This window comes from Xyrauchen texanus, chromosome 15 (genome assembly GCF_025860055.1).
Source record: "Xyrauchen texanus isolate HMW12.3.18 chromosome 15, RBS_HiC_50CHRs, whole genome shotgun sequence".
NCBI lineage: Eukaryota > Metazoa > Chordata > Actinopteri > Cypriniformes > Catostomidae > Xyrauchen > Xyrauchen texanus.
In genome coordinates, this window is record NC_068290.1 from 39,765,385 (window position 1) to 39,909,563 (window position 144,179).

The following is a 144,179-nucleotide window of genomic DNA, read 5'->3' on the forward strand; positions in this document are numbered from 1 at the left end:
AGAGTACAATATTTTTACTGTTATCACGTCATATATTCAGGTAGGGCTGGGCGATAATTGTTATCACGATAATCTTTTTCATATTGTTCGATATCGATATTTATCACGATATACATTTACACATTGCACTTTCTTTTTTTTATTTCAAAGTTGATGGAAGAAAAGGCTAAAGACGGCTAAAGCAGTGGGGTCTGCTGGATCTTTTACCAATTTTACCGTTTATCAATTGAAAATGAATGTTAAAAGATCATCTGTTTGTTCTGAAGCATAGTGACATCAGTCCAGTATTTGTTGGAATATTTTTACATTCAAATGAAATATTTTTTATATTTCTTTAGATTCAGATTCCCAAGTATGGGGCATAGAAGCCCTTGTGACTGTGGAATGATGCTGAATGTGGGTTCAGGGGTGTCCCGAGAAGAAAATTTAGAAAACGTTTTTTAAAAAATGTAAAAAGCATTTGTACATTTATGGTCTAAAAGGTGCTTTGAAACCACGTTAACTCACATGCAGGGAAAAGAGGTGACGCGTTCAGAGCGGGACGGGGCAGAAATGATGCATGTTTGTTGCTAGAGAACAATATTCAAGATTACAGTGCAGAAAGATCAGAGCTGTTGTCCACATCACTGTTGTTCTGTCGCGCTCTTCACTAGAGACGATGAGAGGGCGTAACCGCTGTCATGAAGTCTTGCGGTGCGGATGGAATCAATCCAGTGTCCGACGTAACCTAATCATTAGCAAGTTCATCTAGTCTGACCCTACATTACCACTAGCGTGTTGTGAGCGAAGCTGAGAGCGGTTTCAGGTTTGGCAGCGGTGCGGAGCAAGCTCTCTCCTAGCGCTGTGAGGGCCTTTGAGTGGATTTCGTCCACCCCAGTAGAAACGCAGCCTGAGAAAGCCAAACTGCTTGTGTTTTAGCGACACGCAGTAAATATCAAAAATTCCTCAAAAGCTTATCGTGGATTTTCTTTATCGTGAGATATATCGATATCATTTTATCGCCCAGCCCTATATTCAAGTCACAGGACAATGCCCACATTCCCATATAAAGTATATCTGGGAATGTATTCTTACTAATTACCTGCATACACATACTTTTTTTTACCAACCAAAAAGAACATTCTTCATCAAATACAGTCAGTGGTGGAAATGGCCATGATTCACTGGGGGGATGGGTATGACCTTAGTCTATTCACATATAAATACCTCTATAAACTATAACAACATTACACTTATTTACATTTCATGTCTTCTCTCAATAATATGCTTTTTTGAATGTCAAGATGGGCACAAGAAAGGTCTATGAACAACATTCATGAATATATGTGACACAAAACAATCACCTTTGAAACAAAATCTCTGCTTGGAGATCTTCCTTGGTAATTCTGCCCAAATTAAAGATACGTGTGGGAATCTACATATGGGGTGCAGAGTTCAGCAGGTCACACAAATCTTTTAAATACATTTGTCCTCAGGTTAGAGAAATCTGCAGGAGGTTTTCGATGGCTAACTCTCAGATATATCGGTGAAAGGCTAATATCGACCGATAATATCCTTGCTCTGGGGCCAGTAACACTACTGTGTATGCTATTTTTGGGAATAAATGAAGCAACAGGTACTATGAGAGGTGATTACTGCTTTTGGAAAAGGTCATGAGGCATCAGTATTTTACGCCTTGTTAATTCAGAGTCTGGGGGACAGAGCCTCAACCACTCTCAAGAGATTATGGGACATAGATTTAAACTTAGAGATAGTTGGAGGGAGTGTGAGCTAGGATTCTAAAAAATGTCAAAACTGCCTCTTATTGCATAGGCTTGGTCTTAAAGACAAACCCACCTGCTGGCGATGCCAATCAGAGGACAGAGACTTAACCCATGTCTTTTGGGGGTGTGTTGAGATACAGAAGTTTTGGTTAAAGGTTCACAGCCTAGTGTACGATGTATTAGGCACTCGGGTATAATTTTGCCCCAGACTCTGTATCTTGGGTGATGGGGCGGTCATCAACATTGAAAGTAGACACATAAAGAGTTGGGTCTTAACCAGTGTCATGATCGCCAGGCAGATCATTTTAAGGGACTGGAGGTTGGCTGGAGCATCCTCTTTTAGGAGTGGTGCTCGGAGATGGGAAGGGTGGCGGCCTTTGAGGAAGGAGCATTTAGAAAAATGGGGAGGTACAACATGTTCGTGCCAAAATGGGGGAAGTATATGTCATTTATGAATATGTGATTATTATATTTTCTATTTCATTTATATTTATTTAAATTTTATTGCATGTGTGTGTGTGTGTCTGTATCATTTGAGACCACTATGATGTGGCTGGGGTCAGGGTGAGATGTGGGATTGGGGAGGGTAATAGTGGGGGTTAAGATTGATTCTGTGTATATATGTGAATCAATAAAAAAATGTTAATCTGGAAAAACTCCACCCATTACAGTGACTGCCAACTTGCATTATGACATTTACAGTTTAAACTTTTCACGTCTTTGAAACTTTGTCCTATTTGTCCAAATGATGGTTGAAAAAAGAAATCTCTCGACTGAGCAGCACAGAACTGACAAGAAATCTTTTTAATTTGTGCTACCATTCAGAAATTATGCTAAAGCTATATTAACAGTATCGACATGAAAAGGGATTTAAGGCTGTATCTCGGCAATGCTTTGTGCTATTGAAACTAAACTTGGTCTGCTTCATCAGGACCATGATCTTAGGTAACATGCAACGTTTGGTAACAGCGCCACCTATGGGTCAAGAAATGTAAAAATTGGCTATTTTGCTTGTATCTTTTGAACCCTTTGTCCTAAAATTATGAGTTTGGTGGTTTTTGATTCCCTGGGTCACGAGGATTAAAATTTTTCCAACATCAGCCGTATAACCTCTCCACCATTTTGAATTTTATGAAAAATGTACGTTTATTTTAAAGGCTTTATCCGATTTGAATGAAAATTGGAAGGGGTCTTCAACATTATATCCCGAGGGTACCTAAACAGTTTGGAGACAGTGCCACATAGTGGTCAACATTCTTAGTCAATTTAAACAAAACGTTTAATGTATTATTGCTTCCTTATTCTAAGTCTTCTGAAATTTGCAGATACACATTTCTAAATGTATTTATTATATATTTGTTATTATTTAAAACCTGCTGCTCTCAGCTTGGACTGTATCTTTTGCATTTTTGAGATCTGTCAACTGGTTAATGCATTAGAATACAGGTCAAAAGGTTGAGTTTCAGTACAAGAGCAGTTTTAAAATGTGTACTTCTGTTGATCTCTGAGTCTTCATACTGCACTTACTACAATGCATACTGAGATCAAACCAGCAAACGCTGCAACAATTGAATCTGTCTTACTGTCACACAGTCTTAGATGTACAGCCACGACAAATAAAATATGCTCCTGAACAGAAAATGAAATGTCTCAAGAATGATTCAAAATACAACATTGCCATGTTCTATTATTCTAACTTACTTTTTTATATATATATATATATATGTCTGCAGAAGATTGGAAGTTAATAGAGATTTAGCTGTTTTAATGAGATTTAAATGTTGTTGATTTTGTATTATTTAAAAAAAAAATTTATATGGCTGTCTTCAAGTTCTCTAGGGGGAGGATTACTTTCACCCAATTTGAAAACCTCTGTCTTACAAGAAAATACTTTCATAGTTATTCACACAGTCTCACCCTTATGATGGGGGACCCATGGAACGCAAAGGAAAATATTATACCTCTGTGATCCAGCATTGCGTGGACTACTTTCACTATTTGACACTGTCCTCATATTTACATATATGTTTATTTACAGTGATTATAGTGTGAGAGATATTAACATTCCTTAAATTAAAATGTCAAAGGTATAAATACAGATAGGTTTATGTATTCATTCAGTATACTTGAAATATTCCCAACTGATGGAATAATTTTTGTTTCAACCAAAATTATAACTAGTGTATGGGAACACCAATCTTACCCATGGTTACTAAAAGAAACCAGTGTCATAACATGACATTATTAAGATTAAATGGAACTTGAAACATAACTATAACCCGCAAATACTTTTAAATGTTAATTACAAACACCCCCAAACAGTTCCCAAAACCTCTGTAGACCTACCTAATTAATTATGCAAACATTGTGTCCAATAGCAAGACCCCAAGCAAAAACCACAACAGAAGTTATTAACAGTAGAATATTTTTTCTATGAGGTTGTTTCAGTTTCCTGACAGAACACATAACCTGTGTTTGTCACTGATTTGCAAGGAAACTATGAGCTAAATAATTCCACTGCCACAGTGACAAAAACACCCACAAACATTTCAATACAAATAATAAAAAATTCAGTTGCATGGCTTGTAAAAATGTGTTTTTTATAAATAATTTGATAAATTATAAATATTATAATTAGTTTAATCATATTATCAATTTATTGTGGACCATGTGTTATTTTAAGTTAGCAAGTTATGATTTGCTAAAACTACCAGACAGCAGAAACGCCTCAGGATAGACTGAACAATCTGGCACCTTCTCATTACAGAGATCTCATGGTGACTTTACTAACGTGATTTATTGATTGTATTTGACACTGAAAAAAATTTATGGAAAATATATATATATATATTTTTTTTCATTTGTGATATCTTTGGGTTGTGCAGTGGTTGCCATGCTGGTGCTTGACCCCCTAATTGCTGTTTGTAGCTATATTTCTATCATGTTTTTGTGAACTAGTTTGGTGCAGGACAGTCCTCTGAAGTCCCATTGTCAATGTTTATCAAAAACAGGTTGAATTTTGAATTCAACATAGCCCACTTACACCACTAAGGCCCTGTTAACACCTGGTTTTAGATGTGTTTTTGGGCGATTCATTTGAAACAGGACAACGCTAAAGACAAGTGTTAACGAATGTGGTCCAAAACATTTGAGATTCGTCAACTTTAACCACATATGTACATCATTACATGACGAATTTCAAAGAACTTTCGTGTGTATGATCTCAACATGCAGTAAAACAGATGAGAAGCTCACACATCAAAAGCTCAGTTAATACAGCCACTTCACCAAAATAACTGAGAATTCTGCTCAAAAGTCACATTTGTGCTTGGAGTAAAATTCAAGTGTATTTTGGAGAAGCAGTGCGCCATTTCTTTAAACACTTTTGTTTTGTGCTTTGTCTCCCAGTAATGCACTGATGTTGTGATTTATGCATCTCGTCATGACATGATTGTTCAAGAGTTTCATATTGTAGGAATGACCCATGTACAGTGCAGACACAGAAAAGCAATTGCTGGGGCTTTGAGCATTCCAAACAGTTCAAAATACAGTGGCAAGAAATATATGTGAACCCTTTGGAATTACCTGCATTTATGTATACATGATTAAAGTTACAATAATGAACAAACTAAATATGTTTAACTTATAACACAAATGTTATTGTTCTTGTACATATCGAATACATAATTCAAACAAAAGCTTTGGTGAGATTGACCAATCAAAATATTATATTCCAGAGAGCCATGTTATAAGAAATATTGAATTTCTCTTCCCTGAGAAATGCAATCAGAGAGATTAACACAGTGTATCTAATAATAATAATTTAAAAATTCAAATTTTTCCAATAATATTTTTCCATAATCCATGTTGTCACTATTGCTGTGAGTGGAGAAAATGAACTGGGCTGCCTATGAAAGTGTCATTCACAAATAAGTGGGTAAATAACTTTCTTAATAACACATTATTTTTGTGAACCTGGACTCCAAAGTTATACATGCACACAGACACACTTGGCAATCCAATATGAAGCAGAAGAGCATCTCAATATCACACGCTTAGAAAGTGAATCCGCATAATTATGAAACTCTTTTTTTTGATTGGCTAAACAAAGATTTTGAAGGCAGCAAATATTCCACAGGCGCATGAAAAGAAAACGAGTGATGTATCACTATTTTTGACTGGCTCAAGCACTGTTTATATAAGTGCCGTGCTTGTTGAAACGGATTGCGTTCACTGTGAATGTGTGAAACTCAAGGTGCTTTGCTCTCGGCTTGCCTTCCTTCTAAACACTGATGTCGCTCCCCTCCACATGAGTTCAGGTGGTCAGACGCAAAGTTGTCACGACAGACACATCAAACACAGGCTGGTTAGCCCTGTGCGACCACCTTGAGTGGCGTAGCACAAAATCACCCGGAGCTGCTTGCGGTCTTCCTAGCTCTCAGAGCTTTTTGGTCAGTCATGCAGCGCTTTCACATACTGAACCAGACAGACAACACTGCAGTTATGAAGTACATAAAACACCAGATGATCATGCCAAATGTTGAACCTGGCATCCCAGTTTCCTTTGCCACCGTAGTACTGGGTTCTTGCTAACAAGTCACTATCCGATGCATCCTCGATATTCGGCCTGATCAAGAACACATCCAGATAATTTTATGCATTCTCGATACTCGAGTATTGGAATTGAACTTTGGCAGTGGATGATGACGTCAACCAAGGGACTAAGAATGCACACTGAGAAAAACCCATGGATTTAACCACTGGAGTAATATTGCATACTTTTATGCAGCTGTTACAGTATATGCTTTAGACCTTCAAAGTTCTGGCCACCATTAACTTGCATTGTACGGACCTACAGAGCTAAGATATCCTTCTAAAAATCTTTGTGTTCTTCAGAAGTAAGTAAGTCACATCTGGGATGGCATGAGTGTGAGTAAATGAGAATTTAAATTTTTGGTTGAACTAACCCTTTAAAGAATGTTTTATTTAAACAAGACAAATACTAAGAAATCGTTTTTACCAGTAGTGTATATTCACATGAATCATATAGGCTTCAGTTTGTTTAATCCATTTTCCTAGTCTCACACGCAACAGTATCACAGCACTATTTGGCCATCTCCAAGCAAAGACTTGATTCGCAAGGCACGCAAAGTCCCATAGGTTTTTAGGCTTACTCTACAAGGAGCATGTCCTCCTCCTGGGTTTGAGCTAAGGGTGTATTCTTGGAGGCCCTGGCTGCAGACTTGGCTTTCCCTAGTACCTTTGCCAGGTTCACAACTTGTATGTCTCTTACCTATCATCCCAGGTTCTTACTGCAAAGGAGGGTGGATTTTCAATGTTTACTACCTTGCTAGTTAGTGCATTGTATTTTGATTCGGTCTCATGACTGTGTCACGCTTGGCCTTTTCCAGCGTGAAGTGTAATGTTTAATGTCCTACTACCCTGTTGGCAGAGCGCTCTCAATTTGTCGGTTGTGGACCACTGACCTTTTCCCCCACTGGATGGCTAAAGTTGCAGTGCTTCACTACTTTGTTTGGCTAGTATCTCTGTTGTATTATCTGCCTTCTATGGCTGAATTCTATCCCTTTTCCTTCCTACACTGCCTGGCCAAAAAAAATACAAATGGCAAACTATAATATTTAGTTGGACCGCCTTTTGCTTTGATTACGGTGCACATTTGTCATTGTTTCAACAACCTTCTGCAACATTTGTGGCAGAGATCTTGTTTTGATGACAGGAGAAATTAACCACTCCTTAAAGTCTTCTCCTTCTTGACTTCGCCAAGCGTTTTAGTGATCTCTGATCATTCAAGATTTTTTCCCCGCCCACATTTCTTAAGCAAAGCTGATGGTTCACCATTATCCTTGCAGGTTTGAACAATGTGTTGGACAGTTCTTACCCAATTCCAGTGATTTCAGCAATCTTCCGACATGTTTAAGAAATGAGAAGCTACACACTGCATCAGTTTGGGTTAGAATAATTGTTACCAGTTGAAACATACTAATCACTGCAATAATGAACCAATCATCGGCTCTAAAGTATCCGCTTATTTAATCCAAACGGCAACTTTTTTTTTGTGCCTGGCAGTGTGTCAATATGAAGGAAATACTCGGTCAATGACTTAACTACCCTACTGGCTAGTAGGCATTGCTGGTGCGTGCAGATCAGCAGCACAACGTGACATTTTACGATTCCCATAGCGTCAGCAACTGATGCAGTTTCGAAGTGACCGTCTTGAAAGGAACTGTGTGATTACGACAGTAACCCTGGTTCCCCGAAAGGAGGTAACGAAACACTCCGTACACTGGCCACACAACCGATTTCTTGCGGTTAAGGGTTTAATAAATGCGCACTCTTTCCTTCAGTCAAAAATCCTGATGAAACGGTGCTGTGCTCCGGTTTATAAGCTCGAGGTGACGCGCATCAGGGCAGAGCTCCATGCGCCATTTGCTAATAAATTGGTGTGATTTTATAGGGCGAGATATTGTTTCGAATCACTAACATACACATATTTAACTAACAAATATGGGGGGTGCCAAGCCTTCATGAATCTGGAGGAAAGTTTTCTTTTACATGCAAATTATTTCAAATGTACTCCTACTTTTACAAGTTTCATGAGGCACACAGAGTTTCCTGTAATGCAGTTTCTCTCACAATGTTTCAGAGGAATAGTGAAAGACTTACAATGTAACAACTGCATGGCAAGATATGAAGAAAGGAAATAAAGTCATTGGGTGCTTTAATTAGCAGTTACAAAAATCTAATTTGATTACAAAATGGTAAAATTCAATTGTTAAATCAAAACAATCACTTAAAGGAATAGTTCATTCAGAAATTATAATTCTCATCATTTACCCTGATGCCATCCCAGATGTGTATGACTCTCTTTCTTCAGCAGAACACAAAGATTTTTAGAAGATAGATCTCTGTCAGGTTCTTATAAATGGAAAAACCCGGGTGTCAGCATTTTGACGGTCCAAAAGTCACATTTAGGCAGCATAAAAGTAATCCATACCTCTCCAGTCAATCAATGAAGGTCTTCTGAAGCGAATCAATTGGTTTATGTAAGAAACAAGTGGATAATTAAAACATTAAATCTGCAATTCCATCAGGGCTTCAATGTGGTTTGAAATAATCAAACCCTGCATGACATTCTTTTGTAAATAAGCAGCACTTCCGAATTATTGCGTGATCTCACAGACACTCTTACGGCACGCTTTGCATCAGCTGCTGATAGGAAGCACTTTTTAAAAGTTAAAATCATTTTGATAAGTAAAAAAAAAATTACACAAACTTATTGATTTACATCAGAAGACATTCATTGATCAACTGGATCCATGTGGACTACTTTTATGCTGCCTAGCTATGACTTTTGGGTGGTCAAAGTGCTGGCACCAATGTAATTCCATTACAAGGACCTGACAGAGCTCCATCTTCTTTTAAAAATCTTCATTTATTTTCAGCTGAAGAAAGACAGTCATACACATCTGGGATGGTATCAGGGTAAATGTTTGGGAGAACTATTCCTTTGAGACATGGAAACAAACATTCAGACTACTTAAAAAAAATAAAAAAAAAACACATTGGTGGGGATATTACTGGTGATTATTTAAAGATCACAATTTACTCGGTCCATAATTGAATTCAGTACAGTAATAAATAAGTTCCTCTTCACATCAGTTTTAAGGTTGCATTCATTTTTATAAAACTATAAGTGCAGCTCTGCAAACAATCATTAGAAATTTGCACAATATATTGAATTTAAACTGGCAATAAATATGAATAAAATGTCTTTGAAACTGTACTGTAACAAAGCCATCAAAACATCAAGCTTCCAAGTGTCCAGTATCTTGAAAAATTTATAATTCTCACCATACCACTGTCCCTTCAACGCAATATACATCGAAGGATTACTCAACAGAAGAGCACTAAACCAACACCCATGAAGTAACGCAAGACTGGAAGTTACCTTAAGAGCTGAAAGTTTGATAGAGGAATATTTTTTTTCTCCAACATGCTTGAGAAATTGCATCTGAAGATTTAAAAGTCTTGAAATCATCGTTTTAAATAACAAAACACATTCAGCTCATAATCACCAAACCCCAAACTATCTGAAAAACAGCATAAAGACTCAAAGTCCCAATAGTGAGAATGACATTTACAGACACATTTGATGACACCTTCCTTTTGGTCATCCAAACCATCCACTGGTCAGTGTGCATGCTGACTGTGACCTACAGCAGGTTTAGTGTGCTTGAACTCATTGATTGACAATTCTCCAGCAGTCCATACTTGCCCTCCAGTACCTGAACCGTTGCAGAGAGGGCACTGTGAACAAAAGTGTAGAAACACAGGTACATACAATATTATTTGTAATGTTATTACCCTAATAACTTATGGGTGAAGATGGCTTTGAATTAGCAGTAGATTTCCTTCATTACAAAGTGACTTCAAGATTGTGCAATGTGTATTTGTAATTCCTGTGGCACTGGGGCCACCAAACAGAATTGCAAAATACCTCAATGTCTGCCATTGGTTGGAAAAAACAAATAGCCCTGCCTCAGACTCATGATGGAGTCCAACCCCATTACTATTGTAGATTAAAAATGAAGTATGTCACTTTTTCTGTTAGAATACTTCTATTCCATCTTAATATGCAGACAAAACTATTAGTAAACCAGCCACAGGTTAATTGTATTAAACTGTATACACTGTGTCTGTGATGCAAGTTTGTTTTGAGTGACTAGAATCAGAAGACACAACATTGACTCGACCAATGGTGTGAGGTAATCTCTTTGATCAGCGGCAGATGTGCATTTAGAAAGCTTTATTGAAAACTTTGCCCCCCCCATTCCGTTTGGAGGTGCAGAAATTACACACTTCAGCTTTAAGATGAGGCTTTTGCTGTTTAATAATCACATACAAACATTTCATGGTTTTTATTAAATGTATTATTTGTGCAGTCCTGAAGAATTGTGAAACCAGTCGAATGACACCACTGTTAGGAAATATAATGGCTAAATAAAAAGTGCATTAAAATAATTAATATATTCAGATTTTCTATTGCCAGAAAAAACATTTATACCATTACCATTTAATTGTATCGTGAATATTCAATACATCATCCAGCCCTAGTGTTAATATGGTTCTCAGAGAGGTTACTCACCATCCAGGTCTGATTATACGGTATCTCCCACACACAGAAAGATCTACTACTGTTGAACCCAAACGACTTTTGGCTCCAATTGGGCCACCATCCACTACAACAGACAGACTGGGCCACAAATCCTCAAACTCCTTCAGAAATAAAACCGTCAGAATCAATAAAAGCCTGTTTGAAACGATTCATGCAGCAGAAACTGCAGTAATGTGTTGTGCACTTACATGAACAGCAAGTGTACTGTTGTGTGTGCTGACATTAGCACTGGTGAGAGCGAGCGGCTCACTGCACATCTGACAGAGGCGCCTCATGAACAGGTGGTCTGGAATACGGACCCCTATGAGCTACAAGACACACAATTAAATGAACAATGACATCTCCGAAAACACACTAACAGATGAACAAATGTAGATGTGCACTTAAACAATACAATATATAGTGGAGACTGGGGCTAGTTGTCACAGGGGCTAGGCCTACATCTAGTTCAAAACCCTCTTAAATTAGAAAAATCTTCTATTCTGTCTTGCAAATTCTGTCTAGCAATTTAAAATGTCAGTATTTTTTGTAACCGGGTTCTTCAACTTGAGGCATTTTTAGAACAAAATTGAGTAAAATAACAGATTGAACTGATAATGGCAGCCAAATACACTGCCTGGCCAAAAAAAAAAAAAACTGCATGCACTAATATTTTGTTGGAACGCCTTTAGCTTTGATAACTGCGCGCAATCGCAGGGGCATCGTTTCACATTTACAGGTGAAACTCGAAAAATTTGAATATCGTGCAAAAGTTCATTAATTTCAGTAATTCAACTTAAAAGGTGAAACTAATATATTATATAGACTCATTACAAGCAAAGTAAGATATTTCAAGCCTTTATTTGATATAATTTTGATGATTATGGTTTACAGCTTAACAACAAATTCAGAATCTCAGAAAATTAGAATATTGTGAAAAGGTTCAGTATTGTAGGCTCAAAGTGTCACACTCTAATCAGCTAAACACCTGCAAAGGGTTCCTGAGCCTTTAAATGGTCTCTCAGTCTGGTTCAGTTGAATTCACAATCATGGGGAAGACTGCTGACCTGACAGTTGTGCAGAAAACCATCATTGACACCCTCCACAAGGAGGGAAAGCCTCAAAAGGTAATTGCAAAAGAAGTTGGATGTTCTCAAAGTGCTGTATCAAAGCACATTAATAGAAAGTGTAGCGAATCAGCTCTATGAAATATTAATAATCAATCATAACTTGTTATAATCGATCATGAATATTTGGATCAGTTAATCGGGTTAACTTGATGTAGCTACATTAACATTACAACCAAATGCTCGGTTCATCCCGTGAACACTCAATATTGGTTATTAATTAATAGAAAGGTACATTTCCGGGGCATGGGAAATGTCTCTTACTACGTATTAAGAGCAAGTAGTCAAAATCTATGATTAGTGACATTAGATATGAGCTTGAGACACAGACAACTTTACATGTGACATGAACAAGACTATTAACTAGACTAAACATTTAAACTACTCTAACATACATATACATACATGCATACAGTTTACCAAGGGAAAGAGGGCTGAAGCAGAATACAGGAAGGCAAGAAGTTATAGCATTGTTTGAAGTTCAGCAGATCAACAGCCTGAGCAAACCATCATATTAGTTCTGACACGCCCTTTTTAGAAAGGGGTTAAGGATACTTAATGTATCAAATAATGAGACTAAGTTTGATACTTGCATGTCCCATTTGAATTAAACTGTCCTGATGCAATTTGTTGATGGCTTGAGTTGATCTTTGATGATGTTGTCTTGATGAGAGAGAGAACCAGTGGGAGTCAGAGACAAGGCCGTAGCCTGGCGCACGCTTGGGAGTCCTTGGGGGCCTTCTAGTTTGGCATCATTCAGCAAGAGAGTGAGAGAGCACAAGGCTCAGAGGACCAGAAAACAAGAGAGGCAGGAAGCAAGAGAGGCTAAGAGAGCGAAGAGATAAGAGAGGGCTAAGAGAGAAGAGCTAAGATCATTTATAACCTTAGAAAACATGTCCCACCTCTCATTGGCTCGACCAATGAGAAGGGTTTGGGTTCCAGGCGGGAATTTGGTTTATTGCTATTTGTTCTCACATTTCTCATTGCATGAGCAAGAAAGAAACTAGGAAATATACTTGTAATACTAATATGTTGTTGTTATCGACATATCATGTACACAGTCATTTCGATCTTCAAAATACCAAGTTATAGAGACCAAATATGCCACACATATGATTTCGGTTAACCATAGTATGCAAAGTCTGAAACATTAACCCATTAGAGTTTGAAAGAAAACACAGATCAAACAACATTTAGGAAAATTATGAGATGGAACATTAGATACATGTCAATGAATTTATCACATGGATATATAGAATATATATATATATATAGGATTAACAGGGTTCATTTCTCTTTCTCAGTAAGAGAATGAAGTGAGGGTCAGCACTTCTCTGAACATTCCTTTGGAGGTCGTAAAAGTCTCCCTTACTCTGGGCATGAGAGTTCCTTTGTCAAGGCTCATTTGCATGTTTATAACAGTAAGAGATTTTGGGCCGAATGACTCAAAAGATAGTAAAACATCGCGTAATATCATTCTACAGAGATCTTATATTCGAATTCAGCTCGGACAAATCGTAAGGTTTAATTTGATACCAAGAAACGTGTGTTTAGTACACTTAAAAGGGAATATACACTCTGAGGCTATTAAATATGAGGCCTCAGAGTTTAAAACACACTAACGAAACAGTTCTAACGAGTTTGATATACCTCAGAAATACACAACATACAGGGGTTACACGTATTTCATTAGCAATATGCAGTTCTGTGTTTAACTGAAAAACACACACACACATTTTTACGTTCAAAGTTTCCCCTTCCTGTCCACCACGATAAGCATGTGGTGAGCATCGCGGATGTCACATGCGGTTCTCTGTCAATAGTTCATTGTCTCTTTGTCAATACATTTATTGTGCTTGTGGAGACTGGTTGGCGCTATTTCAGTAATTAGGGGAGTTTTTAACAGTAAGTTCTTGTTTGTTCGTGAATCTGTTAAGGCCACTGATCCTCCGCCATACCTTACAAAAGTTAAGTGGAAGGGAAAAGTGTGGAAGAAAAAGGTGCACAAGCAGCAGGGATGACCGTAGCCTGGAGAGGATTGTCAGGAAAAGGCCATTCAAATGTGTGGGGGAGCTTCACAAGGAGTGGACTGAGGCTGGAGTTACTGCATCAAGAGCCACCACACACAGACGGGTCCTGAACATGGGCTTCAAATGTCAAACGTCTTACCTGGGCTAAAGAAAAAAAGAACTGGTCTGTTGCTCAGTGGTCCAAAGTCCTCTTTTCTGATGAGAGCAAATTTTGCATCTCATTTGGAAACCAAGGTCCCAGAGTCTGGAGGAAGAATGGAGAGGCACACAATCCAAGATGCTTGAAGTCCAGTGTGAAGTTTCCACAGTCTGTGTTGGTTTGGGGAGCCATGTCATCGGCTGGTGTTGGTCCACTGTGCTTTATTAAGTCCAGAGTCAACGCAGCCGTCTACCGGGACATTTTAGAGCACTTCATGCTTCCATCAGCAGACAAGCTTTATGGAGATGCTGACTTCATTTTCCAGCAGGACTTGGCACCTGCCCACACTGCCAAAAGTACCAAAACCTGGTTCAATGACCATGGAATTACTGTGCTTGATTGGCCAGCAAACTCGCCTGACCTGAACCATCAGAGAATCTATGGGGCATTGCCAAGAGAAAGATGAGAGACATGAGATCAAACAATGCAGAAGAGCTGAAGGCCGCTATTGAAGCATCTTGGTCTTCCATAACACCTCAGCAGTGCCACAGGCTGATAGCATCCATGCCACGCCGCATTGAGGCAGTAATTAATGCAAAAGGGCCCAAACCAAGTACTGAGTACATATGCATGATTATACTTTTCAGAGGGCTGACATTTCTGTATTTAAAATCCTTTTTTTTTATTGATTTCATGTAATATTCTAATTTTCTGAGATTCTGAATTTGGGGTTTTCATAAGCTGTAAGCCATAATCATCAAAATTATATCAAATAAAGGCTTGAAATATCTTACTTTGCTTGTAATGAGTCTATATAATATATTAGTTTCACCTTTTAAGTTGAATTACTGAAATTAATGAACTTTTGCACGATATTCTAATTTTTCGAGTTTCACCTGTATTTCCATCCAGAAAAAAGAAGTTGTTTTTCTGATTAGCCTCACTAATAAGTGGCTTTCTTGTGGTCACACAGCTGTTTAGTCCCAATCCTGTAAGTTCTCATCGCATTGTGTGTGTGGAAATGCTCTTACTTTCATTATTAAACATAACCTCAACAGTTAAACTCACGGCTTTTACGATGTGACTCATGTCTGTTAAGCTGACGGTTCACCACTATGCTTGCAGGTTTTAATAATGCATTGGACAGTTCTAAATGTAAATGATTTCCATTGAACATATATTGGATCTGACAGACCAACGCTTTAAAGAGAGCCAAAATGACAGATAAATAGATTAAAATATATAATGAAAAATAAATATCAAGCATAATGTGAAAAGATTATTTTGTACTTTGCCATTAAAAAACAACAACAACTCACATTTAACATGTTTGTAGTGTATATAATAGAATATCACAAATTCATATTATGCATATGATGGGCAGAAATGTCAATGACCTCATGGAAAAATAAAGTCACCAAAAGGAACAAAACACCCATTTAAGTTCTATTGTGGTATAATGGATAATGCCATAGACACCACTAGAGGACTCCACTTGCTTACACAATGCTGACAGAAGCACTGATTGCAGTCCATTTTTAGCCTTCCAGGTTTAGTAATTGCACAAGTCCAATTTGCGATTTCAATCTTAATCGGTTTTGCAACCTTAAATGGAAACCATATCAATGTCAAAGTTTGCTGGTTTCAAAGCATTGTGGATGGTTTTACATCATCATGTTTACATCAATGGTCACATCTGTAACAAAATTCTAAATATTACATGTTCTTAGCAGTGCCAACCCTTCAACATATTTTGGCTATTATTATTTCTGGATTGCGCATTTAATTCACAGTGTTTTTACAAAGCGTGAAAATTACTTTGAAATAACAATAAAATTTAAAAAAAAAAAAAATCAAATTTCAATTTAGTCAATAATTGGCCGATAAATATTGCCATTCCTACTTTATAAGGGGCAAAATTATTTGGTGGATATGATGCCACAACTGCCAAAATTGCACAGCAGCCTCTGTCCATCTATCATTTCGATTTGAAAAGCCTACAACAACAACAACAACTCAAAAGTTAAAAGGTTACCAACCAGACTTTTAAAAATGGCTGGTATTGGCTGTCTGATGGCATACTTTTCTTGAAAAACTAGAAGAATTTTGACTCTACTCAAATAGTTCCACTTTGCAAATAAAATACCACCTCAGGAGCAGGTACTAAAAAGGTTCCTGGTTTGGTTCAGTTTTAGTTCCTGGGAAAATGGGAAACTAAAATAGTTCCTGAAACTGGAGTGAAAAAAATGACAACTAGCTCCAGTCTCACCTGCAAGTAAAAGTGAAACACCAACCTTAGTAAAAGGATTTAGATCATCGTTCAGTGTGGCGGATCTCTCCAGAACTAGCGTTACGGGTCCAGGCAGCAAATCACTGAGCAGTTCCTCCTTCACAGACACCTTACAGAACCTGAAACAATGCCAAACACATGGTCCAGTGATGGTATCGAATGATACTGTGACAGAATGTAAATTTTTGGGTAAGGCCAGCATACACTGTGGGAGTTCTGAGACTTGGTAGGTTGTGAACCCCTGCAAACGTTACAGGTTTACCTTCCTTTGCAAAATAGTTGCTCCAATCAAATTTTGTTGTTCTGTGGTTTTTGTTGTGTCCTGATTGGTCAACTCCAGGTAGATTTTCAAATCAGCTCATTCAACCACACACACACACACCTCACAAATTCAAACCAATAACGCCCAAATTTTCTAATTTTTTAAAAATGTTGCAAGCTGCTCATAGGCACCTTGGCTCCGCTTGCAATAACTCTCACATGAGCACCAACAATTTCCATGCAATTTCTTAGGACAAGAAAAAAAAACAAACACAATTGGGAGCTTGCACAACAGTCACAAGTCGCAGCGTGTACGTCCGGCCTAAAAGGTTAAGATTTAACTGATGTCAGAAGAACTGCATGTGTAGAATCTTTGAACAAACCTGTATATGTCCTGTATTTCTCCAACACAGATGGCTAAAGGTTTGTCTTCACTCCTGCCTTTGATATCATAAACTCTCCTGATGGCATCAGAGTTTTGAGCCACACAGGCGAGACCGTAGATGGTGTCAGTGGGAACAGCCACAACCTGACCAGCCTTCAAAGCCTGTACAGTAGAGTTCAGGATATCTGCCCATTCTGTTCACATGAAACAAAAATACATCAGCAAATCTCACAGTTGGACATAAGAGAGGTTTCTTTAACTGCAACAACTTTTATGTAAATGGGGTTGATTTTCATAACTTGAGGACATATCAAAATAGTCTCGAACCTTCAATTAGTGTATTTTTGCTACTTTTTAAACACAATGATTCATTTAACATTATCCCAGGGCCAAACCAATCAATCTTAAAATATGAAGTCGTCATGTTTGGATTAAATAAGCAGATACTTTAGAGCCGATAATTGGATCATTATTGCAGTGATAAACATATTTCAGCTGGCAACAATTATTCCAACCCAAACTGATGCAGTGTGCAGCTTCTCATTTCTTAAACAACCAAGTCGGAAGCCATATCCTGTGGTCATGGAAAAGATGTTACTTTGTTTCAGAAGGGGCAAATTATTGGCCTGCATCAAGCAAAGAAAACAACTAGGATTGCTGAAATCACTGGAATTGGGTTAAAATCTGTCCAACGCATTATTAAAACCTGAAGGATAATGGTGAACCGTCAGCTTCCTGAAAGAAATGTAATCGAACATTCTTGAATGATCGTGATCAGAGGTCACCAAAACGTTTTGCGATGTAACATCGTAAAATCTACAGTTAAACTCACGGCTATGTTTAATAGTAAATGTAAGATAATTTCCACACACACAATGCGATAAGAACTTACAGGATTGGGACTAAACAGCTGTGTGACCACAAGAAAGCCACTTATTAGTGAGGCTAATCAGAAAAAAACAACTTAATTTTGCTAGGATTAGACTGGAGTAATGAAATATGGTCATGTGGTCTGAGTAGTCCAGATTTACACTATTCCAAAGCGATGGGCACATCAGGGTAAGAAGGGAAGCGCATGAAACGATGCACCCATCATGCATAGTGCCCACTGTACAAGTCTGGGGTTACTTCAGTTGGTCAGGTCTAGACTCAGCAATGTTATGTGGCAATAAAATGAAGTCAGCTGACAACCTGAATGTACTGAATGACCAGGTTATCCCATCAATTGATTTTTGTCTTCCCTGATGGCACAGGAATATTCCAGGATGACAATGCCAATATTAAATAGTGAAAGAGTGGTTCAGGGAGCATGAGGAATCATTTTCACACATGAATTGGCCACAACACAGTCCTGAACTTAACCCCATTGAAAGTCTCTGGGATGTGCTGGAGAAGACTTTACAGGGTGGTTCGATTCTCCCGTCATCAATACAAGATCTCAGCAAAAAAATAAAGCAAATCTGGATGGAAATAAATGTGATGTTGCACAAGTTTGTCGAAACAAAGCCACAGTAATCAAAGCCAAAGGCGGTCCAACAGAAAAATTTGAGTACTCAACTTTTTTTTGTCCAGGCAGTGTACATTAAAAACACAATTTACAAAAAATAATTACTTGAACACACCACTTCTATGATGAACAGGAGTTCATAATCATCTTGATATTTAATTGTTTTTGGCAAAACAAAAAGTCAAAACAAAATGTCAAATGTTGATTTAAAATTGGACTAATATTTGAAACAATACATGATTGTTGTCATGTGTAATACATTAATTATAATACCAATTTTATTTTTATTTAAATGAATGTCATATCAATAAATAGCAATATTTTGACATTTTAATGAAAAGGCACATTTTGCGGAGGTCATATGGAATGACCGTATAGGAAAACTTATTTCACGACTCAATTAATTTACTTTGGTAAAAAATATAATTTACTCTGAAAAATATTTTGGAAACTTTTTTAAATTAAAGATGCGTACGAACACACTTATGTATTTAAGGTGCAAGGAAAGCAATTCAATATCTTTCACTTGATGGTTACACCACTAGACATTTTAAAGTCATTAAATCATTTTTATTTGTAGAAAAAGCTATAAATGTTTTTGAAAAATGTGGAAAACGCTGAACATTACAGGTGTGATTAAACTACTTCACATTTTTATCAGCTTGACAAATATAATTTTTTTTTTTAAATAAATACCCCGTATTGTGATATTTTGTTAAAGCGACAAAAAAAACAACACAAACATTTGTGCTCATCACACCTACCCCATGGTTTTACTCTTATCCCAGATTTTCAATCCTTCAATATGAAAATCCATGATATGCACATTCAGGTTGCATTTTAAACTGTTAAACACAGGACACTATTTTTCTGAAATAGTTTTGCAATCCATTGCAACACATTTACCATAGTTTTACTACAGTAACCATATTATTCATAGTGAAATCATAGTGATACAGGAAAACAAAAACTATGGTAATAAAAATCATGATTTTGTGGTTTTACTATAGTAATATTGTAGAATGTACTTCTTGGCAGAAATATTTTTTTCTTAATACCATGGCATTAGTAGTAAAACCACAACATTATGATTTTTATTACCATATAGTTTACAACTTCTAGTATTATTACTATGGTTTTAGTAAGAATATCAAGGTTAAAATATGTTTACTATAGCAAACCTATGTTAAATGTATTGTGATGACACGAAAACTATTTCAGATAATAATTCCCGCCCTGTGCTCTGAGGGACTCTGTAGGAATAAACATTTGTTTGGAAATTATGCATATAAATTACAAGTGTCAATTACAAATGTTTCAGTTGTGGCGTCATTTCCATCACGATTAACAACTGATACACTAATAAGACAAAGTCTTATCAAAGTTGGTGTATTAAGTTCTGCGACGAACACAAAACAAAATCAAGGTAAATATCACATCTACGTCATTCGCCATCAAGCTTGTCAATCTGTGCAACATATTGTGTTAAATTAGCCTTAGCATTTCCAAGAAATAATAATTTTATCCAAGAATGAATGGTGATTTGCCCAAATGCTCATTTATATTATAAATATAATAATTCAAAAGCGAAAGTCACAGTAGGAAGCTCATGGTAACCGATTACAAACATGTAACAACCCAGTAAAATATGTCCAGAACCCAGCAGCGGTTTTGAAATTACGTGAAGACAGTTGTTAAACTTCATCTGTCCAGTCTTTCGTTATATCATCATCATTAGACTAGTGTCTGTCTCACCCGGCTGTGACATCAGCTCATCTGAACTCAGCGCTGGCAGTCGCAAGACTCTCGTCTTCAGCTCTTTACACATGCTGACACTCTTAAACAACTTCTTTAATGCGTGAGAACGAGTATTTAACCGTGTGCAGGTCGCACGAATAAATGCAAACACGATCATAAACCGCACAAGTCAACAGCGCGTAGACAACATGCTGCATTCAAACACGAGGTGATTTGACGTCTGACAACACTTCAAAATAAAAGACTCGTTAAGCACACGTGTACTGAACAAGCTGGAATTAACAGTATGAAGAATTGAATACAATGTAATCATCTATTATTTAATGGAATTATATATTATTGTCATTAATAAGTAATAGGCCTACTTTCTACATTCATTTTAATTAATGATATATATTGACCTCTCAGTTGTGGACGTCAAATTCAGTGCAGATCAACCAGGTGCATCTAGTTTAGAAGGACAAACACGATTCATTTGTTAATATAATTAATTAGGGCCAATGAATATAATTAAGACGCAATTCTTCCGGATGCGTCACATAACAAAATACACTTAAAATGGAGTTGCATGCTGGAGAGGTAATAAAAGAGTTTATTTTTCCCACATTTAAAAATGACCATGTTGAAGTTTCTTATAAAATGTCCATCTTTCAATAGAGCCCACAGATAATATACATTCCTGAAAATCAGGTACATTTTATTTGTTATTTGTAATATTCTGTCATTTTCACCGTAAAATCAAGCTGTGTTCTATATCATCCTCCAAAGATCTACTGCAAATCCAGGAAATGTTTGTGGTAGGTTTACAGTTGCATCTTCTAGAATGTTGTTGTTTAAAACATCCAAAATCATGACTTCATTTGGCAGGAAGAGGCCTTGATGACCTCATTTCAAGGTCGGAATAACTGAATGGTGCCACAAGTTTCTCTAACTGTATATGAATAAATCTGGCCATGGAAGTGTTGTGGTAATGTGATTTTCAAAAATGACTGAAATAATGCAACAAATCAGACTAGATTTCACTGGTACTGTATTGCTTTTTGATTCAAAAAGTTATTACTTTGCCATACTTTGTACAAAACAAGCATATGAGAATTTTCACATTATACATTCTTTAAAAATACAGATCTTTACATTAACAGTTTCCTCACACTTTGGGTATCAAAAGCAGTCCTCATGGAAGCATTTCGTTTTCTCTACCTCATCTGTTTTTGAGACTCAACTAACATGCCAGTCATACATTTTTATTATTATTATTTTCCAAATGTCTGTCCTTTTAATGCTGCCTAAACCAGAATTTCATAATAAATATCATCATATAAGGCAAACAAGTACAGTTACCTTGAAAAGGACCCACATCTGTTAGTTTCACAGATCAAATTAAAATTTTGTTACAATGCCTTCAAAAGACCCAACTGTGAACTAAAAACGTTATAGAATGATTATGGCACCTGACTAAGGTGGAATGACTGGAAATAAACACGGAAAGCCCAAAAGTTACATTTGCAAAAGCAAACATTTTGGTACCACTTTACAATTGGGTTCCATTTGTTAAAATGAACCAACAATAACCCATACTTTCTACAGCATCTATTAATCTTGGTTAATGTTAATTTCAACAATTATTAAATAATTTTTTTAATCAAAAGTTATTCACTATAAACAAACATAGAACTTTTGTATTTCTATTAACATGCATTACCAAGATTAATAAATGCTGTAAAAAAACAACAACAACAATGTTAGTTCATGATACCGAATGCATTGACTATAGTGGAAAAAACAACAATGATTTTCAGCCTGTTGTTTTAAACAAAACCTACATGGGGTCAATTTAAAAAAAGTTGAAGCAGCAATAATTTTCAACAGGAAAATACATAACATTGCAATGCCCAGATACGTGATGAAACGCAACACATTAAATCACATCAAACATAACCGTACATACAACAGTATGATAGGTGAGCGTAAAAAACAGACAGCTTAGACAATTTTAAGATAAAAAGCAAAAAAATGCTTGTAAAGTTAACATAATTCATTGCAATAGGACACAACAGTTTTGCTCTAATAATTTGCATATGATAAAAATATAAGAATTGATAATTTGCTTGTGGATATGTACAAAGGGAGGTAAAGTGTGGCTGAGTGGATGTTTATTTCCTGTATTCTTGAAGCTCTATGACACATTGCATAGTTACTTGCTGTTAAAGTGAAGTTTAGGTGGTGAATAAAAAGTTGCTAATAATAAAACAAAAAATAGCATACTAACGTTACATCATGTAACTACTCCAAACTACATGAAATGTGAAAAAAAAAAGATGATATACATTATAATTTATGTTTTGATGGTATAAATTGGCCAGACTCCACATAAGTGCCATCTCATTTGAAATGAATGTTTAATTAGTTTAGGGGAAATAGTTGTGTTATTCAAGCTATAAGGATTACAATGTTCCAGTACTCAGTTCTCAGTTTGAGAAAAAAAAAAAAACACATATAATGGATAAATATCAAAGCTACTGTACACAACAGATCAACATACATTCAGCTGTTATTTTGAAACAAAACATGAATTTTGAGGGAGAGATGTATTCACAGATTGTATGATGACCTACTGGAGTAACGTACCATAAGTGAGGTCTTCACTGAGAAACAAAGACAACTCATGTATACTTGGCACTAGACAGGACAAAGGCTCTCTTAATATCAGACCAAATAAAAACATTCATGTCTATTCAAATTTTAGGATATATCTGAAACAGCGACGAACATGAAATGAGGTGGAAAATCAAAGATCTACATATCTGAGGTTAAATAACTTTGAATATGTGACTGTAAGTGGTGTAAGGCCATTTTTGTCCTAAACGAGTCCATTTCAGTGAACCTCATGAAGAAATGTCTGGGTCATTTTGTGTCATTACTTTCAACTTTCCTCCATTACTGTTATATTTTATGCACTACCACATTACTTTCAACATTACTTGATAATTACTATAATACTTTATGCATTGCGACATTACTTGACAATTATGGTAATCTCAATAATTAGGTAAATATTTTATTTGTTGTGACATTACTTACTAAACTACTAGATAATTATGGTAATATTTTATGCATTGCCACATTTCTTTCAATAGTACTTGGTAATTATGGTAATAATTTATGCAGTGCGACATTACTCAGTATTATGGTAATATTTGAGGCATTGCCACATTACTTGATCATTACGGTAATCTCAATAATTAGGTTAATATTTTATATGTTGTGACATTACTTACAAAACTACTAGATAATTATGGTAATATTTTATGCATTGCCACATTTCTTTCAATATTATTGATAATTATGGTAAAATATTATGCAATGATACATTACATTAATATTTTAAGCAATGCAACCATATTCGATAATTACGGTAATATTTTATGCACTGCCACATTACTTGATAATTAGGGTAATATTTTACATGTGACGTTATTTACGAAATAACTAAATTACAGTAATATTTTATGCATTGCCACATTACTTGATAATTACGGTAATCTCAATAATTAGGTTAATATTTTATGGGTTGTGACATTACTTGATAATTACGGTAATATTTTATGGGCTGTGACATTACTTGATAATTACGGTAATATTTTATGGGTTGTGACATTACTTGATAATTACGGTAATATTTTATGCATTGCCACATTACTCTAAATACAGTAATATTTTATGGGCTGTGACATTACTTGATAATTACGGTAATATTTTATGCATTGCCACATTACTCTAATTACAGTAATATTTTATGGGCTGTGACATTACTTGATAATTACGGTAATATTTTATGCATTGTAAATTAATTGATAATTACAGTAATATTTTATGCATTGCCACATTACTCTAATTACAGTAATATTTAATGGGCTGTGACATTACTTGATAATTACGGTAATAGTTTATGGGTTGTGACATTACTTGATAATTACAGTAATATTTTATGCATTGCCACATTACTCTAATTACAGTAATATTTTATGCATTGTTAAATTCTCGATAATTACAGTAATATTTTATGCATTGCCATATTACTCTAATTACAGTAATATTTTATGGGCTGTGACATTACTTTCAACATTATTATTACAGTGAGCACCACCTCCAAATTCCATAAAAATTACTGTAATATGTAGAATTCTTATTCTAATTACTGTAATACATTAATGAAAAAATCATCCTAAATTCAAATAAGTACAATAAATACATGATGTACAAATACTTTACAATTTAAAAAATACATAATTACTTATGCATTATTGTGAAGATAATGTTTTTCCACATTGCAGGTGAAATATGACCCAGATAGTTTCGTGAGATTCACCATCTTCTGTGTGGGAAAACAACATGTGAACAGTACTACATAAGAGATCCACTGGTGTAAAAGGCAGTGCAGAGTCGCGTCACTCCTCTTGAACGCAAAGTCTGATTTCTCATAGTTCTATACAAAAATACAAATACAATCTAAAGGCTTAAACATTTATCATTTCAAATGTACTAAATATTTACATTATGGTTAGCTCCTTAAAATCTCTATACAGCAGTGGTATATAAACGAACGCAAGTAATTAGGCATTCGCTGAGTTGGCTGAACCGTGGCTAGGTAGTGCACTACAAGCAGATTAATAACAACAGGTTATCTCTGATTTAGTTGTGTTCTGCTGCTCAGAGTAATCTAGTCAGGAACCCATAGAAGCAGACACAAACATCAGCTTCAGAGAACCACTGCTTGTTTCTCTGTATCCCTGAGCAGGTCACCACACTGAGACTCATGCGGGTTTCATTAAGGAAAGGTGCAGGACATGGAAAATAAAAGCAGTAAACAGACAGATCTGTTACAACCAATGAGAGGCAGGAAAGGAAACCCAACCATACACCCTTCACAAAGGCAAAAGAAAGATGTCAGTATTTGATTTCATAGAGTTTAAAAAGATAAACCACAAGGAAAAAAAAAAACATCTTAAATTTCATAAATGTTTCCGTTAAATTATATTTGATTCACCATTAAGAGTTTTTAAATTGATACCCCAAACAACAAATACTTCTTTGATCTCAAAATTATTTACAATTGAAATAATATATATATTTATATATATTTTTTGTATTAGGTATTAAGATAGATTGACAATGAGATTGAAAAATGTGCTTAACTCATGAAGAAAAAAAAATGGGTTTCCTTTTGTTTAAGGAAACATTAATGTATTTTTTGATTTTGGGGTGAATATGACCACAATTTATAGTCTTCATGAGATTCCCCGAAAAAGATAGTCTTAATCTTGCTTAGTTTGTAGATTTTTGTTTTTTTTAAGTAGGAAAAAATAGCTTCATTTATCAACAATTAAGAATTTTAATAAATTAACATATATAATTAATCCAAACTAACCCCTAAATTACATTTAAAAGACAAGTTCAGTTCATCTAGAGTGACAAATTGTCAAATAAAATATTTCAAAATCACATTATCAAGACTATTGTAGCCTTTTGTAATAAATTACAGATAAAATACTTCTGTTTCAATGCGTAGATGACTTCATTACCCACAAACTGTGTTGAAAGTCCTAGACATACCAGTGAACAAATGTGCAGTGCATTCCCATCAATCTCTTGGAATTCAAGTTATAAACTCAACAACAGCATATGGCCGGGCAAAAAAACGTCTTTTTTTGTATAATTTCTATAAGCAAATTTGATCCATTTCATAGTAACCAGTGCACACCTGTGGTCATATCCTTCCAGAATCATTTCAATTCAAATAGTTCTACCAACAACAAAAAAGAAAAGAAAAAGTTAAAAAGCTAACGAGACTCTTGCTATAGAGCCCCCTAGAGGACAGGAAGATAATTTATTTTCTGAAATATTTTTGCATTCCCTCGCAATAGTTTGCGTTACCACGCAACGTTTTACGCTCCCTCACAATTATTTTGGGTTCTCTCACAATACCTTTACATTCATCCCTAACGAAAATGTATAATGATTTTTATTACCATAGTTTTGGTTTTCCTATAAAACTACTAAGTTTTAACATGAATATCATGGCTAAAACATAGTCACAGTAGATAAACAATGGTACATTTTCATAAGGCATGGATAAACATATTGTGAGGGATCACAAAATTTAAAAGGATCGCAAACTATTTCAATAAACAAATTCACTCCCTGTCCTTTAAAAGGCTCCGTACAATGAAGTATGGGAAGCAACTCAACAACTTTTCCCTAAACTGCTCTGAATGCAAATATACTGCCCTCCCTCGAAAGTGCACCAAAACACACGCTCATACTTGGTTCAAGGAGGCTGCCTCACAATACTACCCTGCAAATGCAAAATGCAGTAACTACACATTTTGTTAAAATTAAATGATGACCGTAATCTGATCTCTTGGATTATAATCTGTCCTGTGACAAATGGGTTTGGCTCAACTAGGCTCAGATTCAGAGAAAACAGAGTGAGGCTATTTTATAATCCATATTTGGCTGGGCAATCCAAAAACTTTGAATCCATTATTCTACTTTTAGTGTTACTGTAGATACTGCGTTTTGCCTTTGCATGCCAGAATAAGCCTCTAAAAGACACGCCTGGGGAGGTGTGTCTTTAGCAGGGTCACAAGTGTGATCTACTCATCCGTACACGACCTGAACCTCAGTGTACTCTAGGGGGCGTTGTTGCTGCCTCCATCAGCCATGGAGAACTCGTCTGTGATCATGAGAAGGGCTTCTATGTTGGCTGTGGTGTCTGGGCTGAGCAGATCTGACACATCTACAATGGCCAGTCCTTCAGTGGTGGGGTTAGGGGTGACAGGAGTAGACAGGTTGTCCGGCAGGGGTGGTGCGTGGGGTACAATAGGGCTCTTTTTTGATGGGCAACAGGAGGGAGAGGCTTCGGGGGTGATTGGGGGAAGAGGAGGGGGAGGGGGAGGACGAGGTGGAGGAGGTGGTGAAGTGTTCTTTGAGTCCTGCAGTGAGGAGGCAGCGCTCCTGTCTTTCGCTGAGTCCCTACAGGCACACTGACACTGGCACGACTCCTCCTGCTTTATGATGATAACCGGCAGACTGAGACCGATCTGCTGCACTGCGTTCCCTAAAACATAATGACAAAAATTACATAATAAATGACACGGCAATCAAACTATACAGAGAGAACAACATGCTATATGCAGCATAGATTCAAACCCATTTAATGCGTTTTTGATCGTACCTGAATGTCCACCGACTGGTATGGCTGTTGTAAAAAAGACCTTCTCAACTTTTGGACCCTGAAAATGAAAGCCGACATAATTAAATCAGGAAAAGGGCAAATTAATACATATATAAAAAATTAAAAAAACTTTTTTTAATAATTTTTATAAGACTAGTTATGCATTTTTAACTCACAGAAATTTAAACTAAATTCAAGTTTAAATTGAATATTTTCCAAAAATATATATATTTTTTAATTAAATTATATTATTGTAATACACTATAATATAATAAAATGGGTTGACAGTAAGTAGTTTTACAAATTTTTATAAAGATATATTTGAATTTGTCAACTACCTGAAAATACCCTTGCCCCCTCATCTGGTATACCACTTCTATGACATTACAGTTATTTGTTTAATGTTTATTTTTTATTATTTGATTTTTCTGAGGTCAAGCATTAGTGCAAGGGCAAACACGTGTGCAAAAAGTAAAAAAAAAAAAAAGTAATCATTTAAATAATAATAAAAAGTTGGTCTCTTAATTTCATGTCATAGGTGTTATCACTGTTAAAACGTATGCATTTTGAAATTACAAAATCTTGTGGAAAAGAACTTCCAAGGTCAAAGTTCAGAGGAAGAACAGGCTGCTCATATGCTTTAACTATATTTAAAAGTTTCAAGTGAAACATTTTTATAAAAAAATATTTAATGGTATGACTTATTTATTTGAATCTAATCAATGGTGTATGTTTGTGACGCTATTGACACCATCTTAGAAAATTCACCTTGTAAAGTCACCATAAATTCAAAATTGACAGTTCCGCCAAGGGGCGGCTGTGGCTCAGGTAGTAGAGCGGGTTGGCCACTAATCGCAGGGTTGGCAGTCCACATGCCGAAGTGTCCTTGGGCAAGACACTGAACCCCAAGTTGCTCCAAATGGCAGGCTAGTGCCTTGCATGGCAGCTCTGCCATCATCGGTGTATGAATGTGAGTGAATGGGTGAATCAGTCACAATGTAAAGCGCTTTGGTAACCGCTAAGTTTAAAAAAGTACTATATAAGTGCAGACCATTTACCATTCTTATTTTCTAATTGGATGTTGCTGTTTTATTATAAACTATTTATCCGTGCACATTATTATTGTTTTTAAATGGTTTGCCCTCTTAATCTTTAATCAAAAATAATTACTTGCCATGTGATGTGGTATGGCATGTGCGTTTATGGGCTGATTATGTAGTAATGTTGACAGATCATTCAACTTGTGAAAAGCTGGCTGGTATTGAGATCGCTCAGTTTTCCCGGTAAGCCACTCTGACATGAGCAGCATGGTGGTAAGGTGTGTCTGTGTCTGTAAACTAAAGCCTTTTGGCTATTTTTAAAAATAGGACAAGTCTTATGTCCCGCCCCCAATTCCTGTTTCAGTAGGAACAGCGCTCGTCAAGACACTTCAGCGTGACTTTAAGAGAATTTGTCATTGGTTTTACAACCCTTGCTTCATTTGTTAAACAAAACAAAATAATAAAGAACACTTAAATTGTCCTTTTAAGAATTTAAATAATGTTCAAATGTTTAAAAATTATGATCCTCAGCTTTTATAGGCTGAAACTGAACTCAATTAAAAAAATGTGTGAGTCAGAAAGACAAAATCTTTTGAGAATGACCCAATTATTACTAAAATGAAAACTAAAATCTAAAACCTGATGTCTGGTGCCCAGTTGTGGAAGCTACAGTCAAGCTACACTTGGAAAAATAATTAGCTACACTACAAGCTACTAGCAGGGGACAATATAACTATTAAATTATACAGTTCATAGTTTCATCAGAACTGCATTTTTCAGTTTTTCTGTATATTTTAAATACTCGAAAGTATTTATGCAATATAGCTGTAAGCAGCAATTACGGGGCCAAGCACACCAATGGCAAACATTTAGACTGAATATAGAATTCCAGAGAAGATTTTAGAGCAGAGTGGTGGAAAAAGACATTTGTTTAATTAATTATGCTCTCAATTGCCTATAACCTTTGCCCAATAGGTGGAGCTGTCACCAAATTGATATGGTATAGTAAGGGCTTGGTCACTATGCCAAACATGACATTTTATGTCAACACAACAAAGAGACAGCCTCAGATCCTTATAGGCATCATGCTATTAAACTTGTTTATGCATCACACGAGAATGGTTTGGTCTATCAAAAAGCTTTTCATAACTTTTTGATACATGGCAAACCACACCTATGTTCTATGAGGAGTTAGAAAATGTAGGTTTTCAATGAAATTCTAAATGGTGGACAAGTATGACCAACCATGGCAAATTTGATATCTACGAACTCGACATAACATAAGGAAATTAATGACACAAGTCTGTTAATTATAGACCATATTAATCAAAAGTTATAAGCATTTATATGTATATTTTGACCACTAGGTGGTGCTGTCCTCAAAATTTTCAAGTCTACGGGACATGGCCCATAATGACATGCCAAATTTCGTAAAGCTGATGGGGTTTTTAAGCAATTAAAGACAAAATTAAAACAAAAAATGGCCAACATCGGAAAATTGGGTATCATTCGACTTGGTATGCCCCCCAAGGAATCTAAAGAGACCCGTTTCATAATTTTAGGCCAAACTATTCAGAAATTATAAGCAAAAATAGCAATTTTTCATATTTGTTTTACCAATAAGTTGCGCTGTGCCAAAACTGTGTAGGTACCCACAAGCCATGCTTGTGATTACATACACCAAATTTCGTCTAAATAAGCTAAAGCATTGTGAAGATACAACCTCACATCCATTTTTGGCGTTCTTGCAACCGAATTTTTTGAAGCGCTATACGAGAACGGTTTGGTTGATTAGATAAAAATAAATCTCCTAACTTTTTGCCATGAGTGTCTCTAGATAATACGTACTAAATTTTAAGTGAATCGGACATATGGTCTCCAAGGAGTGAATTTATTATAATTTATTTTTCTTCAGAACAGGCTCTTCTAGATCGCTACCATTATAATGAATGAAGCAGTGCAAGTGACACGCTTGCAGTGTTAAAAATTCCATTGATTTTAATGGAAGCGATCAAATATTCCAGACCTTTCTACTGAGGAAATATTTGTAAGCTTTCATCGACTCACTCCGTGTCAACGAGATAATGGTACACATCTGGATTAGTCACTTCAGGTAAAAGTTTGAGGTCCTTTGAGAAAAGTCTGGGAGTGACACCTTGCTACAATATTTTGAAAAAACCTGAACAACTGTCAAGAAAAATGTTGTTAACTTTAGTATTGTCGCTACTTGTTTGTTTGGGTGAGGTGTAATGGTGGAGTGTTGGACCTGTTGTTCAGGGTTCTGCTGTGCACTGGCGGCACTGCTGAGGATCCACTGCAGGTTGTGATCAGACATGACGATGCTGGGCTGCAGGCCGAGCGTTGGTGCGATGGTGATTGTGGGAGGAGGAGGAGCCAAAGGCACTGTGTGCGTTGCTGCCACCGTCACCTCTGTCGTCACGGCCGCCGTGCTGCAGACACTAGGTGCACTTGGCGGGGGCACTGGCTGAGTCGAGGAGGGCGATGCCACATAGTGCTGGGAAACTGAGGGTGTAGATGGAGCAGACGCTTCTGGTGAGTTTGATGAGGTGGACGGGGCCGAGGGGAAAGGCGGCGTCAGTAATGAGCTGCTGACAGTGGGAGGCAGGGCTGGCTGTGAGGGGAGTGCTGTAGGTGGAGCCTGAGTCTCCAAAACCGGGGTTGTGATGGAGCAGGAGGAGGAAGAGGTGGATGGAGGGGGCTGGGGGAAAGCAGGGTGGGCACACAAGTCTGAATCTGCAGGCTGAGGTGAAGGTTCAAGGCCAAACGACTCCAAATCTGAAGGAACAGAAGATTGAATTGAGGTAATTTAAACTATGCAGTACATTTTCAATTGCCAACATCATACTATGTCTTAAATTGGATCAGATATTAAACTCAGAGTTTTTAAAAATGTAAATCATATTAGTTATCAAAATAAAATCAATTTAAATGATTTCACTACTTTGGTTTTAAGTATCCCTTAAATTCTTCTAAAATGGGGGTGGGTGGTGATGTGGGAAATTTATTTAGAAATATTCCAGGTGTTTCTTCAACCCTCTATAGACACGTTTGGAGAAAGAATCTCCATGGACCCTTAGACAGTGATGACACGTTTCCACCTTATTTAGCAGCGTAAATCTAGCAAAAAAATTTTTTTTCATTATACTTTGTATTATATTACTGGTACCCTGACATGGAGTTAATCTACATGGAGTTTCCACTGATATGTATAAGTGCTAAAATGGTACCATCTCGTTAAGAACAGCAGCAGTTCTGCGAGCGTCTGACAGAGGCGTTTCTATTATTTTTGATAATTTTTATTCTAAGAGTTTTGCAACAATTAACCTTCCAACAGACATCCAACAGGCACATTGCACTGGTCTGTAGGCATGCTGTAATTTGAGAATGTTGTGAAAAGTTTAAACGAAACCAGAGTTGACCTTGTCAAATGCTATTTAAAAGTAACTACAGCATTTCATAGATTAAAGAAGCGATGGTGACATACGTGAAATATCCTGACTCACGGTAGCTAAATACTGTCCATTTCTTTCTCGCTCATTCAACACAACATGCAGTGAAAGAATCCCGGTGCTGAAGTTCCTCTCTGCTACACAACTCAATCACTGGTGAGTGAAATCTTAACATTTCAAACAACTTAATATCTTAGAACAAACATCTAACAGACATGAGTGATTTACAATGCAGAGGGCTGTTCTTCATTTTTGTATTTTCTCTAATTTCCTAGGAAATATTGTTTCATTATCACTTTCTATCCTGTTAGTCTTTTAATATCCATTGAAGTGACAAAAGCCATTTCCTTAATGACATAATTTCCCAGGAAGTAACATTATTTTCAGTGGGAAAACAACAGGATAAGTAATATTAGCAATTGAGATGATGGATTTTGACATTTTGTAACTTTGGTTTGTTACACTAAAAGACTTCATCCTGTTTCATATATTTATATAAACCAGTGTGATTATATTATAGTTTCAAAAGTTGGTAAAAGAAAATCAAAATTAACTTCAATTTAATAGTCCAGTAATATTCTTGCCATTATGTTTGAATTTAAGTGCCTCAGCTTGACCAGAGCATATTTCTGAAAGCCTGGGTTACCCTCTACAGAAATACTTCTACCCATTCATTCCTCTGTGTGTGTGTGTGCGCTCATGTGTTCTGCATTGTGGATGTGTTATAGTCTCACCACTTCATTTCTGTCTGTATGTATTTTCCATTGTGGAATGATTCTAGGTATCATTATGACATCATTCATTTCCATGGTCAGGTGACATGAACCTAAGACTTTTTTGCATGCATATTTCAACTCAATGAACCTCAAATTCGATTTTTAATGTTTACTCATAAATCATGGAAAAATAACAAAACTCGACATCAGAACCAAGTTACCATTTATTAAAGCTCAAGGCCAAATCATTGATGAGAATAATCATTTTACAGGATTTAACTGTATATAATTTTCAGACATTGCATAACTTTGATGTTCAATCGTAAGCATACTGATTTGGATATCAAAGCTGGTACTATTTTACAGGACTTTTGGAACATCAAACAAACCTCACCAGAATGATATTCAGTCCAATCAGAGACTAAGCATGATAGGTAGGGCTCATAATATGAGTTAACTGAACACTGATCCTGTAGTTAGACTCGTTCATTGATATTCTACTAATTCAAAGTCATGAAGCCATTCAATCTTTGACTTTGTAGGTAGTTTTTGCATCTCAATAAAGAAAAGAGAATAGGACCGGGTAAAAGACCATCAAAGCAAGTAAAAAAGAACTATAGTATGACGATTTTCCTTGTTTTGATGTGGACGGGCCATCCTTCCATTTCCATTGCGAATGATTCATCAACCGTAGGACTGAATAGCTCAACATGGACTATCCATGATGAAGAACGGAATGACTCCGCATCGATCGTCACTGGAATTCATATGATGGATACTTTCGGACTAGAAGAGCGAGAATAGAGGACATCATCGTATACTCATTCAACATATGACATTTGATGATGATTGACTTGGATACATTCGATCGAATCATCAAGGACCAAGAATTCGAGAATCTAGCTTTTCCATATGTTTGTTTTGTTTTGATAGACTTTTAACCGAAACCTTCGATTTTCATTCGCTCCACCTCACTTCATGCCTCCGTACCGTGCAATCGCCTTCATCAAGCTCCTTGACATCCTTCCTGGACTGGAGAATTTGCTGAACACGAGAAACTGAAGAACACTTTACTACATCCTGCAGAAGGAGAGCCGTTACATCCTGAAGATAAACGAGAACGGGGTAGGGACAAGAGCACGATCCAGAGTGGTGACCCCAATTCCCTCCATTGTCTCAAAACACGCATGGAATCAAATTTGATTCCATCAAAAGCATTATCATTCCATTTTGACCATTCCATTCCATTCCATTCTCAACGGCACTGAGGACTCATTAATGATGACTGGGAACTTATACTTCATCACCGTATTCGGATTCGGCCTTCGAATGATTCGTAGCCACTCATTCATCGTATAATGAATCAAGGAATGGAAATTCGAAATCGACGTGACTTGCAAAGTCGAATCGCTGGAATCTCGATAATGATGGGACCAAAGAGATTCGGATGATGGAAACTAACGTTTCTTTGCAGTCTTCGATACAATATCACTACGACTTACAATCATCCGTACATATGTTTTGATAACGTAGCTACCGTATCATTTTAACAACAGTGTCAACCGACTGGCACTCTCTTTCACTACGCTAACAACAACATACGCAAAACTCAAAGATACCGATTGGCTGTAGGATACCACTATAGATATCCAGCTTTGGTAGGAACGCATAAGGAGACTCGCTGTGATGGCGAAAAATGCTCTGCTGCTGCCTGCGATTTTCATTCAGAATGAGCGTCTATGGGTAATTGACTTCTAGTTCTGGTATAAAAGCAAATCACATGATAGTTTTCCCATGTATAAACGAAGGTAACCTCAGGTATCCTTCTCACTACTTGTGCTGCGCGACATTTCACGACACATGGAATAACTCCATGACGGTGCTAGATACGTTGCGGCCTCCACTTCCTCCATATTTATTTTCCTTTCCCGTATACTCCTCAGCCCTCAATTATTTGTAGAAACTGTTCTTTCATGGCAAAAGAACCAACATATTTGGCAGTATTCAGAAGATATTGGCATTATGAACTAACTCAAGTTGAAGCTGTGTATTCAACTTCCACAGATATTTTTTATAAAGGTCAACTTTCCTTTTGCCAAGCTACTCATTTTTTATTCATTAACTCAAATGCCACTTCTCAGATAGACCATCGTATACCATTATTAGGACTACCATTAAGTCCATAAGTAAAATCCATTATTGCATCTCTTTTTCATTATGAATAACATTTGTTTGTACCATATAGCGGTATTTTTAGCTTTCGTTTTCTTTTTAGTAGCACATACATGGTATACTCTTCCCATAAAACACCACAGAGCATGATTTTTCTTAGAATTTTCATCTTCCTTTCACTGCTAAAAAGCTAGTAGCCGCAATTTACAAAATCCTCCACTCCATGTTTTGATTCGAAATGACATTCGATGATGAAACTAGTTTTGAATCGAATGTTTAACTATGATCTTGTTGCGTATCGTAGAAGAATTCATTCCATCATTTTGAATCAATGCCATTTCGGTTCATCATCGAGTTTGACTGCGTATATTATGAACAATTGAATCATTCGATGGAATGCGTGACATGGTTCAATGGGTTTCATAATAAAGAATGCATTTATTCGTTGAAATAATTATGCATTATTATATTTTTTTTAAAAACAACAGTGGCATTATATAGTAAACAAACCCAGCGCTTTAAAGTGTTAAAATTCTGAAAATAAATGAATGTTTGATGGAACGTTGTCAAGAATGATGAAAAAATCATTTTCTTCATTTTTGACACTTTTTTGACATGGATAGCTTTTTCAATCATTTTCGGCATAAATTCGATGACTCATTTCATCGATCAACTCGTCATCACCATTGCGCTCCTTAAAATGACATTCCTTTTGACACTTAAAAAAGATGATGTAACAAATGATTTGGATTCGAATGTTTGGAATTCGAATGATGCTAGTTATGCATCGAATAGAAATTCGGAAAATCATTCATGCTATGATTTTGGACGTACATCCTCAATGGAATTCTCTTTTTGATTGATGCTGGAATGATGATCATACAATGGAATATTGATTTGATTCCTCATTGAACATCATTCATCATTGGAAGGAATTCGAATGATTAATAAATGGAATGGAATCGACTCATCGAATCAATCGAATTGATGTAGGATTCGAATTTTCGGTTTTACTATTGATGGACCATCATTCGTTGGAATACATTTTAAAATGACATCATGATGAATCGAGGATGGAAATCGAATAATGGACTTTCCGATGGATCATTCCACTGGATGATGGCGTGCACTACATTAGCGTCTTGATGATAACGGATCTAAATGAATCATTCCATTTTGACGTTGGCGTTGAAAAAATGGGCAGGCAGGTAAAGCCAGTAGCTTCCTGCTTTGCAGCTACAGCTGTCGCGAAAAACTCCATTTGCTTTATCTTTCTCTGTAACTTTATATTTAACATAGCTTCGCTGTTGTCCTTCTTACATCCTTGCGCTTTACGAGCAAAACCATGCTTTATGGCACTATGACGGCTAAAACCGCTCCAAAATGCGGCACATGGCAAGCAACAAGGGCAAAACAAAATAAGCTTCCATCAGTTTCTAACGACCCCACAGGCTGTCGCCGTTTCCAGCCGCGTTGCTGTACCGAAAAGCCTTTTGGCTAATACAACCTGTTAAATTTACACGCAAGCTACACTTCCGAGCAACAACCATTCTTACAAAAACATTTGCTGTTTGATACTTCCTTTTACGAAACCACTTTGTAAAACACTGCCACTTCGCTATTCTGCTGCTCGCTGCCGAAACTCATTCACCGATACTGCCGCTTCGCGAGCTCGTAGTAAACGCAAACAACTTCCTGCTTTCTCAAATTACGACGCGCGCTGCTACCGGTACAGCAATATGAGCTGTATTCATACATATTCCAGCACTGCGACTAACGAAGCGATATTCCTCTGTATCCCGCCCCGCGGCCTCCGAGCCGCTTGGCAAAACTAACTTTAAGACCTTTTCTTTACATTTGCGCTGGCACAGAATCCGCACAGCGTTACAGGCCTGCGATCCACGGGCTGGAATGCGCGCGCTCAAGACATCGAGCGGGCGCGGAGTTGACTGGCCTTCGCTTATCAGTTTGGCGCCACCACTCGTACTGTAACATTATAGATACGGCTAGGTTCAACTTCGTTCATCGAGTCGCTGATTTAGCGGTGCGAAATACGCTGCGGAATCTCCTTCTCCTCCATGGCCTGTCCGCGACTGACATAATCGCTTGCGGCAGCTCAAATCCGCTTGATTCTTTCGGTTGGGTTTCCTTCTGCCTGCTAAGAACATCAACATGGCATTAGCGGTAATGCAAATCATTGCTGAATCCGCAATCATGAAGAGCAAGTCAAATATAAAGCCTCCTTCACTCCAGCTCTATAAAACTCTCATCATGAGATACGTGCGAGACTGCCATTTCAAGGGCATTCTAAAACCTCAGAGCAGGGCCGTATAGCATCAAATAGTAGCTTTCGCAAGGCCATTATTGGCCCAGACAAGCAAAGCCAGCATCAACTGCACTTTCCAGAATAGGCAGGTATACTACACAGAGCCGTAGTTCACTAACAAGCTGGGCGTGATAATGAAGGAGTAAATTGCCCAGCTTGTCAGTGATGAACTACAGCTCTGTGTAGTACATGCAGCTCCATCTGACAGCAGCTGATGACCAGCGTAGCGCCAGCACAGGAGTGGTGGGGAGGGGGCATGAGTGCGACCGTTTGATTGACACATTTTCTGTCCAATGATTCTAGATGGTCTTGAAAATGATTGGCTGGAGATTTTCGAGTCCTGCCCGTTCCACAGATGATTAAATTGCTTAATTTTCATTTCAGTGCTTCTAATTTACAGCCAGTAAGTGGGTTAGGAATAGGATTTCAAGTTATTTTGAAAAAATGGTCAAAAAAGAAAATCACATACCCACCTTTAAGCTCAATCGACAGCATTTGTGACAGAATGTTGATTACCACAAAAATTCATTATGACTTGTTCCTCTTTTCTTTTTTTTTAAAAAAAGGCAAAAATCTAGGTTACAGTGAGACACATACAAAGGGGGACAATGAGAGTGAATGTGGATGATTTTTGGAGGGTTTAAACAGAAATGTGAAGCTTATAATTTGCATTAACTCTTCTTTTAAAACTCATTTATTATATTATCTGTAAAGTTGTTGAAATTTTTTGTTGTTGTTGTTGTTTTAGGGTTTGTTGACATTACATGCGTCATGGTAACGAGTTGTAAAACTGGCTATAACTTTACACAGCAAAGGTTATCAAGCAATTTTATCACACTACAATCATGTTAACATGCATATCCTTTGCATCTTATGGCTATACTTTTTGAAACAGTGAGTCTTTTAATGTTCAAAAATTGGCCCCCATTCACTTCCAACTGTAACCCATATTTTATTTTTTTTTAAATAAGCAAGACATTGATCCAAAGCATAGGAGTAAGTCCACCTCTGAATGACTCAAAAGAAGTAAAATTATAGTTTTGGAGAGGTCTAGTCAAAGTCCTGACCTGAACCTGATTGAGATGCTGTGGCAGGACCTTAAGCGGGCAGTTCATGCTCGAAAACCCTCCAAAGAAGAGTGGGCGAAGTTCCACCACAGCATTGTGAAAGGCTGATCTCCAGTTATCAGAAGCGTTTGGTTGAAGTTGTTGCTGCTAAAGGAGGCACAACCAGCTATTAATTTTAAGGGGTAGTTAGTTTTTCACATGGGTGATATATGTGTTGGATAACCTTTTTGCTTCAATAAAATATATATATGTATATTTGAAAACTGTATTTTGTGTTTACTTTGGTTGCCTTTATGTTATATCTTGTTTGAAGATCTAAAAAAATATTTGTATGAAAAATACACAAAAATAGAAGAAATCAGGAAGGGGCAAATACTATTTCACATCACTGTATGTCAAAACAAGCTATTAGGGTTGCTCTATTGGTCCTGGACTATTTATTCAATTGTTTCAATAAATATACCTCTATTAAGCTAACATTGATTCATTTAATGCGTATCATGTTCTAAATTTAATGTAGCCTACAGTGATGATGATGATGACAAGTCAAGTGCGTCACAGATAAATGCCTCTTTTTTTAGCTGAATTTAGCATCGGATTTGGGACGTTGGATGTATTTTAAATGGGTCGCATAAACATAATGTTTTTTGACTGTTTTCTTTCTTTTTAGACTAGTCGGCTTCGTGAAATTAGTGAAATTCAAACATCAGTGAAAATTTGTTTTCCACACATCCCTAATTTCCACCACCATTAACCTTCTCTGGTTCAGAGGATTAAATTGCCTATATAGACAGTACTCAGCGAGGAAGCACATTAGGTTTTGAAACAGAGGTGTTATGTTGTAAAAGAATAATAAAAAAGAGTTCTGCTGGCTGTACTTTTGTAATTTCATGTACTAGGCACTTTTCATGTACAAGCCGCTTTGATGGGCACGTCAGGTTCATTGTCGAGAGCGGATATGTGATTCATTCATGATCGCATGACTTCGATTTCGACATTCTATTCAATGCGTACATATAGAAACATCATCAAAGGAATCACCGGTTTCAATCATCGCAAATGATACAATCATCGGGTTTCGATTTTTGAATCACTGAATCAAGATTCTACATAGATCATCTTTTGATATAACGATCACAAATGGAAATCGCATTCAAAAATGGAATAGCGTCATCATTCCATTGCATTGATGTTTTGTTGAGGAAAGGATTCAACACTTCCATGGACTTGACATTCGTCGAGTCCTCATTCGACATCCATTGATCATCATCTCTTTTTATACACTGTTCTTTGAGTGATTCGTCCAGCTCTTCATTCTTCCACTGGGCAGAACGAAACCTTGAGCCTCTAACTTCGACACGATTTTCTTTACGGCTCTTTTTTGAGAACTGTGCAGGTTTTAGAGATGACAACAATCAATCGTGGCAAGTACCGACCGCCATACTTGTGACACTCGCAGCAAGCTACTTCCTTTTCTCTGTATCTTTCGCTATTAGTATAACCACTTGTTTATGACTTGTACATAAGCAAAGACAGCGATAGGCTAACCATATAATAAATCCATCTTGTATATAGATTGAAAGTCCCTTTTCAATGCTGCATGCTTTGAAGTAGCTTCTTCTCACCGCTTCCAGCGATAGCCTTGACTCGTCCTCAGAGTCGCATAGAATGTTTGCTACAGGCTCCTTTATAACCACCGCTCCTAGCCAAGCTTCATAATATTTTGCAGTGATTTAAGAATATGACTGAAAACTTTTTACACTTCAAGCGGCTCCTTCAAGAGTTTCCTGTCATAGACACAGGCATGATCCTTCAAACTACATAGGACTCATGAAAACTTTGCAACACCATTACAAAAATGTACATAGAACCAGCTCACCACATTCCTTTAAGTTTCCTGCATGCTATGATGCCTTCCTTTTCAAGCTTGCCATTTTAACAACTTTACTAAATTCAACAAGCATTCATATTAAAAAAAGTAACTTCCTTCTGAAGTAATCCTTTTCAAATATTTCTTTCTCCAGCTTATTTGCTGTCCACCAGCTTACATTTTCAGCTTTCCACAGCAGCAGCTTCCTTTCCATCCTTGTTTCAGTACAAAAAAAAAGGTAATTTTTTAAGTCATAAGCTATGCTGTAACTTTTGGTGAACACTCATATAATTTGAATCAACTCAACTTTACCGGTAACTCTCCACACCATAGTCCTTTTAAAAACATCCTTCAAAGCCACCAACTTCTTTTAAAGTATAGATATACATTCTGCCATTTGATTTTATTAGCAGCATTAGTGTATAGTTAAAGCTTATTAATAAAATTTCATGACGTCCAAGTGACTTTAACAAATACACAATACTTCGTAACAAAGCTTCCTCCATAGGTTTGACAAGTTTAATAATACAAATATATAGTTCCACCATCATACTAACAGTCAGAGGCCTTTCATTATTCCGGAGCCATAGTTGTTTTACTAAACTTGAGATTATATTACTATTTAAAACTCCTTCAAATCCTTGGAACAATCCCAAAAACATGATTCAAGTCCATTATAAAAGGGCTAGTTTGATAGTCTTAGTACAGCCATAATCCATAGTCTAGATAGAGGTTTCAGATTAATATTTCATCTTTCAAATGGAAGAAATAATCTAAAGGTTTTTCAGTAAGTGAACTGGTATTTATTTAACTGCTGATCTCCTGGGATTTTCACGCACAACAGTCTCTAGAATTTATGTTGAATAATGGTGCCAAACCCAAAAAATCCAGTGAGCAGCAGTTCTGTAGACGGAAATGGCTTGTTGATGAGAGGGGTCAACAGAGAATGGCCAGACTGGTTCAAGCAGACAGAAATGCTACAGTAACCCAGATTGACAACGTCGACAATAATAAATTGTCGGGAAATTTTTTTTGTTGTCGTATTATTTATCGTAACATGAGATCACATTAAACTCTAATGATGACGCGTGAGAGCAGAACTGCAGTTCGCGGAAGAATTACACAGATCACAGTCCAGATGCACTCTAAACTTTCCAAACAGCTTCAGGTGATGTAGATCATAAAGTATGAGGGAATTATAATGCAAACATACAAAATAGTTAAATACAGAAGCACTCTCATTGTGGAATAAGTGGAGCTGGAGCTGCTGCTCTGCTGAAGCAAAACTCGTGTGTCGTTACATCTTCAATGCAGCTAGATTATAACGTGATGGCTCTTGACTGTGCATTTATTATCGTGAAGAAAATTGGCAATATGCAGCTTTATTAATAAGAGAGAGTTAAAGATGGATTGAAGTGAACAGAAAGGTGAGAGAGGGTAGTCTTCGCCACATTACACACGGCAACAAAATACATTTTTGATTTGTTTTTGTTTTGTCTTGTTTTCCAATATAAATATCTAAAACTCATTTAAAACAACATACATTTACTTTAGCAGCTATACTGCAGAAGAAAAAATTGTTATCAGAGAATGTTGAATATAATATTAAAAATACAAATATTTTAAAATATTTTTAAGAAGGTATTTTTAAAAGATGATTTTGTCCTCTTTATTGTTAGCAAGCACATTTAATACTGCCTTTTAAGTCAGGGCACAAGCTGAATAATTGGTTAAGAGCGAATGATTAATTGCTGCAATAATCGCTGAATAATCGTTAGATTAATCAAATATCAAAATAATTGTTAGTTGCAGTCCTACTCTGTACAATTATAGTGAGCAGAATAGTATCTCAGAATGCACAACACATCAAAACGTGAGGCGGATGGGCTTCAACAGATGACGACCACGTCTGGCACTTTATTAAGACCATAATGTTCCAAATAAAGTACTCTGTGAGTGTATATTGACGTTTTTATAGCACACCCCTATCTGAAGCAAAATTACCCAGCATCATCAGTCACTATATGAGGACAATGACAAAAGTCAATTTAACACACAATATGACAAACAAACAAACAAATCTCTTTGTGAATTATGAGTGACTATGATCATTACAAGATCAAAAGACAAACAATGAACAGCCAAACAAGGTTATTAGACAGATAACAAATTAATGTTGGCAGACGTTAGTATGTGATAAATGACCCTTCAGTATGTATGTGTGTGTGCTTCGCACAATAGCCAGGGTAAAGGCCGGTCATTTATATGCCAGTGTAATGCAAATAAAACACACATTGGTGACATCTGTCATGCTACAATCAAATCACTGCATTTTTGCTGTAATATGGCCCTTCCACGTGAGCTCAAAACAGCCAGTGATTATTTTTAAAGGATTTTCAGCATCTTCAGTTTGTTGGACAAAAAAATCATTAAAAATGTGTACTTAATATTTGGAAACTTTTTGTAAATGGTATGGAACTAAATGCCTTTATTAAAAAAACATATTTAGTTGCAGTGTATAATGGGGCATAGACTACACTCTCTCACCTTTCTGTTCACTTCAATCCATCTTTAACTTACAAAATAAACAAACTCTCTCTTATTAATAGAGCTGCGTATTGCCAATTTTTTTCACGATAAGAAATTCACAATGACATACAATATGATACAATAAGTCGCAAGCCATCACGTTACAATCTAGCTGCAGCAAGTGTGCGGCGCTCGAGGGGATGAGCGTCTCCGCCACAGAGTGTGCATCAGCCGCCTTTATTTAATATAACTTAAAGGAATTATTAGACTACTTAATTGAGCCACTCAAAGGAAACATGCTATTGTTTTAATATATTATTTTCATTGCAATGTAACATTTTAATAGGCTAAAGGAGTGGGCTCAACAGCACATTACCTATTTTTTTCTGTGGTATCGAAATTGGTATCTTACCAACGACTGAAAATGTGGTATTGTGACAAAACTTTCATGCGCTATAGTAATAGTGTTTAGATGTCAAAAGATAGCATTGTGTGAGACATTTAACTAGTTTCATGCATTATAAACTAATACGAACTACAATGAATAGTTATAAATTAACATTAACCAAGATAAATAAATGCTGTAAAAACAGTTTTCTTTGTTCATTCGAGATATTTTTAGCATTTATTAATGTAAGCATAAAGGCGCTAAGTGTTACCCATTTTATCTTTCTTTGATGAGATTTGATCTGAAACTAATCATGCTCAAAATGATACTTAAAGTTAAAAGTTTAACATGCATACTTTGACATGAATGAAATGTGCTATAAATGTGCAATTGCTGATACATTTAGCTGGAACTACTCTGACATTTCTGCAGCATTAATCAGCAGCATGAACTGGAATCATACGACTCTCGTGTCAGACAGTCCGCACCAGAGAACAAGTAGTCGCTTATTTGCCAAAGTTTATGAAGTTCATGAAATTGAAATATGTTCAGAAGTTTTGTTTGAGGTCAACAAAATGAGGCTTTAATTTCTTTTGTACTCTTAATTTTTGGTTCTTGTTACATAATATTTAGTGTGGATAATATGTGAATAAAGACTCAGGGCTTCCCCTCACCTGGGTTCATGCTAATTGTATTTTCTGAATTTTTTTATATTGACATGCAAGTGCACCTTTACAGGTCACATACAGAAGTTGCTCTAGAAATATTTGTTTGCTTTGTGCAGGTCCAAAAAAAAGTGGACGGATGGTCATCCTAGATAGCTGCATAATAATACATGTCATAAATGATTTATTTTACAAATCATTATATTTATTTTACATGAAAATAATAGTTCATTAAATGCTGAGAAATCAAATAGTTCTGGGTGATGGTAATTATTATAATAATATATACTGTATAATTATAAATATTACAATAATAATAATTCACTTGCTGCTCCCAATAATGCACAGATGATGAAGTGATATAAACATATTTACCAAATAAATAAAATCCCTCAAAAGGTAATAATAACTTTTGGAATTATTTTATTTAAAATAGTAAAGGTAAATATGCTGTTGTGTGATCTATTAAGTGCAATGTTTCTGAAACATTCTTTGTTACATAGAAGAATACAATTGTTTTCTTTTATTAACCATCAGACAATCTCATTTTATTCAAGTGAGCTGTAATAAGCTCTCAGTTGATGCTGGTAATTCACAAATTGTGTTTGTGATCTGCCATTACAGAAGAAGACGCTGCCTCATTCTGATCAGCAGACACAAATATGCTGCCAGATCGTCGGACGTGTTGCCGGTAAAAGTTTGGCTTCTACACAATAAGGAAGGCAATTAGTTATAATCTGACCAACATGATGGAGCATTTGGTCACGCTACACCGCTACTTGCTGGAAAAAAGTAGTTTGATACTGGAACAAGTTATTATAAAGGGTATAAAGATAAAGCAAGTCTCAAATTTTAAATATCTAGGTACAATCATTGATGACAAACTTTCGTTTCAGGAGAATGTGGACCATACACATAAGAAAACTAGACAGCGTTTAAGTCTACTTAGGAAGCTTAGAAATGTTGGCATTGATAGGAGGATCTTAACTATTGTTTATAGATCTATGATTGAAAGTGTTTTAACTTATAATATCGTATCATGGTACGGAAACTTAACAATGAGACAGAAGCACAAATTAACACAAGTAATTAATGAGGCAAATAAAATTATCGGCCAAAAACAGAGTACATTGCAAGAGCTGTTTTCACATTTCATGGAGAAAAGGGCGCTAGCAGTATATTCAGATCAGACTCATCCCCTCTACTCCTGCTTTGAGGTCCTTCCTTCGGGTGGAGGCTACATATACCGTTTGCCAAAAGGAACATTTACAAAAGATAATTTGTTCCATTGGCAGTGACTGTTTTAAATCAAATTCTCAATTGAGGCGGGTACTATAGGTGTGTGAACATGTACTTGTATTAATTAGTTTTATTCATGTATGAGTGCTCAATCATTTATGTTTTATGTCTTGATACCAGTGTCAAAGATGAATTTCTGTCCAGTAAATCTGAACAGACAATAAAGTCAAACAAACAAACAAAAGTTACTCTGTTTTAAAATTAACTTCGCTACTGTCAAGCTATGAGACCAGGTTGACCATTTTTACACAACTGATCAAACATGGTCAATGTAATCAGGAAACAGAAGTCAATCCTCTTCTCTACAGAAAACAGCTCAGAGCGGAGGATCCAGAGCTCTGATGTGAAGTCATGTGTTATATCCAGTGCAAACAAACGCCTGGAATTCAACACAGCCTATTTTACAGCTTATCTATTGCTTTCAATGAACAAGCAAATCTCTCAAACAGATGTGAATGACGGACACAACTGGCCTTATCAGTCTAACAATATAAACATTACAACATTTACAAAAATTATATACACCACGTGAGGCATTCAGTGTTTACAGGAAGTTTTTTCTAAGTTAATAAAGTTTGGATTAGTGATTCCTTTTTACACAAACATCAGTTAACTTCATAAGACATTACTAGATCAGCCGGGGTCGTGTGGATTACTTTGATGCAAACTAAACTGCTAATTTTCATTTTTGGGTCAACTATTCCTTCAATGCTAATTTAAAGCCACTGAATGCCCATTTTGACAAACTACACTCGCTTTGCATGAGAACCAACACAATCTCTGCTCCCAGTGAATCAGCAATTTAAATCAATAGATCGTTTGCTAAGCTCCATGTTGCTATATGCCATTATATCACACACAAACTTTATTTTTCTTTTTTCCTAAAAGACAATCTATAGAAGTCCTGTGTTGAATTCTTTAGAAATTATCAAAACATTTTGTAAAATGTTGTTGCTAGACCACATAAAATAGTGATAAAATGTACCCAGAAAGCAGTGGCATTCAGCGCATTAACCTGTTACTCCTTCAACACCCTCCACCCCCTCCCACATACACACATGATAGTAATATTACATCACAGTCCTTTTAGGCCTATTTTCAGTCTCACTTATTCTGTTGTGTTTTTTGCAAAGCTACACTTAATAGAAGCTGTTGACATGGTGATCGTGAGAACACAGCATCATTGACTGGCCAATATTATGATTGTACCTAGCGCAGGAAAGCTGTCACTTAGTCCATTGAATTGAAAGAAATAATGTCATTTGAATTAGTCAACAAAAAATTCACCATGGATTTTAAGACTGCTTCCTCTGTCTGTAGCGGGAACATGTCCCACTGTATACCGTTAGCCTCATAGACATGCAAACAGCAGCAAAAAGGAAAACTTTCCTCATTTACAGTGGCAAGAAAAAGTATGGAAACCCTTAAAGGAATTATTTGGAATTGGAAAAGTATGGAATTAGCAGGTTCACAGCATTGATTGGTCATAAAATGTGATCTCATCTTCATTAAAGTCACAAGTATAGACACACACAATGTGCTTAAGCTAACAACACACAAACAATTATAATCTTTCATGTCTTTATTGAACACATCCCATTAAACATGAACAGTGCTGTGGAAAAGAAAGAAAGTGAGTTAGAGCTACTTTGACTTATAAAAAAAGCACTCAAATCTTTCCAGTTTATCATTCACAAGAAGCATTTGCTGATGTGAACCATGTCTTGCAAAAAAAGAGATTTCAGAAGAAGGAAAGGGTTACAATAGTATCTTGAAGAGCTTAGATATTCATCTGCCCAAAGTTAGACAAATTGTCCATAAGTTGAGAAAATTTAGTACTGTGGCTACTCTCCCTCGAAGTGGCTGTCCAGCCAAGATGACTCAAAAGGGGACACCGCAGAATGCTCAATGAGGTAAAAAAAAAGAACCCTAGAGAGACAGCTAAAGATTGAAGGAATCATTGGAACTGGTAAACATATCTGTTCATGAGTCTACTATATGGAAAACATTAAACAGCCATTGTGTCAATGGCAGGACACCAAGAAGGAAGCCGTTGCTTTCCAGAAAACATTGTTGCATGCCTGAAGACCACCTTGACACTCCACAACACTACTGGGAGAATGATTTGTGGACTGATGAAACAAAGACTAAATTGTTTGGAAAGACTACGCAGCACTATGTATGGCATAAAAAGGGCACCGCATACCAAAAATGTATCATAAAAAAAAAAAAAAAAAACAATCTCAACAGTGAATTACGGTAGAGGGAGCATCATGATTTGGGGCAGCTTTGGGGCCTGGACCGCTTGCCATCATTGAGGGAATAAATTAATTCCCAAGTTTTTTTAACAAATATCCTACAGGATAATGTCAGGGTTGCTGTGTGCCAGCTGAAGCTCAGTAGAAGTTGATGTAGCAGGACAATGACCATAAATATCCATGACTACAGAATGGCTTCAAAAAAGAGAGAAAATACCCTATTTGGAGTGGCCCAGTCAGAGCCCAGATCCTAACCCAATAGAGATTAGAGAAGTTATTGTTGCCAAAGGAGGATTGACCAGTAATTGAATCCAAGGGTTCACTTAGTTTTTCCACAGCACTGTGAATGTTTAATGTGTTCAGTAAAGAAATGAAAGATTCTAATTGTTTGTGTGTTGTTAGCTTAAGCATATTGTGTTTGTCTGTACTTGTGACTGATGAAGAAATCACATTTTATGACCATTTAATGCAGAACACCAGCTAATTCCAAAGGGTTCACATTCTTTTTCTTGCCACTGTAAGATCGATGTGTAAGCCCTTCTACTTGGAGCTGTGAAGGTGCAGACTGCTGATGGCCAACCCCCAAGGTGAAAATAACACTTGATTTGTCAAATTATTTGTCACTCTGAATACAACTGAATTACAGAACCCCTCAAAATCTCCTGTGAAGGAGGACGCAGTAATGTAGCGCTACAGTGCGATAAGCAGTTTTAATTGGTTGTCACCCACCGCTTACTCTGTCAAACAGGAGAATGTGAAGATATTTTAAGTAGTGTATGACATAGACCAGCATAAGCACTTATTGGAAGGGCAGAACCTTTGTAATGTGTTTGCCCCGAGTCATTACACCAACTCACACTGCACAACACACACCAGAGCCCTTCTACCTAAATGAGCTTACAAGCTCGCATAAAATTCTATGGGCGGTACTGTCGTAACATGCTTGTTGAACTTTATGCTCTCTCCTATGATAGAGGTTCTTTTCTAAGTAAATAAAATTATTTCTGCACGCACGCACGCATTTGATGAAGTATTTGTAAGTAGTTTTATCAAAGAAGCACATCAGGTCTTAACTAGGGGTGGGCATTCATCAATAGTTAGGTATGGGAATATTTAAGGTCATAAAAAATTAATCCTCTAATATTCTATTATTTAAATGAAGGTAATTAAAAAGAAAGAGATGTTGTAAAATATTTTTCCATATGACTCGTGCATTTTATTCAAAGCCACTTGAAGACGTGCTATAGCTCTGTGAATCACAAAAGGCTGTGTTTTATAAGTAAAAATATAATATACATGTGCAGCGGCAGCGCGTTATTGAATGGCGCTGCTGTTTATACACACACACTCGCGGCTATTTTTAGCCTTCATGTGTTATGCAACATTTGAACGCTACTCATGAACAACATCTCAGATGTAGATGCTCAATAGTTCGGTTCACTTATAATATGCATTTAGAATGGCGCCGGAGTTGCATTTGACCAGAATTTGAATAAATAGCCAATTAAACTACTGTGAACTTACTAACAAACTGACACATACAGGACTTCCTAGAGAGTTCAGAATGTCAAAATAAAAGCCTGAGGGTTTTTAAGTTAAAGGTTTATTATATATATATTTTTTTAATAAATATTTTACTGTTGTATTTAAAATTCTAAAAGTCAATAATAAATAATAATGAATTATTATACCATGGTCTGGGTGAATACTCGATTCTGATTGGCTGCAGGGTGTCCATTAAAAAGTGATAGAGGACACCTAGTAAAGTAGTTCTGTTGAAACTGCCTGTTTACCATTCGAAATTAATAAATAAATGCGCTGCCTACAACAGCTGTGAGTAACCATAGCAACAGGCAGTCAAAGTATCCGTTAACAATTTGCTCTATCAAAACAAACATCTAACGTTAGTTATATATTACATAGCCTACTAATACAACAATGAGCGACTTCGTTATTTCTTTTAACATTTATGGAGAATATGACAACTTTGACGACTGGGATGCTGCTGAAGAAAGAAAAAATGTAAATAAAACGGAGAAACGACAGAAAGAGAAAACACCGGGAGAATTGAATCAAATAGAAGACGAAAAAGATGAGATCAACAAGAAAAAAAATGCAAAATGGGCAGTAAATACACTCAAGAGACTTTATTGTTCAAAAAGAAATGGACTCCAGCTTTGAAAATTACACCGCTGCTGCTCTAAATGAGACCCTGCAGGAGTTTTACGCAGCTGTCCAGACAACCAAGGCAGGAGGAGAGTACAGCGCAGAACTAATTGTTTTTTTTGTTTGATTGTTGTTTGATTAATTGTTTTATGTGTAATAAAAAATAACTATGCCTACCTTTGTGTTTCATGAAAAAAAAATGCATTTTTGAACCTGAAGGGTTCTACAAGCTGAGCGGACTATAAATATCTCCGGTTGCTAAATAAACCGTCAGGCAAGTTATTATTTGTAAAAACTAGATTTAGCCTAATTAAAATATAAACTAATGTTTTAAAAATGTTTTATTTGGCAAGTGACCAAGGTATAAGCGGGTTAATGCCCTCCGAGGTGTCCATTGTCAGGTTTTAATGACCTTTGGCGGAGGCAACCGTCCTCCGCTGCGCGTCTGCCGGTTCACACCTCGTCCATTAAAACCTGACAACGGACACCTTGACGGGCATTAACCCTTACTTATTATAACAATATTTAAGTTTAATGGGTTCCAAAAAATAACTGTAATGAAAAGTGAACGGATATCTTACAACTAAATTGAACAAAAACAAAAAAAATAGATCTGAATCATTTAAAGTCCAGATACAAGTTGAATGTTTTTTGCCAAATAAAAAACTACCTTCTTTTCTGCTGATGACTTATACTGGAATTACTGTTAATTTTTCTGCAGCATTATCCAGTATACTAGTTAATAATAAAGTTTTTCTGAATAGCTTGTAAATTTATATTTAAATAATGTGTAGATAAAGGTATGTGTTTCTTTACATATAATAAGCATCACTCAGTGAGATATAGATATTCTAAACTGATTATGAAAAAAACAACACTGGTATCGGATTGGTATCGACCAATACTGAGATTTCCTATATCGGAATAGGATCGGAAGAGAAAAAGTGGTATCGGTGCATCCCTAGTGAGAACTCAATGCACACCTCTGAACAAGCAGAGGTATTGACGACATTGCTTTTACATACTGTACGTCTTACTTTCAATTATCAGTAGTTTAACAGCTTCTTTCACTTATCTCATGGATTCCATTCATAGAATGAGGCAGAAAGCATTTTTATTGAATATGCAGCTTGAAGCAAATGACAGGCTTAATTACAGACAAGAAACCTATAAAAATACCAGCAATCACTAGGAAAATAAAGCCAAACTACACAACATCTCTTCAGAGTCTACACAGAGTAGCTAATCTAGTTAGAACAATTCAGGAGTAAACTGCGTCTTCAAAATTATCGTACGTTGCAATAAAGTGTGAGTAAACTTGTGCTTAGTAAATTTGTAGATAGCATCTAGCTATATATTAGAAACTGGCTAACAAACCAGAAAAAAAGATGCATACATTTTTTTTTAAATTCAGGTTTCTTTTCTAAGTTTTGTTATCTGTTATTTAAAAGGCCAGTTTGGTATTGAAAAATTAATTAAACTTGTTTTTAAGACAACATCAATAAAGTTTGTTAGTCTTTCAACCTGTTTTTGTAATGTAATTTAATGGTGTGATAATACAGTATACCATGATAAAAGCTTCAGCAATTATCATGACGTGAAAATTTTATAATGTCACATGCCCTCTCACTATGTTTTAGAATGGTGATAGCCAGAAGTGATGTCTAGATAGACCGCTTATTAGGTTTTGAGACTGTAACAGCCAAAAATGTAGTCCAAGCAGGCAACTCACTAGGTGTTGAGACAGTAGTGACCAAAAGTTGTGTCTAGATTGGCTACTCACTCAGTGCTTGGCAAAGGCTGAATATTTAGTTTCATAAAATCCAGCATGAATTGTTAGAACAAGATATTCCTCACCTGTCTCTGCTTGGTCTCTGGGCACTCGGAATGTAGCGTCAGTGTGGCCCCCTCGATGTTTCGTGGCATAGGGGTGGAGCCAGGGTTAATGATGAACTGGATCTGGTCTGGTGAGATGGTGTGGTGAATGTAGCCCTGTGACATGCCATCCGGGTCAACCATGAAGGCCAGGGAACCCTCATCCACGTCGCCCTCTCCCTCTGGCAGAAATGTCATCCCTTCCTCCTCTCCTTCCTCGTCCAATCGGATGGGATCTTGCTCGATGAGCACGGTGGTTCGATCATAAATCCTTCCCGAGGAGGACGAGGGTCCTGAAATTATGCTGTCGTCTTTGTCATAGTTGGCCATCTTGTCTTCGTCTTCCTCCTCTCTGGCCAGTTTGTAGATGTCCTCTTCCTCATCTTCAAAGAGCATGCCTGTCTCAGAGAGAGGACCATTCTCTCCCATGTTCCTGACAGAGGACCCCGGTTCCGGGTTTGTTTCCACGTGATTGCTTTTAGTGCGGCTAAAAGAGGTTTAAAGAGTTGGTCAATAAAAAGAAAACAGCCATTTGTAGTTTATAAAAAAACTTGAGACACGAGATGTCGCAATTTTACAGTTTCATTATTAACCACGATTGAAAATGTCATGGTAAATTTATATATATTAACCGATCAGCCACAACATTAAAACCACCTACCTAATATTGTGTAGGTCCCCGTTGTGCCACCAAAACAGCACCAACCAGCATCTCAGAATAGCATTCTGAGATGCTCTTCTTCTCAACACAATTGTACAGAGAGGTTATCTGAGTTACCATAGACTTTGAACAGACTGGTTCGAACTGACATTCTCTCTAGACCTCTCTCATCAACTAAGCATTTCCATCCACAGAACTGCCACTCACTGGATGTTTTTTTGTTTTTGGCACCATTCGGAGTAAATTCTAGAGACTGTTGTGCATGAAAATCTCAGGATATCAGCAGTTACAGAAATACTAGCACAATCTGCACATCTGGCACCAACAATCATGCCATGGTCCAAATCATTGAGATCACATTTTTCACTATTCTGATGGTTGATGTGAACATTGACTGAAGCTTCTGACCCGTATCTGCATGATTTTATGCATTGCACTGCTGCCCCATGATTGGCTGATTAGATAGTCGCATGGATGATTGTTGTTGCCAGATGGGCTGGTTTGAGCATTTCTGTAACTGCTGATCTCCAAATTATTTACTCCAAATGGTACCAAAATCAATAAACATCCAGTGAGCAGCAGTTCTGTGCATGGAAATGGCTTGTTGATGAGAGAGGTCAACAGAGAATGGCCAGACTGTTTCGAACTGACAAATTCTACAGTAACTCAGATAACCACTCTGTACAATTGTGGTGTGAAGAATATCATCTCAGAATGCTTTTCTGAGATGCGGGTTGGCGCTGTTTTGGTGGCACGAGGGGGACCTACACAATATTAGGCAGGTAGTTTTAATGTTGTGGCTGAATGGTGTATATACAGTGGCAAGAAAAAATATGCGAACCCTTTGGAATTACCTGCATTCATATATACACGTACATTTATCTTAAAATTTGGCTTGATCTTCATTGTAGTTACAACACTGAACAAACACAATCCATTTGAACTAATAACACAAACATTGTTGTATTGTTCTTGCTGTATTGAATACATCATTCAAACATTCACAGTATAGGCTGGAAAAAGTATTTAAACCCCAAGGCTAATGACATAAAAAAAGCTACTTAAGTGTCAGGAGTTAGCAAACCTGGCATCCAGTTAATGAAACGAGATTGGAGGTGTGGGTTAGAGCTCCTTTGACTTATAAAAAGCACTCAAACATTTTGAGTTTGCTATTTACAAGAAGCATCTGCTGACGTGGGCCATGCCTCACAAAAAAAAACAAAAAAAAAAAATGTTGTTGCTTTGCATTGAGCTGGAAAAGGTAAAGTTATCTGAAAGACATATTGTCTATAAATGGAAACAATTTAGTACTGTGGATACTCTCCCTAGAAGTGGCCGTCCAGCCATGATGACTCAGAGGGCACAAAGAAGAATACTCAATGAGGCAAAAAATAAAAAAACCCTAGTAATCTTTCACATCAGGGAGATTTTATTGTTTGTCTGAAGAATTGCAATTTCTAACTGAATTGATTTTCCCCCCACACCTACTCAAGAGTGTGGATCGCTGAGATATATATATATATATATATATATATATATATATATATATATATATATATATATACACACGTATATAAGAACTGGATTGCTGACTTAACGTTAAACAACCAAAGAGCCATCAACGACTGATAGACGATACGGCCGGTGTTTTAACTCATTATGGATAATATTCGCCGATAATATTTCAGAGTATCCACTTGCCCCAGTGTGCAGCTTATCAGCGCAACACAACGTTCACCAAAGTATGTGGCAAAACAGTCAAGAGGTTGTAAAATAAGAAGGAGAAGCTGCAATATCTGCTTGTTATATGGTGACAACACCGGACAGCTTTATTTCTCGACTCTAAATGAATAAACAATTACATGCATAGGAAGTAGTGTTTTCAAACATACTGTTACTTCGGTACTAAATCGAGCACCGACTCTATCCGGCACCAGCGTACAGGATGACTGACACACGACAGCTTTATTTTGAATGTGTGCTCTGTTACTCATTTTACACTGAAATGGACAATTAATCAAATTAAATCATGAATAGTGTGATTAATTAAATCGCTAAAGGCTGCAATCTTAGTGTGGATGAGCCGCATACTTTAAATGAATGTATAAATCCGACCGCTCTTACACTGGAAACTTCACAGACATTGAGAATTATTCACACTGTTTGAGTTGACAAAGTAGAGCACTAAAACACTTTAAAGTGCGTATCACATATAGACTGTATATTTACAGTTCAAGTCAAGAGTTTACATACGCCTTAGTCAAATACATTTCAACTCGAAAATTAATCGTAGAAAACATTCCCTGTCTTAGGTCAGTTAGGATCACTACTTTATTTAAAAAATTTGAAATACCAGAATAATAGCAGAGAGAATGATTTATTTCAGCTTTTACTTCTGTCATCACATTCACAATGGGTCAGAAGTTTAAATACAATGTTAGTATTTGGTAGCATTGCCTTTAAATAGTTTAACTTGGGTCAAACATTTTGGGTAGCCTTTCACATGCATCTCACAATAAGTTGCTGGAATTTTGGCTCATTCCTCCAGACAGAACTGGTGTAACTGAGTCAAGTTTGTGGGCCTCAAATTTTCTATCGGATTGTTATGACATTATGATGGCTGTGTGGTCCCGTGGCGTTTATACTTGTGCACTATTGTTTGTACAGATGAACGTGGTACCTTCAGGCTTTTGGAAATTGCTCCCAAGGATAAACCAGACTTGTGGAGGTCCTCAGTTTTCTGAGGTCTTGGCTGATTTCTTTTGATTTTCCCATTATGTCAATCAAAGAGGCACTGAGCTTGAAGGTAGGCCTTAAAATACATCTACAGGTACACCTCCAATTAGCCTATCAGAAGCTAATTGGCTAATTAGCTAAAGGCTATAATTTTCTGGAATTTTCCAAGCTGCTTAAAGGCACAGTTAACTTAGTGTATGTGAACTTCTGTCCCACTGGAATTGTGATATAGTCAATTAAAAGTGAAACCATCTGTATGTAAACAATTGATGGAAAAAAATACTCATTTCATGCACAAAGTAGATGTCCTAAACAACTTGCCAAAACTATAGTTTGCTCATATATGAAATCTATGTTGTTTTAATGTCTTCAACTGTATAATCACAGCATTTCTTATTTATATAGCATTTAAAAAACAGAGTTGACCAACGTGCATCACAGTAATGACATTTAAAAATGAGCACATACACAAACACAAGTAATCTAAAATACAAACAACACTGTGTCCTACATTTTATTGGTCAGACTCAAAGGTCAGTGTAAGGAGATGAGATTTCAATGATCTCAATGGGCAGTGTCGAACTGGTTTTCCTGAATAAGCTTCCGGCAAAAACACATGTCCTAATAAAAGCATGATTCAAAATAAAAGCTAGATGTCTGAAATGTAAGAAATTGTGTCATAAATATATAACAACTGTATAGTAAAATTTAATATTCACTGTGATGATAATAATAATAATAAAAACTAAGCAATATATAACAAGCAAGACTGCTGTTGAATAAAATTTTGGGGGAAAAAAATTCAATGATATGCTGAAAAGTTCTATTTTTTTATTTGTTAAATGTTTTAATAATTAATTGATTAGACACCATTTTGATGATGAAATTAAATGTAACTTTAAAACATGGAGTTTCAGAAAATAACTTATTAAACTATAATTAAAATAATTATTAAATTATTAAAAATAACTAAAGTGGTATGTTCAATAGCACATTATCATATTAGGATATTTTTGTTGTGGTACTGATATTGATAATGAGAACCATGAAATTTCACTGTAATCGGTAAGGACTACTGAAATGTTGGTACAATGACAACACAAGAAGTTTGCACTGTAAGGCTTTACAGGCAGATTTCAGATACAAGTGGTGGTTGCATGACTAATGTTTATTGGTTGTAATGATACGTTTACCTATTAAGTCAATAGGTTTTTACACTGCAATATCTGGCATACAAATATGGTGGTACAGTGGCTTCAATGTAATGACTTCATCAGCAATCCAGTTCTATTTTATATATCAGTGCTGTGGATTTGTTAATTAATGATTAAATAAACAGAAATTAGTACATTATGTCTAGAACTACAATTTGATACAAGTAACTAAATCATGACAGTATAATAACCGCTCTCGTAACAAGAAACTAGGACAATGCGGGGAAACTATTTTTAAATTTGTTACTGCAACATGTTGTTCCAAAACAATCAGCGTGAAGGTGTATGTGTAATCTGAAACCACTGTTGCCGTGCAACTCTAACAAAAACAACCACAACGATCTTCCAAAAACTGACCTTAAACACACGGCAACTCAAAAACAATAGCTATGTAGACTGAAGTTTTGGCATCATAAGTGCTGACTATTAACTTTTTTGCATACGATGCCCAAAAATGCAACTCAACAGATTTTGACACTGTGATGGCGAAAATGTTGTCAAGGTGGACCGTTCTCAAACTTATGATGGCCAAAAATGCTGTCTAGATAGGCTACTCACTAAGTTTTGTGACTGTGTTGACTACAAATGCTGTCTAGCTAGGCAGTTGACTAGATTTTGATACTATGATGCCCATTAAGCTGTTTAGGCAGGCAGCTCACTAGGCCTGCACCTAACGATAATTTTTTTATTGATTAATCTAACGATAATTTTTTTTACGATAAAGACTTATTTGCCGATTTTTCTACAGATTTTTTTATTATTATTTCTTGATTAATATAACAATTAATTAACCCAACATAAATATAAAAAACTTGTCTCATTAATTTCAATAAATATTTTAATAAATGATCTTCTCTTAAACACAAACAAATGTACAAGAAACAAAGTGTGCACTGCAGGGCATTACTCTGCAACAAAAATAGCCCTATCTTAACTGGTAATTTCATGAATATGATGATTAATTACCATACAATCTCACTATGTGTGCTTCATGCACACAACAAAGTCATTTATACAAATTTAGCTTTGGTCATGTAATAAAATAAGGGTATATGATTTCCTTTTCAGGCTTCAAAAACGTATGAATGACAGTCAAATAAAATTATAAAACAATTAAAATAATATTTGAATTATCAAAATATGTCTAAATAACTAAAATATATCTCTCTTATTTGTCCGATTTACTTTTGATCCATTGGACTTTCAATGTTTTGTTTTCTTTTGCTTCTTTTGTAACCCAGCTAACCTGTATAGCAATTATATTATATTATATTATGCAATAGTAAAATAGTTCTGCCTTAAATTCTTCACTTTCACACATTATTTTAAGGCTCTCTGGTTAACTCACAAGCCCTTATTTCTCATGAAGGAAGACTCTGAGATTCTGTTACTTGCATTTGATCATCTCCACAGAAATAGAGCAGGACATTTCCTCTGTCTCACTGCATGTTATAACACTGCGTGAATAAACCCACAATGACCACGGATATTTTACAAGGCCGTAAAGTGAAACTGGAGCGCTTTGCGTTCACAAAACGAATCCGTTTATACCTTGTTTATATATGCCTCTGTAGACGGCGTGCTCATCAGAGCGCTTGAGAAGTGGTTCATCTTAACACACTCTTAAGAGAGCTGCTCTTGTGACGTCCGTGGTGCGGTTCCCTGAGATGATTGGAGTTCAAGTGAATGAGACAAGTGTTTTTTCCTCCGCGCTCACTGGCGAGTGAAATGTAAAACTTTACTTGCCAGTGGCTAATAACAGACGTTTTTGGTCGCATAGTGCGAAATTTACTTGCATATGCGAGTGATTTACTCGCAATGTAGAGGGCTGCATGGCCGTTACAGAAAATATAAAACGGACAAATAACAAAATTAGATGACGCATGTTGTAAAGTTACGTTAGCAGCAGTGCAGAAATTACTTTTAACATGGGGGCGATGAGGATACATTTAGAAAATATATTTGAAGTGACTACTACTAACAGAAACACGTGTTGTAATACTATATCATGTTTGGGTGGGGACAAAAAGTAAACAGGACTTACGGTGCTGCCGTCTTGACAAGCGATCCGGGATGCTTTCGCTTCAAGTGTTCGTTCATGGCGGTTGTACGGCTGTGATAAGCCATTTCCAATTTGCATATCTTACACAGCACCACATCGTTGGGTCTCCAGCTAAAATACTCCCACGCTTTAGATCACCATTGGCAAGTTTTTTTTAGCTGCAGTTTGTTCTTCTGGGAATCCATGCTTAAACCGGGTGATGGATTATGCGACGCACGTTATGCAAATCGACGTATTTCTGTAATCGATGAATCGCCCCAGCCCAACAGCTCAGTAGGTTATGTTTCTTAAAAATGCTGTGTAGATAGGCAGCCCACTAGGCTTTGATACTGCGTTGCCAAAAAATGCTAAATAAAGTGCTGTGGAAAAGTATTTGCCTCATCCAAATTTCTTCTGCAGACGTATCACAACCCACACAACCTATGGCCACTTTGCACATCCACACCTGCTCCGCTCTCATTTTCGGTTGGACTCAGGAACTGCCAGTCAGCTGTGAACAAAGCTGACTTCATTCCAGCCTTTGCCACACAGGCTCAGCATCATCGCACTGACAGAAACATGGATCCATCTAGAGGATACAGCAACACCCTCTGCTCTCTCCAACAACTTCTCCTCTCACACCCCTCGACATTCCAGTAGGGATGGGGGAACAGGTTTGATCATTCCAAACGACTGGACATTTTCACCACATTTCTCTCTATGTAACAATACTTCTTTTGAATTCCATGTTATTACTAAAATGCAACCCACAAAAATCCATGTTATTGTCATCTATCGCCCTCCAGATCAGCTGACAAACTTGAGGAGTAGGATGTCCTGCTGTCCTCCTTCCCTGAAGATGGAAGGCCACTTGTGGTTCTTGGAGATTTCAACATGCACCAAGACAAGCGCCAGGCAACTGAACTTCATGCTCTTCAGGACTCGTTTGACCTCGTTTTTACATGTAACCGTACCAACATGAATATTCTTGTTGCTCATTTACATGTCTCTGATCACTACTTTGTTCAATTCAACATGACTCTTCCATCTATATTAAAACAGACTCCACCTTAGGTTTCCTTTCACCGTAGCCTGTGTTCTCTTTCACCCACTGCTGTCTCTACCTCTCTTCCTTCAAAAAATTTTTTTCCACTCTGGATGTAAACTCTGCCACAGACACATTCGGCTCTACTTTAACAACTTGTTTAGACAGCATCTGTCCTCTCTCCTCTAGGCAAGCATGTATGACACCACCCAGCCCCTGGCTCTCTGACGTTCTTTGTGAACATCAGACCGACCTCAGGGCGGCTGAGAGGAGATGGTGGAAATCTAAAGATCCAACAGATCTTATTAAGTATCAGTCTTTGCTTGCATTTTTTTCAGATACCATTAAATCTGCAAAAATATCCTATTCCCAGGACAAGATCAACAGCACCACAGACACTCGCAGCTTGTTTAGAACTTTCAACACAATACTCTGTCCTCCCCCTCCACCACCTAACAAATCACTGACAGAAGATGTCTTCGCCGCATTTTTTACTAATAAAGTTACAGCCATCAACATTACATTCTCAGAACCACACTCTCTCAAACTCTGCAGCTCTTCTCCTCTGGCTGACACTGAGGTCTCTAAATTCCTCTCCATCCACCCCACCACCTGTCATTTCAGCTACATACCCACCAGTGACGCCTTGTTGTACCAACACAAAGAGGCACTAAAACACTACCTCGTTGGTGGAATGAGCTTCCATACTCCATCTGTGAAGCAGACTTACTCTCTGTCTTCAAAAAACAGAGCTTAACCATGCACTCTAGTGATGTCAAAAGTAACAGACTTTACATAAGATGTAAAGATACCAGTGTTTCTGCAATACCGAGCACCGACTCAATCCAGTTAAAGCACGCAATATGAATGAAGCAGTCATATGACTGCTTTAAAATGCTCATTTTGAACACGTGCTCTGTTACTCCTTACACTCAAATGGACAAATAATCTAATTAAAATCATGATGTGTCCTAGTATGATTTATTAAACCGCTAAAGGCTGAAAAAAAATCTTACTGTGGAAGAGCTGCGTCGACTTCCCCAGCCCTTAGGGGAATTCCCGCTGGGAAAAGGGCCATTGCACCCTCTTCCGCTGATTGAGGTTCCCTTTGACAGAGTTGGTATGGACCTCGTCGGGCCATTAGAATGGTCAGCACGTTTATGATATTAATTTCATTACTTAAATATATATATTTTGGGGGGCAACAGAAAATGGTTTGAGTTGCAGGGCTGAGAAAGAATGTTATAAATAACATTGCTAATACTGTTCTACATTACAGAGAAATACTAAACCGTAATAATGAGTCTTTAAAATATACATTTTTCAAGCGCACGCATTAAGCGAGCCACAGCGACACCGGCAAAAGCGGTAATGATTCTGAATGTGTCAGAAAAACCAGCAAGGAGACTGTCTGAACATTTTTGTCAGTTTATAGGGAGAAATGCACATTAGGGTTGTGGCGACAGACAATGATCTCGGGGATCAATGATGGTCAGAGTGATCGCCAATAGCTGATGCCTTTGACAATGTCAAGACGATGGCTCGTTTTTACATTAATGTATTCAATTATTATTATTAACTATTATTATTATTATCAAATTAATATAACAAAAAAATTTGTTCTATTTCCACCTGCATGTTTAGATGGATTCTTGCCTGATGGTAAATGGAAAGGTGGTTAATTACAAGTAGTATATATATATATATAATTTTTTTGATCACTTCATTATATTAATTGCTTTTCCATTTCATTTGAAGTGCAATTTGAATTTAGAAATGTATTTGATTTAAGTTTTTTTTTTTTTTTTTTTAAATAAATCCATTTCATTTTCAATGCAAAATCACTAAAGCAAGAATATTCACTGATGCCTCAGCCCGGGGGTTGCCGATGTAATTTGATATTGCACTATATATATATATATATCGTGAAGGATGGAACAAAATGAAATAATTCACACACATGATGTATTTTCCGGGACAACGAAATACCTGACTGGTAGAGAATGCACGGATGAAGTAGTTTCTTTGCCAGAGAGATGTTGTTCTTCACAACTGTTGTAAAGGCAATTTTCAAAAAGTTGAACAACACACATTTTAATTGCACTTAATTTATTTCAAGTTTCATTTGAATTATTTGTTAAAAAATTAAGTTCAAAGTTTTAAATCAAGGTGTCCTGCTTTACAGGTGAAACTCGAAAAATTAGAATATCGTGCAAAAGTTCATTAATTTCAGTAATTCAACTTAAAAGGTGAAACTAATATATTATATAGACTCATTACAAGCCAAGTAAGATATTTCAAGCCTTTATTTGATATAATTTTGATGATTATGGCTTACAGCTTATGAAAACCCCAAATTCAGAATCTCAGAAAATTAGAATATTCCATGAAATCAATAAAAAAAAGGATTTTAAATACAGAAATGTCAGCCCTCTGAAAAGTATAATCATGCATATGTACTCAGTACTTGGTTTGGGCCCCTTTTGCATTAATTACTGCCTCAATGCGGCGTGGCATGGATGCTATCAGCCTGTGGCACTGCTGAGGTGTTATGGAAGACCAAGATGCTTCAATAGCGGCCTTCAGCTCTTCTGCATTGTTTGGTCTCATGTCTCTCATCTTTCTCTTGGCAATGCCCCATAGATTCTCTATGGGGTTCAGGTCAAGCGAGTTTGCTGGCCAATCAAGCACAGTAATACCATGGTCTTTGAACCAGGTTTTGGTACTTTTGGCAGTGTGGGCAGGTGCCAAGTCCTGCTGGAAAATGAAGTCAGCATCTCCATAAAGCTTGTCTGCTGAAGGAAGCATGAAGTGCTCTAAAATGTCCGGTAGGCGGCTGCGTTGACTCTGGACTTAATAAAGCACAGTGGACCAACACCAGCCGATGACATGGATCCCCAAACCAACACAGACTGTGGAAACTTCACACTGGACTTCAAGCATCTTGGATTGTGTGCCTCTCCATTCTTCCTCCAGACTCTGGGACCTTGGTTTCCAAATGAGATGCAAAATTTGCTCTCATCAGAAAAGAGGACTTTGGACCACTGAGCAACAGACCAGTTCTTTTTTCTTTAGCCCAGGTAAGGCGTTTGACATTTGAAGCCCATGTCCAGCACCCGTCTGTGTGTGGTGGCTCTTGATGCAGTAACTCCAGCCTCAGTCCACTCCTTGTGAAGCTCCCCACACATTTGAATGGCCTTTTCCTGACAATCCTCTCCAGGCTACGGTCATCCCTGCTGCTTGTGCACCTTTTTCTTCCACACTTTTCTCTTCCACTTAACTTTCTATTAATGTGCTTTGATACAGCACTTTGAGAACATCCAACTTCTTTTGCAATTACCTTTTGAGGCTTTCCCTCCTTGTGGAGGGTGTCAATGATGGTTTTCTGCACAACTGTCAGGTCAGCAGTCTTCCCCATGATTGTGAATTCAACTGAACCAGACTGAGAGACCATTTAAAGGCTCAGGAACCCTTTGCAGGTGTTTAGCTGATTAGAGTGTGACACTTTGAGCCTACAATACTGAACCTTTTCACAATATTCTAATTTTCTGAGATTCTGAATTTGGGGTTTTCATAAGCTGTAAGCAATAATCATCAAAATTATATCAAATAAAGGCTTGAAATATCTTACTTTGCTTGTAATGAGTCTATATAATATATTAGTTTCACCTTTTAAGTTGAATTACTGAAAGTAATGAACTTTTGCACGATATTCTAATTTTTCGAGTTTCACCTGTATTGTATAGGCTTAACCCTAACCCTGCTCAACGAAAATTACCCTATAGTACCACCTAGCGTCCAACCAGCGGTAATACCAGCATTTGTAAAAGTTTTTTTTTTTCTGCGACCAACCCACCAATCAAAACTTGGTCGACCAAGACCCATCGACTAACGATTAGTCGACTATTAGGGGGCAGCCCTAAAAAAAAATATTTGTAAATTTGTGCACGAAGATCTCTGAATTGGGATAGGTGGCTCGAACCCGTTATTTGCAGTACGAGAGGTCCCGCAAGCCTCCACAAGGTTTTCCCATTTTGAATTATTATAAGGCATAAGCCCGTGACGTGTTAGATGTCATGAAGGAAAATTGGGAGGAGGGACCTTCACAGAGCAAAAAAAATTAAATACGTTCTTGACATGAGAGTAAAATTCCACACACTAGGGTGACTATCACAGGAGAATTTGCTACAGGCACAAGAACGCCAGTCCTGGCTGTATAACAGGGGAGCTCAGCTACAGGAATTTGCACAGAGAGCTAAAGTACTTGTATAACTCCCCACATAGAGCTCTAAATTACTCGCACAGTGACAAGTGCCCTATAAGGTCACACGGCGAGTTGGGGAAGTCGATTATGAGGTTGTGCGTATGGATAGGCTTGTCAAATTTACCACCTCAACCTACTAAAACCATGGAGAGAAGTGGTCCCCGTATCCTTGGCGATGGTAAATCTGGAAAGGGAGGAGCTCAGCCCGGAGGTGAGTCTAAAAGCCAATCAGTTCACCCCCGTCGCTTGTGGAGACCACCTCTTGCCGTCACAACATAAGAATGTTGCCAGGCTGCAAAATAACACCAGCCGCACTAATCTCATAAAACAACACATCGATAAAAACCCAGGAGTAGTGGTACGTAGTCGTCACTACAACTTACCCGAAAACAAGAAACAAGTAGTATGGGAAGAATTAAAGTCCATGCTCGATATGGGCGTAACAGAAGATTCCCACAGCGATTGGGCCAGCCCCGTGGTTCTGGTGCCTGAGAGCGATGGCTCGGTCTGGTTCTGTGTGGATTATAGAAAGGTCAACACGTGTTGAAATGTTATGCCTATCCAATGCCTCAGATTGATGAATTGTGAGCCCAATCGGTTGGGCTTGGCTCACTTTTATTCGACACTGTATTTGACAAAGGGATATTGGCAGATCACCTTAATGCGATGTCCCTTGAGAAAACGGCCTTATCCACACCATTTGGATTATATCAATTTGTGACCCTTCCTTGGATGACAGTTTTTTACAGTAATGATTGGCAACAGCATATGCAGCATCTGAGGGTGGTTCTGAGGTCGCTGCGACGAGCAGTGCTCACAGCAAACCCAAAGAAGTGCACAATTGGGCGGGTGGAGGTACAGTATCTGGGGTTCCACTTGGGTCATGGGCAGGTGCTGTCTTGTGTTTTGAGTGAAGCTGTAAAGCGATTATTGTTCATTTGTTAATAAACATGTAAAGAACATTGTGGAATATCCGCTTTAGTGTGGAAACCGGTTTTCCCTTCCTCCTTTATCTGCCCAACCTGAACCTTTGTTATACTGTATTTTGTGTTTAAACAGGTTGCCTTTGTTTTATGTTATATTTCGTCTAAAGATCTAAAACATTTTAGCACGAAAAATATACAACAATAGAAGAAATCAGGATGGGGGCAAATACTTTTCCACAGCACTGTAGGCAGCCCACTAAGTTTTGGGATGGCGTCGCCCCAATAGTTTGTCTAGGTAGGCATCTTAATAGCTCATGATTGCAGTGTTGCCAAATCTCGCAAGAGAAACAAGCGAACTGGTCTGGAAAAACAAGCCAAAATAAGACACTTGCCTCACCAAAATAAGCAAAAATTAGCAATAAAAGGTTTTCCTGTGTGGTGGATTTATCAGCATAGAAGTCATAAGAATACAGTTATTTAACAGTTAAGTATAATTGTAATTACAGATCTGTTCTCCATAGGGCTGGGCGATATGGCAAAAAATATTATGACGATATTATTTTTCATATAATTCGATATTGATATATCACGATATTCAATCACATTTGCATATTTGTTTTTAATTTCCAAAAAAGAAGAGAAAACAAAATCCTAAACAGTCTAAATAGTCTTTACAAAACTGTATTGGGGCCCAGACACAGCCAATGCAGTGGTGTCTGAGGGATCTTCTATGAAAATATTACAATATTGTATAGAGTTTATCAATTGAGTGCAGTTGGATATGAATGTTATAAGATGATCTGTTCATTTTGAATCATAATGACAGTGTATATGTTTTATATTAAAATTATTTTCATATGTCTTTACAGATATCCAAGTATGGGGGCATAGAAGCCCTTGTGACTGAGGAATGATACTGTATGGGGTTTCAGGGGTATCTCCAGAGAGAAACTTTTGAAAATGTAAAAGTCTGAATGGACCATTTTTCTATTTTCATTAAAGTGAGAAAGACTAGGCTACAAACTAGTAATTGTTTTGTCTTTCATCCCTGTCAGAGATGATGAAATCAAATTTAGCGGCCTTGGCGATATATCGGTCGACCACATGTTTGGTTGCTATGAGACATCTCTGACAATCAATGTACTCCTTAAAATCACAACGTAATCAATCTCAAAATTAAAAATAAGCTCCCTCTTTGACACGTGTTTTTAGTTGTCACGTAGTTGTTCACTGGATTTCGAATTAAGTGAAAAGTCACCTTGCATGATCCCCATCGATCATCGTTTTAATGATCGATCATTGCTGCCATGTCCTAGTAGTTGTGCCAATCCCTACTGAAAGGCAGTTCACTGTAGTTAGATGTGCATGTATGTTGTAAGATGTAAGTTAGACTATGCTGCCAATAAAGCACACTAGTTTATGATTCACAAAAATGCTGTCTATATAGCCAACCCACTAGGTTTGAGACTGTGATGCCCTAAAATTCTTTCTAGAATGGCAGATTTTGATACAATGCTTCCTATAAAACTGTCTGGCTGGCAGCTCATAAGGTTGTGATCCCCAAAAATGCGCTCTAGATAAGTAGCCCACTAGGTTTTGAGACCCTGGTGCCCAAAAATGCAGCTCACATCCACTTTTGTGAATTTGTGAGGCACATCCACTGTCAAATATGAATGCATGTCTCATACTACTGGACAAGTTATACAGCAGACATTATGCCTTAAAGTGATGAACATGTTGTGACAAAAAAGACCCCTAATATACAGTATATATCAAGTCTTGAAGCATATGAGGTTTTCTGACTCTTGTTTCCAATTCATTTTGGATACTTTCTAGAAGTTTCCATGTTGACTTCAGCATTTGCGACAGTCACAAGTCATCCATCAAAATCATCATATATTTATCATTCAAAACTTACTGACAGAAAGTCGGGAAAACCTCACAGAACTTCAAACACGTGACAGTCTGACATATATTCTACATTATATGATATACTCAGTTTAAAGTGTATTTATTATTAATAAACAAGTAGTCATGTAAGTAATGCTAACTGCTTATGTTACCTGAGTATTAGTCATCAAGTGCTTCTGTCATATGAACATTAATAAAATCCCGAAGACAAATACACGGAAGGAATTAAACATATATTTCATATAATCGATTAAAACGGTTGTATTTGGTTTAAGAAAAGAGTCGACATAGAAGCTAACAGTCTCCATTCACATCAATGACAGCCGTTAGCTTTACTAGCACACAATTAACATCAGTTTATAAACAATAATATACACCGTGGTTGGACAAAAAAAAATCAACTATATTTGTCGTTTTACTCCATTAAAGTTTCAAATACTTTGTTCACAGTAAATATGTGATGTTAAAGCAGTGTAATTTAATGTAATGTAGGGTAGGTATGCTAACACTTTTAACCCGTTAGCAAATAACAAAAAACAATTCAATCAAGACAAGCCATTAAAACACACGAATGACAGCTACACGCTCCAACACACTCATATCAACGCGAAATATGCCATAGCATGTATTTACCTGTTATAAAGGCCTGTGTACTGTTGTGTACATTGTATGTTCATTCCTCACCCGCGGCACCATCATGAAGAGCAGCACAGACTGACTCCAGATCAGCTGACTTCAGTGTTCAGATCAGTTCCTCTTCCTGGAGCATCACTGACAGCTCCCAGATCACCACGGCCGAACAACTTTGGGGGGATTTTCAATTCGAGGAAGATTAATTCTAATTTTTTTCTCCCCTTTTCCCACCCAATTTGGTATGCCCAATTCCAATGCGCTTTAATTCCTCGTGGTGGCGTAGTGACTCAGTTCCCTCCACCTCTGAGTGTCAATCCGCGCATGTTATCACGTGGCTTGTTGAACATGTTACTGCAGAGACCTAGCGTGTGTGGAGACTTCACGCTATTCTCCGCGGCATCCAGGCACAACTCAACACATGCCCCACCTAGAGTGACATCCACATAATACTACAATGAGGAGGTTACCCCATGTGACTCTACCTTCCCTAGCAACCAGGCCAATTTGGTTGCTTAGGAGACCTGGCTGGAGACACTCAGCACACCCTGATTCGAATTCGTGACTCCGGGTGTGGTAGTCAGCGTCTTTACTCGCTGAGATACCCAGGCCTCCTCCAGGAAGATTTTTAAGAAAATATGCTGAATTGACTGTTGACTATCTTGATGTGTTATAATTTTTTCCCCTCCAAAAGAGGAAAAATAAATCCAATAAAATCCAGTAAGATTAATAATAACCTATAACTTTGTATTGTCTTGTTAATTAATTTCCCCTTTTTGTTTAAATTCTAAATTTTATAGAAATAATCTATGCAACAAAGTTAATAAAAGCAAGTAATCTTTTAAAAATCGAATTAAAAATGCATGTAACAAAATTGTTTTCTTTGTATCCATGTTGGTTTCATCAACCATTTAAAAAAAAATGTAAGTGTAGTAATTCAACATCAAGTAACAGGTATTAAAATACTTTTCTTTCAAACATTAATGGGCTAATACTTTAAAACAAAATAGTGTTACTGATAATTTTACAAATAAAAATATAAAACTATACATTTAAAGTTTCTTAATTTTAAGAACTGAATCAATATATTTCAATTTCATTGCAAAATATTTAGATATTTGCAAATATACAAGTCTTTTGAGAGTGTACACAGATAGACCGACACTGCTCTTGCTGCAGAGCTTTTTGGTGTACTTTGTCTGCCGTTACTCTCCAATTGGTGGATCCTTTCCCTTCAGAGGAACAGAGGATTATGGGTAGTGTAGTGCATTGCTAATACTTCTGCTATTAAACATGATTTTTAAACAATGAAGTTAAAATAACATGGACCGATGGCTTCAGAAGAAGCATTTGCCATCCATAACAACCTCAGAGCTCACAGACGGTCTGTCTTTAAATGTTTAGAAGTTACTTTTTAAAATGAATTTACCTATGGAACAAATAAATGGGATTTTTCCTTCCAGAACCACAATAGCAAAAACCACACCATCACAAATTTGACCACTTATTATTGCAAAAAACATTTTAAAATGTCTTCTGCACACCTTATTAGTACTATTTGAAAGTTGAAGCTTTTTCTTATATATATATATAAAAATGTTAAAGTTAACCATTCATTAGACACCAGAACCTCTTCATTAGATATATTCAATAGTAACCACAGTTCAATTTTGATAAGATATTAGTGCTTATTAAGTTACTAGCAGCTCTTTCAAATCTATTCCACTTGTGAAACAGATATAACATTAAGAGTTATTTCTGTTATTAGGATTTATTATTCATTTACTACTAAATTTACTAAAACCCTATTAAGTTGACTTTACTCAATTGATTGAGTAATCTCGTTCCCTCAAATGAATGGAGTGCTGGTGTCTCCAGAACTTGTGTAATTAAGTTCAATTAACTTGGTGTTCATATAGATAACTAGATGCAAGTAGACTTTATTCAGATATGCTATTTAAATCTTGTTGTTTCTACTTAATTTTAATTTAATCATACACATTTTTTTTATAAAAATACTGATTCTAGGTGAATAATAAAATAAACTTAATTCTTTAAAAATGAATAAAAAAGGAAATGCACATGTACTTCAGTTGCACACGAGCAAGGAGAACTGAGTATGTGACATCAGTTCAATGAATGATGACATCACATGAAACAAATATTTGCAAAAACAACAAAAAACATAAATAAGCGCTACAACTTTAAATTAAACGTAACTATTTATATGCTTTTATAAGATCCCTTTAATCAAGGAAACATAATTCAAGATCAAGGGATTATGGGTTTTCCAAAGATATGAACACTTTAAAATCTTAAAAAGTCTATGGATTTTTAAGATAAATCAGTTCAAGGAGCATATTTGAGTTATGAGTACAAAACTTGATATTTCAAGTAATTTCAACTTGATTTTCCCAGTAATGATAACATTAGGGTGTAAGGTTACAATTCTGATAATGACAAGCATACAGTGCATCTGGAAAGTATTCACAGCGCTTCACTTTTTCCACATTTTGTTATGTTACAGCCTTATTCCTAAATTGATTCAATTCATTATTTTTCTCAAAATACTACAAACAATACCCCATAATGACAACATGAAAGAAGTTTGTTTGAAATCTTTGCAAATTTATAAAAACAATCTACAAAAAAAAAAAATCACATGTACATAAGTATTCACAGCCTTTGCTCAATACTTTGTTGTAGTAATACTATTTTTGGGCAGTTTCTCCCATTCTTCTTTGCTCCATCAGGTTGGATGGGGAGTATCGTGCACAGGCATTTTCAGATATCTCCAGAGATGTTCAATCGGGTTCAAGTCTGGGCCACTCAAGAACATTCACAGAGTTGTCCCGTAGCCACCCCTTTGTTATCTTGGCTGTGTGCTTAGGGTCGTTGTCCTGTTGGAAGATGATCCTTTGCCCCAGTCAGGTCCAGAGCACTCTGGAGCAGGTTTTCATCAAGGATGTCTCTGTACATTGCTGCAGTCATCTTTCCCTCGATCCTGACTAGTCTCCCAGTTCCTGCTGCTGAAAAACATCCCCACAGCATGATGCTGCCACCACCATGCTTCACTGTAGGGATGGTATTGGCCAGGTGATGAGCGGTGCCTGGTTTCCTCCAGACATGACGCTTGCCATTCAGGCCAATGAGTTCAATCTTTGTTTCATCAGACCAGAGAATTTTGTTTCTCATGGTCTGAGAGTCCTTCAGGTGCCTTTTGGCAAACTCCAGGTGGGCTGTCATGTACCTTTTACTGAGGAGTGGCTTCCGTCTGGCCGCTCTACCATACAGGCCTGATTGGTGGAGTACTGCAGAGATGGTTGTTCTTCTGGAAGGTTCTCCTCTCTCCACAGAGAAAGGCTGGAGCTCTGTCAGAGTGACCATCAGGTTCTTGGTCACCTCCCTGACTAAGGCCCTTCTCCTCCAATCGCTCAGTTTGGCGGGGCGTCCAGTTCAAGGAAGAGTCCTGGTGGTTCCAAACTTCTTCCATTTACGGATGATGGAGGCCATTGTGCTCATTGGGACCTTCAATGCTGCAGAATTTTTCTGTACCCTTCCCCAGATCTGTGCCTCGATACAATCCTGTCTCGGAGGTCTACAGACAATTCTTGGACTTCATGACACTGACATGTTGTCATGCACTGTTAACTGTGAGACCTTATATAGACAGGTGTGTGCCTTTCCAAATCATGTCCAATCAACTGAATTTACCACAGGTGGACTCCAGTCAAGTTACAGAAACTTCTCAAGGATGATCAGTGGAAACAGGATGCACCTGAGCTCAATTTTGAGTGTCATGGCAAAGGCTGTGAATACTTATGTACATGTGATTTTTTTCTGTTTTTATTTGTAATAAATATGCAAAGATTTCAAACAAACGTTTCACGTTGTCATTGTGGGGTATTTTTTTTTAATTTTGAGGAAAATAACGAATTTAATCCATTTTGGAATAAGGCTGTAACATAACAAAATGTGGAAAAATGTAAGCGCTGTGAATACTTTCCGGATGCACTGTATATTTCAGTTTCATTGTTAACCATTGATAAGATTTAGTACTAGTTATTAGTAATTAATAGCAACTGCAAAACTAGATCCTAAAATGTAAAATAACTATACAAATAGTTGGTAGTAAGTTGAGTAATAAACACTAAATAGCTCTGTGCAGATACAAACTTCTCTTAAACATTCCGGTGTCATTATTTAATGCTCATTGATGGATTGAGGCAGCTTATGAAAAATCTTGATTACAATGAGCATGAAAATTTAAATAATGAAGATATAAACTATAATTTTCCAAATCATTTTGCATTCACATCTAATATGTGCAATTATTTAGAAGAAATGAAAGGGAAAGGCAAACACAGTGACTTGTATACTTCTATTCATATTTAATATAAAAAACAACTGTGTTGTATTTACAAACAACAAAATACATATATATATTTCATAAAATAACCACTATTTTAAAAATAAAAACAATCGGTCTCCAATTAAATTTGGAATAAAACAAATGAGTTTTAATAGCGGTTTAAAATGTAACTACAAAGTTTATACACATAATTCTTTTGATATTAGGCATAAAAGGCAACATGATGCAGTACATTATTCAGGTAATTTGTCATGAATGCCTCTGTCAGAGGGGCTGTGGAACAAGAAATGATGGAAAAACTCCTTTGCCTTCCCTTTGTCTTTAATATTTTGGTTTGTGGGTGACCTGAGCAAAAGGCCAGCGAAGACTGAGGCTGTAAACAAAAGTGAAAGTAGTTAAACGTAACTATTCAAACATCACTTTCTTAATCTTCAGTGCTGAATGTGTTATGGTTCAAATAAGCTCTAGTGAGTTCTGCTTTACATGGAAACTAGCATGTGCTTTCAAAATCTGCTGACAAAAATAAACAAGTACTGAAAGTGCATCGTCAACCTACCTAAAATATTGACGTCCACCTTATTGTGTGCAGAGTGCTTCAACAACTCTTGCAGAAAGGCCAATAAATAGTTAAACACATTTTTATGACAAAGAGGTAACATGGAAATGATCTGTGAATGACAAAATACATATAATTATTAATACTGTGACTAGTATTACAACTAATTTTGGCCAAAATGTAAGGCAGCCTATGTGGAACGTTCCCAATCAGTCATTTATGAAGTTCTAGTTCAGTTAGGATGCTGCATTTGAAGGTATATAGGCAGTAGGCAGCATACTAGATTTTGGAACAGAGCCATAAAGTCATACTTGGGAGAAGTTGAAATTTGAGGGCACAAACCTGTCTGCACTGGCTGCTGTCAGAGGAGCAGTCCAAGCACTGCTGATAGAAAGAGAAAGGGATCACCGGCTCAGGAAGAGCATCAAGGAACAGCAGAAGAGCTTCAGCAACTGAGTGGTTACTTCCAGCTAATATTTCTCTAGGTCAAGGTCACTCAACAATCAGGTCACAGCAGAGACACACACATGCACAGTTTACAGTACACCTGGTATTAACGTCCTTCTTAAAGGAGCAGTTCACCCAAAAATTAAAATTCTCTCATTATTCAGAATTCGGAAGCAGCGCTTATTTACAACAGAAGAACGAACGTCAAACGAGAGGTCGGGCATTTCAAATCGCATCAGAGCCCTGGATGGAAGCGCCGATCTAATTATTGACTTGTTTCTTACATAAACCAATTGATTCATTTCAAAAGACATTCATTGATTGACTGGAGTCATGTGGATTACTTCTATGCTGCCTAAATGTGACTTTTGGACCATCACAGTGCTGACACCCATGTTCCTCTATTAGAAGAGGCCTGACAGAGTTCTATCTTCTAAAAATCTTCATTTGAGTTCTGCTGATGAAAGACAGTCATACACATCTGCGATGGCATCAGGGTAAAGTGAATAATGAGAGAATTTCATTTTTAGGTGAACTGTTCCTTTAAGTGGACAGATGAAACTGGTTTTTACATGTGTCTCAAATGAGTCATCTGTCACCACTTGTGATTGGATTTCACTTACTAAATCAGTGTTTTACTGCATGCTAATAAATCACAAGTGGGCACACTCATCTCATCTCAAACAAGATGTTTCCAAGTGGTTAACTTGATGCGTCACTGGTTGTCAGAAAAATTGATAGATTCAGAATTACAATTTAATATTCAGGATTCAGATTTTCATTTATACATTTAGGATTTACATATTCTAATTTCTAATGATATATTCTGATTTATAAATCACATTTTTATTTATAACTCCATCCATCCATTCTATATTGCCCCTTGTTCTATTAATAAATAAATAAATAAATATATATATTCAGAATTTATGGTTTATTGACAGGCGAGTAGCCAGTATTTCTGTTGTCCAGGATGCATTGGCATGTACACTACTAATGCAGTGTGGTCACATGCGTTTCTAACTACTGTTCCTCGGAATGCTGTTTGAGTGATCAGATCACCCGAATCGGATGGTAATATGAGGAGTAATTGAGGCCACTGAATCAGGTCACACCAGAGACACACAGAGCTTTAATATATTTATTATGGAGTGACCGTGTGGAAGGATACGGAGTGTCTCTAAGATGCCTGTGTCCAGACAATCCCGAATCTCCTCAAACTCACTGCGCAAGCCAGGCTGCTGAAAGAGATCTTCCTGTAATACAAGCAATGACAAATGCAATTATCATCACTGCTACTTTTAACAGTAAGTTCTTGGATAAACTTCAGACATTACATTTGAACATATCTTATTAACATAATTTGGCCTCAATGCACTGAAACTCATTTATAACAGTCAAGTAATTTTGGCTAGCCGAACAACAAAGAATGATTTGGGGAAGCCATTTATTCTTCTAAGGAAAAGAGTAGCTAGATTCCCGCTTCAGTGCTGGTGTTGCCATGGAAGAGACCTCAATGGATCGCCATAAAAAAGACAAATAGCATTCCACAGCACAAAAGTTACACCAGCACAGCTAAAATGTTAAGGCAAGCACTGACAAAACAAGTTCAAAACCAAAAGTAATGAATTAACAACAGAGAAAGACAAAACAATCCTGATGTCCTGACCTGTTGTTTTGCGAAACGGAAGAGATGGTCCACCATCATCCATACCTCCTTCGGGATTTCTTGAGGTTTGTCAGCCTCTGGATCGCTCACTTTATTATTTGCCTTCATGCTCTGATAGAAAACCAAAAGATCTAATTTCGAACGATTTACAGCATTTAATCAAAGTACATTTTACATTTACATTTATGCATTTGGCAGACGCTTTTATCCAAAGCGACTTACAGAGCCCTTATTACAGGGACAATTCCCCTGGAGCAATCTGGAGTTAAATGCCTTGCTCAAGGACACAATGGTGGTGGCTGTGGGGCTTGAACCAGCATCCTTCTGATTACCAGATTACCAGTTATGTGCTTAGACCACTACACCACCACCACCACTCCTTACTACAAGTACTACAAAGTAATACAAAATACTCAAACCAGCACGTCTGGCACCAACAATCATGCCACAGTCAAAAACACTAAGATTCAATTTTTCCCCCATTCTGTTGGTTGATAGCTCCTGACCCATATAATGCACTGCTGCCACACAATTAGCTGATTATATCATCGCATGAATAAGTAGACGTACAGGTGTACCTAATAAAGTGGCCGGTGAGTGTATAAGCAATAAGGTACGAGAAGTCATGTTACATTGTGAATAGTGTCCCACCTTAAGGCATGACGCACACCAAGCTGAATATATTCACAATAAAGTATGGCCTTGATTGCGTTATTGGGTCCCACTTTATAAAAATCTATTCACTATAGAAATTTCCATGATTTGTTCATTTTTAATTTCCTTTACATTTCTAGGTCTGCAAAACCAAAAAGGTCTCAATTTTAAACTACAACACTGCAAAATAAGTCATATAGATAAGTAATTAATAATATGTGTTTGAAAAAAAAAAATAAAAAGGTAGCATCTGCACACTTACAGGTAAATCAACCTTTGAATGGCTCACTTACAGTTGTCTCTGCATATTTATCTGGCATAGGAGAAAATATTTCAACATTGAAACAATGGCATCATTACACATTTAACCTCACCAGCTCTCTGATGGTGTCGGGTGGCATGTCCTGGATGGGTTCTTTCAGCAGACACAGTGTACCAAGAGAAGAGCCGAAGCAGCTTGGCAGGTATGAGCCTGTGACGGAGATGAAGTAGTCTTTGCCTCGCTCCAGATGAAGAACCAGGATGTCTTCAAGCTGCTGCTGGCCCGTGTTTAGGTCTGGAGCCGTAGAGCGATTCACAAACACCTCCAGATCAATGTCCACACTGGCACCTACACAGACAAAACAACGGCAACAATGATGCTCACATCACAGGCCGATGCTGAAGAGAGTTAAAACTCTCCTTTGATCTGTACTAATAACAACGGATCCCTGTCATAGATACAGAACATGTGACCGCTTTGTAAGACAGTTTAGACTCTAGAAAAACAAATCAAAATATACTACATTTTGTTTAACACAATGCGTAACGCAACTGTCAAAAGATCATTTCAAACCCTTTCATGTTATTCTGATGCTGCTTTCAAGTCATGTCAAAATGTTTGTATTTACAAGATGACAATCACAATGAATGCCACCACAACGTTGTTATCACCAGTGGCAGTGTGATTTAAATATAAGAATATATAATCTATATGTGATATGCACTTTAAAGTGTTTTAGTGCTCTACTTTGTCAACTCAAACAGTGTGAATAATTCTCAATGTCTGTGAAGTTTCCAGTGTAAGAGCGGTCGGATTTATACATTCATTTAAAGTATGCGGCTCATCCACACTAAGATTGCAGCCTTTAGCGATTTAATTAAATCACACTATTCATGATTTAATTTGATTAATTGTCCATTTCAGTGTACAGCCATGGCCAAAACTATTGGCAGTGACATTCATTTGTGTTTTGCAAAGATTTCTGCTTCAGTTGTTGTGGTGTTGATTCACACTGTTTCTAGATTATTGTGCAGAGTGATCAGATGCATTTTAAATGAACTTTAAAAATCACAAAAACTCACTCAAATTTCACTGTTTTTTGGCCCTGGCACAAAATGACCAGCTAACATAATTTCACTAATCATATCAGCAGCACCTGGGAAAGTGTGAACGAGTACTAGTCATGTGAAATCACTCTATCGTTCTGATTGGATTATAAGAGCAGACTGATTGCTATAAAAAGGAAGGAAGAATTGCTTCCAATCATTATGTTCTTGTTAGCAATGGTTACCTCTAAAGAAACACTTGCCGCCATCATTGCTTTGCATCAAAATGGCCTCACATGCAAGGAAATTGCTGCAAAGAATATTACACCTAAAAGAACCATTTACGGGATCATCAAGAACTTCAAGGAGAGAACTTGAACTGCAGTGAAGAAGGCTTCAGGACATCCCAGAGTGTCAAGCAGGCACCAGGACTGTCTCCTCCTGAGTCGTCCGCTATGGAATCAGGTCACCACCAGTGCAGAGCTTGCTCAATATTGGCAGCAGGTTGGTGTGAGTGCATCTGCATGCGCAGTGAGGCGAAGACTTTTGGATAATGGTCTGGTGTCAAGAAGGGCAGCAAAGAAGCCACTTCTCTCCAAGAAAAACATCAAGGACAGACTGAAATTCTGCAGGAAGTACAAGGATTGGACAGCAGAAGACTGGTGCAAAGATATTTTCAGCCCCCTTCCGACTGTTTGGGACATCTGGAAACTCGATAGTCCGGAGAAGAAAACGTGATGCTACCATGAGTCCTGTGTCGTGCCAACAGTGAAGCATCCTGAGACCATCAATGTGTGGGGTTGCTTTTCATTCAATGGAGTGGGCTCTCTCACAATTCTGCCCAAAACACTGCCATGACTAAAGAATGGTATCAAAACGTCCTGCAAGAGCAACTTCTCCCAACGATCCAGGAGCAATTTGGTGATGATCCGTGCATTTTCCAGCATGATGGACAAGACAAGAGTAATAATGAAGTGGCTCAGAGATCATTACAAGCAGAAGGCCACAAATTGTGATCGACTCAGAGCACTAATAAGGCAAGAATGGATCTCCATCAGTCAGGATTTGGCCCAGAAGCTGATATCCAGCATGCCAGAGTGAATTGCAGAGGTTATGAAGAACAAGGGTCAACACTGTAAATATCGACTCTTTGCATAAATTGAATGTTTTTGCCAATAAAAGCCTTTAAAACTTATGAAATGCTTATTGTTTTCCAGTATACCATAGAAACATGCAAAAAAATTATCTACAAATACTGAAGCAGCAAACTTTGCAAAACACAAAATGTATTTCACTGCCAACACTTTTGGCCACGGCTGTAAAATGAGTAACAGCACACATTTAAAACAAAGCTGTCACATGTCAGTCATCCTGGGCACTGGTGCCGGATAGAGTCAGTGCTAGGTACTACTGGTACTGCAAAAGCATCGTGACATCTTTTATTTTAGTATCAACATGGTACCGAAAGTACCGGTAACTTTTGACAACACTAGGCAAGTAAGAAGCCTTTAATTTTGGGTACGTCACTGAAACAGGAAATCTTTAAAAACACCTTCAAATCATAAAGGGTTATACTCAATCAACAGTATTTGTGGGATTATGTTGATGGCCACAAAAAAATTGCTTTGCCTCATCCATCCATTTCTTAAAAAAAAAAAAGTTGCAGTGAGCCACTTACAATGGAAGTGAATGTGACCCATGTTTGGAGGGTTTAAACAAATGTGAAGTTTAAAATTGTATAATATTGTAGCACTTACATAATATTCTGTTAAAAATTGTGTATTATTCGAGCTGTAAAGTTGTTTAAATCGTAATTTTTAGGGTTTGTTAACATTACATCATCATGGCAATGAAGTTACACAGAACATTACACAGAAAAGGTCTGCAAGATATTTTATCACACTAAAATCATGTTTACACACATATCCTTTGTCTTGTGACTATACTTTTGAAACAGTGAAAATTCTAGTGTTACTGGTTTGACCACATTCACTTCCATTGTAAGCGCTACACTGCAAACCAGATTTGTATTTATTTTTTTTTTAGTAGAGGAAAGTCAAAATGTATTTTTGTGGCAATCAACATTATGCCCAGTAATAACTATATTTGATATAAAAAATAAATAATAAATTATATATATAAATTATATAAAATACATATATATACATATATATTTATATATTAGGGATGTTGATTTAATGTGTTAATTCAGCGCGATTAATTTGACTAAAAATAACGTGTTAAGAAAATTAACGCCATTAAATCGCAATGCCCCCAGACATAAAAATCTCACTAACAGCGTGTTGTTTCAGAAATATTAACAGGATATCATATGGTCTCCTTTTTAAAAATAGATAGATAAAATAACAATAAAAACATTAGCATAGTGGTGAATATATATATATATTTGTGTATAGCAGCTGCGATGGACTGGCGACCTGTCCAGGGTGTCCCCCGCCTTTCGCCCAATGTTAGCTGGGATAGGCTCCAGCCCCCCGCGACCCTGTACACAGGATAAGCGGTTGACGATGGATGGATGGATGGATGGATGTGTATAGCAGTAATGTTCTCTCACCCTGAGCCAGGAAGCCTTTGGCTGGGTTTGCTGTTAACCAGGGCTTGCAGTAGGCGGGCTCATCCAGCTTCGGAATGAACTCAAACTGACACGGCACCTGTCCGTCATTGTGAACGGTCACAGTCTGAGCCTGATGTTGCATGAACTTCACATCGTTGAAGTGGAACTACAGATAAATCATTCATAAAAAAGAAAATCAGAATTAAATAAATAATAAATAAAAACATCAATTTAGGGGTTAAATGGGAATTAATGAATTTAACGAACTCCTTGCTTCAGTATAAAATACAATCCAATTCATGATTGAGTATGACAATAAACAGGGATCCATCAGCTCACGACCAACACATTTCCATAACGCTCCATGTCATTTCTAACTATGCATAACTACAACAAATGGACATTTGTTGTCAATATTATCATTACAATGGACATAATAATGATAATATTCACTATAGAAATGTTTTCCATGCATGAAAATCGCAGTTTTAAAATTCCCTGATATTTCCAAGTACTCTATGGCTTTGGCTTCCAGGATTGAGACACTTGAGTTGTTGGAAAAGGAACATGATGCTCACCTCTCTCTGAGACAGAGACATTGAAGGAATACAATCATTTTCCAGTCTATCAATTTGTCTCACAATCTCTTCAAATGTCCTCTTGTAGGCCTCTTCGTTCACCAGCTTAATCTGTTTAGAGTAACAGCAAGTGTCAATAAGGGGATTAAAGGATGGCTGCACACTATTTGAATTATATTTCTGTACAATATTTGAAATGATTTGCTGGCGATAAAATCTGGGTTACAGTAAGGCACTACTCCTTTAAGGCGCTTACAATGGAAGTGAATGGGGTCACTCCATAAACACAAAACACACACTGATTTTAAAGTATAGCCACGAGACGCAAACATAATACATGTTAGCATAATTGTTGTGTAATAAAAAAAAAAATCACTTGCTAACCTTATCTGTGTAAAGTTTGTTGTTGTCATGACAACATAACGCCAGTAAACCCTACAATGTGGTAAATGTTTTAACACTGCTAAATCCCTGATTTAATCACACTAAACTCATGTTTACATGTATAATGTTTCCATCTTGTGGCTATCCTTTTGAAACAGGGTCCCATTCACTTCCATTTTCAAAAATGAAAATTCTCTCATCACTTACTCACCCTCATGTTATCCCAGATGTGTATTACTTCCTTTTTCTGCTGAACACAAATTGAGATTTTAAGAAGAATATTTCAGCTCTGTTTGTACTCGCACTGCAAGTGAATGGTGACCAAAACTTTGAAGCACCAAAAAGCACATATGGATAAAGGTAATCCATAGAACTGCAGTGGTTTAATCAATGAGTGAGAACAGACCAAAACATAACTCCTTTTTCACAATAAATCTTGACATCAGCGGTCTCCTTGGCAGAAGATTTCAAGCTCTGGCGCCATCTAGTGCTCTGCATATGCATCAACCACTAGGAAATGTAATCAAGCTTGAAATCATGATCGTGCCTAAAGACTGCAATGACAAGATACACCCTGGAAAAAATAAAATAAATCAATAAGAGAGGCATATTTTGGTCTGTTCTCACTTAAAACTGACTCTGCCAATCTGGAAAATGTCTGAAGACATGGAATAAACAGCTGGAGTCGTATGGATTACTTTTATTCAAACTTTATGTGCTTTTTGGAGCTTAAAAATGTTGGTCACCATTCACTTGCATTATATGGACTCACAGATTCTTCTACACATCTTTGTTCAAAAGAAGAATGAAAGTCATGTAAATCTGGGGTGGCATGAGGGTGAGTAAATGATGAGAGAATTTTCATTTTTGGGTGAACTATCCCTTTAAATGTAACATGATTTTATGATTTATTCATTTTTTTTTTTTTTTTAAATAAGCAAGGATAATTGTTTTGGTTAAGCCGTTCTGCCCTAGATTGAGGACAAGTATCAGAGGGGTTACCAGGATATCATGTTTGGGGGGGCATTTGGCTTGTTTGGGGGGGCAACATAAACAATTGAAAAAATCAGCGTAAAATTAAGCTATACTACACACAATCTGTTTTAGTGCATATCTTTTTCTAAGCCAGGAACCCAGAGATAGGCACAGAGCCCCTATTAGACTATAGGGCTTAAACTGGATTTTTGTTGTGTCAGACCTCACTCATCTGCTAGCGATGGAAAAATATGCACAAAACAATCCACTTTTAAATTGTAATTTATCATCAGATGCAGAGGCGTTTCCAGCATTGAAGGACATCCGGGGCTTAGCCCAGACAATTTTATTTTCACACTAGCAACCACTTCTCCAGTCCAAAGCTGGTGAGAGGGTATTCTTTGAGTTTTGCTCTGGCTGGGCCTGTTTCTACAGTTCCTAAATCTTCCACTCTAGTATATCCTCGACTAACTCATCCTCTCTCCTCCCTGAATCATCTGTGATGCAGAAGAACAGATACAGCACATAACTTATTGCAAATCAGCTTCAAACAACTAATTCATCAAGTGCTACATATTTCAAATTGTAGACCAATACCATTGAAGAAAATGTATTTGGAAAAGCAGATCAGTGGGATAACCCTAAGATCTATCATGATTCTTGAATTTTCATGTACATTACCATAAAGTCATCACAAAAGAGTTATATTATAGTGAGTAAAGTGAGGTAAAAAAAAATATTGAATATAAATAATTTATATTTTTTGACATAAATCGTCAAAATGATGTATAAGATCCTAAGTTAAAGCAATACATTAATGACTTTAGTCTAAGTTCATTGACACACCATGGCATCGAACTGTATATAATTCTCATCATCTCTATGACAATAATGAATCTGTCAAAATCCTTTCATTAGGATCATTGAGATAAACAATGTTTCACTTTTAACTTTAAAGTGACTGATTAATTGTTACCAGTTTCCATGCCTGATTCTGGCACAGCTGCTGATGCTGGCTCCTCAGTCTAGCTCATATTTGCTACGCTCTACAAAACCATTTAATCAAATCAAAGTGTATATTTACTACAAACTAATATCATAAAACAAGTCACACATACATTTTATGCCAATGCATAGTTGGTTATCCTTAGCGAAAACAACACCTGATAAACAAGAAAAGTACGCTCCGAACGGGGCTCGAACCGCGGTCTATGGCGTGAGAGGTGACTGCGTTAACTCAGAGCTACCAAGCTGTGTAAATCTAAATAGCTCTTTAAGACTTTAAGGACAAAAACAAATGTGAATTCTTACCCACTGACTTCTTTCGGAAAAATCCCTAAAGCCTCATTTGCTTAATTTTTGCTGTCTTTCCTGCTAACTGCTGTTAACTCGCCACTAAGTAACGTTAGTTGATGTCAACGACTGTGCAAGCTCCTCCTCTACCTGCTGCATATTCAACAGAGAGGAAGAAACGGAGTCGCCCATAGGCTACCGACAGCAAAGGAACTTGTTCTATAGGCTAGATTATGCCTATGTCTAGTTTTACAGGCTGTATGCAGTATGTGCAAAGACAAATCACAATGAAATAAGGCAACTTATGATTTCTGGGGTTTACATAGGCTTTTGTCCGGTTTCATATTTGTCAGTCAACTATTCAAAATACATTCGGGGCTACACTCAAAACAACAGATGGACAGATTATTTCTCAAATTCTCAGGGGAGGCAGAGCTTATCCTAGGGGAGGCACTGCCTCCCCCAGCCTCCCCCTAGACACTCCCCTGACAAGTATGAGGGTGTTCTCACCCCGATCTCCAGAAGAGAGCTGACGGGTTTGTGGTCACTGGTTTTCAGAGTCATGTGACTCTGATAATTGAGCTGTTGAACGTTCTTGCCCCTCCACAGGATGCGGTCACACCACGCTGGCACTCGACACTTCTCACTGCAGAAACACAAACTCTGCATAGATTAAACAATCAGGCTAAAAATAATAATGTCTGTTACATAAATCATGTTTTGTCCATGCTCTGCTGCAAAATAGTTTTGAACACTCAAATGTTAATATTTCTTAAATCATCCTTAAATTTGCACTTCCTGCATACTGCTTTGGCCTTAATGTTATCATGTAGTTTTCTTAAAATATGAATGTCCATGCACTTCTGCGTCCTTTTACCTTGTGTCCCAGTGATCTGAGCCAGTGTCATATTTATAGGTGGGTTGGAAATCAATCTCTCCCTCGATGAAGCCCAAAAACACAACCTTCTCATCCATCTGCCTCTTTAACTGAGACACATGAAGCCACGATCATTCACACTGCTGGCAAACTCAACACTATCCTCAGAGAGCCCAGCTCTGTGAAGGACTTACCTGGTCATGATTAAACAGGCTCTCAAAATCCTTTTTAGCAATTAGGTCCTTCACGTGATCAACTTCAAGGTCACTTATTCTGTAGTTTAGATCTCCCAGCCATAAAACAACACTGAGAAAGAAGAGACAAGTCGTGATGAGAGCAGACAGACAGAAGACTCTCACTATTATTTGTTTTATTCAAGTCATACTTGTGTTTCATGATAGTGAGGGCTGGTAATTTGGGGTCTTGCTGTCCAAACTGCATCCTGCGGCAGATGTCCTTGAAGTCCTGATTGCGTCTTTCATAGTCTTCGGTGTGTGCAGCGAGGTGCGAGTTTACCACACAGATGTCCGAGTTATGGAATCGGAAGCGAATGGCCACTGCACCTTTATTACCCTGAATGATGGCGAAAGCTTTCTGAATGCACCAATGATAGTTTCATTGAATCAAAACAAAACATCAAATAAAACGTCTCTCACCATCCGCCCCATGACACCTGTGCCGACAGACTCCGCCTCCACCTCGGAGATGTGTGCTGCATACTCCGCCTTCACATAGAACAACAGCATGATGCCCACCAACCGCACCAGCTTCATCTGAACCACACAGACAACAGTATTCTTACAATGATAAGAGAAAAGTTGCTTGCCATCAATTTCAAAACACTCTTAATCTCTCGAATCAGATTGGCTGAAGACAATTGCTGGGTTTCCATCCAAAATGTTTAGCATTTAAGCGCATTTCTAAAAATTAGACTTTAGAAAATACGAATTGTTGCACGTTTCCATTCACTATGTAATGTGCACCTCGTCATGATGGAGCAGCTGAATGACCTCTCCCTGCTTTGGGGAGAGTTCTATTTGCAAGTTTGGAGCAAGAATCTCATTTCATCTAATTTGGGCTGAAATATCTGCGACGCACACACACCACCAGTCTCCTCAGTCGCCCCCACTCTCAAAAGTGTTGTAGTGGATTGTGAGGACCCACTTTATTGACCGCTGTGGGTTGAACACTTCAGAATGTCAAGTGCTTTGTTCAAAGAATTGTGTGCCAAGGTTGGACCATTCGGTAGGCTAGTCACATCAAGTTATCACATACTCATAACACATGCACGAATGGCAAAAACAAGTCATCGTTGTGGTCTGGGTATCTCAGCGAGTAAAGACACTGACTACCACACCTGGAGTCGCAAGTTTGAATCCAGGGTGTGCCGAGTACCTCCAGTCAGGCCTCCTAAGCAACCAATTGGCCCGGTTGCTAGGGTGGGTAGAGTCACGTTGGGCTAACCTCCTCGTGGTCGCTATAATGTGGTTCTCGCTCTCAGTGGTGCGCATGGGGAGTTGTGCGTGGATGCCGTGTACAATAAGCGTGAAGCCTCCATATGCGCATGGTCTCCACGGTAACGCTCAACAAGCCACTTGATAAGATGTGCGGATTGACAGTCTCCGATGCGGAGGCAACTGAGATTCACTACGCCACCACGAGGACCTAGAACACATTGGGAATTGGGCATTCCAAATTGGGGAGAAAAGGGGAAAAAAAAAGAAGAAAATAAGCACGTCATCATTTTGCAAATAAACCGTTATCATCACCTTAATGCGCATTTTAACTATTGCGAAACTCTGGAAAATCCACGGCCTTGTAGCACATTCAATTTTCTGCAAATTTAGAAAGTTTGTTCGCATATTGAGCGTTTCCATTCAGGATTTCAAAATGTGCACAAAAATAGTTGGATGGAACCCACCTAGTGATTATGGGCTGAAAAATCTAAATCAAATAAACAGCCAAGCCTTGATAAGGACTTGAAAGTACACACTGTTGAAAACACTGAAATACACAAAGCCATAAAGAAAGAAATGCTAGTTAGTAGGGCTGCCAAAGTTAATGAGATTAATTAAATGTGTAAAATAAATAAATCACTAATTATATTTAGAATATAATTACATTATTAGGTTTGGTTTCCCAGTATTATTACCATGTTTTTACAATGAATATCATGTTTAAAATATGGTTACTGTAGTAGAACCACGGTTAATTTACATAAGGGATGGACAAAGGCATTGTGAGGGAACCCACATTAACTTGTGTTGAAACGCTGATCTATTGTGAGGGAACTAATTCAGAACATAAATTCTCTCCCCGTTCCTCTAAGGGGCTCTGTATAAAATAAATCATGAGATCCTACATCTACAAATAAATTATCTATGTTAGCTGTCTTTATCAGCAGCATATTTTGAGAACCTATTCAACATTTTCCATGTGTAAAAGTCTATCATAGATCTGAATTATGGGCATTAGCACAAACAGAAGCTCATGGGTGAGAGGCCAGAGGAAGTCCTTACACAAGTGTACTTGGCACCTGGATGAAGACCCTGGTAGACAGCCAACATCCACTCTGGTTCTTTAGGAGTATCATTGAAAAGGAACGCCTCTTTACTGAGGTCCAGCTCCTGGAAACTATGGACAGAACAAAATACCTGACTTTCACTGAATGGAAAAGAGCTACATAAGGATTCTTCAAAATATCTACTTTAGTGTTCAACAGAGGAAAGAAAGTCACCCGCACTTGGAACAACATGAGGATGATGAACAAATGATGACAGAATTTTCATTTTTGGGTGAACTATTCCTTTAATATTTTCAGTCTTACCCCACTAGGTAAAAGTCCGGAGGGTTTGGAGTGGATCCCAGCCAAGGACTGAGACTTTCCTTTGGATTCTGGCCATTCACATTGTAGGTGCCCAGGAAAAAGCTGCCAGTAATCAATGAGAACAGAGAGAGCTATTCAACTCACACGGCAACCCACATGACCCCACAACACAAGCTAAAGAGAGAAGCTGCCAGAGTAAATTAAGAAACATCTCACATACTGAAATCTCACCATGAGGCTGAGAAAGCATGACTGCAAAGAGCAGAATGAAACCAGCATATTACAGCTTTACCAAACACGGGTGTCAATATAAATATGACTGATACTGGATTTAATAGAGCCCTCATTAAATGACCACACACATGGTTACAGATGGAAAAACTGTAAGCAAATGTTTATACGTTCTTTGTTTCTTTGAATACTCTTCATGCATGTGCAGCTGTAGTACAGGTATTTTTCCAAAAGGGAAGTGTCGAGACAAATGTCAATAGTTCCATTGCACTGTAATTGTCCACTCAACGACAGTGTTGTGACTGTGAATTTCTAAGAAAAAACACTGAACTGAAAATTGTTTCACCACTTCCAAAAAGAAGCATATAAGATACAGACAAAGCCTATTACCACGTGCACTTAAGTAACAGCACTGACCCCGTTTAATCTGTCTCATGGTTCTGCTGGGGTATTTATAATCTATAATCTGCAATAGGGCTGAAACGATTAGTCGACATGATCGACAACATAAAATTGTCGACAAAATGTTTTTGTTGTCGTATTATCGTTTGATCTCATTTATCGTAACATGAGATCACATTAAACTCTAATGATGACGCGTGAGAGCAGAACTGCAGTTCTGCGGAAGAATTACACAGATCACAGTCCAGATGCACTCTAAACTTTCCAAACAGCTTCAGGTGATGTAGATCATAAAGTATGAGGGTATTATAATGCAAACATACAAAATAGTTAAATACAGAAGCACTCTCATTGTGGAATAAGTGGAGCTGGAGCTGCTGCTCTGCTGAAGCAAAACTCGTGTGTCGTTACATCTTCAATGCAGCTAGATTATAACGTGATGGCTCTTGACTGTGCATTTATTATCGTGAAGAAAATTGGCAATATGCAGCTTTATTAATAAGAGAGAGTTAAAGATGGATTGAAGTGAACAGAAAGGTGAGAGAGGGTAGTCTTTGCCCCTTTATACACAGCAACAAAATACATTTTTGATTTGTTTTTGTTTTGTCTTGTTTTCCAATATAAATATCTAAAACTCATTTAAAACAACATACATTTACTTTAGCAGCTATACTGCAGAAGAAAAAATTGTTATCGGAGAATGTTGAATATAATATTAACAATACAAATATTTAGACTTACTTTTAGAGAATAGAGAAAAGACAAAAACTCTTGATTACAATATACATTTTTTTCTTTAAATTCAGTGAATGTCATTTAGAGGTATTTTTAAAAGATGATTTTGTCCTCTTTATTGTTAGCACTCACTTTTATTACAATATTTTAAGTCGGGGCACAAACTGAATAATCGGTTAAGAGCGACTGATTAATCAGCGCAATAATCGCTGAATAGTCGATCATATTAATCGATCATCAAAATAATTGCAGACCTATTCTGCAATTACAAAATATTGCAAGGGGACATTTAATCTACCCATCACAAGGCCTGATTATTTTGCTAAAAAAAGAAAAGAAAACACAAGTGAGGGTTTATTAGGGTGTTATATCTGGTGTAAAGATGCAACATAAAGGAGAGTTGACAAAGACAGCTGTACAAAATAATAATAATTCTTATTTATTATTATTATTCCATGAAAAACAAAAATTTCCTTTAGGCCACTGATTTTTTTTTTTGTTTGTTTTGTTTTTTTAAAGTTAAGCTTAACTAAATATTTTGCTTCTTTTCATTGCGCATTTATTTTTTCCCCAAATATGTTGAATTTGTGTATGCGCATTTGAAAGTAGACTTATGTCAGTCAGACTGTACGGGTACCAAATTGAGTCGTATTATTGAATACCAGTACTGCATAGACACTGGAATAGTTACATTTTGTTAATTTTAGTTTTGATTTAGTAATGAATTACCAATACTTTTGACATCCCTATTTAACAGTATTCATGAGTATTTTATAACATTGCTATAGTTTCAGAGTTCCCCCAAGTGTTTTTATGTGTCGGAGAACCAGTGAGTACGTGTTTTTTTTTTTTTTGTTGGGGGGTACTAAACTGTTACAGGAAGTACCCCTATTTAAGTTGGTTTGTCATGCGGGGGGCTCCCCAGCCTGAGAGAATGAGGGAGGAATGTGACAGGGCGGAGGGTGGGGCTAGGTTGTGATTCTACACCCCCGGTCCCTTATCAGGCTAATCAAGCATCCGAGAGGAATAAAGGCCGACAGCGGACGGTGGTGCGACAGAGAGAGTGCGTTTACAGGCAGCTGTCCGTCGTGTGTTTGTGTCTTTTTCTTTATTAAAAATATTATTTATATTGTCAAATATAAATCTCGCCTCCTCCTTTCCATTAATCCCTTTACAAACCGCCAAAGAAACTGCTTTTTATTGCACATTACTGAAAATATTATGTTAATATTGCATATAATATGTTCATGTTTAATAAAGTAGCTTTCAGTTGTATTGTGTCCATAATACTTTAATATGAATGTTTACTTGTATTATCCCCTGGGGCTGTAAACTGAAAATAATTAAGGGCCTTTAATTCGAAACAATATCAACATGAAAACAGCACATCTGGACTTCAGCTCTGCAGGGGAATATCTCTGAGATGATAGATTTGCAGATGCAGATTTGGCAGGATCTGGGCCTGAGGATTACAGTTGTGGCCAAAAATATTGGCAAGATTGGTAAATATGAGCAAAGAAGGCAGTTAAAATTTATTAAAATGTTTTCCTTTATCCATTTGATCTTTCATTCAAAATATTCACAAAAATCTAACCTTTAATGATATCAAACAACTGCAAACACAACACAAGTTTTATCAAAAAACAAATACGTTTGTCAAATATGTGTGTGGCACAATAATTTGCCACCCTTTTATTAAATACTTTGAGCTATTATCTTGGCAAAGGGAGGTTGCACAGAGTCTTCTCCTATAATGCCTAATGAGGTTGGAGAACACATGGCAAGGGATATGAGACCATTCCTCCACACAGAATCTCTCCAGATCCTTCAAATTCTGAGGTCCACACTGGTGGACTCTCCTCTTCAGTTCACCCCACAAGTTTTCTATGGGGTTCAGGTTAAGGGACTGGTATGGCCATGGCAGAACCTTGATTTTGTGGTCAGTGAACCATTTGTGTGTTGATTTTGATGTGTGTTTTGGATCATTGTCCTGCTGGAAGATCAAACCAAGGACCATTTTAAGCTTTCTGGCAGAGGCAGTCAGGTTTTGATTTTTTTATCTGTTGGTATTTGATAAGAGTCTGTGATGCCATGTATCCGAGCAAGATGTCAAGGACCTATGGCATAAAAACTGTTCCACAACGTTAAAAATCCACCACCACATTTAACCATAGGCATGAGGTAATTTTCCATATGACTACCGCTCTGTGTGTGCCAAACCCCTCTCTGGTGTTTGCTGCCAAAAAGCTCTATTTTTGTTTCATCTGCCATAGAACCCGGTCGCATTTGAAGTTCCAGTAGTGTCTGGCAAACTGAAGACGCTTGAGTTTGTTGTTGGATAAGAGCAGAAGCTTTTTTCTTGAAACCCTCCCAAACAACTTGTGTTGATGTACAGTAGGTGACGTCTGATTGTAGTTTTGGAAACTTTCTGACCCCAAGACCCAACTAATTTCTACAATTCTCCAGCTGTGATCCTTGGAGAAATTTTGGCCACTCGAACATCCTCTCACTGTGCATGGAAACAATATAGTGGCACGTCCTTTTCAGGCTGATTCGTAACATCTCCTGTTGATTGAAACTTCTTAATTGATCGCCCTGATGGTGGAAATAGGTATTTTCAATGCTATAGCCATTTTCTTATAACCACTTCCAATTTTGTGAAGCTCAACAACCTTTTACTGCACATCATAAATGTATTCTGTGGTCTTACCTAGGGGTGGACGATATGACGATATATTGTGGCGACAATATAGAGTGTCAACCAAAAGATTTTGCTATATTGTTTCGCAATATGTAAATCTCCATGTGCGCAGTGTGGGATTATCTATCAGTGGGCAGGGCTTCACGTGAGACAGAGAACTGAAGAAACATGCACAGGGTTTTTCCAGCATTGATTGAGTATTTTTGTTAATTATGTTTTTTACTTGCATTTAATTTTCTTTGTCGCATTGCTTTGAGAAGATCTTAAGGTTATTGAGCAAAGTTTATAATAATAATAATAATAATAATAATATTATTGATCAACAACATTTTAAACTGAAATGTAGCATACAGTTATATTTAGCATTTAGCACGTTTGATTTTTATTTATTTACTTTGACATTTATTGTCTTGTTAAAATAAAAGGAGAAAGTAGTTTTAATTAATAAAGTATTTAAGTCACTGACAGGTGTTCCAATAACAGACATTGCAATATGGTTATTTTATATATGAACCAATTTTTATGGATTTTCCAGAAAACTTTTACTATACTGTGTTATATATCGTATTCGTGATAAAAATTACTCTCATCATAATATTAGATTTTGGTCATATTGCCCACCCCTAGTCTTATCCATGGTGATTGATGATTAAGGGAATTTGGCTTGTGTTTTACCTTATATTTATACCCCTTATACCTTATATTGTTCATGGCTGAACAATTTCATGCTGCTAGTCACCCAGGTGCACTAAAAAAAAATGTAAAATATGAACTGGAATATCCTTCAGATATATTTTACTCATAAGAATTTCTAGGGGTACCAATAATTGTGGCAAACGTGTTTTGGATAAAAATATTTAATTATGAGACCCCCCCCCCCTTTCAAATAGTTTACTTCAAATAAAGGTTAAATTTTTCTGAATATTTTTAATGAAATATCAAAAGGATAAACGATAAAGAAATATTTTTCACAGCCTTCTTTGCTCATATTTACCAAGGGTGCCAATATGTTTGGCCAAAACTGTATCTGCTGTACATGTCTAAATCAGTGTAACAGACAAATGTAAACATCAGGCATGACAATTGTGATGGAGCAGGTTGCACACCTGTAGTTGTGGATGTAGGTGTAGGCATCCTCGTTCTTGAGGAGCTCACATTTGATGAGGTTATCCCGCAGACCGAACTGAGGCATCCTGAGCATCTGAGATTTGTTTGACAGGATGGGCTGCGATGATCGGATCAGGTCATCTCTCACCTCGCCCTGCACTCGCTCCTGACTGAAACAAAACCGGGCACAATGCCTTTTGAGCAAACAAAGACTGACCAGACAAAATCTGACTTTTAATTTCACTTTCCTTTCAAACGACAACAGATTATAATTTCCATTAAGAGCAGCGATGACTCGTAGAACTGTTATAATTGTACAGTGTTTTTATAGAAATCCCATAGTAAAACCAGTGTACTGTTTTGAGTTCACTTCAACATATTTCTTTCATGCAAGAAACCATAATAAAGCTTTATTTTTCCTAAATTACTGCAAGAAACATTATCGGCCTGTACTATAATCTATTCTGATAATCCTATTCATAATATTATAAAAAAAAAATTTTTCAGAATTTGGATTAAAAGACTTTAATTTTTACCACACCTTGCTCAGAGCTCTCCTTCAAATGCAAGTCTATATACGGCATGCATTGCATTCAAATATATACATTGCATGTAAAAAATGGTTTGAAATATAAAGGGTCTATTCAGAACTTCAAGGGTTCATAGGTGCACTCCCGACAAAGGCTGTTCCAAAAGGTAGCTATTTTAATTATGCTGCCTCCTAAGACACATCATTTTGGATAAATTCTAAGGTACCATTATATTAGGGCTGGGCGGTATACCGAGTTTTGACAATTTATCGATATTTTTTCTCAACGCGATACAGGATGAGACAATATCGTGTATATCGATATGGTTTGATGCAAACCTCTCCCGCTCAAGCTTCAGTTAACGCGCGCGAACCGGACCACTCCCACTCCATCACACAAGTTCGCCTGACAACATGGAGGAAAACACAGTGACGATCACAGTGACGTAAAAAGAAAAACACTCGTTCGTTTATTTGGAGATGGTTTGGATTTAAAAGATCCGATGAGCAGCAAAACCAAGCTATCTGCAAAGAATGCCATAAAACGGTCGTGTCAAAAAGTGGAAGCACATCAAATCTCTTCCACCACTTACAACGTCACCGTAAAGTGCAGTACGATGAGTGTTTAAAACTTCGGCTCGTCTGCTACAACCTCAGCCACGAAGAATAAGCAGCCCGAAAAGTTTTCTGTCCCAAAACAAAGCTCGATTGGAAGCAAAATCTGTAAGTAATATACACTATAAAATACTTTGTTTATTAAAGAATGTTCTACCTCAAATAACCTACTTGTTCTGATAAAGTAGTTAAGTGTTCTACTGTTCCGTTTACATTATTTGCACATCAGAGTTGTGCAGCTGTAAAGTTTCAAACAAGTAGAAAACTTTGTTTTGTATGTTATTTTGATCATCACTGCTTTAATAAAGGTGATTGTGAAATCTCACATAAGGCTTTGACTTTTAGAATGTATTGTGATTTTAACTACCTTTTTGCACATAATATATTGCATAGCCACCATTACATTCACTATATTTGTTTCCGTATTCTTGAATATCAACATTGTTTTGCAGTATATCATTGGGCAGGATGTGAAATAATAATAAATAAAAAAATACAGATTTTCTTTATCCAAATAGGAAAAACGTAGAAAGTACCGAGATATATATCGTATATCGCCATTTCACCAAAAAATACAGAGATATGATTTTTTGGCCATATCGCCCAGCCCTACATTATATACAGTAAATCCTTCCCCGGGTAGGCGATCCCAGAATGCACTGTAATGAGCTTGATGGAAAAATAAATCCAAGATGGCAGACGAAACGAGATCATTTATTTTTTAATAAATCTACTTATAAAGTCAATACTGAAAAGCATTGATAAAAAACACTTTAAAATAGTACAAAACAGACTATTTCACTCAAAATTTGGTTTTATTGGTTAACAAGTACACTAACTTTTGAAAATAAAATTTATATGGGCAAATTTTTTGGTGTGGTGGAAATTATGCCACAGCTCATCGTAGTTTATGAGTTGATAGAAACCATTTTCACACAATAATTATTAAAATGGTTAAGGTTATTTCACTCAAGAAACAATTTGAATTTTTATAATAGATTTTCATAGTTTAATATTGAATGTTTGGGTCTGGGACAAGACTAAAACAGTAAAATCCAGGGATGTCCTGGCCATATGGTAAATGGTCTGCACTTATATAGCGCCTTTTTAACCTTAACGGTATTCAAAGTGCTTTACACAGTGACTCATTCACACACACAGTCACACATCAACGATGGCAGAGCTGCTATGTAAGGTGCTAGCCTGCCATTGGAGGCAACTTGGGGTTCAGTGTCTTGCCCAAGGACACTTCGGCATGTGGAGTCAAGTGGGCCGGGATTCAAACCACCAATCCTGCGATTAGTGGCCAGTCTACCAACTGAGCCACAGCAAAAGCATGTACTGCCATTAAAATATATATTTTAAATCAACGTAATCAGTGACAACATAATTTTAAATTGACAATGAAACATTTATAAACATACATTATGTTATCAGAGACAGCGTGCAAGTATCTGTATAAAAGGCACAGTAACACTAATATGTTTTCGTATTGAAAATGAATTTTTTCTCTATGTTTTGGTCTACCATCCACACAGAGACAGCTAAATCTGAACATTTCGAAAATGCTCTCCCAAGTCGATAAATTTGAAAAGGCTGTCTGAGTTGTAGTGTGGACTGGGAAGATGTAGACTGAAAACTATGATGCATTTGTTGTCATGTGATGCAATCATGTGATCTATTCAACCCAAAACGACCAAGCTGGCTGCCCATGTTTTAGCGGCATTAACTACGCTTCCAACCAAAGAGTTTTGGTGAAAAAAGTTTTAGCGCATCAAAATAAAGCTGATGGAAACGTACGCGCACATTATCGCTAAAATGTCACAAATGTCGACATAATATTTTTCAGTGCATAAACTATGTCGATACATCAAATGTCGCGAAAAACTGGTTTGGAAACACTTTTTGTCGATAAAATTGGCATAAACGCAAAAATGTAGTGTCAAATGACAGCGTTTGCCCCAATTGTTAGCCTGTGTTAATCATGATGACAGTATTAAAAACCAATTTATTGTACGCATATTGTATTGTATGGGTTGATCTTTATGGCATATAGATCCGATGCTGCAAACATGACCCTTCCAGGAGTGCAACACAAATATCTCCTGCACATTAAACAAATGAAAGGCTGCTGTTTGCGATTAATTTAAATCGCAGTATCTATCCGTTTATTTATTAAAGTTTCTTTTCCACACCATTCAAAATAATAGACGGCAGTCACGGAATTAACCCACAGTACAACAAACATAATTTCTGTGCACAAAGATGTTTTTAATTAAAAATAAATAGGCCTACACAATACTAGGAGAAGAGTATCAGTGCTGCTTTTTTTTTTTTTAACACTTAACAGCCTAATTCTATTAAATTATTGTTTAGTTGTGCTTTTGAAAAAAAATGCTGGCAAAATTCTCTGTATTAAATCAAATAAATTACCAAACGAAAAAAACATATATTTTTAGACCTATATATGCCCTTTTTGTTTTGTTTTTTTACACAAACTTATATTAGCTTTACCCTGTTCTGTAGATGAAAACATTCAGCTAAGCATTCTGCACTTTTTTCAAGACTATAAACTATTTGTCCAATTCTGAGTTCACTTTCAGAAAATGAGCTTTTCAACATTATACAACTTTTAAATACTTTAAATCTAACCCTCTTTACCCCAGATCACATTTACTGCTTCTTCAGAAAATGTAAATTTGCATTATGAAGCTAAAATAAATTTGAGATGATAATCAAGTTCAGTTGGTCGTTAAAAGTTGCTGGAGAAATATGCGGGGCATAATGCAGTTGTGATGGCGATACTTTTGAATAGATGTTCAAAATATTGAATATCAGGAATGTATCATATGTAAACCGGTGCCAACCTGCGATAGGCACAACATCAGGACCAATATTAGAGTAATATATCACAATATCTCCCTTCTGAATGCAATTCCTCCTCTTCTGATTGCTTTTATTTGTTAATTAAAATGACAGTAAACTGACTAATTTCAATGAATTGTCTGAATAATCTCCCCAATTTACCCAAACATCAGAGGAAAAATATGAAGGACATCTGGGAAATTAGCGATACACACACATTTCTGAATGGAAACGGGTAGAAGGCGGCAAATGTCGCAATTCGTTTTTTCCGCATTTTCACTTTGTCGATAACAAAATGGCGTGAAAAGTGGATTGAAACTAGGCTATTGTTTTGCCTGATATTCACTTTTATATTATTGTTAAAGAAAAATTTAACTTTTTACAAACTACACATTGCATTCCTTAAATTACGAGATGGAACGATGGAACACAAGGACAATTGCATTTCAGACCGTACGTGGAACAACGATTTTTCGCATGCGCAGTAAGGGATTTAAGCGTTTTCATACGTTTGTGTGGACGAGAAACTTTTGGAAAACGCTTGTAAACAGCAGTGTGGACCAAGAGTGTTTGGAAAAGGAAAAAGCTGTTTTCAAATGTATCGGATTAATGTGGACAATATAAAGCAATGGAGAACAATGAATATTTCTATGCTAGTTTCATCACAATTGATTTCACCAAGCCAATTCAAAGCATTGACTAGCCTACAAATAGATGCACATAATGTTAAAGAAATTACAGACTGGCTGCATTGTATCAGCTTGTAAAGAGTGTGTTTGGACAATTTAATGTAGGGGAGAGTTAGATGAGACGGTTTTCACTTATGTTGCTCTCTTGGCAACAAGAAATGAAAGAACAGTAAAACTGTTCATGGTGTCTCTTATCAGCTGCAGTTATAAAGACAACATCTATGTTGACCATGGAAATATGACCTACATGGAAAAATGTTATATGGTAAATAAAAGTGCTCCAATCCCAAAATAGGGATAAATTGAGTCATGTCAAGGAGAAAATTAAACCACCTGACACCACATCAGACAAAAGTGATGCAAATTGTGTAAGAGAGTAGTGCCAAATACTTCAATCCTACCTTTCATAGCTGGCGTCTCCTCTATTCTGCTCGTCATCTCGGTTCTGTCCACTTTTGTCAGCTGTGTCCGATCTCTCTGCAAAGGTGGAGACAACGCCTATCAAAGATCAGTCTACAGTGCTTCATAAACATCAGTTAAGACTCCAGTCTGCAGGTAAACCCGTGTGATTTCATACAGTAATTACAGACAGTAATGGTGAGGTGCAATACACCAGACGTTTTCACACATTTAAATCCCAACCCACTTCAAAACTGAGTTTGCTCATGTAAGAAATTATCTCTTCTGAAAACAAGTGGGCCAGAAGAGGTCAAAGTTCCACTATTATAACAGAATTACTCCTTAGGTAGGAAGCGGTCACCAACATACATATATCATCTGGTGATGGTGATGTCATCAGGGTGTGGAAATGAGGAATGTGGGAGGGGACAAAACAAACACAAGCTTCCTCTAAGAGATTTGACAAATGGCAGGAAACATCAAAGCAATTGTTTGGTAACTGTGTGCAAAAGCTGCAGAAATACAGTAAAGTTGAAGTGTTTAAGACCAACATATTCAAAAAATAAACTTCTCATTGGGTAACTTGGTATGTGGGCAGTATATTGCTTCATGCGTATGTTCTAACGCCAAAGCCATTACCGTAAAGCTGTTTGAAAATGGGACTGACATGAATGCACTTTTAAAAAGTATACATTTTAGACGTTTACTCCGTGAACTTTGAAATAGTAGAACACAATTGGCAAATAATATGGATATGCAGGTTTCAAGATCATGAATTTAGGTTCAAAAAGGTTCATTTTAAAAATGCAATCATTCTCATGACAACTACTCCATAACACACCAAGTGAGAAAATAAGCCAGATGTATGGGCTACATATAAAAAGAACTGTGTACAAGTATGACTGTGAGACTATAATGTTTAAATTCATGCAAAGGAGAGTAAAGAAGCACACATTCAAAGTCTTAAGTAATAAATCATTCATAAAAATAATATATGACAATCTACACTGGTATTACAATAAAATAAACGGTCAAGCTTCACCACCATGAGCTAGTATGACAAGCTGGTAGCTGGTCTACCTGATAGGACCAGCTAAAGACCAGCTTGGGCCAGCTAAAGACCACCTTGACCCAGCTAAAGACCAGTTTGGACCAGCTACACACCAGCTTGACCCAGCTAAAGACCAGTTTGGACCAGCTACACACCAGCTTGACCAAGCTAAAGACCAGCTTGGACCAGGTAAAGACCAGCTTGGACCAGCTAAAGCACCAGCTAGAGACCAGCTTAGCATCAGCTACAGACCAGTCTGGACTCAGCTACAGACCAGTTTGGACCCAGCTAAAGACCAGTTTGGACCAGCTACACACCAGCTTGACACAGCTAAAGACCAGGTCAAGACCAGCTTGGACCAGCTAAAGATCAGCTTGGACCAGCTACCATGTCCCAAAACACCAGCAGTTCATACAAAATGCTGAAGACAGTAAATTATAATTAATTCATTGTGTTCTAGTATCAAACATTGACTCTCTCGAAACCCAGTGAGCTCCCCATCCAGACAGTATTTTTGACACGGCATTTTAAACGTTCAAACCGCGCATACGAGTGCTGTGTAGTTAGGTAGCTTCCTTGGTTTTGTGACACAGCCACGGTCAATCACGACTGAACACACTTCACTTAAAGAGCAGTTAATACCCAATGTATACTCAACCGAACGGAACACACACACAATTAGCCTAGTAATGTACACATTAATCAGAACACAAGCGCTGCATATTACATGCTGTATATATCAAGCACACCAAACGATTCACTACTAGCATACAGCTGAGAGCGGTAATATTAATTACGTTGAGCTAAACTGAAGAAAAACGACAGCTTTTTTCTTACCATTTAATCGAGTCGCATTAGACATTTCCATGTGTTTGCATTCTGACTGTAGTCGTAGTCGTAGTCGCACACGTAACAACTCTAGTTCACTGGACTCAAAGGGCTTGAAGCTCCTCCAAGTCCTACTATGGGGAAGCTTTGGCTCATAAATATTAATACAGATACGATGACGTCACCTCCTGACCTTCTTTAAGCGTCCAGTCACGTAGGCTTATTATTATTCATGACCCATGACATCAGTAGCGTCATTTACAAACGTCTGCTGTTCAGCCAATCAGTTCTGGTGCTGGCGAGCGTCAAGTGTATAAATTAATATTTATTAACCTACACTTCGCCATAGTAGGATTCGTAATGACGCTTCAGGTTTCCATCGAATGTATGTTTACAGACTTGGAGTATCAAACGCAGAGCAATCGTTTATCTGATTTACTAGTCCAGACTACATGTATTTAACACACATATAATATATTATAAATAAAGAAAAAACACATTCACAGTAGTGCCAACAACGGGGATTTTAGGGATTGTCTCTTCAATGGATTGTACAGTTGTTTTTTTAGATTGTTCCACTGATGAAATGCTGAAACAAATATCTTTCCAAGAAACTTCAGAAAACAAAAACTCCAGACAACATAAATTGTGGAAATTAGATAATCTAGGTGCTTTTTGATAGCTTTATACGGTGCATGTCATTGAAGAGACGGTACAGTATTTCTACGGTTTCCCTCACAGCCTAGTTCTCTTACGAGAGGTTCTCTCGTATTGCGTAAGCGGCGCTCGTACCCCTGCGGAGTCAGGGTTTGCGAATTCTGAACTATTTGGACGATTGGCTGATTTTGGCACAATCACATACGGAGCTTCTGTCTCACAGGACAGTTCTCCGCAGTCATCTGAACAGTTTGGGCCTTGCAGTCAATTGGACCAAGAGCTCACTACAGCCCAGTCAGACAATTTCCTTCCTTGGAATAGAACTAGACTCAGTGGCAATGACGGCTCAGCTTATCTACACAGCTGCGCCGTGTGCAGCGACTAGCCGCGTCATTTCAGATGAACAGCCTCACACCTCTGAAGAAGTTTCAGAGAGTGCTAGGCTACATGGCCTCAGCCGCAGCAGTACTTCAACTGGGTTTACTGCGCATCGCCCGCTTCAGCATTGGCTAAACACCCGCGGCTCGCCGGGCTTGGGCCACAGGCCGCCAGCCAATCAGAGTGACTCAGACCTGTATTTCAGCTCTGCAGCCCTGGACAGTGGCCGAGTGGTATCAGCGGGGAGTGATGATGGGAGCTGTATCTCGCCGAAAAGTCATCTCGACAGACGCGTCCAACACGGGTTGGGGCCCGGTCTGCGAGGGCTCTCCGGTTTTTGGCCTATGGTCAGTTCAGGAAAAGGTCCTTCACATAAATTGTCTGGAAATGATAGCGGTCGAGTACGCGCTCGTGCGCTTCCTCCCGATCATTCAGGATCACCACGTCCTGGTCCGCTCAGACAACAGGTCTGTGGTATCCTATCTAAACCGTCAGGGCGGTGTCAGATCCAGGAACCTCTTCCATCTGACGAAACGCATGCTGAGTTGGTCCCAGCGCCACCTGCGCTCGCTGAGGGCGACGCACGTGCCAGGCCACCTGAACAACGGCCCAGACAGACTGTCCAGAGACAATATTCCCCAGGGAATGGTCCCTGCACGCTCAAACAGTCCAGGCGTTATGGCGCATATTCGGCAGAGCAGAGATAGACCTCTTTGCGTCAGAAGAGAACTCTCACTGCCCAATATTTTTCTCGAAGCGAGGGCCGCTGGCCCAGGACTGGCCCAACCGCCCGCTTTACGCCTTCCCTCCCGTCTCGCTATTGCCACAGGTAATGCAGAGGATCAGGAAGCAGCGCCACTCGGTGCTCCTCATAGCCCAGCTGGGAGAATCAAACATGGTTCCCGGAGCTTACGCAGCTGTCACTGACAGCGCGTGCCCATCCAGTGAGAGCAGATCTCCTCTCGCAAGCTCGCGGAACGATCTGGCATCCCCACCCAGACGCTGGGAGCTACAGCGTGGGTGATCAGCGACTACCCGTCGCTTTGCCAGAAGGAGTAATAAACACCATCATACACGCTAGAGCCCCCTCCACGAGAAGACTCTATGCGTCAAAATGGTCTGTGTTTTCAAAATGGTGCACCGACAGAGACCTGGACCCACGGACATGTGGGGTGTCGCCGCTGCTCGTGTTTTTACAAGAGCTGCTGGATAAGGGCAGATCCCCATCCACGCTCAAAGTGTACATGGCGGCCGTCGCGGCGTTCGCTGAACCCCTGCACGGCCAGTCACAGGGTAAAACGAGCTGGTCATCCGCTTCCTCAGGGGAGCTAGAAGGATGAACCCTCCGCGCCCCCATCGGTTCCTATCTGGGACCTTTCTATAGTTCTCGAAGCTATGAAAGCCCCCTTTCGAACCGCTTCAATCCATGGATGTGAAACACCTCTCACTTAAAACCGTTTTCTAACTGCCCTATCATCAGTTAAACGGGTGGGAGACCTTCACGCGCTATCTGTCAGCTGCGTGTCTTGAGTTTGGACCAAGTGACTCCAAGGTCATTTTAAAGCCTAGACACGGCTACGTCCCCAAGGTGGTCGGTACTCCTTTCAGAGCACAGATCATTTCCTTGTCGGCGCTACCAGCATCTGATAGCGAACGCGACGCCAATCTCCTTTGCCCAGTCAGAGCACTGAGATTGTATACTGCGCGCTCCGCATCTTTCAGAAGCTCCGAGCAGCTTTTCGTTTCGTTCGAGGGCGCACCAAAGGTCTCGCCGCCTCGAAACAGACACTGTCCAGATGGATAGTGGACGCTATTGCTGCCGCGTGCGCGTCAAAAGACCTACCATGCCCGCTAGGCATTAAGGCTCACTCCACTAGAGGCATGGCCTCCTCGTGGGCATGGTCCAGCGGGATTTCCATTCACGACATATGTGTGGCAGCGGGCTGGGCTTCCCCTCCACCTTTGTCAGATTTTACAATCTGGAAGTACCCGCTCTGCAGGCTAAACTGCTAGCGGTTTAATACGCTACAGCTCCCTGGTGAGCTGCATTAATGGGACACAGTCCACACAGACCGGCACCGCTCTGTCTATGTGCTTATGTACTACACACACACTGGCCCGCACTCTTGCCGGCCAAATATTAATTCCCCACTCACAAGGGCTCCCCGGGTCCCCTTAATTCCCTGGGGCTCATGCAGTGGATGATTGGCACGCACGGCGTTGACAAAGGGTTCCCGTGAGCGTAAGCTAGCTTACGCAATACGAGAGAACCTCTCGTAAGAGAACGAATCGGTTACTAACGTAACCTCGGTTCTCTCTAGATGAGGGAACGAGTATTGCGTAACCGGCCGTGCTCGCTTCATTCAATGAAAACCAGGGTTCCAGCCTACGAACTACGCTTATATGCACTCTAGTCACGCCCTTTTTGGCGGGCTTTGATGCAGTGAGCGCGCGGACGCCTCTCATTGGATGCAAGTTCGACCAAGCTCGTCTATAGGCTGCAGCAGTTGCCGCAGAGCAACCAATGAGCTCGCTAGCTAGCCCGCTCAAGGTCTGCAGCTGCCACACTGCGTTGACAATGGATACAAAATTAAGGATAATTTTTTGGCTTCAATATCTCAGAAAAGATGAATCTTTTCCGTAGCGTAAGCTAGCTTACGCAATACTCGTTCCCTCATCTAGAGAGAACCGAGGTTACGTTAGTAACCGATTCGTTTTCATTACTATCAAAAATCAAAGAAGACCTTACTGTGAATATCAAGCCAATGAACTGAATTTATTTATTACCATTGTGTTATTAATAATGTAACAAGCTCCTGGTTGCACTGAGGTCAGAAAAACCTGCTGCGATGCCACTGGTGGTGGCTGGCATGTGGCTGTACTGGTCTGTTTATTAAAAGAATTTATGCAAATTGAAAGAGCAAAGGCCCAGTTTCTTTTGTAGATCTCCACTGGTTTTATATCACCAATTAACACAGAGGAGAGACATGTCACAGGAACACGAAGAACAGTATGTGTACATCACTTACAGATGTGACTTTGGAAAGGTCAAACAGGCATGTTTATTTTGAATGTGTTCATATGTTCAGGAAAAGGGCAAAGCTTACCTGATCTCTTAACCCGACTCATTCTGGAAGTTTTTGAAACAAAAGATGGTAAAGACTTTCTTAGTGATCGAGCCCCTTTAGACACCTTATGGTACTTGGTGAGCCAGTCAAATTTCAGTTCTTCCTTTGGATATTGCTCACAGACTTCTGAAAGTTCAAAAGACAAGCAACTTACTGACTTACAATAATAAAGCGCAAACCAATCAACTTAAACATCACTCCACCGTATAAGGTACCATTATATACTGTAAAAAAGGCCCTAGGATCCCAATCCAAACACTCCAAACCCCTTTATAAAAGATTTCTGTCTAATACTACAATAATTTTCAATAATAAAAGTGTTTGTTCAGCTTTCATTGAATTGGACACTTTTTTTTTTTACTAGGCCTTCATTTATTTTTGTTACTTGTGTCTGAAATGTCATCCATGTACAGATTTAAGTTTTAGTCTTATTTCAGAAGCAGACTTTCAATAATAATAATAATAATCTCTAAAAACCCATTATAAAAATACTAATTATTGCAAGTTTAAAACTTTGATAATCTAATCAAATAGTGAAATAAATATAATTAATTGAAAGTTATTCTATACATTTAAAAAACGAAAAAATTATTCCACAGATGTGCTACAAGAATGGCGGATGTTGAGAAACGGATTGATTATCTGGAGTCATCGGAGAGGGAATTATCTGCTAATCCCCTAGCGACCAAGATAGACTTGGAACGTGTTTGGGGAAAGTTGGAAGACCTTGAGAATCATAATTGGTAAATCAACATCCGAATTGTTGGAATTTCTAAGGACTAGGGAGGCCGAGATATATTGAAATTCCTAGATTGGCACTTCCCGAGTCTGCTCAACAGGCCGTAAGCTGGAAAACGAGCAAGCTCACAGAGTTCCAGCTCAGAGATCCATGGAGGGAGAAAGGGCCCCGATCAATCCTGGCCAAACTTATGAGATCATCCAATAACGATCTCGTTACATGAGAAGAGGAGTGAAGGACGTATTTCTTGGAAGAACCACAACATTTTCTTGTTCCCAGACTTGTTCCCTGATTGCCCTGTTTGGGCCACTGGAAGGCGCCTGGTTGAAAAGCTGTTACCGGGCAGTAAACTGTCAGAGTCAAAGCTTTGAATTTAGACCAATCAATCGACTTTGTATCTTGAGAACTTGGAAAATGAATTAATAATTCTGTGGAGGCAAGGCATAGATCTAGTAGGGTCGGAGACAAATAATAAAATATAATCTGCATAAAGCAAAAGTTTATGTGCCACACCTCCCACCATCACCCCTGGAAAATCATCCTCCTTTCTTATCATGGCTGATAATGGTTCCAGGGCAAGATCGAACAATAATGGGGAAAGAGGGCAAACCTGCAGAGTGCCCCAATCCAGAGAAAAAAACTTGAAATCAATTCATTTGTTTGTACCGCTACTACAGGGTCTCTATACAGTAACTTAATCAAACCAATAAATGTACTCCCAAACCCACACATTTCCAAAATATTAAAAAGATAATCCCATTGTACCCTATCAAACGCCTTTTTGGCATCAAGTGAGATGGCAGCGACTGGATGTTTAAGTTCCTATTAAAATATTACTTTGTTTAGCCGGTTCCTGCCTCCTCCTATTCCCATTGCAACCCTGTTACATTTATTTACACTTTTTATTTATATTTTTATCATTGATTTTGTTGTTACTTTTGGTAACTTTGTGAAGTATGAAGTTCATTTTCTACTCAAAATTGTTCATGACCAAAAAGAATGACCTTTTCATTATGTTTTGTGCACCAAGCATTCAGGTCTGCGTGCACAGCACTATGTCTTGATTCTATCACAAGTAATGCAAGATAATGCTGTCTATTGATATGCTGACTACATAGCAGGCAAAAAAGCTTCCCTGTGGAAGGCTTCCATTTGTCATGTAGTACATGATTAAATATATTTGAGGAAAATGTAAAATTTGAAATGTTCCAATAAAATGTTCTTTAAATATTACTAAATTCACATCAGATTTGTAAGTTACAGTAGTAACTGAAATGTTTAAGTTAAATTTACTAATTTTAATCATTATTTTGTCATAAAGTCAATTTTACTTAATTTTATACCATTATCATCATTATGTTGTCTAAGTAAATCTTACTTGTAATTTTTGTAGTGAATTTACTTCAGTGTTTTGTCAGTGTATACTGTACCTCTCGTCTGCAGCAGGCTGGTCGTATCATGAAACACTAGCTTAAATTTGTAATCTGTAAATGACTCAATTTAAATCACTTGTGGATAGCTCCAGTTTTAGAATAAAACAGATCTACAAACATCTAGAATATTTTAGTTCTATCTGCATGTACTGAGAAGAGTGTGTATAGTTTCTTCTTTAATTTACTGGTACTCTAGCTCTCTCACACCTACTAGCTCTAAACTTTCACTCTACCATCCTCAATGATGTACATTAATCACTCAAGTGGTTGCTGGCCATGTGACCATGTTGCTGCTTACCTTGCAAATTTCTAATTTTTTTCCTGTTAACAATCATATCTGCAGAGCTCTACTTAGCAAAAGCATATTTCTTCTCTGATTTTCAGAGTTTCAAACACTAAAACTTAGATTTGATTGCTTTTGGTTTGATCCTTCAGATGAAATTACTTCAAATCATAAAAAAGTAGATCCGCAGTTATTTGGAAAGAAAATGTTTTTTTCATTCTGCATTGCTAGAAACCACAAACTGAGCACAGCAAACAACCAAAGACTTATTTCCCCCAAACCCAGCCTACATTCTTCCGTTCTGCAATCTTATTCACAATCGCTCTTCTTCCTTAATGTTTGTGTGCTAAATTTGACTGTTGTCTGAGAGTTGAGCTCACTGGCAGTATAGCCTACCTTTTGTTTCCAGTCGAACAGACCCTATAGACTATTTCAGTTCATTTCATCAAGATATATACTGTAGAGGCTGCATGGCTTCCATGCAATCACATATTACAATTACGTTTCCAAAAGTACGTGACAGGTATGACAGTGCAGATCAGCTCTGTTCACTGTCAAGCAGATCTGTGAATGAGTTTCAGCATTTTGTTTAACATGTTCTCATCACTGAATGGGAAACCACACTGTAGAACTCGTTTGGCAGGTCTGTTATGGAAGATCATTGAAAAGATTTATTTGGATTTTCTTTTGCATCACTCCCATGTGAATACCCTCCCATTTTATGGACCATTTAACACAAAAGCTTGTGAAGGGTAACAAATACACATCCTCTGCTACCCCATTAAGATCAGCTTGTGAGTTCTGGGAAGTGTTCTCTTTCTGAGAAACACATTTGTAAACAGTGGCTCAAAAATATTTGGATATGTACAAATTTATGAATTTTATTACATTTGATAGACAGACATTAAAGCAGGTGTCAAAGCCAAGGAAATATATTAATTGTTTTATCATAATAAATCTAACAAACGTTTTGATTTGCATTAAAAGTGTTATCGTGCTATTTTTCATTAACATAAATGCTACTTGGTCTGATATTTTGTTATCTGATGCAATGGCGTTAACACATTTTTAAGTGTGCTTTAAATGACCAAATACATCTTGGTGCCACTATATACAGATGAGCCAAAATATTATCACCACCTGCCTAATATGCTGTTGGTCCTATGTGTGCCGCCAAAACAGTGCAGACCCGCCGAGGCATGGACTCTACGAGACTCCTGTAGGTGTCTTGTTGTATCTGGCACCAAGACATTAGCATCAGATCCTTCAAGTCCTGTAATTTGCGAGGTGGAGCTGCTGTGGATTGGACTTGTTGGTCCAGTACATCCCACAGATGCTCAATCGGATTGAGATCTGGGGAATTTGGAGGCCGGGCAACACCTTGAACTCTTCATCATGTTCCTCAAACCATTCCTGAACAATGTGTGCAGTGTGGAAGAGTGCATTATCTGTTGAAAGTGGCCACTGCCTTAAGGGAATTCCATTGCTATGAAGGGGTATACCTGGTCTGCAACGATGTTTAGGTAGGTGGAAAGTGAGAAATTGACATCCACATCAATGGCCGGATTCGGGGTTTCACAGCAGAACATTGCCCAAAGCATCACACTCCCTCCACCGACTTGTCATCTTTCCACAGTGCATCCTGGTGCCATCACTTCTCAAGGTAAACAGCGCACACATACACAGCCTTCCATGTGATGTAAAAGAAAACGGGACCAGGCGACCTTCTTCCACTGCTCCACTTCAGATGCTTGCATGCCCATTGTAGGCACTTTCGAAGATGGACAGGGGTCATCATGGGTACTCTGACTGGTCTGCAGCTACACAGCCCCATACGCAGCAGGGTGTGATGTGCTTTCTGTTGTGACACATTCCTCCCATGAGATTTTTCCTACAGTAGACCTTCTGTCGGTTCGGACCAGACGGGATAGCCTCGAATGCCCTTGTGCATCGATGAGCCTTGAGCGCCCAACAGCATGTTGATTACGAGAACCATTTGTTTGCTTACCATCTAATCTACCCAGACCATTATGTGTGGCCTTGTTAAGAGATGATCAATGTTATTCTCTTCACCTGTGAGTGGTCATAATGTTTTGGCTCATCAGTGAATACATTGATTCGTATAATGACCGCTAATCTGTATAATTGACCGTTGTCCCAGTTTCATGTCTCTTGTAGCACTCCACACTCTCCTTCAGCTCACTATAAAGATAACTAATTGTAACAATTCAATATTTCGAGTCCATTTTTTATTTCTTTGCCAAGTCGCCGCATGGAAAGCAGGATAATTTCCAGTCAACTGGTCATTATTGCAAAACTCTAAAAGATCCTGCCATTATGCGTTTATTTTTCTATAATTACTAGCTGACTATACATTATCCCTTACTTACTAACCAGTGAAGAAGTTTCATTTTGATATTTCATTTCAGCAAACCAATATTTTTAAACAAACCCATCATTTCGGCTTCTCTAAACCTGCATGACTTTGCTTTGTTACACACACTGAACATGATCAACTTTAAATATGAGAGAAAAGAACATAGATATTATATCATAGAAATGGTTTAAGATATTGTTTTGCCTAATTTTCATACATTTCATCATGAAAAAACTATGAAAAAGACACGATGTGTCTTACCACTCCATGCTCTAGTAACTTCACAGAGCACCAGACGTGTGTGTGAACCAAAAGGTAACCTCAGCTCTAACGCCTCTTTTTATGTTTATGTGGTGATTCTAGCTCTTCAGACATGAGGCAGGAAACACGTTCAACACTCACCAACTACAGCAAGATAAAATCTTCATGTAAGCACTGTGGAATGAATTAAAACACTCTTCCATTGTCTATTTGCCATAGTCTCACCTTCAGCAACTGAAATGTTTAAGAAATGGGAATGATTTCATCTAGTGTGACATCATCACCCGTGATGGCCATTCTTCTCTGGGAGTATAGGAATAACCTGGAGCAGAACAAGATGAAGGACTACATTAGTGAACAACCACATGTAGCAGATTTACTGGAACTGCCAGAATCCATTCTGCCATCATGTACTCACCCTCATGTTGTTCTAAGCTTTCTTTCTTCTGTTCAACACATAATGAGGTGTTAGGCAGAATGACTGCCTCTGTCTCCATTCACTTTCATTGAATGGAAATATGATAGATGCAATGAAAGTGAATTGTGACTGAGACTAACAAACTGTCTAATACTTCATTCTGTGTTCCTCAAAAACGTCAGATGGGTTTGTAACAGTGTGAGCAAATGATAACATATTTCTCATTTTTGGCCAACTTTCACTTTAACAACCAATAGCAGAAACATTTTAATGACTTAAGGATCACAAATGGCCAATTTCAATTAATGAATTAACTGCACAAGAGACATAACAATAACATGAATGATAACAATCTTAAAGGGTTAGTTCACCCAAAAATTCTCTCATCATGTACTCACCCTCATGTTATCCCAGATGTGTATGACTTTCTTTCTTCTGCTGAACACAAAGAAAGATTTGTAGAAGAATAGTTCAGCTCTGTCGCTCCAAACAACTGAATGGTGAAAACAAATTTAAAGCTCTGAAATGCACATAAAGGCAGCATAAATGTAGGTGTGGGTGAGAAACAGATTAAAAAACTCCCTGCCCAGTAGGTGGCAATATGCATGAAGAATGTAATCACCAAAAACAAACAAGTCGGTATAGCTGCAGGTTGGAGAGCTCCATTGGGTTGAAATTTCCAAAAGAGGGCGTTGTTACTCAAATTAGGTTGCGCCAACTCCAAATGGGGGCCTCACTTCCACTCACGGTTAAGGTTAGGGGATCCCTATATCTTTGCTGGTGATTTAGAGCTCCGCCCCTTTTCGGAGCTCTGCCTGTAGCATTATCCTTCTCAAAACAAAAGAAAGTTAAGGTGAATATTGAATATTGATCCGTTTCTCACACACACTTGTCATACCCACATGTCATACATGGATTTAACCACTGGAGTTGTATGGATTGTTATGCTGCCGTTATGTGCTTTAGGAGCTTCAAAGTTTTAGTCACAATTTACTTGCACTGTGAGGCCCTATAGAGCTGAAATATTCTACTAAAAATCATACACATCTGGGATGGCATTAGGGTGAGTAAATGATAAAAGACTTTTCATTTTTGGGTGAACTGTTCCTTTAAAAGGAATATTTCCAGTTCAATACAAGTTCAGCTCAATCGACAGCATTTGTGGCATAATGTTGATTTCCAATTTTTTTTTTTATAATAATACTAATAAGAATTTCAAAAAATATTTTATACCCATGTTTTATTTATTTGTTGTTAGTGGCCATGTAATAATGAGTCAGCTGGTTGTTATCGCAAAATAAACCTGAAAGGCTAATCAGGCCCCAACGTGAAGTGAACATTATCCCTTACTAACCTTACCTGTGTAAAGTTTCAAGAAATCAAAATTTACAACTGTATAGCTCAAATAATACACAACTTTTAAACTGAAGAATTCATGCAAGTGATTTTTAAATATTTTAAGCTTCACATTGTGTTTACACCCTCCAGAAATTGGCCCCATTCACTTCTGTTGTAAGTGCCTCACTGTAACCTATATTTTAGTTTTTTTTAAAGAAAATAATGAAGGGATGAGTCTAAATTAGGCTCTTTTTTGTAAGCCAAAATGCTTTCGATTGAGCTAAACATGTCATGAACCCAAAATAAGATCAAATAAAGGTTAGAATTAGTAGTTCAAAGACCCTCAAAGGACAGGCTGATATTATCATGCTGGTTTTAATCTACACTCACCTAAAGGATTATTAGGAACACCTGTTCAATTTCTCATTTATGCAATTATCTAATCAACCAATCACATGGCAGTTGCTTCAATGCATTTAGGGGTGTGGTCCTGGTCAAGACAATCTCCTGAACTCCAAACTGAATGTCAGAATGGGAAAGAAAGGTGATTTAAGCAATTTTGAGCGTGGCATGGTTGTTGGTGCCAGACGGGCCGGTCTGAGTATTTCACAATCTGCTCAGTTACTGGGATTTTCACGCACAACCATTTCTAGGGTTTACAAAGAATGGTGTGAAAAGGAAAAACATCCAGTATGCGGCAGTCCTGTGGGCTGAAAATGCCTTGTTGATGCTAGAGGTCAGAGGAGAATGGGCCGACTGATTCAAGCTGATAGAAGAGCAACTTTGCCTGAAATAACCACTCGTTACAACCGAGGTATGCAGCAAAGCATTTGTGAAGCCACAACACGCACAACCTTGAGGCGGATGGGCTACAACAGCAGAAGACCCCACCGGGTACCACTCATCTCCACTACAAATAGGAAAAAGAGGCTACAATTTGCAAGAGCTCACCAAAATTGGACAGTTGAAGACTGGAAAAATGTTGCCTGGTCTGATGAGTCTCGATTTCTGTTGAGACATTCAGATGGTAGAGTCAGAATTTGGCGTAAACAGAATGAGAACATGGATCCATCATGCCTTGTTACCACTGTGCAGGCTGGTGGTGGTGGTGTAATGGTGTGGGGGATGTTTTCTTGGCACACTTTAGGCCCTTTAGTGCCAATTGGGCATAGTTTAAATGCCACGGCCTACCTGAGCATTGTTTCTGACCATGTCCATCCCTTTATGGCCACCATGTACCCATCCTCTGATGGCTACTTCCAGCAGGATAATGCACCATGTCACAAAGCCCGAATCATTTCAAATTGGTTTCTTGAACATGACAATGAGTTCACTGTACTAAAATGGCCCACACAGTCACCAGATCTCAACCCAATAGAGCATCTTTGGGATGTGGTGGAACGGGAGCTTCCTGCATCCCACAAATCTCCATCAACTGCAAGATGCTATCCTATCAATATGGGCCAACATTTCTAAATAATGCTTTCAGCACCTTTTTGAATCAATGCCACGTAGAATTAAGGCAGTTCTGAAGGTGAAAGGGGGTCAAACACAGTATTAGTATGGTGTTCCTAATAATCCTTTAGGTGAGTGTACATTCACAAAGAGCAAAATACAGCAGGTGAAACGTCTAGAGTTCCACGAGTTCTTCCATGCCTGGAAATTACAGTTTTAAAATTCACTGATATTTCCAGGTTTTCCATGACTTTGAGAATCCTAAACGTTTTATTATATGATCATATATGAAAAATTATTGAAATAAACTCTGATGACATTTCTTACTATTTGAATGTACATTAACTTATTATCAGGGTTTAAAAGTAATGCTGGTTAATTATATTTAGTAATTAAAAGTCTATAAACTCACGCATGTTCCACGTGATGCTCCACCAATCCCATCAGTCTGCTCTCCCTCACACCACCCAGCAGCGAGACACACTCCACAGCATGTTTAGAGCTTTTAAGGATATCTACATGTTTTTTAACAACATAATTTACATCATCTCTTTACCACCAAGATATTATGATTTCAATATGACATTGATTCACAATTAATATTGTGATTTACACTTTACAAAAGGTACACACATTTGTAATATCTGGCGACATCTAGCGGACATCTGCAGAATGACACGCTGGAATTTCCTTTTTCTATTCAAATTGGGCATGCTTAAAATATGACGGGGACAAAACGTATACTGAGTGATTTAGCGAACAGAATGCGTGTTATTTATTACAGTTTTAAGATTAGTTGCTTGTTGTTCTACATGGCTCAGTCTATATTAAGAAAAGTGCAAACTTTCATAAGCACTTACTGTGTAACAAAAGCGCACTCGATTTTCATTTGGATAGATTGTCATGTTTGTAATGTAATAGACTAGACGCAGAGGTTCCCAAACCTGTTCCTGGAGGCCCCCCAGCACTGCACATTTTGTATATCTCCATTTTCTGACACACCCAATTCTGGTCTTGGATTCTACACTAATGAGCTGACAGTTGAAGCAGGTGTGTTTGATTAGGGAGTTCCCTTTCGAGAGGTCTCTCCTATTGCGTAAGTAGCTTACACTATGGGAAAACTCAGTTTCTCGAGAAATATTGAAGTCTTTATGTAAAACGCATTGCAGCTGCACAGCAGACAGCAATGAGCGAGGCAGCTCGGTCATTGGCTGTGCTGCGGCAACTTGCTCGAACCAATGACGGGGCGACTCTGAACGCGCGACCAATGAGCGCACTTCACGTCACAGCGCTCAGAGCCCGCCAAGATTGGCGTGGCTAAGGCTATATATTAGGCGCCCGTCATGAGAGTTCTTTAGATTTAATCTCCTTCAGCAAAGACCTTCTCTTCGCTGGATCCTCTGGATTATTGGAGTCTTTTCGCCCGCCGTCGACAAGCCTACAGCAGGACTGCTACAAGGACGCCGGCGTCTTCAGCCGCCTTCAAAGCCTTCTGCTACGCCATCCGGCGCGCATCACCTTATATCCTTTACTAAGCAATAACTTTTCAAGTGTTGGCCTCTGCGACATTTTTTTGTCCTTAGTAAAGAGCAAATTCTAGGCATTGTTTAAAATGCCTTCGACCTGCGCCTCATGCAGAGGCCCTCTTCCTGACGGGGAACGTCACATTTTCTGCGCTCGCTGCCTGGGACCTGACCACGCAGAAGCTGCTCTCACTCGAGGCGGATGCCCCGAATGTGACTCCCTGGGCCTCACCGAGCTGCGCGCTCGCTTTGCCGCCTTCGCCGCGAACGAGCCTGCTACCACCGTGCTGCCTTCCCCTCGGTTACTCGCTTCAATTCGCTCGCAGACCACCCCGCTTTTCAGCGGTGGTCGAGACGAAATTGAGGAAAGATGTTTCACATGTTCTACGCACCGAGGTGCTCAAACTGATAGAGAAGAGCGCTATAGAAACTGTTCCTGCCTCTATGAGCGAGGCGGGTTTTTACAGCCGCTACTTTCTCATCCCGAAAAAGGACGGTGGCCTCCGCCCCATCCTAGATCTCAGACATCTGAACAAAGCTTTAATGATTCGCTCGTTCAGAATGTTAACGACCAAACATATCCTCGCTAAGTTCGCCCGGGATTGGTTTCTATCAGTGGATTTGAAAGACGCTTACTTTCACATTCCGATAGCGCCTCATCCCAGGCCATTTCTGAGATTCGCTTTGAGGGACAGTCATACCACTACACAGTACTACCATTCGGCCTATCATTGGCCCCCGTACATTCACGAAATGTATGGACGCAGCACTTTCCCCTGAGACAGCGGGAGTGCGAATACTGAATTACCTCAACGATTGGCTAATCCTAGCACAATCAGAGAGTCAGTTAACGACGCACAGATCTTGGATTATCAGTCATCTAGAATGTCTGGGTCTGAGAATCAATTTTGCAAAGAGCATGCTATCCCCAGCCAGAATATCTCTTTTCTGGGAATAGTGCTAGACTCAGTGCAGATGATGGCGCCTCTCATCAGAGCTGCCGCTATTCGGCGCCTTGCAACATCATTCAGAGCAGGCACGCACGCCCCCGTCAAACGATTTCAAAGGATGCTCGGTCTCATGGCCTCGGCATCAGCTGTACTCCAGCTAGGATTGTTGCACATGCGTCCTCTCCAACGCTGGCTCAAGAGCCGTGTCCCCACTCATGCGTGGCGCTCGGGCCACTTTTTAATCAGAGCGAATCACGGCTGTATAAAATCCCTGACGCCCTGGAAAGCCGTCGACTGGTATCAAACCGGCGTGAGTCTGGGCGTGAACACGCGGAGAAAAATGATCACGACAGATGCCTCCAAAATAGGATGGGGGGCCCTTTATGAGGGCAGGCCTGTCTCCAGTTTTTGGTCAAACCCGGAAAAGCGCCTACATATAAACTGTCTGGAAATGAACGCGGTCGCCTTGGCGCTCAGAGCCCTGCTTCCGTACCTGAAAAACGAACACGTCCTGGTCCGAACGGACAACATGACGGTAGTGTTGTATATAAATCGCCAGGGTGGACTCAGGTCGAGCTCCCTGCACTCTATGGCCAGGGAGCTCATCTTATGGTCACAGCACAACCTGCGCTCGCTGAGAGCAGCGCATGTGCCAGGCATCCTGAACCAGGGAGCGGACATGCTGTCCAGAGACAAGGTTCTCCCAGGAGAATGGTCTCTCCACCCCCTGACGGTCCAGTGGTTATGGCAAACCTTGGGCGAAGCAGAGGTCAACCTCTTCAGCCTCCAGGGAAAATGCGCACTGCCCTCTTTTCTTCTCAAAGAGCACGGACACGCTCGCCCAAGTCTGGCCGAGCCGCCCCTTGTATGCTTTTCCCCCGATCGTGATGCTACCTCAGGTCATCAGTCGGATCAGGGAGGTGAAATGTGCAGTGCTCCTGGTAGCCCCACTCTGGAAGAACCAGACGTGGTTTCCAGAACTGATGCAGATGATGCAATCTGCCCCATGGCCGATTCCGTTGAGGCTGGACCTCCTCAGGCAGGCCAACGGGATGATTCTTCATCCCCGCCCGATCTGTGGGCCCTTCATGCATGGCCCCTCAACGGGTTCCAGAGAACCTCCCCAGCGAGTGTTGAGAACCATCACTGAGGCGCGAGCACCCTCTGCAAGGCGCTTATATGCCCAAAAGTGGAAAGTGTTCAGTGACTGGTGTGATACCAAGAGCTTGAACCCCAAATCGTGCGAGATACCAAGTGTACTCGCCTTTTTGCAAGAGCTGCTGGAGGCGGGCCGCACACCCTCCACGCTCAAAGTCTATGTGGCTGCCATAGCGGCGTCACACAATCCTGATAAAGGACGCTCATTAGGGAAAAACGACCTAATCATTCGTTTCCTAAGAGGCGCTAGGAGGATGAACCCTCCTCGCCCCCCCTCGGTACCGATCTGGGACCTGGCCACGGTCCTGGATGCACTCAAGAGTGCCCCATTCGAACCTCTCCGAACCGTGCACCTTAAACAGCTCTCGCTCAAAACTGCGCTCTTGCTGGCACTCGCCTCAGTCAAGAGAGTGGGCGACCTGCACGCGCTGTCATCAAGCGCTGCTTGCCTGGAATTTGGACCTAACGACTGCAGAGTTGTCCTTAGGCCAAAGCACAGGTATATTCCTAAAGTGCTCTCCACACACTTCAGAGTACAGGTGATATCTCTGGCAGCGCTATCGTCTTCAGCAGATGAAAGCGATGCTAATTTACTCTGCCCGGTCAGGGCGCTCAGAGTATACTTGGAACGTTCTGCCCCATTCAGACAGACGGAACAATTATTCGTATGCTTTGGCAGCCGCACTAAAGGTCTCGCAGTTTCAAAGCAAAGAATATCATGCTGGATAGTAGATGCTATAGCGCTGGCTTATGAAGCCAAGGGCCTTCAATGGCCCTTAGGCGTCAGAGCTCACTCTACGAGGAGCATGGCCTCCTCGTGGGCGTGGTCGAGTGGGATACCCATTGAGGATATTTGTGCGGCGGCAGGCTGGGCCTCGCCTTCGACATTTATCAGGTTTTATAACCTACAGGTCCCCTCATTGCATTCCAACATTCTATCAGCCTGACTGTAGTATGGACTGGAGTACATATAGGCTGAGCATTATCTCCTCCCTTATAAGGTCCGTCTCTGACTGACTTAGGGAGTTTTTTATGCATATCAGTAAATAGAAAAATCAGTACATAAGATATGTGCGTGTGTTTTTACAATGAGCGCCCCACCATGGGCCACCTTGGGGCAAATCCCATTCTATAGCTCGCAGTTGGCCGGCTCGTTGAATAATCACTTTGCTTTAAGGCTCAGGCATCTGCCTCTGGCTTTATAGATCGAAGTCAGCACGCACGGCGTTTTGCATGGTGTTCCCATAGCGTAAGCTACTTACGCAATAGGAGAGACCTCTCGAAAGGGAACGACTCGGTTACTAACGTAACCTCAGTTCCCTGAGAGGAGGGAACGAGTATTGCGTAAGCTGCCATGCTTGTGCTTGGTCAGTCGCTTCAGTCGATTGAACCTAAAGAAATCTCATGATGGGGCGCCTAATATATAGCCTTAGCCACGCCAATCTTGGCGGGCTCTGAGCCCGCGGGCGTGAAGCGTGCTCATTGGTCGCGCGTTCAGAGTCGCCCCGTCATTGGTTCGAGCAAGTTGCCGCAGCACAGCCAATGACCGAGCTGCCTCGCTCATTGCTGTCTGCTGTGCAGCTGCAATGCGTTTTACATAAAGACTTCAATATTTCTCAAGAAACGGAGTTTTCCCATAGCGTAAGCTACTTACGCAATACTCGTTCCCTACTCTCAGGGAACCGAGGTTACGTTAGTAACCGAGTTGATATCCCTATGACCGCTTTGAACCAATGAGCGACCGGACGGTGAGAGGAGTCGAAGAAGACACCGCGTGTGGAGAAAGATGGCGAAAGAAAGACGCCTCAGTGGGTCTGGCGACGACTGTGATGTCAATGTAGAAAATGAAGGAAGTAATGTACATGGAGCGGAGGATGTTGAAGACATGAATAGCGAAGAGTGGTCTCAGGTAGGGCAGATATCGCAAAAACGGAAAGACAGAGGATCAGATTCTGAGAAAATCATAGGAGGAGGAGGGAGTAAAACGATGAGGATGGAGGATGAGTACAAAGTTATATTAACATTTGCAACAATGGGTGAAATGAGTATCCTATGCTGCTAAAAAACGTACTCAAAAAAAGCTGTAGGAAACCTTAAATCAGCAAGATACTTAAATAACAATCGGGTGCTTGTGTTTTATTTGAACAAAAAACAACAAGAGATGGCTATCAAAAAGAAGGAATTAGGGGGAATAGAAGTGAAATGTCATGTACCAGGTGAAATGACTGGTATTAAAGGGGTGATAACTGGGGTTCCAGTATAATTAACAGATGAGGCACTAAAAAAAAATGAGATATCAAATGAAAAGTTAACTGATGTGAAAAGATTGAAATCAAATAGAATTGGGAAAAGAGAAGTGAGTACAGTAGTGATGATAGTAGTGAATGGTAAAATACTACCAGAAAATTTAAAATTCAAATTAAACAAACAGCGCCAGGAAAAGATCTGGTATGTTATATTATGCTAAAATATGTAGACAACATAATACTTAAAGCAGTAGTGGACTTATTTAATAAGATAAGGATAGAAGGGAGGCTGCCAAGATCATGGAAACATGCCATAATAATTCTGATAGCTAAGCCCCGGAAAGATGTATCAATAGCTGGGAATTATCGACCAATAGCACTTACATCTAACCTATGTAAATTGATGGAGAAAATGATTGTAAATAGGCTGTATTATGTGCTGGAGAGTAAGGGGTTGTCAACGCTGTATCAAAATGGTTTTAGAAAAGGTAGAGCAACATTGGATGCACTAATACAATTGGAAACCGATGTTAAGAAAGCAATAGCAATGATAACGGGTTAGAGGCAGTTTATTTTGATATTGAGAAGGCATACGACATGATGTTGAAAGAAGGTTTATTATTAAAATGTAAGAAAATTGGAATAGAGGGAAGAATCTATAATTGAGTTTTACGTTTTTGTTTTATTTGAAATTACAATCCAAGTTCGAGAAGGTAATGAATTGTCTCAAACTGTAAGAGTGGAGAACGGAACACCTCAGGGAAGTGTGATACGCCCTATATTACACCCGATACCACCTTGGTTATTCACACAACCTGAAATTGATTTAAAGCTACATGAAAGTTAATACATAAACACATGTTAAAGAATATATAAAATGTATGCATTATTCATTTCTTCAAGTATGCACAGATGGCTCAAAGAACAAAGAAACCGGAAGGACAGGGGCAGCTTTTTATGTTCCAGAGTTTGAAGTCAGGAAGTTTGGAAGAATAACACATGGCACATCGGTATACACTACAGAGATGACAGCAATCTTAATGACACTAGGTTGGATTTATGAAGTAAGAGCAGATAAAGTAATAATATGTCCTGACTCTTTACAATCAAATCAAACAAATAGAAGTGACATTTGAATAGAAATCATGATTACATTATACAGTCTAAAACAGATAGGAATAATAATTCATTTCATGTGGGTACCAGCACATGTGGGAATTCAACGCAATGATGAATCAGACAAAATGGATAAAGAATCATTAAGGATCGTTGAGCCAAGTATAAATATTTCACTTGGCAGATCAGAAGGGAAACATTTGGTATTGGAAGCATGCATTAGGAAATGGCAGACTTATTGGGATGCATGTCAAACAGGAAAGACATTATCATAATGTACAAAGGAGCATAAAACAAGTAAAATCCTTCATAACATATGTAGATTGGAACAAGTTATATTCACACATCTAAGAACAGGACATTCAAATCTTAACTATACATTACACATCATAAGGAAACTTAATACAGGTTTATGTGAGATTTGTGCAATAGAGGAGACAGTAGAGCATGTGTTGATGGTATGTCCTGCTTATGAAAGAGAAAGGAGAAGTCTTAAGGAAGAGGTACAAACCTTAGGAAGTCAAGAATTCGTTTCTAAGCAATATCTTAAATGATGGTCCAAATGCAGGGAAACAAATGAATGCAATAATGAGATTTATTAGGAGCAGTGGATTAAAATATAGGATATAGGGAGAAATATAGATTTCATTATCTTCACCTATTAAGTTGGTTCACAACCCACCATAAAACCTAAAGAAGAAGACGACCTCCAGAAACAGGGTTGGGAACCACTGGACTAGAGGTTTTGAAAGAGTGTTGAAAGGATACTATGATGCCGTTTTCTCCTTCAGCCAAAGTCTCTTGAATTGCCACGGACTGATCCAGGAAGTCAATTCAGAGTTAATCTGTACACAATACTTTATAAAAGAAGCCATGAAAGCACAAGACTTCTCATAGGATTACTTTACATCTGCACTCCGCAACAGTCATGTGTCCTGAATAAGCGGTTGACTAACTTCATGGTTCCTCTGGGTCCACATGACACTTCATGGTTCCTCTGGGTCCACAACCTCCTTCAACACCACGCAGCAAAGTCAAGAATTTAAAAAGTGTGTTCGGTAAAGTGTACTAACTCAAATAATTTAATATTACACCAGGACCTCTTATAAGTCGATAGTGATCCACTACAGAACAGTTTTTGTTCTCATTTTCTTCTTTAGAAGTGTTATTTTTCTTTTGTCTGGCATAAGAGGCTGTTAAGCGCAAAACCAAATTAAGATGGTCTCAAAACCCACCCATACTCAGACATGCGCACAGACATCTGCCTGACACTAGATGGCACAAGTGAATTTACATTTTCAGTGGAAGGTGCACTTATTTATTTCATTACAAAAATACTAAATATATGAACAGTGGTTGCATTGCAACTCACATGAGACGAAGACTTCCGTTAGTAAGCATATTAAAGATGCTTTATATACTGTTTATAAGCTGTTTTATGAGTTCTCCTCACTGAGGCTGCCATGTTAGGATCACATGACCAGTTTAGTACTATTTACTTAAAGGTGCACTCAGTAAGTTTTATCTTGGACTTCAAGATATCAAGAGTTTTCTGTTTCAGATGTCATTGTAGAAATGTATTATTCACAGTCAGCCATGATTACTTTAATCAGTGAGTGAAAGTGTCAAATAACAGGACAGTTATTGAGATTAAGGTAGTAGTATTCGGCTGGTCATGTGATTCTAACATGGCAGCCCCCATGTGCGGACCCTATCCATGTAGAATAAAACGGCATTAATAAGGTTACTGATATAACTGGAGTGTTCATTTTAATGTGAGTGCTCATGATTTCCTAAATATATCGCAAAAGTACAATTCATGTCTTTAAGAGTTTTTTAATGAGGAAAAAATTACTGAGTGGACCTTTAATCTCAGAAACTGACCTGCTATTGGACACTTTCATTCTGGAAAACTCATGGATTAAATTGATAGTATACTATAATGAAATGGCATGCTACTGTAATTCCTTTAAATGAGAATGAATGATTACAACATTATTCTGAATGTATAATTGATTGGTAACTATACTTTTCATATTTCTGTAATGTATAGTAGCCTATGCACTGGTCAAGTGTGCATAGTATATACATTTTCTGTATTAATTAAATACCCGAATAACCTACAACATTTTGAAAATGTGAAGTATACAGTTCAACAATACACACTGCATGAGATTCAGTAATATATAATGAATTCAATCGACTTGGTCTTCCATATCCAGCGTGACGATTGATTAATATCAGACATTATTTTTAACATCTCTTTCTTTACACATCATTCAATCAGACTGCCAAATTTTAAGACATACATTTTTTTTACACCTTCCAAGGTGATAACTGGACACCAGTCACATGAAATAGGTCATATTTTATTTTATTTTATTTTTAAATAGCAGACTGTACAGAGTGTTTACTAATAATCAGTAATCTAGTATTCCATCCTGAACATGTTAAGAGTTCACATGCAGTAAAGAAACTCAAATAATTTGTTATTATCAAAGCATATTATTAAGGGTCCAAACAGCCATGCTGTTGGAATCTTATCGTAATCATCCAGATTTTATTTTTTCTTAAGAAGAATTATTTTTCTTCTGCCCTCAAAATGGCATTAAGGATTGCAGAGACACCAAACTTGGATGGATGGTTTCAAATCCCACCCATTATTTAGGAACAGTCACTTTCAGTAGGTGGCACTATAATGGACAAATGTATGTTTTTGTTTTTAAATACAAAATGGGGAAGAATCATGGGCTTTGTTTAGAACAGCATAGGCCTACATCTATTTATATTTCTATTTGCATTTCTATATGCATGGAATACTCACACTGTATTGTATAATAAATACAATATGCTTTCCTATATTATGTCATATATAGTGACATATTAGCCTACTTAGGGTAAGTAGGCTAATATGCTATTCTGAAGATATTCATACAGGAATGACCTACTACATTTCACAAAATTATTATGAATATGATTACTGTAAATTCTTTAAACTTAGTGTTTAATCTAGCCTATATCCATTTCCAGGTTAAGCTAATACAGTAGTTCAAGTTTAAGTAATGTAATACATTTGTAGGATAGTCTGCATTTATATAGCACTTCTTTTAACCTCAGAGTTTACCAAAGTGCTTTACACTGTGTCCCAATCACCCCCCCACACACACACACACACACTTACACTCATACACCAATAGGAGACTGTAAAACACAACAACATTAACAAGAGCACATACAAATAAAAAAAAAGACTGGATCCCGTGCATTTATTTAATAATTTAAAAGGCAATTATTCACGTATGTCACATGTATAAGGTTGAAGTTGATTACAATCTCATGTGACTATATACCAGTATTTCATTATTTTCAGATTGAAGCATTATAGAGCGATACACATAACTGTAAACCTCATACATAACATCCTTTAATAAATGATCAATGGTAATATTCTGCAAATAGCTTCTAGTTTCACTGAAAATTAGTATCTGAACATGCAATAGAAATCAGATGTTATTAGTTTTTTAATACACTTAGATCATGCAAATATATCTGTACGCTTATATTTTAATAAACATGTTTTTCGGCAAAAATAAAGCTTTATGTTTTATAGGTTTTACAGGCTTTCAAATGTCCAATATTATAAATATAATTTGTCATTATAAATGTATTATAAATATTACTAATTGTCAAAAATCTATTCAGATGCATAAAGTGCATACTCTTTCATTTGTTTGGAATTCAATAGTTTGTACATATTTGTTTTGAGTGTACAGGATGACGCGCTTTAAACAAATCTGGCTGATTGGTCAAGCACATTTTTTGGAATAAAATGATGACTTCAGAATTTGGATTATCCAAACATTATATGGATATTTTGAGTACAGTATATAGGGGGTACTAAAGTAAGAGACCATAGTGAAAATGCTTCTATTTAGCATTCTTCTAATACAAAACAGTAGTAATTACAAATTATATATTTATTTCAATTATTATTATAAATTATAATATGTATTTTTTTATTATATTAATTTAAATGATTAAAAACAAAAGTGAAAAAGTTACATGTTTACAATGGACACCAAACAAAATAAGTCAAATAAAAAGAGGCTTCAGGTAACTAGATGATTGACTATAATCAAAGTTCAGCGCCATTAATGTGAAAAGACAGCAAGAATGAATTAAATAGACACAACTCGGTATGTGGTATAATACAAACCTCATATATGTCGCTGCAGTATTATGTTCCTTTGTGAATTATTTAAATCTAACTCTGTGATTTACAGAATCCAACAACAGGCATGTTTCCACTTTATATAATTCTCTAAGGATGCATGTGGTAAAGATTATTTGGCATCTATCAACATATATATATACACACACACACACACACACACACACACAAACACACTTATTCTACCTCTCACACATTTAGTAGTCACACACACACACACACACACACACACACACACACACACACACACACACACACACACACACACACACACACTCCAGTTGTTTACATCACATATAATGTCAAAGTGACAGTAAAAGAAGTACAATCAACTTTAAAACACATACACACTCAGATAAACTCTTCTAAAATGAAAATGGCTCAACCCTAAATTGCCTAGTAAATGTACCTGTTACACATTTAAGGAGTAAGGGCTCTCATTATCCAGATGAGCAGTAAAGAGGCCATGAGCAGTGCAGAGGAGTGAGGACCCCTGGAGGCAGAGCTGGGCATGTTTAATACACCTGATAGTAAAAGGCAGGAGTTAGACGTAGCATTGCAGCACTCCAAATAGCAGGGACTGATTGAGGCTGTGCAAGATTGCAACTTTCTACAATCTGTACTGCAACTGCCCTGCCAAGATTCTTCACTCCCGGTTGTTGTCTTTTTTAGCTACGAAAAGAAAGCAGATATGTTGCTGTGCTTCAACATTACTGTGTATTATGGGGATTGAATAGTAATGTTTCCTAAATATAACTGAATTTCCAATAAAGAATGGTAGTATTATGGTTTAAAGACAACACAAATTACACACCCAACACCCCAGTGACATCCACCACATAAATATAATTGCACGACATGGCAACAAAATTAACCCGTTTTGTTATAACCCCATAATGGACAGGCTCATATAGAACGAAGACTTCCCATACATATATTGTTCCAATAAGAAACTTTCCTGGTATTGTAACCAAGTGTGTCGAAACAACATGCCCTCCCTTGGATTATTGTTGCCCCGCCTCTTCTGAGGGCCATTTAAAGTGATTCTACTTGATAGACCGGTCTCTAGCTCCAGTACATGCATGCAGGTGTCCTCGCAGGTCCAGAAAAAGAGTGGGGTGGGTACCGGCATGGATAAGATGAGACAATGGACCCACACCCCAGAACCCCGGCACAGGTTGATGAGTCAACAGGGATTATTGCACACGTCTCGGCCAACAGACAAGGAAGCCGGGCTGCTTTCCCCTCACATTCATCGTGGAGCTCAGGGAAGTTAGGCTGTCACTCTCATCTCGTAACCAGGAGGGGAGCTTGTGCAGAGTCCCTGTCTCACCGCGAGGGCGCTAGATTTCCCCTTTCTTTTGAAAACTTTACCCCAAGGACACTTTATTTTCCCTGTTTTGGACTTTTAAAATAAATGCCTATACATGGCCTGATGCCACACCCACTGTGTGTGTCTCTTGCTCACCCCACCACACATGGCTGTTTGGTTGGGAAAAATTATATTTACCAATAGCATCACAGCTTGTTGTCTTTAAGAGTTTTCCAGTGTCCATCAAGTTTTTTCTTCATAATGGTTAATGGATTTGTAAAATATGCAGTATAGAGAAAAATCTTACCATGCAGTAATCTTGACCAATGGGACACATCATGGAGTTGGATAAGACGTTTTTGTAACAGGCTACTCCAGTACAAGTGAAACTATGACACTTCTTGCCCTTATCAGGAGTAAAGAAAACAAAGGCAACATAAGTCAAAACCTGTCAACATGTTTTTGTATATTTGTGCCATACAGGGGGCAAATTTGCTGCATGTGTCTTACGTTATTTGCTTGGGTTGGTGCAACGGTGACCTTTGTGGTTGTGGTTGAAGTAGTGGCTTTTGTTGTAGCTATTCATTGCAAGACAATATTACAAAAAAAAAAGAGTCAAGATTTAAACATCACCAATCGCATATGTTTGAAATAATGGGTCTCATTCACTAATTGTATTTATGTGTAAAGAAAATTGCGTTTATGCAGAAATCATGATTCTTTAATAAATTTGCAATGTCTTCAAATTTTAGAATATAATTTACAACCATTGTTACAACCATACACTTTTATTAAGATTAACAAAACGCCAGACTTTACTCACACACACACTTGCTGTGCGTGATCTCAGACAAAAGTGAGTGTGGCAGGGCGGAGGGCGGGGCCGGGTCGTGATACTACACACCCGGTCCCGTATTAGGCTAATTATGCCTCTGTGAGGTTTAAAGTCTGACTGCAGAGGGCCGTGCGGGGGAGAGAGATCGTTGACGGACATGCCCTCCGCCCTGCCACAGTGAGGCTGTGCAGAAAGCCTTTCTGTCTGTTCGTGATGTTACAAAACATTGCTCATTTGTAGTTACATCCCGCCAACTGGTGCGCGGTTCAAGTCAAGAGAGCAGGCCTTGTGTGGCTAACTATTCCTGAACACGAAAAGGGACCTATCTGGACTGTTTCGAATTATTTTGGATATTAACATTAACTACACAGAATCATTGACTGCTGCCGCTGCTTTTAAAAGACATGGTGTCAAGTTACATTTCTGAAGGGGACGAGCAATTGTCTTTCATTCAGCTGCTGCCTCTTGTTGTATTGACCACACACATGTCAAGGACATGTTCTTTCGGACATCTGTGCTATTTTGAATCATTCACTTGCAATTGAGTGTGCTGAATTTGAGGGGCTGCATGATGTTAGCCAATAATAAAAGTGGACATTTACCTTGAAGTTTTAAGGAGGCGCTTATGCCAAAATCAAGCGTTTCAGACAAAGGGGCAAAAACAAGATGGAAAATGATCATATATTATTAAATTGTGACTGTTTGTGCAAAAAACAAAAAGGAAGATTATACAATTATAAAAAAAAAAATAGCATTTCATGACCTCTTTAAGATTAATCTGCATTTATCAACACTAGAGTGAAGGTGGGCGCGGGGGGGGGGGGGGCACGGGCACTACTATGCTACTAAACTATAACCACTGTTTCTTACCTGTTGTAGTGGGTGGATTAGTGATGGCAATCAGAGTGCTGCTGAGGCAGTTGGTTGTGTTGCAACAGTCCACAGTGCAATTACTGTGAGTCGCATTCCCACAGGACGTGCCACATGAGGCACTGCAGTTGACAGAGTGACTCATGCCCTGTTTTGTTAACTGAAGCACAACAGAGAAAGAATCAACTCTTTAATCATTATGAGTTGCAACAATTGATCTGCATGGATTATTTATCACTCAAGGTTCCCTGATGTAGTAGACTGACCTTGCAGAAGTAATCATTGGATGGGCAATTTGTCGTCTTATTCATGACCTGGGCATAACAATCTGTAGTACAAGTAAATTCTGGACAGGATAGCTGTTACAAATAAACAAAAAAGAGCTGCAATTCCAAGCTTTATGCTTCTAAGATTTTTTACATAAACATGAATTGCTCAGCACTCACTGTTGTGTCATTTCCCATTAATGATCCATTGCTTGAAGCTATAGACAAAATACAATACATGGTTCAAACTCTGTTATCATACAAGAAATACTGGATGGATGGATGGATGGATACAAAGAATACCTGTGCTCATACTGGTGCTCACTAAGGGAACAGTACTTGTATTGATGTTAGATGAGGTGTTTGGTGGATTACTGGAAGCTCCAGATGTCATGTACATATTGGTGATCGCAGAGGCTGGTGTGGTATACACTGAGCTCTGATCTGAAACGGATGTCAGTGATGTGCTTACTGTAGTATTATTTTCTCCCCATACAGTACAGGGAAGACTCATTTGCAGTAGTAGAAAAAACAGGAAGACTGTTGGACAAAAAGATAAAGAAAAACATTTACTGTATTTGCATCTAATATACCATGCACACATATAAGCATTATATTCATTGTGTTGGCTAACATTACTGATTCCTATTTTCATGTTTGCTACAGAGGTATCTGTAAATTGGTTGACAAAAAATTAAATGACATCAAACATTAATTTACAGACATTACCATTACATGAAATGGTTTAAAAACTAACCTTTCATATAAGACCTTTGAGTCTTGCTTTTCCTGAAAGTGCTAAACACTTCTCCAGACACCATCTGAAGAACACAATTTAGTTTATCCTTACTCTGTACAGTTGTTTTTCACAATGTAGGAACATAAATTGCTGTTTACTCAATCATAAACATATAACATGTTATGATTTATTCTGAGTTTATGATGTGAGTTGATGTGAGTATGGACATTGGTTTCACAAATGGGTTTGGTTTCACACATTCATTTCACATATTCAAACAAGCAATCAATCCAATTCATTTATCACCAACCAGCGAAAAGGACAGCAAACATCTGTTTCTATTCGCATTTACAGAAAACTCATTTTCCCTGTAGATTAATAATGATGACGATGTTTGCATCCATGACATTGGAAACTTTACTTGCACTGACACTGAATGGGAGGTTACACTGATTACTTGCCCTGTGATAATTGCCACTGTGGAACATTTATAACCTCCCATGACCTCTGGCCCAGGCTCTTCTTTGATCTGCATTAGAGCATGCCATTAGGGTCAATTTATCCCAATAGATGGCAATTGTTTAGCAGAAACAGACCTACATTGGTTTGAGTAATAAATAGGCAACAGTACACTGTGCTGTCATGGGTTTTTGGTTCCACAGTATTTGAATTTTAAGAAGACAACATCTCATTGAAACATAAGCGTTACATCACAGAAGTCGCAATCCTAGGTTCATTGGTTCATTTTCACTGGCAGACACACCAAGTCCATGGTTACCACAAATGCTCCCTTGCAACGGGACCGCTTGCCCACAAACAATTAACAACTTGTTTGTTCTCTGCGAGTCCCCCGGGTGTAAGTACAAAGCACGGCTTGTTACCCCTTTCCCCATGAGGCGGTGAAGAACCCCTTTAGGAAACAACCCTGGAAACCAAGTCCTGCATGAAAACATTGGTTCGCCCACATTGTCTTCCTCCCATTGTTTTTTCCACAGTACTAATATCCTGTATAGAATAAAGTCAATTTCTCTTTCTAATTTGAGCACTTTGATCATCTTAATCTGAAACTGATCCAATATTTGTAGAATACACAAATATGAAAATGATGGCTGCTCCGACTGGTCAAAAAGTTTTTCACTATTTGTAATCACCTTTTTGCCTTCACTTTTTTATTTTAAATGGTCCTGTGGTGAAAATGTATTTGTAAAAGTACAAATATTTCATGAAGTTGCCCAATTACGATGAGGTCATAAAAGCGGCATACATAAAAATGCAGCACATGTCAACTTCCTAAAAGTATTTAATGTCAACCCACATACATCCTCGATTCTGTTGAAATCCTGTACTTACCAATTAATTGTTAATTAATTAAAATCCGACAAAAAAAAATATTATCCTTACATATGTATAGAACTGATGATGGATTTATGACGATGTGGTCCAGATTCGTTTAAAAGCATCTTTACGGCACATCAATAACCTTTTTATTTATGAAATATAAAATGTATTTTACATGTACATTTTCATTTAATAATTTAACAGATTACATTTCTTTTAGCATTTTGTTAAACTGTTGACATATAAGAAAAAACAAACCACTATCGCACAGTTGTGATTCCCAAAAAATAACAGACATATAAAAAGACATATATGTCAGTATTTTCAGACAAAATAAAAACATAAAACATTCTGCTTTTCCACATCTATCATATGCTGTAACTTGAATCTTGATGATTTCTAGACTCGTGGTAGCACCCTTTTCAAATCATAGCAACCTGCTCTGTTTGACAGCATCCCCGTGAGAGCTCACCTTTAGGCCACAGTGGTACATGTATCTAAAAGTGCATAATTACATTTACAGCATCTTAATACGTATGGATCAGGAAACATTGCTTACCTTCAGTGCACGGTGGAGAAACATGGATTAGACTGGATTTGTAAACAGCTGTGGATGAAGTTAAGAGTGCCTGTATGACCCCCCCTTTCACTCTCTCTCTCTCTCTCTCTCTCTCTCTTGCTATTTGCCCTTCCAGTCTGGTGACATCAGAGGGAAGTTTTCCTAATTAGTGGAAACTCTAATGCGGTTGGTCTGCTTATTGTGTGCTTAAACTCGATGTGCTGTGCCCTAAACAAAATAATGTATTTAACTCTCTATTAAAGGGATATTTCACCCAAAAATGAAAATTCAATAATTGTTTGCTCACCCCTGTGTTGTTATAATCCTATATGGCTCCTATATTAGACAAAGAGAGAAATTGTGGAAAAATCTTGTTCTCAGTGATGCCATACAATGTCAGTTTATGGTGACTGCCTCTTCTAGCTTCTAAAGGACACAAAAGTATAATGTAGAAGTCAATCCGATTACAAACTGTAATCTTATCGATTATTTAGAGAAAATCTTGACTGACCATTGATCTCCTTTGCGTGTTCATGAGAGTGCATGAGAGCAACAGTACATGCAGCCCCCACTCGTGAGATGGGTCATTCAAGCAAAAAAAACACTTTGTTTTTCGCTTCAACCGAAACTAAATAGGGAGCAAAGGAGCAAGGGAGCATCCTATAGGTCTGACCAGAAGTTCAGTTTCAGGCTGCAGATGATGTTTGGATCACTCAACATGTCTGGCAGACATGAGACAATCATAATCAGCACATAGATTCAGAATTTATAATGCTACATTTTAGTTTAAAATGGTTGATGGTGATTGGATGATGCTGGACATTACTTTGAATCAGAATTATTTATTCAACTTTACAGAAAATCAGCTGTAATGTCTGTAACATCTCAAAAACTTGAATAATCAACACTCCTGGATACATAAACTAAATGATGAAAACAAATCAGAATTTCTATAGCTTGGTGTTGTTTACAATTTCAAAATGTAGTCTCACTGTCCACATATGTGGACATACATTTTTAGATAAAATATTTGCTCTAGAATTTAATTTATTTATTTGCTTGTTTATTAGGGGCTACTAGCTACAAATCAAAAAAGGGAACTAGAAAATGCACACAGCAGTTACACGGGTATCTAAGGAGTTTAATACTGTATATCATGGACTACAGACAGAACATAACTTACTTTTGAACCCTGCAAGTATCTGCCCAACTCAAGCATGAAACAAACATAGATCAATGACAAATATGCAATCAAAATATTTGTATAAAAGGTAAAACAAAGACTAGTTACAACCACGACCCACAAAACCTGCAAAACAAGCCCTTTACAGCACTAAGAAAATAAAAGTTATTTCAAATAACAGTGCTACTCATAAAACTAGTCTCGGTTTAATTACAGTTCACATAGAATCTCTACCTTCATGAAATTCTATGAAATTTCAGGCCCCTCTCATCTTTACAAAACCAGATTACAGCTCTTTATACAGTACGAACATTGACTCATGTCACACTTGAGAAGGTCTGGAGATCTCATTTTGGTTGAGAAAAGTGGATACTGCTGCATGATGCACTGGTTTAATACAGCCTTTGAAGTAGATTTCAGCAGGTGAAATCAAACTCCTTGGTTCTAGGGTTTATAAAAAGACTTTCTCACTACAATTACCCCTTTGTGGTGGTTTGTATCACAAAAATGCAGACCACTAGCTAGAGACACAGAAGGATTGTTGGTGCTCAGGTGAAAACATGGAATTCTTGGAATTAATACCATAACATCTTTCATTACAATTTAGATCCACATAACTTTCATTTCTCTAGCCCATGCTCTAGTTAATTGTGCTCAGAGTGCTACATTTTCTTTAGTAATAAGGTTCACAAGAAAAGAGGCAAAACTGTAATTTATATAATGCAAAGTCTAGAATCAGTGAATAAATGATTCTCTGAAAGCACAGTTGACAGTAACTGGAAGTCATGTCTTGGCTTTAAATCTGTGATTAAAGGTCTTGGCCTTACAGAAGACTATTCATATTGCTAAAATAAATAATGGGAGGACTTCTCTAAATGCAAAGCTGATATACAGTATGACTTTTAGAAAGTTTCACAAAGAATAAACACTAGAAAAGGATAGTGTGGCAGGGCGGAGGGCGGGGCCGGGTCGTGATCTTGCGCACCCGGTCCCGTATTAGGCTAATCAAGCCTCCGAGGTATAAAGGTCGACTGCAGGTCCAGCCCTGACAGCAGCACTCTCAGACAGAAACTAGACAAAAGTGCACTCCAAAAACCCAAGAACAGCAGCAAAATCAACTACAAAATGTACTAAGAAGTAAACAAATCAATGAAGCTGACACCCAGCAATATGGAACTGATTACATACAGATGCATACTTGTTAAAAGGCAAAGCATTTTAATTGGAACAGAAGTATGAACAGGTATGCTAAAATTAGCCACAGCATGTAAGCAATGTGTAGCAAGCTAGCCAAACAGCTAGTAGCACATTTATTTCAGGCAATAACAGAAGGTATGGTTACTCAGAATTGACACATATCCAGGTGGTATGCTCCAGACATAATATACACAGAAGATATATATACAACCCCAATTCAAAAAAGAGAGATTTGTAAATTATATCCAGCCTTTGCTATATTGAAAGCAGTACAACTACACTTTATATGATGTTTTACCTTGTGAATTTCAGAATTGAAATTGAATTGAAAATGAACATTAATTTAAAATTTAAGACTAATATCAATTTGACGAGTTGAAACAACAAGGCGATGTTAAACAGGTGAGGCAATTGTGTCATAGTAACTTATACTGGATAAGGAGCCTCCAAAAACAGCCTAGACCTTCAAGAGATCACTCAAGACTTGTACATTTGCCAACAGATGCTTCAGCAAATAATCCAGAACTTTGAGAACAATGTTCCCCAACGACAAATTGGAAGGATTTTGAGAATTTTACCCTCTGCAGCACAATATAGATAAAATATTCAAGGAATCTGGTCAAATCTTCAAGGCGAAAACCACTTTTGAATGCGCTTGATCTCTGATCGCTCAGAGATATAACTGTCTTAAAAAATTTTATTCATCTGTAATAGATATCGTGAAAATGGTCTTGGGATAACTTTAGTAAACCTATGTTAGTCAACACCATTCGCAGCTTGTAGGGAATTTTTAGAATTGGCCCTAAGTATAGGTCTGCATAAGTCAGGTCTGCAGTCGCTGTCTCAATCCGAATACACGCGAGGGGAGAAAGAAACGACACACAACAGAGCGTATCAGATCATTCTCCAAAATGTATTGTCCTGCTCATCATTATATGGCCCAGGAAAAGAACATTCCACTAGACCCACCAATGAAATAGTTCTTTACCCTATATGGGGGTGACATATTTGCTTGAGACACGTGTGAAAATTGAGAGTACTGTCACAGGAAATACATCCCTTTAGACACATCCTCTTGCAAGAACAGGGCAGCTGCAACTGTGTTTTGTGATGACACAGCACGCTACATCAACAAGAGAAGAAGTTGTTGAGAGGCGTTTATTATTTTAGACAGCTGCATCCACAGAGGCAAGTTAAGACTTTACTATGCAAAGCAGAAGCCCTACATCAACACTGTCCAGAAGTGCTGCTGAATTCTCTGAACTCTGTCTCATCCTGGAAAGAAGGACAGTGGAACTGTGTTTTTTTGTCTGAAGGGGCCTGAAGGGGTCAAAGAGGAAAAGGACCATCCAAGTTGTTATTAGTGTCAAGTCCAAAAGCCAGTGTCTGTATGGGCCAGGGTGAGTCAGTTCCCATGGCAAATTTTGGAGCAACATTTACTGCCATCCAGCGCATCTTTTCCAGGGATGTCCCTGCATTTTCCTAGCAGGACAACTTCAAACCACATATTGCCTGGAGTATAATTGTATGGCTTTGTGAGCAGAGAGTGTGGGTGCTAGATTGGCCTGCCTGCAGTCCTGACCTGTCTCCAATTGAGAAAGGGTGGCACATTATGAAGCACACCATACGGCAACGAAGACCCCGTACAATTGTGCAGCTAAAGATCTACATAATGGATGAATGGGGGAAAATTCCACTTTTAAACTTAGCAAACTTGAGTCTTTTAGTTCCCAAATGCTTTGTAAGTATTATTAGAAGAAATGGCGATGTTGCACAGTGGTAAACACTCGACTGTCCCAACTTTTTTGGAGCATGTTGCAATCATCTGATTTGAAATGACTTTACATTAAAAAAAAAACTATGAAATTCACAGGTTAAGACATCATATAATGTGTAGTTGTAGTGCTTTCAATATAACAAAGGGTGAATATAACTTACAAATCACTTATTTTGTTTTTTATTTGCATTTTTCATACTATCCCAACTTTTTCGGAATTGGGGTTGTAGTAATAGGCCATCAATAATCTGCCCAACAAAAAGGATCAGCATTGTGGACATACTGATCATGGAGCAGACTTTATGTGGTCACGTGCCTTCAAAGGCCACCTCCAGGTTTGGTGCTCTAGGACCCATTCATGCACACAAACTGCAACTGGTTCCAAAGATGTTGGCTTAACATTAGAGAATATGGAGACCGATCATTTGCTTGGTTAGGTTTGGTGTTAAAAACTTAAAACACCATGGGAATGCAGAACACTCAGTCCCTTTTCTTGAAGACAGGTAGGGTGTGCAGAAGGTTGTGCAGGGTCTTAGTGGATGGTAAGAGGTAATGTAAGACTTCTGAACATTTTAAAGGGTGCAGAGATGTTGAATCCTAGATGATTCAAATCTCTGACCCTGACTGAGGCAGGCAGGGACTTCAAACTTATAGAACCATTATCCTACAAGGACCTGTGCCACTGTCTCAGCCTAATGGACATGTGGACAGAGACAGTGTGTACTTACTGAAAATGTCCATCCTAACCAGAACTTTTTTTTTTCAAGTCCCAAAAAAGGAAGGTTCAACCAAGGTAAAATCTATGGCCAGGAACCTTTATCAGCCTTGAGTAGGGCTGGGTATCATTCAAAAAATATATTTTTAGATATCTCTATTGGCATTGAGCCTGGTGAAATGTAGCCACACATTTGATCTTTTCCACATCTTTTACATCTACGGGTGTTGGGATGCATACACACTAAAGCCTCATGTGTGAGCCACGTCTCTGGGCGTAACCGGCATAAACTAATGTTTTTCCTTGATGCCTAAACACAGCCAATCACCAGCACTTTTAGATTTGGGCACATCTAGCATGCTACATGCGTATCACTGACATTGATGAGATTAACCCCTTAGGTATCGAAATTTGGTACACAAACAATTTTGTTTTATACTCGATAGTTTAGAAGCAATTCGGTCGGTGCCTAAAATGTATTCAACTCTATACCCAGCCCTAGCCTTGAGACTTAACAAATTACCTTCATGTCATTGGCGGACTAGCACTTTTCATGTTCCTGAAACCATGTGCCACTTCAAATAACATGCCTGACTAATGCCACGCTGCCTTACCAACTCATTGGTGTGTTCGAGACCAGTGGTGGCTAATCCTGTTCTTGGAGAGCCACTATCCTGCAGAGTTTATCTTTAACTCTAATCAAACACACCTGCCTGAAATTTTCAAGTAATCCTGGAGACCTTGATTGGCTTGTTCAGGTGTGTTTGATTACAGTTGGGGCTAAATTTTGCAGGACAATGGCCCTCCAAGAGCAGGGTTGGGCACCCCTGTTCTAGACCTTGCTCGATGCTTCTCATTAGCCCCAAACTTTTCAGTCACTATCAGACACATTTTTTTAAGTCATGGCCCACTTGTGTTTAAGAAACTTGAGTTTCATGGAAGACTGATTGGACATGTGGGCCTAAGACTGAAGTTTGGATAAGCAATTGGCTGCACCTTAACTACTTGCTCTTGGGAGGGCATAACTAGCATTCACCTCCTGGGAGAGGATGGTTAGCATCCAACTAAAGGAACAAAGGTCCTAACCTTACCTTGCTCTTTCCTTGACAAAACGGACAAATCAAAAGCATCAATCTGCTCTTGCATGGTGGAAACTTGAAAGGTTTGGAAGTTTACAGGAGCTGTGACTGACCTGACCTCAGTGACCCCTGAAAAAGCTTGACAACATAAACACCATTTGAAGTGCCTATGTGTATATTAGGTGGAAAGTTAATGTAGTGGTCTGTACGACTACCAGTACAAAGACTGTGACCCGGGTATACCAGAGCAGAATCCAAAAAAACAAGTAAGGCGGGCTCAAAAAGCACAATACCACTAGAATATCGTTCAGGTCGCAGCTACAAGCTTCATCATGCTACCTGGAATACAGCATTATCCTATACTCTAACCTTATTCTCATGATCAGAAGATGACATGGCACAGATTTGATGACTATATTGTAGTGCTTGAAAGGCAATACTGACAGGGTTTTCTAATAGAAGCTAAACAGCCACATTCTGCAATAGAAGAAATACATCAACATAGCAAAACAAGAGTCACGTGGCACAATGCGAGGGTCGGACATGTGAGCGGTGAGCTCTGCGCACTTTGCTATTTTATGTTATAAACCAGTGAGATTCAATACACTCTGATTCTTGACTGTTCTAGGAAGACATTATGTATACCTGATATTAATATATCAGGCTCTGGAAAAATTAAAAGACACTTGTGTGCTCAAGCTGAAGCCCCTGACAAGGCCGTAGACCGGGGACTTGCAAACGGTGTAATGGAAGAGATTCAGCGTCAACTGTTGAACATGTCGGCAATGCTGGCTGTAATATGTCAATCAATCTCTGCCATGGAGACGAAATTCACTGAGATGGTTACAAGAGTGTTGGATGTTGAGAAACGGATTGATTATCTGGAGTAATCGAAGAGGGAATTAGCTGCTAGCAACCAATACAGACTTGGAGTAAGTTTGGGAAAAGTTGGAAGACCTTGAGAATCATAACCGGCGAAACAATGTCTGAAACAAAATTCCTGAGGAGGAGGAAGGCCGAGATATGGTGAAATTCCTAGACTGAGACTGCTCGACATAACAGTCCATCAGATGAAATCGAGCAAGCTCACAGAGTGTTACACTCGATGTGATCATACAGTATGCCTCATTCACCAAAAAATCCAAAGCATGAGAACTCCTGGAACTGGAAGGGAATATTAAAGATGCCGAGGCAGAGCTAAAGCACCGAATGTTGTCTGATGGCCTCGGAGAATTGACCCGATTGAAATACAGATATAATACTATTTTGATGCAGAAGGTGGAGTTTTGGCTATTAAGGGCAAGCCAGTCATATTTTGAGTCGGGGGACAAAACAGGAAAACTTCTGGCTAGATATATAAAACAGATCTGCTGGTGGAGATATTTTCACCTCGGCCATTGATATTAATAATGCTTTAAAATAATTCTATCTTGATTTCTATAGTTCCACGTCTTCATCTACTGATGAAGATATTAGAAACATTGTGGAACCAATAGATGTCCCTAAACTGATGACTGAGCTAAAAAATTATCTTGATTCTGAGATAATCTTGGAGGAGCTTGGCAAGGTAATTAAGGCTCCAGGCCAGATGGCCTAGCCCCTGAATTTTTTTGATCTTATGCTACAGAACTGGCTCCTTTTTTGTTTGAAGTTTATACGGAATCCCCATGGACTTCCTGTTCCCCAGCAAGCTTGTTTGCCCAAATTTAGTTCTGAGATGAGATCAGCTCACCTCATGGCCAGTTTAACGTCTCATTTGGGGCTCGCGAGCAGGATGAGTTCTTGATCACTGCATCGGAGATTGCACTGACGATGTCAGACACCGAGGACTCGACTGGGCTGCCACCTTTGGGTCTGCCTGCCCAGTCTGAGGCTGACACAGAGCTAACTGCTATGCTTGCCTGGGCCGCCACGAGTATCGGGTTGGACTGGACCCCTCCGTCCTCCCCTAAGCCCTTGCAGCTAGTTGATTAGTTGATCAGGATGCTGCTCACGGCCACGTGCCTTTTCTCCAGTGCTCCCCTCCTGGGCCTGTAGGACTACATCATCTCTGGCAACCAAAGCCTACAGTGCTGCTGGACAGGCCACCTCCACCCTACTTCCATGGCCCTCCTGCAAGTACACCAGGCCAAGGCACGGAAAGAGCTGAACGTGGGTAGTTCTGATCCCAATGTGCTGCAGGAGCTGCACTCGGTGACTGACCCTGCACTTGGGCAGGCGATGTCCACCTTGGTGGTCCAGGAGCACCAACTGTGGCTGAATCTGGTCGAGTTGAGGGATGCCGACAAAGTTCGCTTTCTCTACACGCCCATCTCCCAGATCGACCTATTCGGTGACACCATTGAGGACTTTGCACAGCAGTTCTCAGTGGTGAAGAAGCAGATGGAGGCTATACAGCACATCTTGCCCCGGCGTGACTCAAGATCCTGTACTCCATCTGCTCGCCGAGGGCAGTCCGAGCACAGTTCTTGGCCCCAGCATAGAGCCCCCTGCAGGAAGCTGATGCCCCCCACCTCACTGCTTGGCTCCTAAATGCCCCTGAGATGGATGAGATGTATGCTTCTGAGCTGGTACCCAGACCACTCCAACCTCCAGTGGAGGGCCGGAAGGTAAATCTTTTGTTTCCTTATGTGTTGTGTTCTCCGCACCCTGAATGGGCTGCGGTATCCACATTGTCAAAAAAAGAGCGGTTTCCTCACATAAGCGGTGTTCACGGCCACCATTGTCATGGCAACCAGACACCGAGCACTCGCAGCCAGGGCGCCACGAATGTGCCCCCCCCACCACCGCCTTCGCGTGCCCGGCTGCACCACACCTGCGGCCAGCCGGTTGTGATGAGTCTCGAGGAGCTGTATCCAAACAGAGGCTTACCCAATGGACTGTGGACGCCCTCGCATTGGCCTAACAGATACAGGCCGAGTTTGGTAATATGGAACAGCTGGCTAGGCGTAGCACTTGCGTATAGCACCTTTCCCCTCCCCTAAGGCGAAAACATGCGCTTTTACCCCCAGTCGAGTTCACGAAGTTGTGTACCCTGGATGTTTTTCCTCCCTAGCCCTGTGGCTTGCAAATTCACAGCCAGACCCACTATGGGTACTAATATGCCCTGTACTGGGAGAGGTGCTCCACAGGTGCTGATTCCTCCGGTAACACCCTGTGATGTATTTTCCATGTACGTTCTCCCTGTCGGCAGACCCACCTCTCCCTTGGGCAGAGCTCTCTCTGCCCCTGGTCGCTGTGTTTGTTGAGCTCCTCACCTACGAGGCAGGACCTACCACCGCACCTCTTCCAAGTGCGGCTGGTGAGCCCATGTGTCGTATTGCCACATGTTGACATCCCTTTTGGGCAGGATTTGGTCTCCGCAGGGTCTTTCCCCCCTGAAAGTATAGGGAAGAAAAAGAAAACCTCCCCGATGCGTATAATAGCATTAGATGGCCCCAGCCAAATCTAGTACTTTGTAGAGATATAAAATAGAGAGAAAAGGCCGTGGAAGGTGAGGCCAGCTCCGATGCTAGTTATGTTGCTTCCCCCCCTCAGGGATGTGGGGAACTACATGAGTCTTTTGGGGCGTTGGGGGAGGTTACGTTCAGTCTGATGCACCTAGTATTACGCACGCAGCAGCTTGCTTGCACCTGCATCAGCAGTTCACGTAACACGGTTCAGCTTTTGTGGCATTTTTTATAGGGACCCCTAGTATCACTGCATCGACACAGTGTGAGTGACAGAAGGGGAATGTCTCCGTTACTGTCGTAACCTCCGTTCCCTGATGGAGGTAAAGAGACGTTGTGTCCCTCTTGCCACAACGCTGTACTAGCCGCTGAAATGGCCGAGACCTTGTACAAAACCTGAATGAGAGTGGGCATTCCTTTTCCTTTTATAACTGTATGTCCGGGGGAGTGGCATGCAAATTCCACTTGCATATTCCCATTGGCATTTCTCAAAGATTTGAATGAGTTTTGGGGCTCCCAAGAGTGATTCCTAGTGTCACTACATTGACACAATGTCTCGTTCCCTCCATCAGGGAACGGCGGTTACGACAGTAACAGAGACGGTATGGCGCATAAGCTTTTGCTTTACGCAGATGATATTTTACTATTCATCTCCTACCCCACTAGATCTTTCCCTAGCCTCCACAGAAATATTCATTCCTTTTCTAAGTTCTTTGTGTGATTTAGTAGTTAAAATTATAAAGTTAACCTAATAAAATGGTTTTCAAGGGATGTGGGCAGGTGAGCTTAATATCATTTATCTATGATTGGGAAGTTTAATGTTATTAAAATGTATTGTATTCCAAAATTCAACTTCCTACTACAATCTCTCCCTATAGATGTCCCCCTCTCTTATTTCAAGCAATTTAATAGCATAGCGAAGTCCTTCATTTGGAATGGTGAGAATCCCTGATTAAATTTCAGTAAGTTACTTTTACAAAGGTGGGCTAGCCTACTCAAGATTTTGTTTTATTATTATGCATTCGGTCCCAGACATTTGGTTTATTGGTCACTTCCACCTGAGAGAGCCCCTCCCTGGTTTTGTGTTGAACAGGAATTCATGCCCCATTATGCCATTGCAAACCCTTTCTATTAAACTATCCGGAGGAGTTAAGTCACAACATCTTGCATTTGCACGCGGTATGGACAAAAGTATAGACCATATGGATGAACCCAAAATAATGTATTAATAAGTCCCCTTTTTGCTGCTCAGAGTGGATTGTGAGGGAGGTTAATATGCTCATGACTTACAGTATATGAGAGTGGAGTGTTGAGATCTTTTGAAAATATGGTTCAGCATTGTAGGATTCCCAGTTCTCAGTGTTTTTAGGTATTTACAGCTGCGAATCTATCAAATTTGCAAATAACAAAAGAAAAAAACAAAACAAAGCAAAACAAAGGCATTATCAGGAATTACATGGTTCAGCCATGTAGCCCTGGTAACATAAAGATGGAATTTGGCATGCAAATAGGCCTACCTGCTTTAGAAAGACACAACAAGTTAATAAATGTTCCAGAGATTCAATTGCTCGTGAAACCATATTAGCATATTGGCAGCGGATATACAGACCTAAACTAGGCCTGATCTCTTGAGGCAAACTGGAGCCTATCCCAGCTACCTTGAGCTGAAGTCAGGGGAAACACCCTAAACAGGTGGCCAGTCCATCACACAACCACATACACACTTACATAACCCAGGCCCACACGGAGAGGACATTCAAAATCCACACAGAAATGACTATACTTGAATTAATGGCCTTCTTGCTGAGAGTTAATAATGCTAACCACTTAGCCACCATGTTGCCCTGATTACATTTTTACGGAATTATGTGACTACACTTATTGCGGCAATTCCAATGTGAAATTTCCACTGAGTGGCACCATAATTATGTTACATTTTCCCTCGAACTGATTACAAACAGAGGTTTGCTAATGAATAAGCAACCACATAATTATTTGGTGCTTCTATGACACTCTTGGTTCATGTGTTGAGATGCATGCTCCTATGTACCCTGGTCCTTCACATAACAATTATAACACTATCAGTTGAGCTACTATGCAATTTGATTGCACTCCAACAAGCTTGTAAATGTAGTTGGTTGTAATGGGGTAACAAGGAAAGGAGGAGGCGAGAACCGGCTTGACAATATATATAATGTTTAATGATAAACTTAAACAAAAAGACACAAACATAAACTTACAGGGCAGCTGCCTGTAGCTCTCTCTTTACCGAACTGCCGCCTCCGCTGGCCTTTATCCCTCTTGTTGGCTTGAATAGACTGATTAGGGGCCGGGGCATGCGTCATCACGGCCCAGACCCACTCTCCTCCTCGCAACATTGGTTATGTATTGCCAGAAATTCTTTTGTATACTTAGATACTCTGCGACTCAACCATTAAAGACAGCGTAACGGTCCATTTGGATCGAGTGAGTCTTTTAAGCCAATCATATAATGGCTCTGACATCAATGAACTACATCCAAAGTGTAACAACAGTAAATAGTTTATGTAAACCATACAAAAAACTGTGGAGAGCCATAAACTGTCACCTACCTGTTGCAAAATTGCCTGTGAATTCTCTTATTAAACATCAATTTAACATAGTAAACTCGACACATAATTTTTTCCAAAAGGATTGTTTAGTGTAAGACATTGAAGATTAGCTGACAGAGGGATTTCTAATTAAGTGATGAGCTGTTTTCTCACAAAACAGTTTATTCAGCATACTGAAGCATCTCCCCATTGACATCTAGTTCTATTGCATTTTGGCCATAGCCTTCGTGTGGAAAAGTCTTACTGTCTTACAGCACTTACGAGTGTCAGCACTTAGTGACAGTTTTGACCCAAAAACCTTTGATCTCTGAGCTCCTTATACATGAACTACATGACAGATTTATTTATTTATGTTTTATACACAGATTTATATAGTGGCGGGTGGGGTTAGATGTTTCAGTGGGAAACTTTGCAGTGAATTTATAGGTCTTAAAATTTAAAATTAATTTAAATGTAAAATTTATAATGCATGTTGGTGAACTTTCATTTTGAACATTTAAAAGCTTGTTGTGTAACTGGGCCCCTTTTTTAGTCGTATTTCCAATGTCCTATGCTATTGGTGCTTTCTTCTAATTTCAGTGGACAGCAGACATCTTGAAATATAATTAGGTTTATTATATCACTTCTGTCTCATTTCACCTTGACCAGAGGTCAACTTAACTAAAAAGTGGCAGAGCCTCATCCCCTTTGTTATTTGGATTCAAAACAATCAATTAAATGAAACCCAACCCATGTAGTCCCACAATGACATGCTTATCTCTTGAAACACACATCATTAGATATGATTAAACATGTTTAAAATGTTGTTTACTTTGGTTTCCACCTGTTCCACATTATGTAACATGCATTATGCTTCAGCAGTGTCAAAGTGCATCTCTTTCTTGACTATGGAAAGGGCAAACTACTGAACATCAAACATGAAAACATCAACATTTAGAAGAAATCATTCAAACAGAAGGAATGGATCAGTAATAAGCCCTCCATACTTAGAGAGCAGAGGGAAATAAAAAAAGTCTCTCTCATCTGAATCATTTTGCTCTCAAATATATGGCTTTGCATTTCCATTCAACAGCCAGGGGACATTTGCATTTGCCTCTTTTCATAATTACTCTGTTTCACTCTAGACAGATGTATGTTTTTGATCTGCAGTAAAATTGTATTTAAAACAGTTGGTCATGACTATGATGCATGCAAATGTGCAAAAATGCAAATTACTCTCTATTAAACTTAATACACTACATTGCTCAATCAATCAATCAATCAAGAACTGATGCATACTTATAATAACTTAATATCTATGTAAAATAATACTATGCAGCTAAAATTCCTTTATGTGCATGTATTTTCTGCATGGTTTTGTTTCCTTATTTTGTGTGTATATGAGCAGTATATAATCTATGATATCAATTTATGCAGCCTTCTTGGTTTACCCTTGTTGGTCTGTGAAGTGTTTGAGGTTATTCAAGGGTACTTGGTTTAAAATGTTTGAGAGGCCCTGCATTAGATTACATCAGGGGTGGACAACCTTTTAGACATGGAGTGCCATGTTTTATTTTCCTGGTCAATGGTTGTGCAAAAAAATATAAAAACATGGGCATGTATGTGATTTTCTGAAGTTTGAGTCCACTTGTGAAAATGTTTCTATTTTGCATTTTTCTTACTGAAACGTTTATTTTTCATGTCAAATTATATTTAAATAATATCACACGAGCAAGAGTGCGATATGGCCCTACATCAGCACTGCTGTGATTCGGCTGCAGACACGAGGGCGCAGGCTGAGTGCCGTAGGTAATCACAGCAGTGCTGATGTAGGGCCATTTAGCACGATTGCGAGTGTGATATTACTTATATACAACAGTTCAATGAACAAGTAAATAAAAAAAAATGAGGAAAAACCGAGTACAGTCATAAAAACTCATTTGTGCATGGAACTACTTTCTTACTCGATGGATCAGAATCTGCCATAGCTGGTTAGTAGTAAGTATTATATACGTTGTGACAAAAAATGATTTATGGGCCTGATTTATGGTTTAATTGCTGTACATTTGACCTTTCCCTCCGCCCCCTCCCCTCCCTCCGGCAGTTATACATGCTGTGATATGACATGTCTGTTCTGATACCCCCATCGGTGTATTTAAAAGAGTAGAAAAATTATTAATCTTTAATGGAAAACTGAGATGACAAAAAAAAGTAGTATTATGTTTAAAATGTGTTTAAATGATGTCTTTATTGGGGTTTAATGCTTGGTGAAAAAACTGTTTTGTTTTTTAAACTTTTGACAAAGAGAAGAAAATGTGTTTTTAAACATTACGTTGTCTAAAACATCTCTAGCAATGTCACTTTATAGATGTTGAACAAAAACATAAAATGTATTTAAAAATTGTATTTCAACAAAGAGCATTTTAAATAGCATAAATTGTAAAATGCAGCACAAAATCTACCGTTTAAAATCCTTTCATGAACTCATTCAGCGATAAGTGATGTAAGTAAGACGATGTTTAACATTAACCTAGCAAACAGGATACATTTTCTAAAAACATGATATATAATTTTAACTATATAAGACAGAAATCTTACACGACTCCGTTTAAAGTCCTTTCACGATCTCGTCCAAAATGACAATGGCATAAGATCAGTTGGGGTGGGGCTTAACTCCTCCTAATCTTAGGAAGTGTTTGTGTGTTTTAAAGTATTATTTAAAGGTTTAAATGTATTTAACGAAGACTTTGACATTTTTTAAAACAAAAACGTATCAAGTTGGCAAATACAACAAAAGCACTCTAAAATTATAAAAACTTTAACAACATTCACTAGAAAATACAGTATTTTGGTAAACAGGTTTATTTTATATAGAATTCTGACGAAATATCTTTAATACAAAAGTTTGTTACATTTTTTTTATTTATTTTTTAACCATGAGATTCTAAAACAGTGGATATTGAATGATATTAGTTTATTTTACGCAAACAGACGATACTGGCAGAGCAAACTCATTTAGACGGACACTTTAAAATAATGAATAAACGATTAACAAGGGTTATTTATTTTTACCAGAGACTAAAACGTATTTTAAACCAAATAGTATGAGTTTTCATTGAAATAGTATGCATTATAAATTGTAACTTTAACACGTGTTGTATTGCATTTTTCCAATCAAAATTATTTCACGAGATTATCCAAAATGATAACGCGTTTTTTGATCCAGCCTTTAAGGCGCTGAGCAGCGGGGGTCTCGCTTTCATGCGGCGGGGTAATTCATTTTATGATTCAGACATAAAGGCGACGATCGACAGATGTTTTGTGGCGGGGATGTGTAATGATAATTCGTTTTATTACTCAGACATAAAGACGATGAAATGACTGGGGTTAATTAAATTTGTATTTTGACCAGACCTTAGGGTTGTTAATTGGATCTGTGTTCATGGGGGTTAAGACGCGCCAATATTTCGAAGTGTCAATTTAAAGCTTTGATCTCTGGATATTTCACAACTGGGGTTTTGGTATAGTCTATCAGCAGTCCTTTTAAATGATTCAGCCACAGATTAAACTATCAAACGTCCCAATGTTGCATTATTCAGTTCTAAAAGAGATTTTAACTAAACATATTAATATTGTAAATTAATGGGTCCTTTCTTCACGCGCAACCGCCTACTAAAAACAAGCTAATAGGCCTACATTCAATAATATTATAATAAAAACAGCAGCTGAGTTAAATCAAGATGTGCGGTCGTTTAAATGTATGAAAACAAAATGAGATCAATTGTTGTCTAAGGGAAGTGTATTTTTCTGTTGAGAATTATATAAAAGAGACATGAATAAAATGTGTTTTAAACTTTTATAGGCCTCCGTCATTTTGAGTTGTCATGATAGCGTCATGAACCCAGATTTAAACAGAAGATGGCGCCAGATAGCTGTGGTGTGATTGTGAAACTTTGTGACAAAAAATTATATATGGCCTATGCTTTATGACGTAATTGCAGTACCTTTGAACTTTTAATTCCTGCCCCCCATTACCCTCCCTCCCCAACCCCTCCTCCGGCAGTGAGTGAGTGAAGGTCTTCTTATGGGGAGAACTCAGCCTATTTATACAGACTTTAAGTGTGTGTGGTCATCATTTACAGCTGAACCAGACAAACGCATCTGTAGAACATGGGTGATTGCACTTTAAAATAGCGTTTATTTTCAGAAGTATGTGATTTTTTAAATATTGATGTTTTACATTTTGGTACCTTGATTTTTAACAGGCGTTTAAATCATTTTTATTTGTATGTAATTCAGGCCCTATCAACGATTATGAAAACCTGGATCGCATCGATCAACTGCTAAGTTTACATAAAGATCATTTTTATGTATTTATATATTAGAATTGCTTAGTACTGATGTGAATATTTTCTATTTGTTTTTCAGTGACTGAACCGTTAATTAATGAAACAACGGGTCAGAGCAAATCTGTCAACAGATGTGTACTGCAAGGTATGTATACATTATTTGTGTTCTATTTTGATTATGCAGTATTGATAAAACAAAAATGTATTTTCTGTGTTTGTAGATATTTCAAACGTCGACTTGTCAACGCTTGTCTCACAACCGGGGTTTGCTACACCCAAACCGAAGACATCACTGTCACTGTCCTATTCTGAGGATTTCACGAAGCCCTCGATTACATGTTGTACCCCCAGCTGGAAACGGAGCAAGACACTATTTTGGAGAAAAAAAACATGGGTCTTCATCAGGAGAAAGGAGAAGCGATCAAACAACGTCACGTCAAATACCTTCTGTGTTAAACGCATCAGTTGGTGAGTATGATTCACACTAACATCATTAAAATGGTAACCCCTTGCTAATGCACATATTCTCATACTTTATATAGATTTGTACGCTACCAGTTTGCAAATTGACGAAGACCCCGCAGCAATCTTCGATAATGATGCGTTCGTGAGGGAGTGGGACGCTCTTAACCAACCCATACT

At 38.3% G+C, this 144,179-nt stretch overlaps 4 protein-coding genes across 4 annotated transcripts; all 4 read right to left on the reverse strand.

The window, feature by feature from the left end:
* Positions 1–8,500: 8,500 nt before the first annotated feature.
* On the reverse strand, positions 8,501–20,643 carry LOC127655550 (threonylcarbamoyl-AMP synthase-like). Its single transcript, XM_052143440.1, has 6 exons — positions 20,433–20,643; positions 17,169–17,364; positions 16,529–16,643; positions 11,148–11,267; positions 10,930–11,060; positions 8,501–10,091 (listed from the first exon to the last, which is right to left on the reverse strand). The coding sequence occupies exons 1-6, from the start codon at positions 20,590–20,592 to the stop codon at positions 9,998–10,000; spliced, it is 816 nt and encodes a 271-aa protein (XP_051999400.1). The 5' UTR covers positions 20,593–20,643; the 3' UTR covers positions 8,501–9,997.
* An 814-nt stretch (positions 20,644–21,457) lies between these two features.
* LOC127655610 (metal regulatory transcription factor 1-like) lies at positions 21,458–67,077 on the reverse strand. The gene is made up of 7 exons (XM_052143498.1): positions 66,945–67,077; positions 51,496–52,000; positions 33,889–34,002; positions 33,678–33,684; positions 30,979–31,508; positions 27,673–27,730; positions 21,458–27,555 (listed from the first exon to the last, which is right to left on the reverse strand). Exons 1-7 carry the CDS (start codon positions 66,986–66,988, stop codon positions 27,128–27,130), a joined length of 1,686 nt encoding a protein of 561 aa, XP_051999458.1. The 5' UTR covers positions 66,989–67,077; the 3' UTR covers positions 21,458–27,127.
* Positions 67,078–71,312: 4,235 nt separating this feature from the next.
* On the reverse strand, positions 71,313–97,751 carry LOC127655532 (type II inositol 1,4,5-trisphosphate 5-phosphatase-like). The gene is made up of 18 exons (XM_052143418.1): positions 97,618–97,751; positions 95,732–95,807; positions 90,632–90,802; positions 85,457–85,558; positions 85,149–85,263; positions 83,286–83,402; positions 83,015–83,202; positions 82,824–82,935; positions 82,630–82,739; positions 82,263–82,398; positions 79,101–79,211; positions 78,523–78,688; positions 75,014–75,249; positions 73,986–74,096; positions 73,488–73,572; positions 72,212–72,339; positions 71,870–71,981; positions 71,313–71,686 (listed from the first exon to the last, which is right to left on the reverse strand). The coding sequence occupies exons 1-18, from the start codon at positions 97,646–97,648 to the stop codon at positions 71,547–71,549; spliced, it is 2,247 nt and encodes a 748-aa protein (XP_051999378.1). The 5' UTR covers positions 97,649–97,751; the 3' UTR covers positions 71,313–71,546.
* A 23,755-nt stretch (positions 97,752–121,506) lies between these two features.
* Positions 121,507–127,333, reverse strand: LOC127655543 (keratin-associated protein 10-10-like). Its single transcript, XM_052143432.1, has 9 exons — positions 127,219–127,333; positions 125,340–125,403; positions 124,886–125,122; positions 124,763–124,800; positions 124,583–124,675; positions 124,317–124,476; positions 123,122–123,189; positions 122,919–123,017; positions 121,507–121,971 (listed from the first exon to the last, which is right to left on the reverse strand). Exons 1-9 carry the CDS (start codon positions 127,240–127,242, stop codon positions 121,720–121,722), a joined length of 1,035 nt encoding a protein of 344 aa, XP_051999392.1. The 5' UTR covers positions 127,243–127,333; the 3' UTR covers positions 121,507–121,719.
* Positions 127,334–144,179: the final 16,846 nt, after the last annotated feature.

Bases quoted from the DNA above. Each gene is read 5' to 3' on its own strand.
- LOC127655610 (XM_052143498.1), bottom strand. From the start codon at position 66,988: ATGAACATACAATGTACACAACAGTACACAGGCCTTTATAACAG. The intron at 52,001-66,944 runs GTAAATACATGC...AACCTCTTTTAG, and splicing joins TACACAGGCCTTTATAACAG to CCGCACTAAAAGCAATCACG. The intron at 34,003-51,495 runs GTGAGGAATATC...GTTTATCTTCAG, and splicing joins CAGAGACCAAGCAGAGACAG to GATGTAACGGCTCTCCTTCT.
- LOC127655532 (XM_052143418.1), bottom strand. From the start codon at position 97,648: ATGGAAATGTCTAATGCGACTCGATTAAATG. The intron at 85,264-85,456 runs GTAAGACTGAAA...TTCTGTCCATAG, and splicing joins CCGGACTTTTACCTAGTGGG to TTTCCAGGAGCTGGACCTCA. The intron at 71,982-72,211 runs GTTTGTGCCCTC...TGTCATTCACAG, and splicing joins ACAGCAGCCAGTGCAGACAG to ATCATTTCCATGTTACCTCT.
- LOC127655550 (XM_052143440.1), bottom strand. From the start codon at position 20,592: ATGATCGTGTTTGCATTTATTCGTGCGACCTGCACACGGTTAAATACT. The intron at 17,365-20,432 runs GTGAGACAGACA...TCATGTGAACAG, and splicing joins TGAGCTGATGTCACAGCCGG to AATGGGCAGATATCCTGAAC. The intron at 11,061-11,147 runs GTAAGTGCACAA...TTATTTCTGAAG, and splicing joins ACAGTACACTTGCTGTTCAT to GAGTTTGAGGATTTGTGGCC.
- LOC127655543 (XM_052143432.1), bottom strand. From the start codon at position 127,242: ATGTTTCTCCACCGTGCACTGAAG. The intron at 124,477-124,582 runs GTCAGTCTACTA...GTTGTGCTTCAG, and splicing joins CCAATGATTACTTCTGCAAG to TTAACAAAACAGGGCATGAG. The intron at 123,018-123,121 runs GTAAGACACATG...ACTCCTGATAAG, and splicing joins CACCAACCCAAGCAAATAAC to GGCAAGAAGTGTCATAGTTT.